General features: G+C 38.6%; 4 protein-coding genes and 2 long non-coding RNA genes across 11 annotated transcripts; 2 read left to right on the forward strand and 4 right to left on the reverse strand.

Moving 5' to 3' along the window:
* Positions 1–539: 539 nt before the first annotated feature.
* On the reverse strand, positions 540–6,609 carry zgc:110843 (CDGSH iron-sulfur domain-containing protein). 2 transcript variants are annotated; one of them, XM_017485131.3, is made up of 3 exons: positions 6,424–6,609; positions 4,459–4,631; positions 540–2,206 (listed from the first exon to the last, which is right to left on the reverse strand). In XM_017485131.3, exons 1-3 carry the CDS (start codon positions 6,491–6,493, stop codon positions 2,117–2,119), a joined length of 333 nt encoding a protein of 110 aa, XP_017340620.1. In that variant the 5' UTR covers positions 6,494–6,609; the 3' UTR covers positions 540–2,116. The 2 variants fall into 2 exon arrangements, with proteins under 2 accessions (XP_017340620.1, XP_017340619.1); XM_017485130.3 differs by having other exon boundaries at positions 4,459–4,661; positions 6,424–6,601.
* Positions 6,610–10,936: 4,327 nt separating this feature from the next.
* On the reverse strand, positions 10,937–27,346 carry ube2d2 (ubiquitin-conjugating enzyme E2D 2 (UBC4/5 homolog, yeast)). Its single transcript, NM_001200606.1, is given in 7 exon segments — positions 10,937–11,096; positions 16,981–17,074; positions 18,214–18,319; positions 18,688–18,765; positions 18,886–18,917; positions 21,015–21,078; positions 27,003–27,346. Coding segments are annotated over 7 exon segments (444 nt in total). The 5' UTR covers positions 27,027–27,346; the 3' UTR covers positions 10,937–11,050.
* A 5,365-nt stretch (positions 27,347–32,711) lies between these two features.
* Positions 32,712–98,665, forward strand: ppp3cb (protein phosphatase 3, catalytic subunit, beta isozyme). 3 transcript variants are annotated; one of them, XM_017484927.3, is made up of 14 exons: positions 32,712–33,075; positions 59,341–59,541; positions 62,518–62,642; positions 64,679–64,790; positions 66,971–67,116; positions 72,314–72,453; positions 84,114–84,191; positions 86,676–86,770; positions 86,961–87,086; positions 88,067–88,144; positions 88,730–88,814; positions 92,328–92,425; positions 92,764–92,811; positions 95,259–98,665. In XM_017484927.3, exons 1-14 carry the CDS (start codon positions 33,021–33,023, stop codon positions 95,435–95,437), a joined length of 1,566 nt encoding a protein of 521 aa, XP_017340416.1. In that variant the 5' UTR covers positions 32,712–33,020; the 3' UTR covers positions 95,438–98,665. The 3 variants fall into 3 exon arrangements, with proteins under 3 accessions (XP_017340416.1, XP_017340418.1, XP_017340417.1); XM_017484928.3 differs by lacking the exon at positions 32,712–33,075 and adding an exon at positions 33,448–33,548; XM_017484929.3 differs by lacking the exon at positions 92,764–92,811 and having other exon boundaries at positions 32,713–33,075.
* Positions 98,666–104,909: 6,244 nt separating this feature from the next.
* LOC128634927 (uncharacterized) lies at positions 104,910–107,236 on the reverse strand. Its single transcript, XR_008397855.1, has 3 exons — positions 106,472–107,236; positions 105,879–105,956; positions 104,910–105,408 (listed from the first exon to the last, which is right to left on the reverse strand). It is a non-coding gene; the product is annotated as an uncharacterized LOC128634927 (long non-coding RNA).
* Positions 107,237–113,814: 6,578 nt separating this feature from the next.
* sting1 (stimulator of interferon response cGAMP interactor 1) lies at positions 113,815–133,716 on the forward strand. 2 transcript variants are annotated; one of them, XM_017484931.2, is made up of 7 exons: positions 113,815–113,967; positions 118,076–118,314; positions 121,264–121,438; positions 123,984–124,092; positions 126,579–126,808; positions 128,285–128,471; positions 132,072–133,716. In XM_017484931.2, exons 2-7 carry the CDS (start codon positions 118,088–118,090, stop codon positions 132,329–132,331), a joined length of 1,188 nt encoding a protein of 395 aa, XP_017340420.1. In that variant the 5' UTR covers positions 113,815–113,967; positions 118,076–118,087; the 3' UTR covers positions 132,332–133,716. The 2 variants fall into 2 exon arrangements, with proteins under 2 accessions (XP_017340420.1, XP_053541768.1); XM_053685793.1 differs by lacking the exon at positions 113,815–113,967 and having other exon boundaries at positions 113,983–118,314.
* A 963-nt stretch (positions 133,717–134,679) lies between these two features.
* On the reverse strand, positions 134,680–139,506 carry LOC128634926 (uncharacterized). 2 transcript variants are annotated; one of them, XR_008397853.1, is made up of 3 exons: positions 139,209–139,506; positions 137,518–137,553; positions 134,680–136,215 (listed from the first exon to the last, which is right to left on the reverse strand). It is a non-coding gene; the product is annotated as an uncharacterized LOC128634926 (long non-coding RNA). The 2 variants fall into 2 exon arrangements; XR_008397854.1 differs by lacking the exon at positions 139,209–139,506 and adding an exon at positions 137,691–138,016.
* Between the last annotated feature and the right edge of the window lie 3,668 nt (positions 139,507–143,174).

The raw sequence follows: 143,174 nt of genomic DNA on the forward strand, positions 1-143,174 counted from the left end.
GGGCGGGGGATGGGGGGATTCACCCTGGACGAGGTGCCCATCAACCCATCACAGGGGAGAATCGCACACATACTATGGATAATTTATAAATGCCAATCAACCTACAACGCATGTCTTTTGACTGGCGGGGGAAACCAGAGTACCAGGAGGAAACCCCTGGGGCACGGGAGGAAATCGCAAACTCCGCACGAACACACAGGGCGAAGGAGGGAATCGAACTCCCAACCCTGGAGGTGTGAGGCAAACGTGCCACTGTGAGCCACTGAGCCTGCCTACTTAAGAACATCATGAGTAAAAAAGATGTAGTGATCTAGAACCATGTAATCAACATGACCCAACCCACAGAAGCAGTTATTTTTTTCCTTATTCTTATTTTGGCATTAAAACAGACATAAAGATCTTGTCCTCAACTTATAAGTTCAAACGTAAGTTGATGGGAAGTGGAGAATAAATATAAAACTACCAGCATAAACCTGGGATCCTGTGAAAGAAGCCGTTTAGGTTTAATATCAGAGAAATGAACAGATAGCAGAAACAAATCCATTTTCAACAACTTTTATTTCAAATATATGCTTCGTTCATCCAAGAAAATAGACATCACAATGCCCAAATACTGTAAGCAATCACAAGCGAGCTCTTTTCCTCTCCATTTTTTTTTTTGTTTCGTTCACTGTACATATAACACTTTTTAAATCATATATTTGTACTGTCATGTATTTTGGATATCATTTTCTTACGCATATTGATTAGGATGTCAGAAAATCTGTTTTAGGACAGAACAGTTATCTAGAGTAAAATAAATAACAACGGAACAACTGCCAATGCAGGGATACTCCACTGTTGTTCAACTTAACCTCCTAACCACTGCACCTGTAATGTGCGTGTGATTCCTACAGATGAAAATGGATGCATTTCTCTTTCCTGAGAAAAGAACAGAAACTCAAATCTCACTCAGAGCTGTTGAAAAAAGTTTAAAATGTACGACTGTATATCACAGACGTAACATTTTCTCACACTTGCTACAAAATGGACAAAACCGAAAATTTCAATATGTAGTTTTAATCAACCTTCATAAGCTGGAGAAATACAGTAACAAGCGATAATGGATACTAGAGGGCAACCGATTGATCAATTTTGCAAATTAATCAGGAAAAACCATGGGTGTGGATTTTTGCCAATAACTGATCGTTCCAGCAATCGGTTGTTGGCAAACATCGGGATAGTTTTTCCCGGTTGCGTCCTTTGCGGGAGTGGCAGGGAAGCGTCTGCTGTCATTATACAGTAAGAGAGCGACCTCTAGAGGAGAAATAACCGGTCGACACCTAATAGTTACTTTACGCATTCCCAAAGTTGGAGATGGATCCTGGGTACACCGGACGTGAGGCGGGAACACTGTACACCCTCAACGGGACGGAAGACGGTCGCAGCGCACCATTCACACACTTGGGGGCAATTTATCTTAATCAATCCACCTACCTGCAGGATTTCAGGAGCTCGGATGAAAACCAGAGAACCCTGTGGAAACCGCACACACACAGATACATGCAGAACACAGGAAACGCAACACAGACAGCATCCTGGGGGGGGGGTTGGGAGTCCAAATCCCTATCCGTGGTGATTACACACGCACGTGCTACAGAAGCCGTGTATAGAGATGAGTACGAATCGTTATTTACTACTACTATAGCTCCATATCTTGCACTTTAACACCGAGACGTTGAATCATGAATAAAACTTGTATTAGGAATACTTTAAAACTCATACTAATCGACTAACATTCAATTGTACTCAAAAACAGCTTGTTATAAATGAAAAGGCAGACACGGTACGAGAGACATCGACAGGAAATGCGGTCTGTATACCTGTTAAGTGCTTGTGGTTTGCCAGGAAGTGATGTCTCGGTTCACACGGCTGCCTGAAACAGGTTTGTGTGAAACGGTTTTTTAATGCACCAGTGACACACAACCTTAGTGTTATGGTGTGAACGATGACAGTAGTGGATTTCATCTTTATCTTTAAGTCTTTATATTGTCTGATACAGTAATGATGTTACACACACACACACACAAAACCCTTTTCCCAGTGAATCAAACACAGCAGGGTGGTGATGAGCCGTTCAGGCGTCTCTCCTCTTGATGATCAGTGGACCCACGTTGTCTCCGGTCTCCTCGTTGTGTTTGGTGTGAGCGCCATCGCAGTAGGGGAACTGTCAATACATCACAAAAAGAGTGTCACAAAACCAAAACTCTACCAAACATTACAGCGGCTCTGGTTGTCGCTTGTAGATTTGGCACATTAAAGGAGAAATATATGACAATATATTTTCGCATAAAATGCACAAAAGGGGGTGTAGATGTTAATAGATGCATGGAAATGCATTTTAATTCGTATTTTAAAGACTTTACAACAAAGTAGCTGTCTGATCAAACACCACGATGCTCTAACAACCCACATGTCAAACCAATACGAGTACAACCCACAAGCACCTACATGAAAAACACCTGCTTGTGGTGGTTAACTGGTTTAAAAGAAGAAGAGAGGGAAAAAAAAGTTACAGAGTTTCAGTATAGAAACCTGAAGTTCAGTGAATTATCAACATTCATGCACAAGCTGCCATGTAATTTCTGTTAACTGATGAGGACTTATTTTTAGTCATGGGTTTAATAAACGTTAGGTAACATTTAAACAAATACATAAATATGTGTGTTCATTTTGTTAACGTCACTGATGGGTTATTAACGGTGAAGTCGGGGTTTGTTAAGGTTTACTAACGCAGTAAATAACGTTAATGTAAAGCGTTACATTTTACACCAGTCCGGACAAGATTTAGCTTTTTTTTTGTGGAAAAAACACTACGTCGCAATCGGGACAAAAATCGTTGTCTTTCGCCGTGATGTTTGTTGGTAAATGGGACGTTTTAGCTGTACTCATGTTCGACGCACGTGAATAGAAGACGGCTTTGGACTCGGATGCATGTTGTGAGGACGTCACGACGCGTCTCGGCCCAAATCCGCGGAAAATCTGCGGTGATTTTGAAAAATCGCGAGCTCCTGCGAATGTTGCGGGGCTGTCTTGATTTTGCGTTCATGTCTGCGATTGCAAAATCCTGGAGGGACTGATTAATGTCTATTTAACTATAATGTGAATTATTCGTCTACTTCGATAGTTAGTTTGCTAAATCTTACTAGTACCTACCTAGCTAGTGTAAGCAAGTAACAACAACAACCTTCGTATAGTTTCAGTTTAATAACTGAACTATAATAATAATTATTATTATAGTTAATAATTGATCATTATTATTGTAAATGAGGAGCTTTTTCGAAGTGAAGTAAAAGCTGCTCAGATGAAAAATGAGGTATAAACATGAACTTAGACCCGTCACGATAATTACGTTACCGACTTATCGCACGATATACGGACGTGACCTCGATCGGTTTTTGCTGACCTCGATATCGCCCGTTGTGTTTACATGCCTGTTTATTTAAATTAGAATTAACGTCACCGACATTTTAGCTGTTCGCACTGGTTCTGTCCCCTCGTCTACTCTAGGGATGTCAAATTAAAATTCAAACGTGGAAAAATTTGTTGAACTGAAGATAAAAACGCACACCGTTTTTGCATTCGGATTTCAGATGTGAAGCAGTCACTAGCACCGATTTTAATTAAAACTTTCTGTTGGGAAAAAAAAAAAAATACTCGAGATGTTAACAATACACTAACGATGTTTTTTGAGGAAGGAAAATCTAGTAAGAAATGTTCTAGTGTTTCAAATAATCCAGTCGTAGTCACTAATGTCGGGGTTTGAGCCGCTTAAGCTGCGTGAGCTGAAACTGAACTGTGAATGAACACTAACACGGCAAACTGAAGCGCTTTATGAATGAACTCACCCAAACGAATCCTACACGCATATGAGATTAATCAGACATTTACACACAACATAATCCTAATAATACAACTCGCTTCTGCACAAAATGATGCGAATGCACAAGTGAACTTGAACGTTACTAAGGTTCACTGTGAATACACGTTGTGAATACACTCTTTCCATAACAGCGCACTAAAACACGGACAACGAATAACTAAAGCACAAAGAATTCACAATATTGTATTCCAAAGTCTGAATATTCTTAAGAATTAAAAATTCGTTGCTCTTTGAAAGGGTGAACTTGCATTATTATGCTGTTAAATTATCATTAAATCGGTGGCATAAAAATGGTCGTAAAATGACAATAATATCGTTTAGCGCAATTATTTCTGGGACAGTATATCGTCCAATAAAAGTAGTTATCGTGACAGGACTATGTGTTGACCAAACCTACGTGGCAGCCTCTTTCTATATGATGTTCAAGTTCACCATATAAACATCTCACCACTGTTTCCAGTCCTGACTCCTCCTTCACAATTTAATACGCAGAAAGTATGTAATACAACCCCGACCCACCCCCCATTCACGCCTACCTTCTTGGACCTCCAGCAGCGGCAGTAGACGGCCTTCTTGCTGATGTCCTCGATGTCGAAGCTGTGCACCACCTTGGCGTTGTCCTTGTTGATCTCCAGGTTCACCTTCCCTTTGGAGTCGCTACGACTGCTGAAGTACCTGCTCAGAAGGTATGTTCCTACAGCCGCGGCCACTGCAACAGGAACCGCGATGATCAGGTGATCTGTAAGCGTACACACCGGAAGGCCTCTCATATCCACGGAAACGCCAAACATGAACTACCGACGCTACTATATATTACATATGTATCGTGTTGATATGGAACGCATGAAAAGAGCAGGTCCAGTGTCCTCAGAGAGGGAGTGCGCCTGTATCTGGGCATGTAATGATTCGAGGAAAACTATATAACATTCAAGGAAGGTCCTATAATATTCATAGTTCGCAGGTCTTGGTTTATTGGCTACAGGCAAAAATAATTTCACAATTGTTAATATTTACTGATCAGTAATCAGTTTTGCGAAACCCGGTTTCATATTAACGGCATTAACTGAAGAAATATTAAATATGAGAATAAAGAACGCCAACATAAATCCATATGAAGACAATTAAGAGTGCTGTTAAAAAATCGAGGACAGGCTCAGATTGTGTGCGAGTCAGTTTTGTTTGCAACAGCATCAACGTTGAACAACACTTTAATATAACAAAAATGAAGTGTCTGATAAACGACTGATGTCTGGTATGTCACAAGCCGAATACAGTACACCCAACACATGCTTTCCTAATACAGCGTCAGGGCTACTGGCAAAGACCCGAGTCAAATTAGCTTCCACTTCTCCCTCTGAGAAAGTCTTTTTGGCCGCATTTATACTACGTGGTTCGAGTGACCCGATTCTGATGTTTTCCTCCCATGTGGCACAGATCGGATATGACCCATAAAGATGTTAGCAGGAAAAAAAAACACACAGATTCAAATATTCTCAGATCCGGGTCAGGCCTCGTTCGTACGTGGATATAAATCTGATCTGAATCGGATACGTGCGTTCGCATCTGCCGTGTAAACGGGCAGATCGGATATTCCCATCGATGCGAGTCATATGTCATTAAAAAAGCGACAGCGGCGAATGACATCGACTCGGCTGGACACCAAACACGAAAACACCACTCTCAACAAGAGCAATCTTCTTTTATTCTCCGAATTAAGAGGCCGGTGTTCTGTTTACCTTTAAACACGGTGCGGAACTTGTATTACAGTATATTTTCGTCTGCGTCCGTTGCAAATACCGCCGTTTTTACTTCCTTTTCGGGTCTAAGCGTTTCCGTTGACAACTACCTTGGGTTGTTTCACAAAGTGTCTAATGTGAACGCAGATATCGGATACGGGCCACTTTTAAAAGATTTAAGCGGGTCAATACAGTCAACAAATCGGAGTTGGGCATCAATACCTGTAGTGAAACTCCAGCCTTTGTTCCGTTTACTTGTCATTTCAGCACAATGCGCTTTGCCTTTTATGGAGTTTTGTGGGCGTCACCAAATGCAAATCAGCTACTCCATGCAAACACCTGGCAGTTTACAAGCAATTCCTTGGCATTTAAACCAACATGCTCCCAGGAGTATGAAGAAAAGTTTCGGAAGGTTCTGTAAATCTCGCAGAAAACTCTAGTTCAGTTTGGTTTACGCAAACATTTACACACAATTTTACTGAAAGATGTTATGATAAATGAGACCCAGTGTTATTGGTAACGATAACTAGACAGGGATTTGTTTACATTGCTCTTCTTCATGGTCTGCTCTATTATAAGTCTCTTTATTTCATGTGGGCAAATGGGTATAAATAAACGTTAGTTAATATCCTAAAGACAGCTAACAGACATGTGAGTATGTTGTTGCATGTTCAACTATTATGGCTGCTTATGAAATACCCTGGCTGTTTGGCAAACCCGCTCTGAGCTGAGACACAGGTTGCACTAAAGCAAAGGAGAACTCACCTTTAGGGACGCGGAATCCGGACACGAACGCGGGTTTGGTTAAACCTGAAGCTGCTGCTTGTAGCGACATTTTGTTTTCAGAGATTTCTGCACACTGTTTCACTACAAGGTCGCGAGACGTCTCTTCCTTCCTGACAGACTGTAAACTCGAGAGCGTGAACGTCACCGATGACCTGACCAATCATATCAAAGCGTGACGTCGCCTTCCAGCGTCATCGTCTGGCTATCCAATCAGCTCACAGCTCGGACGGTTTCTGCTTTTGAATGGAAGGCGTGGGCGGGGCTTACTGCAGCTGAGGTGAAGTTTCCTCTTTGACTTTTGACGCTTCCGCCATAACAACTTGCGTCATTTATTATTATTATTAAATCACCACTCACAACTCATTTCAGAAAATTTCAGAATTTTCTCAAATCTAAAAGTGTTGATTAATTTTATTTAACAGCAGCTCTGATAGTAGTTCTGGCTGCAAGTCAAAGCATATGTTTATTATTAACGCATTCATTCTTACACATTATCGTTACTATAGTAACAACTCACGCACAGGTACTTGTATGGTTGATGGGACACATACTTTAAGACTAATAGATTTTTATGGATGAAAAAAATGCGGTGTTCGTTAACAAACAAAAACAAATCAACAACAACAACAACTACTGTTGCTATGGTGGTCAAATGCATCATTAATGGAAGGAATCTCCAGTGTTAAAGCTTTGTAAACAGTAGGTTTTCCACCACAGCCAGCCTAAAGACTGCACATAATTGCTATAAAAGTTTACACTCGAATCCCAGTCCCATTTTTAAACGTTAAAACTGAAATCAAAAATAATTCTGACGCTTGTACTCAAAATCCTTCCAACACAATATACCAATCAGCCAGAACATTAAAACCACCTGCCCAATATCGTGTAGGTCCCCTTTGAGCCACCAGAACAACTCTGAACCATCGAGTCATGGACTCCACAAGACCTCTGAAGGTGTGCTGTGGTATCCGGCCCCAAGGCGTTAGCAGCCGATCCTTTAAGTCCTGTCCTATTCCCCTCCAGGGATCGGACCTGTTTGTCCAGAACATCCCACAGATGCTTGATCGGATTGAGATCTGGGGAATTTGCCTTAGGCACCCATGACGGGTTCACCAGTTGTCCTACCTTGGACCACTTTTGGTAGGTACTAACCACTGCAATCCTGGGAACACCCCCACAAGACCAGGCATTTTGGAGACGCTCAGCCCCAATCGTCTAGCTGTCACAATTTGGTCCTTGTCAACACATCAACTTTGAGAACTGACTGCTCACTTGCTCCCTAATATGTCCCGCCCCTTGACAGGTGCCTCTGTAACAAGATAGTCAACATTATTCACTTCACCCGTCAGTGTTTTTAATGTTATGGCTGAGATATATACAAATATACATACACACACATATGACTAGTACACTGCTGTAAATGAGTAAAGGTTTATAATCTCACAAACCAGTGTCACCCAGATGAACATAGGTTCCATTTTCATACTGTTTTCGCTCAACATTTCTTCATGTCCCCTCAAGGAGTTTTTCCTTGCTTCTTGGCTTTTTCCATTAGAGACAAATCTATGTCCGGATTTCTGTAAAGCTGCTTTGTGACAATGTCCACTGTTAAAAGTGCTATATAAATAAATTGAATTGATTGTGGCTTACTGGTTTCATGGTAATGTGGTAAGCTGTTTTTGTGTTATTAACCTCAAACATAAACAAAGACTAGTGAGGGAACAACTGTTCAAAACTACAATAACAACTGACAGGAGGAACTGACCTGTCTCTCATGGATATTCCCCAACAGTAAATGTAAGTATGAACAGTTTTAAAAAAAAGAAGCTTGCCATTGCACATTAATAACAAAACACCTTGGGGAACTGCTCTTACCAGCACCAGTGTGGATTATTTTCCTCTAACAGCACATCCCGAATTGGTTTATTCCTAACGTAACAGACCGGCTCGGACAGTAGTTCCAGCTGCATGAACGATCCTATTGAAACAACTTCATGTAAACAGATTTTAAAATGTGCACTATTAGGGTTTTCTGTAAAGAGAATGGAAGGAGTCTCCAGTGTCAGTCCTTTCCAACAAAGAGGGCCTGGTGAGGGAACTACAGGTTATAGTTATAGTAAAAGTTTATTTGTGAATTGTGTTGTGGATGTTGAACAATATAAATGCAACTATAAACAGTGTAAAAATTGGCCTACAACATGTATTTATTTATTTTTATTTTTTTATATTTATTTATATATATATATATATATATATATATATATATATAAAAATATATTATATATATATTTTTATATATATATTTTTATATATATATATATATATATTTTTATATATATATATTTATATTTTTATATATATATATATATATATATATATATATATATATATATATATATATATATATATATATATATATAAAAATATATATATAATATATTTTTTATATATATATATAATATATTTTTTATATATATATAAAATATATATATATATAAAATATATATATATATATATATATAAAAAATATATTATATATATATATTTATATATATATATTTTTATATATATATATATAAAAATATATATAAATATATATATAAAAATATATATAAAAATATATATATATATAAAAATATATATATATATAAAAATATATATATATATATATATATAAATATATATATATATATATATATTTTTTATATATATATATTTTTATATATATATATATATATATTTTTTTATATATATATATATATATTTTTATATATATATATATATATATATATATATATATATATATATATATATATATATATATATATATATATATATATATATAATATATTTTTTATATATATATATATATTTTTTTATATATATATAAAATATATATATATATATATAAAATATATATATATATAAAATATATATATATATATATATAAAAAATATATTATATATATATATATATATATAAAAATATATATAAATATATATATATAAAAATATATATAAAAATATATATATATATAAAAATATATATAAAAATATATATATATATATATATATATATATATATATATAAAAATAAATAAACCCACAACAAATAAAATTGGAATTATTGGCAAATTGCTATGGTACAAAAGGAATAAAAACACTCCAGGATGTGCAGTTATTGGAAAACAATCAACTTCAGTGATAATTGTTCAACAAAACCATGAACAAGTGTTTTATTCCTTACGGGGGAGGAATATAAACATTAATCTTTGCTTGTAATTCATTTCAGTGAAGCATAAAAAGCTCGACCACAACCCAGGATCAGACTTTAGTAATCATTTTATTACACAGTTTTTAATCAACACACAAAGCTCAAAGAGCCTTTCAGGAAATTAAATATACAGAAGTTTGTCTGTGAGGAGTTTGTGTCCTCTCACCCGGGTACCCAATCAAGTCTGTCTCAGCCATGTTAGCATCTAATTCATCAAGAGCAAGAGGGGAAATAATTGAGCTAAAAATGGAGCTAAGTTACAAGGGAGTGGTGGTGGGGTTTGGGGGTTGGAGGTCGGGGGAGGGGGGGGGATCCTAAACACGTGCTTATCTAAGACTTTTTTTTTTTTTTTTTTTTTTTTTAAATAACCGGTCCAAAATCCTCCAGAAGTGTGAATGCATGTGAAGTTGCTCGTGGCTAAGGGAAGGGGTAGAGACAGTCTTGGTTATGGCAAATGGAGAAGAAAAAAAAAAAGAAAAAAAAGAAAAAAAAAAAAAGAAAAATAAAAAATAAAATATATTCATAGTATTCATGTCCTTTAGAATGATTCACAAGAGAGGACCCAAAAGATTGGACATTGTTTCATTAATAACCTGCTATGATTCTACAAGAACTCCTTATAGATTTTATACAAAAAGATAGCCAGCATACACCCCTCCCTCCTCTGCCAAATGGAAACACAAAACAAACACCAAAAAAAGAAATCCTTTTCCTGATCCAATATACAGTTTGAAACCCAGGAAATAGAAATAAATGGGGGTGGGGAAGTGAATCTTCACTACATCACAAAATGTAAATGAGAATGGCCCTCCCTCCCCAGTGTTTAAAAACAAGGAATGTTTTTTTTTTTTCTTTTTCTTTTTTTCCCCTCAAGCCGTGGAACTTTTTTCAACCGCAAAAAAATTGAATCTGGCTGACCCTAAGCAGCAGGCAAGTCACCACAGCAACAGAGACGCTAAAGCAGAGATGCCGAGCGCAAGGTGTTCAGGAAGGTGATGGTGGTGGGACAGTTGAGGACGAATAAGCTGGAGTTGGACTGAAAGTATTTACACCATGGCTATGAGGTGGGGTGGAGTGGATTGAGGGGTAGAGGGAGGGGAATAGGGCAGGTGCTCTGGTGAGGGGAAGTGTGGCTTAAAGAAAGCACGCCAATGGAAACCAACAAGATCTGGGGGGAGGTTTTTTTCATAATTTTTTAAATTTATTTATTTTTTTATCTTTTTTTTTTTTTTTTTTTTTATCTCTTAAACTTTCAAATCTCCCCTAACTTTAAGATGGAGAGGTGTAAATTTTTTTTTTTGTTTGTTTCCCACCATGATTAGACCTCCAAAACTACATTGCATACTTTTGTGTCCATTCCCGAGCTATTCTGTTGTACCTGAAAAAGAGAGCAGAAAACAAAACGAGCATTAAAAATCAAAACCACAAATTCCTCATTTCCTCATGACTGTCACCACTGCTTCATACATTTCAGAGGTGTTTTAAACTACAGAACAAGCGTCATGTGCCAGCCATTTCACAAGCAGCTGGGTTCTCTTTTCTAGTTATCGAAGAAGAAGAAAAAAAAAAAAGCAAAAAAAAAAAAGCGCACGGCATAAAAAGTGAAAGTTAAAGAGCAGATAAGAATGATCTGCTCGACAAACACCAGGTGAGTGTGTGATAAATCTTGGACAGTGAGTCCCTGTACTGCTGGCAGAGCGCTTCTCTTACGGCGGTGTTCAGGTCTTACGATCTCGGTCTGCACAGGAAATATCAGACTCAAGGTTTTGCCTAGACACATACACTGATGCATATCGGTCACTGTCCTGTGCAGGCACATCTTTATCTATTTGTACTCGCACACGATTAAATTCCACCATGATGAGTAATTTATCCAATTAAACCTGCCCTTGGGATAAAATATATATATATATATTTTTTTGAAGTCAGCCAGTCGATTGGACGTCTGACTACTCGACTAATCGATCACAGAGAAGCTGTGTATAATTATACTGGCATGTAAGTATGCTGTGTTTCTCAGCCATCGCCCTAATAACCAACACAAATGGGCACATTTATCAAATTTATTTAAGTGCAAGCGCTGTTTATTGCACCAAAAGCCTTGTCCCCACAAAAAGAGTGCGACTGTGATGGATTACGTGCAATAACTGGAACATTGGTCACAGCACACAAATTTCTGCAGAAACTGCTGTAAATTATTGAGACAAGGACACTGCTTACATGTGAGATGTGCTAGTGCTTTAAATAAATAAATAAATACAATATTACACACAATCAAAATCATTCAGCCCTCACTGCAAATTTTTAGCTGTTTGCAATGGTTTCCCCAAATGCAACTTATAATGATTTCTCCAGTCTCAAAATTATTCAAATCCTTCATGGCCAGCATTTTTAGTACTTAGTAGACACCCTCTTGCTGTTATGACCTGCTCCAAATGAGATGCAGAGCTTCTGGCAGCGTTCCTGAGGAATCTTATCCCATTCCTCATGAGCAATGTCCTCAAGTTCAATAATATTCTTGGGTTTGCGTGCTGCAACCGCCTTCATTAAATTCCACCAGAGATCTTCTATGTTCAAGTCAGGTGACTGATGACCCTGTAGACTCTTCCAGGACTACTTCTGCAACCAAGCCTTGGTGGAATTTGAGGAATGCTTGGGATCATTGTCCTGTTGGAAGGTCCAATGACGCCCAAGCTTCAGCTTCCTCAGAGACGGCGTGATGTTTTCTCCTAGGATTTCCTGATACTTCAGTGAATCCATCTTGCCTTCCACACGCTGCAGGTTTCCAGTGCCACAGGATGCAAAGCAGCCCCAGAGCATCACCGAGCCACCACCATGCTCGACTGTGGACAGTGTGCTCTCTCTTCATTCTTCCACCAGACATACCGCTGATCCATTGTGCTGAAAAGTTCCACAGAACAGAATCCCAAAACTTCTGTGTCTTATTTATATGATTTTGAGTTGACTTTTCTTGTGCTTTTGGGTCAGTAGTGGTGGCATGGAAACCTTCTGCGTTTAGTACGCGCCTTACTGTGCTCACTGAAACCTCAGTGCCTGTTACACCAAGTCTTGCTGCAGGTCTTTTGCAGTCACTCGAGGGTTTTTCACAACCTGCCTTCTTACAAATCTGGTTGCAACCATTGACGGCTTCCTTTTTCTGCCCCGTCCAGGTATTTCACGTATTTTCTTCCCCAATAAGTTCAGATATTTCATGCATTTCTTCACCTAACCAGTTCAGGTATTTCATGTATTTCTTCACCTAACCAGTTCAGGTATTTCATGTGTTCTAGCTCAAGCACACCTGGTGCAACTAATGAAGTCTGTGATTACTTGCATCAGGTGTGATTGACAGAACACCTGTTTAGCACATTTGTGCTGTTGTGAGGGATTCCATTCAGGGGGTTGAATAATTTTGAGACTAGAGAAATCATAAGTTGTATTCTCAGATGAATTTGCTGAAACCACTTGAAGCATTCGTTGTGTTGAACTATTTCAGTTGCTTTCGTGTAATTTGTTCATCGCAAACAACTGAAAGTCTGTAAATACTGACAATAAACCTGACTTGCAATGGGGGTTGAATAATTTTGATTGTGGGTATATATACACACAATATATTTTAAATAAATAAATAAATAAATAAATAAATAAATAAATAAATAATATATATATATAAATAAATAAATAAATAAATAAATAAATAATATATATATATAAATAAATAAATAAATAATATATATATATATATATATATATATATATATATATATATATATATATATATATATATATATATATATATATATATATATATATAAACAGTTGCGGCCAGAAGTTTACATACTCTTATCATGGACATGAATTTCATGGCAGTATTGGGCTTTCAATAATTTCTTTTAACCTTTTTTCTGGGGCAGAATGACGTACAAACACAGCTTTTATTTAAAAAAAAAAAAAAAAAAAAAAAAAAAAGAAAGAAGAAAAAAAAATTCGGCCAATTAACTGATTATGAAAATAATGGTTAGTTGCAGACCTATTTTTTTTAGTACAAACTTGGTTAAGATTTTTATTGTTAATGACTTCATTATCGAGGCAGTTCAAAAAAATTTTAGATTCCCAAACATTAGTTTTCTAGTACAAAATTAAATGTTACAGAAAAATGTACATCATTAAAGAAGCAACGTATTACATAAGAGACACTTTTCAGTGCCCCCCCCAAAAATAAATAAATAAATTTTTTAAACAAATTAAAAAAATAAATATATAGAAAGACACATGGCTACTGGGTTCTGCGGCAAAAATGAGAAGCACACATAATAGTCAAAGTCTCCAAAAGAACTGTGGCTGCTCAATAAAACCTACCCGTTTATTTCCTTATAAAACTGCACTAATTGCACCAGAGACAACTCTCTTTTTGTCACACCAAATATTGACTTTCATCTCTCTCTCTCTATATTATAATATATATATATATATATATATATATATATATATATATATATATATATATATATATATATATATATATATATATATATATATATATATATAAATAAAAAACATTTACTTTCGTTATTTTGAAGGCATCTTTGTTTTACATCACTTCATTGCATGTTCCTAAAACTTTTGCATAGTACTGTACATGCGCGCGCACACAGTGCCCTCTACCAATACTGACACCCTTGGTAAATATGAGCAAAGAAGGCTGCGAAAAACTGTCTTTATTTTTTAACCTTCTGATCTTTTGTTAAAAAAAAAAAAAAAAAATCACAAAAAATACCCTCATGGATATCAAACAATTGCAAACAAAACAGGTTTATCAAAAATGTTGGACAAATTCCCTGAGTCATTCATAACAATGGATTAGACCAAGGAATATAGCTGTGATGTGCGGCAAAAGGTTTCAGCTTCACAACAAAGGAAGTGTCTAAGAAAATAGCACAAGCATTGAAAATGCCCATTTCCACCATCAGGGTAATAATTAAGAAGTAACAGTCAACTGGAAATGTTATGAATCAACCTGGAAGAGGACATGCGTCTATACTGTCTCAACGCAGTGTGAAGAGGACGGTTCGTGTGGCCAAAAAAATCTCCAAAACTACAATCTGAAGTCACGTACATCAAAACAAGTTGTTTGGAAGGGTTTCAAGAAAAAAGCCTCTACTCATTCAAAAACAATCTCAAGCATCTTCAGTTTGTCAGACACTACTGGAACTTCAAATGGGATCGGGTTCTATGGTCAGATGAAACCAAAATAGAGCTTTTTGGTAATGAACACCAGAGGTGGTTTTGGTGCACACAGAGAGGTAGCCATATGGAAAAGTACCTCATGGCCACGGTTAAATATGGTGGTGGCTCTTTAATGTTTTGGATCTGTTTTTCCTGCCAGAGGACCTGGACATTTTGTTAGGATACATGGCATCATGGACTATCAAACATCAGATATTAAACAAAAGCCTGACTGCCTCTGCCAGAAAGCTTAAAATGGGCCGTGGTTGGATCTTCCAGCAGGACACTGATCCAAAACATACATCAAAATCAACACGAAAATGGTTTACTGACCACAAAATCAAGGTTCTGCCATGGCCATCCCAGTCCCCTGACCTGAACCCCATAGAAAACCTGTGAGGTGAACTGAAGAAGAGAGTCCACCAGCATGGACCTCAAAATGTGAAGGATCTGGAGAGATTCTGTATGGAGGAACGGACTCAGATCCCTTACTATGTATTCTCCAACCTCATCAGGCATTATAGGAGAAAACCAAGGGTGTGCCAATAATTGTTGCACACCTATATTTAACGAAGATATATTTTTTTTGGATAAAACTGTTTTGTTTACAGTTGATATTTGAGTATTTCTGTGAATTTTTGAACAAAAGATCATAAGGTTAAACAGTAGACAATTTTCACAGCCTTCTTTGCTCATATTTACCAAGGGTGCCAATATTAGTGGAGGGCGCTGTACGTTCATCATAAATAGCTTATAAGACTGACTATGGCCTCTATGCAAATTCACAGTTTAAAGCAAGAATGCATTTCTTTATTAAATTGCAAACGATAATGCTGAAGTCTCATTTCTGACTGATCCAAAGTGTTGGTTTATTTATTTACTTTTTTGTAGTGTTGGCCACAATTCAAATCACAGGTTTATATTAAAGCACTCGTTCTAAGACTTACACAGGGACTTGTAGGGTGAGTGGGTTGTAAATGGGTTAAAAATGTGTAACGTATGTATGCTGAGGTTTTTTCTTTGAGTTGGCTGTTATTTAACCTTTACGGAAGGAGTCTCCAGTGTCAGCACGTTGTAACAGTCAGAGGTTGCGCATTGCTTTGATATAAGAGGAACGATGCACCACGTGAACTGCTGCTACAGGAAAATAAATCAACTTTGGGGTGGTGACTAGGGCCGGCCGATATATCGATATAATGTCAATATCGTGATAAATGCTATTGAACAGATGTTGATTTGACTTTTTTTTTTTTAAACCTAATCACCTTAATGGTTTTGTAGGCATTAAAGGAAATTGTCAAACTCACTAACGTTTGTTTATTTTATTACTACTTTGTGGACACTTAGCTAAAATATATATCGTGATACACATCCCGTATCGTAGAAATGCCCTCAAGGATTGTGATCTGATATTTTTGTCATATCGCCGAGCCCTAGCAATAACAGTAACTCTGACTCTCAGGCCGCACTTTACCACCACATCTGTAATAACTCACCTACAGCAGCACACCGCAAAGTGTTTTTTGTTTTGCATAAATACCCATGCGTTCACATTAAATTAATTAAATGATTAATTAAATAATTAATGAAATAATTAAATAAAATGATTATTCTGCGCACTTATTCAGAAGAACATAGCATGTTATACTGACAACATCCACTGGAATAAAAACCTATCAGTATATCTGTATCAGACATACCACTCAAATTTAATTTCCAGGTTAATTCATTTCTTTTGATAGGAAAAAAAAAATTCTAGGATGAAAAGTATTTTTGATTGCTACCTGTTAATTACCATAAAACAGTCACAGCTACAGAATTATTTCATACACGCAAACAAGCAAACTGACCGAGGACGTGTTCAAGAAAGAGGTCGATTTTAATAAGCGTCACGATCAACACAAACCCGGAATATTTAGAGTACATCCATTCACAATGGAACAGAAACGAAGTCTACTTCACTACGGTTTCAGATCGGTCTGTACAGCACGCACGGCTTAGACTTTTCTAAAGTGGTGGTGTAGCGAAAGACTCACTTTTCCCTGTCAGTCTTGTAGATGCGGGCGATCTCGGGTACTAAGGGGTCGTCCGGATTGGGGTCGCACAGCAGAGAGCAGATAGACAACAGGACTGTGGAACAAAAACACAAGAACAAGATAAATATAACCAAACAACAGAATGATAAAGAGCAAGCAAACCTGAGATGTATACATTTACACGCATCCTTAAAATTGTGCTCTGGTTTATTTGGATTGGTGTACTTCACAATGATCTAGAACCGTCAAAAGTCATTTCGACAGCCTGTACTGTATCAGTAAAGCATGTAATATTCTTCACCATGCAAATAATAGTTACTTAACTAGTTTCTGAAGAATTTCTTGACTTTAAATTCTAGTTGAAAACTATTTGGAAAAAATAGTTACTATGTATGTCTCACCACAGGCAAAGGGAGGGATTATCAAGGTTACATCCACAATCAAAAAGTAGACAAAAAACATTAAATTAAAGAAATCAATGAGTTCTTCATATCTTGTCAGTTCAGTACCTAGGGTTAGTCCTATATTGGAGGTCAAGAGTTCATTTGATATAAAAAGGTGTTACAGTAATACAGACAGGGAATTTCCAAAAAGGTATTGCCTAGACAGCACTTTTAATTTTATTTTTATCTTCATGGTTCCTTGTGTCAGGTATGACCTTTACCCCATATGCCAATCCCCATTCAGTACGAGTAAACAAACACCATTTACACCAACGCTTTAACAGAAACATTTCGTACATGAAACATCCTTGAATCCCAGTTTTCCCTCAACAAGTTGAGCAAGGGCAAGCTTTTTCCAAGACTATTCCCATTTAAAAGGCGTGTTTACACTCAAAGGTTAGTGGATACAATCTTTAAATACATTTGATTTTTTTTGTTTGATTGAGAGTGGTGGAACATCACAACACATCATTATCAGTTCGGTCTATAAATGACATCTGGAATAAAATGACAATACAGACAGTTAGCACTGGGACATTTCACTGTGTGCATCACTCCACTTGTCTGTGTTCACAACATAAAACGCAAATTCTAACAATAGTGCGTTACATTTAAAACTGGTAAATAAATAAATAAATAAATAAATAAACAAACAAACAAACAAACAAACAAACTGCCAACCTGTGACTGTACGTGTACAGAGTGTAAAAACGTTTCAGAACAGACATTTGAGTAGCAGATCAGCATCAGTTTTTTGGTCATTTACTGATTAATGCCTGTGTGTGTGTACCTTTGGAGATGGTGAGTGCAGGAGACCACTGAGACCGTAGAATATCCAGACAGATGCTGCCATTGCTGTTGATGTTTGGGTGGTAAATTCTTGTGGTGAACGCAACCTAAAAGGCAAAAGAGGAAGAAAAACAAAAACAAAAAAAGAAACAAAAACAAGATTAGTAAATGAATAAAACACATCTCAGTCACTGCGCCTTTCGCAATCTATCTTAATACACCATAATCCTAATCTAAAGTTTTTAATCCATGATGTATGTAGGTTAAAAGAAAGTTGCCTGGCGTGACACATGCATGTTGGTTTTTCCCTGAAAGGGAGGGTCAGACGAAACGTCACGCTCATCTGAATGAGGAAATCCATTTCCTTTGAATCAATGCCGAAAACCATTTCCTCATACTGGCATCACGGAGACTATTCAGCAGCTTCCTACGTCACACAGACAAGCCAGCACGTTTCAGAAAGAAGGAAACTGACCTTTGGCGGTTTGAAGGGGTAATCTGTGGGGAAGTGAATGGTCAAGAAGAACACGCCACCCTGATAAGGACTGTCGTTCTGCAGGAAGACGAAAAGAAAAAAAAAAAGAGAAATATACATATATAAAAAAGCGATGAATCATGGTTGTGCAATAAGAGAATCATGTAAAGCAGAAGGGGGAAAAAAAAAAATACTTACTGGTCCCATTATTGTGGCCTGCCAGTGAAACACTGCAAGACACAATCGACAAGCACGTGAACTCAAACGTGATTCAAAAGACCCGACGGGTTTATTCAAACTAATTTCTTTCATAATTAACAAAATCGGTCTGGGCAAAAACTTTGCAAATGAGACAAGGTGGTCCTGTGACCTTAGGGAAATTTTTTTATTAAATAAATAAATAAATAATAAAGCACTCATGTCGAAGTCGTACCTTTTCACATTTAATGAGAAAATAAGACGTACGTAACGTGTTAAGGGACTGAATCCATAACGCTGAACTATGACGAGCTGGCGTGATTTTAAATCGACTCTAGATTCACACAAGTGTTTGCATCGTGTCCGTGAAGAAACGCCGAAGCACCGTGACGTACCTCGGCGCCATAGCGTACACGAGAAAACAATCGAACGCGTTGCTTTTCTGCAAACAAAACCCCGACCAATAAATACTACAAGAGATTCATCAGTTTTCACGCCATCACCTGAGTGACAAGTTTGACAGGTACGACAGGTTATTTTTTTCCTCCTGCTAACCCGAACTGCGTGAGGAAGACACCTGCCGTGATCTCTCCTATACATTATAGTGTTTAATCTCATTACAACAAGTCTCGCCAACCGCTCTTTTTAACCACCGATCTCATAAAACCCAAAGCGTCCCCAAAGGTCAGGGTTTGAAAAAGAAAAGAAAAAAAAGAAACACACAACAACAAAGGTGCTGGTTTGACCTCTTGCTGCAAATGTCGTCTTCCTACCTGCCTCTTTTTGACCGTGAACACAACCTCCAGACGTTTTGTTTAGTCTGCTGAGAATTGGGTATTTAATAATCAATTCTTAAAAGGTGCATTATGAGTGATGTGTGTCCACACTTAAGGACATATCAGTTGTAAAATCACCTCCAAATAATTAGACGCCATAACTACAATTCATCATAAATCATTATTCTGATTTCGGCTTCTCTCTTGATCATTTGTTGTTCTTAATGCAGCATGTCTGGTATATCCATGCAAGGTTTTGATACAAAATTTTAAACATAAGTGTTGTGGGGAGAGAGAATATACTCTGTTTGCTTATTAAATATTTATTTATTGAAGTTATATTGATCAGCTACAGATCATGCAACAGTGCTAAACTTTTGTTCAGCAAGAATATTGTTAAATATTTTCTATATTTCTGTAAACACAAGGATTTTTTTTAGGCGTTTTTAATTTCAGGTATAATGTTTTATCCATTTTTCCTCATGGTATCTCACATGAACAACCCATTTACATTTTAATTCAAACTAAATTTCTTAAAACTGCATGTCTTTTTTTTTTTTTTTTTAAGTAATATATAAAGAATGTAGATGTTTAAACAAACAGACAAATAAATAAATTATGCATGAATGGGTTCAAATCATCCCCCCCTCGATTCCACCTCCTATTCACACCTATGATCCTGAAGCTCCGCCCACAGGACCTACAGTGGCCTGTCAAGCTGATTTTTCGTACAATAAATGACTGGAGGCACATTCGATGGTTAACCCATTATTTTTAATCATGCTTTACATATCTTTCAGGTTACTCGAGTACAAGTACCTCGACTATTGCACCTTTAAGTTTCTTTGAAGAAAGCTCATTTTCCCCTCCGCTAACCCGACGCCAAATAACACCACAGCACCTAGTATCACATCAGAGAGTCTAAAGTGATGCTTGGAAAACTCAAAGCTTTACTTGTTTTAAGTTTTAAACAAGTGCTTTACGTCATATAATCAAGAGTTAAAGTGCACAGGATGTTCAAGACGTAGATACACAGGAGCAGAGCTGAATGAAACCTTACACTTGACTGATGAAAAGCCGAGATCAGAGACCGCTATGAAGAGACGCGCTGACGGACTGCCGATGAATATACCGCGGTGTAGAGCACGGACTAGCAACAACAGGTTTGAAGGGTGGCAGAGCAGCAGTGCGCATGTGCCAAGTCTTAACAAAACGAGGATGGATTTCCACAAACAAACTCTAATCATATCACACACACACACTAAAATAAATAAATACATACATTTACTACCAGCACAGTTCACTCACATTCACCTCGGATAAGCTTTATTAAGTTAATTGACTGGTACTTACTGTCATCCCCTACTGGTCCTGCTGAGCACTGGGCAGGGGGGTCACGGCCCAAATCGTGCAGCTCCTTCAACACACACACACACACACTTTATAGATACAGCAAAGATACAATATGAAAAAAAGCCTGCACAGAGTTACCATGAATATACATTAATACAAAAGTTAGTAGTAATAAAATTCTCATCTAATCCTCTAACTGTCTTAGAGTTGGTGTAATACATCACACTAACGATAGACATGTTCACTTTAAACTTAAAATCGTATCAATAAGAATCTGACATTTTGCTCGAGTAGTAAAAATATAAAATAAAAAAGCTTAAAAAAAATTCACACACGTATATAATAACCAAAAACGTTTTATTTTATTATTATTTTTTTTATAAACCTTGGTGATGTATAACGTCTATAGAAACACAAATTTACATCTTTTTTTTTTTTTTTTTAAATACTGCAAAGGAGAAAAAGCCCAAGTGTGTTTTCTGGATTAAGGTGGAAGTTGTGTATCAGGAATCGACAGAATCCTCAGTCCGCTTCAAGTTAGAAAAAGATAAAAGACGAAAAGTGAAAATGAAACTAGTCACCTTCACGTGATTTCGAGGTGAACTGTAGTGAAACTGCGCTCTCAGTACCTTGTATGGGTGAGGAGTCACGTCAGGGCGGGGCAACGTGACCATATATTCAAACTGTTAGAAATTATCCACATTTTTTGAGATATTAAAGGTGCTGTGATATCCTTCTCTAAATTTTTTTTTTTTTTGAAACAACAACTACAAACTGATTGGAAGACAGTTTGTTGTTCAAAAAATAACAACTTGCATTGGATCTTAAAAAAAAAAAAAAAAAAAAAAAAGGGTTTAATGTAAGCTGGAGAATGTTGTTTATTCTTATCAGAAGTCATTTGGTTTAATGTCTACAAAAATAAAAAAACAAAATTTAAGTTTTGTAGCTTTCAGTATGAATGCCAGCCTTAAGGTTATATATGTTAGATAAAAATATCCAAAACTACGACTAAATTCTCGTTAAGAAGATATACACATTCACACTTTACACACTCTCTCTCCCCCACAGATACGGAGCAACAATTTTGATGACATCATTCTGCACTTCAGCTTCATCAGATTTTCAGTCCAAATCAAACGCTCTCTAGAATCTGAAGTGTCCCGTCCCCGGCATTACAAAAATGACCTTACTGAAGTTAAAAAAACGTATCGAGCGCGAGCGGTTTGAAAGAGAGCGTTTTATTCCGTTGGTTCAGAAGGAAACGGCTTCAATTTATTCGCTTTAAAGAAGGTATTTACGGATTTACGAAGTATTTACGAAGGTATTTACGAAGCCAGGTCACGGCTTCGTGAAAGGCATTTTTCCATGGTACAAACTGTCAAGTTCGGCTTAACCCGGGCTGTGAGGCAAGATAAACGCTATTGTCCATACGAAAAGAGGGAGGGGTCACTCGATATGTCCTGCCCTGACTTCCTACTTCAATGGAAATTACGTCAACACATTGAATAATGCTGCACGTTTCACCGGGACGTTAAAGTCGAGTTAGAGAAATATTTATATAAAATGCTGGGCAGATACGCAGAACAACAATTTCATGATAGTTGATCACATACCGTGAGCGTCGTGATCTCTTTATGTCTTTCCTTGTAGTAACAAGTTTCTGATATGAACAGTTTTCTACTGTTTGAATCTTATAATAAATCGTGGTTCATACGTACCGTAGAAACGTCCTGAAACACAGTGATGTGGTATTTGTGTCATCACCCACCCCTAGTTCACGTGTCAAACTAAGCAAGGCAGGTGTGAAAGCCCCCTCAGCCCTACCTATAAAGACGGTGCCACGAGGCATCGATACAGAGTTTTTGTCCTAAAAGTGTTGCCCGAGCTAAACCATCAAAATCTCAACACCGATAAAGTTAAACTCTGTGTGTTTAACGTGCAAGCAATTTAAAGTCTTTAACTAAACCTGCTAACATGGCACCAACGTTCCATGACACCTAGAGCCGAGTCAAAGTGAGTATGCGAACTCGATTCTCACGAGCCGAGTCTCAAAGGCGCCTCGTTGAGCGAAACCGCTACCTCTAAACAAACTTGATAACACGTTGATTAAAACTGATCGGGAGTTTAAGCTCGAAGTAGCTGCAACGTCACTAAACAAATTGATGTCGATTAAAGTGTTCGGCGCTTAACTATATTAATTATTACGTTCTAACATGAAGGAGAGTCAAATAACTAGTTTCTTTAGGCCTGAGTTTGAATTGTTGATTACAAACGAGTGGAAGAAAAAAAAAAAAGTGTATGAGGTTGACTGTAACAGTAGAACGAGCTGCTGAGAACGACAGACTTTTACCAACGAATTCACGTAACACAAAGTGTTTACTTCACTCCGTTATTAGACTGAGAGTGACCCATCACCTGAAATGTGTTTCATCTAAACCTCGATAACTCAAACAAGTCAGCCTCCAAATAACTTCAGCTTGAAGTTTGTGAACACGTATAAAAAAAGTGTGTTCTGTCGGTGGAAGGGTCAAGAATAAAAACACTAGATCTATAAATAATAATAATAATAATAATAATAATAAGTTATTATTAACAACAATTATTATATATTATGTACTGAAGCGGTTGGTGACATTTTTGCAGTTAAACGTGTCCCTGGGTGTAAAAACTTTCAGAACCGTTTCGTCTACACGGTAATAACCTTTACATTCTTGACCACAGTATGGGTTTTCGTATCCGGCGTTACCGTAATGCACCTAATACAGGTACCGAGTGTCAATACGCTGATATCGGGCAAACCTGAACGGCAACAATTGACGGTATTTAACTACAGGTTGTATTTCCATTATTATGAACCAAAAAGAAACTGAAAGACACAGACCAAAAGCTAAAAAAAGAAGAACTGGCGATATAAATGCAGGATAAAGGATCAGTTACGGATGTTAAGGTGTCACGGCGTAGGACTGGACTCTTACTTCACCAGCGACCTTTTCAAAACACTGAATAAAATGTATTTACATCTATTACGGTCACATTTTTTCTTGCGCAGATTCTTTACTCCAGTGCTTCTTGTAACTTTTTGGTCATCTGAAAAAAAAATTAAAAAGTAGGCAGGATTTCATAACCTCCTCTTCCTCTTCATACAGGGGAAGCAGCACCACTGAAAACCCTTTGGCTGTGTGATCTGTTGCTCCTCTAAACACTATACCGTTACCTCCGAAAACGTTCCTGACTTTATCACACGTGATGACCATCAAACGCGGCACTGCGGATGTCTTCGGCTACTAGCTCGCTATACAGCGGCGCCACCGTGACCATATCGGAACAAATCGTGCTGATGTCAGAAAGGAGTATTATTTACAGCCCAGCACACACCAGCTACCAAACATGAAACTTTTCCTCTTGACCTCTTGGTGCGTTCGAGTTATATCGGAAAGATCGGATTTTACGAGTCGAACACACGTGAATGCCGCTACAGAGTCGTAATTACGAGTTTGAGTTGGGGGCGTGTCAGTAAGAAAACATGCCGCGATGGATGGACACAACATCTGTAGTTGACGGCAAGTTAGGTGAAACTGAAGGTTTACTCGTCTCGGAAACTTTTTTGCAGTTACAATAAAACAAGCTAACCACCCGCACAAAACCCGACAGCACCGTACAACTACGATACAATACGCAACGATAAAGTACACGCTGGCTTCGCAAATCGATTTAAAACATTAAAAAAAAACGCAACACACCTTTTTTGCTCTTCATTTTCTAGGAGTTAAAAATCCTTGCTGTATATTAATTTTTTTATAGCTGATTAAGCACAGGTACACCGCCGTCTTGCTCCGACCAAAATGACCCGAACGCACCTGACGTCGTAATTATGACTTCCCAACTCGTAAAAACTTCCCAGGAGGACTTCAACTCAGTAAGTGCTCAGTTAGAAACACTGACAGTTTAGAGAACTTATGAAGACGTCCTCAAAACCCTCTCGCTAAAGCCGGGTGCACACTTTGCGATTTTTAACAGTCCTTTGCGACTGTTGCTTGTTAGACTGTACGAACGTGATCCCTGCTGTCACGCTATAGGATCTCAGCCCTCATTAACGTCACGTCCGACTGTACGACAGCCGAGACGCGAAAAGCGCACGTACAGAGTAGGACAAGCCACGCGACAGGACTGTGCCTCAAATCTTCTGACACGGCCAGAATTTACTCAGAGGGAAAATCTGATCGGGGGAACATGTCAAACTAGCGATCGAAGACTAGGATTATAGGAATCTTTTAGGATTCTCAACACGCATCTCACACGACCAAATCCTGGCCAAAATCCTACGGCTTAAGAAATGAGTGAATTGCAGATTTTACCTTTTCATTTCTCTTCGCCGGCGTGCGTTAATACGACGATGCGTTAACAAACCGTGATATTTGGGTGAAGACTTGGGTGAACACTTCAAAGCTTGAGAGTGGAAAATTCTGGAATAATAATAAAGCTGGATGGATTCAATAAACAGCGAAAACATGACAAACTCACTTGATATTCGAATAGTTTGTTCGTAAAATAAATCTGTCCTCGGTGAGCCCTGTGAATTATTAGTTTTCCATTTCAAAAAGAGGTGTAAAAGATGTTCATTAGTAGACTTTAGCAGTTTTCTTATCAGGTATTAATTACAGTAAACACACACAGTATCGATATCCAAGTCAAAATGATAGAGCCAAACTGAACACCAAGAACTCACTATAGTCGTGTTTCTAAACCTGACAAGATACTCAGACAAGTTAAAAACCTCAGAGATAGAAACCTAAACGAAGGAATAACCATTTGTTTTTAGTTTTTCTTTCCTTTCACACGCCTAATGAAACTGAACAAAAAGCTTACCTAAATAGCAAAACTCCATGGGTGTAATGTAAAAATAAAATACAGGCTCGGGTACCGAGAAACAGGGTAAACAGAGGTGTAAAGTTACCGAGATGCAGAAAGACAGAGAGGTGAAGTTATGGGGTTAAAATGTGAGTAACGAGTTCAATTCGGGGTGTGAAGTTGAATATTTAGGATGTGAGTAAGCTTCATGAGCGACGCGTCGCAGAAAACTCGGACGTTAGCATGAACATTACAAGTGTGACTTAGCGAAAGGGGGCCAAATCTTAGTCGCACCGCGCTCCTTGATATAACCCGAGATAACAATTTTATTCGTTTATTTAAAAAGGACTCAGTATGTCGGGTTTGAACCGAGTCAGGAACCGACTGTGAATCAGTAGTAGTAGTTCGCGCTGACGCCTTTTTAACTAGCCGCCTAGTCGCTAACATTACTGCTTCATTAGCAAGAAAAAAATAGCCACCTAGCTAGCTAGCTAGCTAGCTCAGTCCCTCAGCCATCTCCTAGCAACATAAATTATCCTATTATATATACACATATATATACGCACACACACATATACGCGTGTTCTACCTGTTAAAGGTTTTTAAAAACTAGCTATGGTCGCGGTTTATAATCGTAAGCAACTTTAAAACGCGGGCCTGCTGATTAGCGAGCTAGCTAGCGTTAGCTTAAACCGCACAAGTCGTGCCGGCTAGTTCAGTCTATTTATCTAATCCAGCTATGAATATTCTACTCGGTAGAAACGACTGACATGGCGTCCACCATTTTGTCTCTCAGACAACTTATAGTTATGATTCTAATAATAATAATAATAATTATTATTATTACTGTTGTTGTTATTAATAACATGATTACCTACACGACACTTATAGCTAGCGAACATTACAGCACGATGCGTTAGAGCTACACTAGCCAAAGCTAGATCTTTTTGCCTCCCCCCCCGAAATGTCTGAAACCGGAGCCGTGGTATCCATGTAAATAAACGTTTATATAAATATTATTTTTTGGTCAAAGTGATTGAAGGAGGCATGGATGTAGACGCGCTGTAAATCAATGTGGATGGATGAGAAAGTCGAAGTGCGAAGCGGAGGCCTCACTTCCTTCCTTCCTTCAGGTCTTACCTTGTGAATTCTCTTCAGTGCCATTGTTGTGCTGCTGCTGTCAGTGAGAAACGCGCACTCGGGTTATTTCTTCACGATTTCTTTCCTTTTTAATATATAAAACTCTCCTTGTCGATTCTGAGCGCCGACCAACACCAGGCAAAGGGTGAAATCTTCTACCAAATGTGATCGGTGAGATGACGGAACCCGGTCGATAATGGATTTCTTTCTCTCTGGTGTGTGTGGTTTTTTTTTTTTTTAAGACGAAACTGAAAGGTATTATACTAGCACTCTGAGTGAGTGAGTGAGTGAGAAAGAGAGAGAGAGAGAGAGACAGAGAGGCTGAAGCGCTCCTTCCTCCTGCAGCGGCCGCCGCGACCGAATCACACCACTCAAATGAGGACTCCTCCGCCTAGCTGCAGCTCAAATTAGCGCCGCATCCATCCTCTAGAGCACCAGCTAGGGCGCATGATCTCTGCGGTCACACCCTAGAGAGTGCGCGCGTGTAGGGAGTGTCAGGGCTGTATGAGAGTTAACCAGCGCTTAGGTAACTTCAGCTGCTGTAGAAATTTGTGCAACTACCGTAGAGCCAGCGTAGATCCAAAATGGCGGAAACACAATTACACTACATACACTACGTTTTGAGCCAAAATGGCGGAAGCACTCTTACACTACATACATTACGTTTTGAGCCAAAATGGCGTTCATCATAGGCTTTCATCAGTCCCTCTCCCTCCCCCTATTTTTTCGACGAGGAATAAAAACGGTAATGTATCAATACAAATCAAGATACAGGAAAATTGCGACTGCTTTACAGTTATTTGTTTTATTTATTCGTCGCTGATATATATTGATAAAGAGTTAAACACGACGATCTTCCGGCTTCCGGATTTTCGCAGTTTCTCGAAAACACCTCTGACGAGAAGTTGAGCCAAAGCGGAGGGATATCGTGTGTTTGTTGTATCGCGATACAAAGCGAGAATCTCGCTGGGATGAGATAAAAGAGCAAAGGGTTGATTGCAACACTTTGCTTGGCTGAGCTGAGCGCTGAATTTCTCCATCTAATATCCTTAAAGCAAATCAGATAAGGCCTGCTATCAGATTTGAGTCCATTAGGCATTACGAGTACCCAATGGAATAAAAAAAAGTAAAGAAAAGAAAACCCCTCATCATTCACATAGTCGAAAAGGTTCAATTATAGGAATCAATCGGATGGCTCAAATTTGATTATTAGAACAGAGGCTCTGGGCTAAATGTTACATTTATATTACAGAAAGGATCCACTGTGCAAAGCCCTGTCACACTCCTGTCTCAATAACCCCAAATTAAATCCTTCAGATTGATCTCTTTATGTGACTAAATGGTTAAGGCGTGTATTATATGTGATGATCAGTATTTAGGGTATCTTGTGTGTAGTGTCTGTTTTTGTTTGCAGTTATATTCTGTTCTCTGAGAGCTCCACAGGCTTAATGAATCATATCCAGCTCACTTGTATCACTGTAGTGTTCTGGGTATATTGATAAATTCCCTTAGTAGTAGGCACTACAGAGCAATTATGAAGCCGATTTACTTTATTTTGCACAAATCAACAAATGCAGCTCATGTGTATAAACCTGGGCATGCTGCTGAAGACTGTGGCATATTGCAAAAGTGACCAATTGGGGCAGTGGTGGCTCAACAGTTAAGGCTCTAGGTGACTGATCAGAAGGGCAGGGGTTCAAGCTGCTACTGTTGGGCCCTTGTGCAAGGCCCTTAACCCTCTCTGATGCAGGGGTGACCCTGTGCTCTGACCCCAACTTCCTAACAAGCTGGGATATTTGAAGAAAAGAATTTCATTGTGCTGTAATGTATATGTGACAAATAAAGGCTTCTTCTTCAAAAACATCTGTTAGAAGAAACCCGGTTAGTATTAGTGACATATGTACAGTGGGGGAAATAAGTATTGAACGTATCAACATTTTTTTCAGTAAATATATTTCCAATGAGTCTAGTCACATGAAATTATCACCAGACTTTGGTATTAACACAAGAAATCCACACATGAAAGTCCATAAATAAACTTATGTGTAATAAAGAGGAATTATACAGGATAAATGTATTGAACACACTAACTGAAATTAATTTAATACTTAGTGGAGAAGCCTTTGTTTGTAACGACAGCTTCAAGACACTTTCTGTATGAAGAAATGAATGGGCCGCAGTATTCAGGTGTGATTTTGGCCCATTCTTCTAAACATATTGTCTTTAAATCTTGTTCAATTGGATTCAAGTCAGGTGATTGACTGGGCCATTCTAACACCTTTAGTTTTTTTCTCTGAAACCATTTGAGAGTTTCCTTTGCTGTATGTTTTGGATCGTTGTCCTGCTGGAAGCTCCACCCATGTCTCATCTTCATCATCCTGGTGGATGGCAGCAGATTCTTCTCAAGAATCTCCTGGTAAAGGGCTCCATTCATCGTTCCTTCAATTATATGAAGTCTGCCAGTACCATGTGATGAAAAACAGCCCCACACCATGATGCCTCCACCTCCAAACTTCACTGTTGGTGTAGTGTTTTTAGGGTGATGTGCAGTGCCATTTCTTCTCCAAACATGGTGTGTAGTATGACAGGCAAAAAGTAAAATTTTGCTCTCATCTGACCAGACTACACTCTCCCAGTATTTCATAGGCTTGTCCAAATGACTTGTATCAAACTTTAAACGAGCTTCGACATGCCTTTTCTTTAGTAATGGAGTCTTGCGGGGTGAGCGTGAGCAGTGGAGTGCATTGCCTATTGTTTACTCTGTGACGATGGCACCTGCTGCCTCCAAGTGTTTCTGGAGCTCTTTCTGAGTGGTCCTTGGCTCTTGGGATACTCTTCTGACTATTCTTCTGACTCCCTGGACAGAAATTTTGCAAGGAGCTTCTGTGCGTGGACGGTTGATGATGGAGTGATGTTGCTTCCACTTGTGGATAATGGCTCCAATGGTGCTTACTGGAGGATTCAGAAGCTTTGAAATACATCTGTATCTGATTCCATCAATATGTTTTGCAACAATAATGTTGTGAAGGTCTTGGGAGAGCTCTTTGCTTTTACCCATCATGAGATGGTTCTTGTGTGACACCTTGGTAACAAAAAGCCTTTTTATAGACCATCAATTTACTAACCCAGCTGATATTAATTTGCACAGATAGGGGGTATAATTACTTACGGATTTCAGCTGGTTCCTTGCCTTACCTTACCTTGGAGAACTGCTTTTTCTTAGCATGTTCAATACTTTTTTCCCGTGTCATTCCATTTCATTACACATAACTTTATTTATGGACTTTAATGTTGTGAATTCTTTATATTTCTGGATTTCTTGAGTTAATACTGAGAAAATTTAATTAGAAGCACATTACATTAGAAATATATTTACTGTAAATATATGTAAATGTAAATGTTGACATATTCAATACTTATTTACTCCACTGTAGCAGTCCCTCCAGGATTTCGCGATTTTGCAAGCGCAAAAATGAACACAAAAATCAAGCTAACGCTGCAATATTCGCAGGAGCTTGCAGTTTTTCAAAATTACCACAGATTTTCTGCAAATTTGGGCCAAGACGTATCATGTGATGTCATCACAACACACATTCCAAAGCACTCTTCAATTCATGTGCGTCGAACATGAGTACAGCTAAAAGGTCTCATTTACGAACAGACATCACTGTGAAAGACCGTGCAAAATAATTTTATGCAAGGTTTGAAGGTTTATAGATATGAGCTGCAGTGGTAGCTCAGTGGTTAAGATGTTGGACCTCTGAAGGTCATGAGTTCAAATCCTGCTAACTGCCACTGCTGGGCCCCTGAACAATGTCCTTAACCCTCAACTGCTCAAATGTGTAAATGAGATGAATGTAAGTCGCTCTGGATAATGGGGTCTGCCAAGTGCTGTAAATGAGGGGTGATGAATGAACTGAAATTTCTCAGATTCCAGTAGTTTTCCACAAAAAAAGCACAAAAACTCTGCAAGTTGCATCATGAATTTTGAAAAACGCCACAGCAAAATCAAGCATTTCTGGCCGCAGCAATCACAAAAAGAAACTCCTGAGAAATCCTGTATGAAATACTTATTGATATCCTGGTGCTATCTCTTCCCCAAGTAAGCGACGCACATGCACCCAGTCCACATGATGTAAAAGAAAACGTAATCCATCAGACCAGGCCACATTCTTGCATTGCTCCATGGTGCAGTTCTGATGCTCACGTGCCCATTGTAAGTTCTTCTGTCAGTATACAGGGGTCATCATGGGCACTCTGACTGGTCTACATCTACACAGCCCCATACGCAGCAAGCTGTGATGTACTGTGTGTTCTCACACCTTTCTATCAGAGCCAAAATTAACTTTTCAGCAATTTGTGCTACAGTAGTTCTTCTGTGGGATCAGACCAGATGGGCTAGTCTTCATTCCCCACACACATCAATGAGCCTTGGGTGCCCATGACCCTGTCACCGGTTCACTGGGTGTCCTTCCTTGAACAACTTTTAATATGTAGTAACCACTACATTCCAGGAACACCCCACAAGACCTGCTGTTTCGGAGATGCTCTGACCCAGTCTTCTCGCCATCACAATTTGGCTGTTGTAAAGTCGCTCAGATCCTTCGGTCAGCTTGCCCATTTTTCCTGCTTCCAACACATCAACTTCAAGAACTGACTGTTCACTTGCTGCCTAATATAATATATCCCACCCCTTGATATGTGCCATTGTAGTGAGATAATCAATGTTCTTCACGTCACCTGCCAGTGGTTATATATATATATATATATATATATATATATATATATATATATATATATATATATATATATATATATATATCCCTATTTTCTTTTAATAAATATTTCGATTTGGTGACAGATTAGTTTTTATGTACAATTATTAGTACGTTTTTTTTTTTTTTTAATGTGGTCTGTCTTTAGACCAAATTGTGCACATTCATACAAACTTGAATCATTTCTCTCAGTTTGAATTAAAACATCATTTATTTACCATTGTAGATAAGGCTACATATACAATGTCTGTATAATTATGTCAGAAGACACTTTTAGAGTTATGGATTGGGAAGAGATCAGTGGACATTTTTTTAAAAATTATTTTTTATTTTTATTTGTTTTTTTTATTGTTTTGACTGGACTTCCTTCCGGAAATGGAAGACTATTGCAAAATAAGAAAACAAAAAGAACCATCAGTACTGTCAAATATTTATTTTATATTAAATTGTAACAAAACAGAAGATAGACATATAGATAGACAGATGTTAGATAGAGAGACAGACAGACAAACAGATATATAGACAGATAGATAGATGGATACATGCTGGGCAGACAGACCGTTAGATAGATAGATAGACAGACAGATAGACAGATTTATATATATATATATATATATATATATATATATATATATATATATATATATATATATATATATATATATATAGCCTGTGATTAAACATTTATTATAATGTAACAATAACTTGTCAACAGTCAATTTTCCAAATATTTATTATACATTTATTATAATGATTGCGCACTGGAAATATATACAGTTTAAGTAAAAGTTTTATAAAACTTCTACAACACAAAGTTATAAAAATAGAAAGAGAAGCTAGCTAGGGAACCCTCTCCACTCCACTTCCCTTCAGTGTGTCTATCTTCCACCGGATGGCAGCACGAGGCAGCGCGTGACTGCGCGCGAGCGGGCTTGCGTGGGCGTTCCTGCCTCCGCCATCATGCCGGGGTGGTGCAGAAACTCCGCGACGAGGAAAACCCTAAGCGAGCGGAAGAAGTAGCCAGGACACCCCGGTACCTTTCAGCACCCGTCTCTCCGTCCGTCCGCGCACGCGCGCGTCCAATCCTGCGTGATCTCTACGACAGAGCCGAGCTCGTGCACCTCGCTGCCCTCCTTCCTCTTCATCCTCCTCCTCCTCCTGATCCGGCGAACGGAGCGGAGCCGCACCGAGTGATGCTGCTGCTGCTGCGGCCCGCGCTGCCCTCCTAAATCACCACAGCCCCATGAACATGTCCAACGCAGTCATGGGTCTAAACCCCACCGACAGGTTCATCAAATGTAAGTGCGTGCGCGGGCGCGCGCCCGTTTCAGCCGGATGTTTTTGTGTCTTCGCGTCTCCTGCGCGTCTCAACCTGTCATTAAAATGATCATTTGCATTTACAAATTGTGGGCTCGGCTGTCTGTGATTGCTCTGCAACAACCATCACACATGCTCAAGCTTAAAACAATGACCGATCCGCTTATTCTTCTTCTTATTCGTAGTAGCATTAGTCTATTATTATATCATCGTGCTATTATTTGGATCAGTGATCTGATGCTCCATGGCCCATTTGTCGTCCGTTTTTGGTGTACCCTGATAGGCTGGAGGCTGGCTAATGAGGTTCAGACCAGCTTTCAGCTAGTGGTGAATGCGTGAATTGCTAGAGAGAGAGAGAGAGAGAGAGAGAGAGAGAGATCAGCATCATTTCGTTCCAATGAAACCTTTTCCCTTGCCACTTTGACGATGACAGCAGCCAAAGGACGACCTAAAGGTACAACTGCTTTATCTTTGGTCTAATTTCTTTTTTATTTCATTTCATTAAGATCTTAAGAGTATCGCTTCACCGTACGGATCGATCTCGGACTTTATCTCATGACCCTCTCGCTTACCCTGAGAGATACTCTCTGATAGCTGATAGACTGTGAGATACTCGTGGACTTGTTATATAGAGGATGTCCATCCCAGTTGTGCTATTGAAGTCTATGTAGCTCATATATGCTTCCTAATCATCCCTGCGATGACATTCACCAACACCAAAATAGAATAAGTACAGTTTTGGGATTCTTCTACGCTTTGTGAATATAAAACTGGATGTAATGTGCTTTGTATTGCTCAGTGTGTGTATGCAATACAGAGCTATACAGATTAACAAGCCCTAAGAATGTTGTAGCAATTGCAGAAAGTGCTTGCTTTTGTTCATATCGCCTATGTTGCGTCGCTGCGATGTAATTAGTAATTAGTAATATTAATGTCATTACTATTGAAGAAGACAGTGTGGCATTGGGGAAGCTGTTGGCAGTTAGCGAGCGACCAGAAGGGAAACGAGAGAGAGAGAGAGAGAGAGAGAGAGAGAGAAACAGGAGGGGTTTCATTGGAATCCACTCTAAATGGGCTATCCCTCACCGAGGGACCGTGGCCGACCAAAATTGTGCCGCAACATATGTTATTCAGCATGAAATAATCATATTACGGCATATGCTAGCACCAAAAACATTTTCAACGAAGATTATTAAATGTCACAGTGTACAATGATCCCCATAAAGTCTAAGGCTGAATTCTGTAAGACTGTGTTATAGCTTGTTCTCCGTGTCAAATCATATGATGAGGATCCTCTAATGATAGACCTGTGATTATTACAAATCAATCAAAATGGAGTCTCATAAATGTTCACATTTTGCCACTTCCAATAAGTATTTGTAGGTATTATTATTATTATTATTATTATTATTATTATTAATATTATTTAAAATATATATTGTTTTCACTGTTGGCCCAGTGTATTACAGTGTACATATTTATGAGCAGTGGTAGGTGTTGACTAGCTAGTAACAAGCAATTTACAAAAGTAGAACAAAACAAGCTTTCTATATTGTAACATTAGCTGAAGCAACTAAATGCTTGGTGTCATAGCCAGCTCAATGAATGTGGTGCTTGAAATTGCTAATATTTGTGTTAGAGGGCAGCAATAAAGAATAATTCCTTCAATCAGATCTTGCTTAACCAAGATTTCTACCTTTGGCTAAGTTGCACGCAGTGCTGGTTTATGGATCTCACTAACTTTTCAAAGCAATACTTAGCAAAGCGTTAGTTAGCTATTAGGTAGTGAGGGAGCGTATCTATGTTCCCCGGATTTATATGGCACATAATGAACACGTGGTAATTTAAAGTGCACCTATTATGTTTTTTCAAACATTACCTTTCATGTAGCTGTTTGTGAATGTAAAAACGTCTGCAAAGTTTCAAAAATCAAAGCGCACGACAAACTGAGTTATTGACTCCTAAAAGAAGGAAACGATTCTGAACAGCTGAAACGAGTCGTTAGAGATTCCAGACTTACTTCCTGTGCTAACCTGCTTAGATTTGTAACAAAAAGAACCGCCTCTCGTCTTCATCGGCTGCTGGCTGATAGCGGTAGACCAATCACAACAGACTGGGACATCTGACCAATCACAGCAGAGGATGCTCTCTGAAAGGAGGAGTTTAGAATGGATCATTGAACGAGTCATTTGTGACACTGGGGGGAAAAAGGTAGCGCTGCAATTTAAATTATGAACACATTAAAGTGTTTTTTGACCTTGGGTGCATGTAAATCTACTGTATGAGACCTCTAAAACAAAATTAGGCACATTTCAAAACCATAATAGGTGCGATTTAAAGCTGGAGTTAGGCTTCAAGATAAGCGAAAGCTGGGACGTGTTCATACTTAACATTCTGTTCCTTTTATGACCGTTTACTGTGTTTTATTGGCTACAGTACGTTATTTTTTAAGTTTAGCGTATACATTTCACTGTTGTTCATGCATGGAGTTGAACTATATATATATATATATATATATATATATATATATATATATATATATATAAAACTGTATATATTACATGTTTACTTAATGTGCATTAACAGAATATTGAGCTGGGGAACATAGGGCCCTGGGAACGTAGGAATGATCCCGTTAGTGAGCCTTAGTTTTACAGCTGCTAGCATAAAATTTAGGCTAAGCTTACAAAACTCCAGTCTACCTTAATTAATTGTTAGCACTGATTGTGTTGGCTTTTATTTGCATGGATGAAATTGTCCGGGAGGAGTCCATTTTTCAAAAAATAAGAAGACAATGCACTTCATTCATTAGCCATTTCTAGTTCATACTGATAAGTTTGTGTGGTCACTATATGAACATGTATGAACATAATATTTACTATATCTGATGCTCAAAAGATTTTTGATAGAGCTCATGACTTGCGATGCTGTAATGTTTATGTAATTTCATTGTCATGTTTTGTTGTCGGAATCTTTTTAAAATTAATTTACCAACACGTTCGAGTGAAACATTGATATTCCTAATGATTTCCTGTCGTTTTCACCATCACAGATCCTTTACATAAGTCTGTATAAAAGACTTCTAGTTCTAGCTAGCTAATCGCTAGCCTCAATTATTAGCTAGATTATATCTGGCATCCGTATTTCCCCGTTGCTTAGCAGCACTTGAACGGGAATCATACTGGGTTTGTCTTCTTGTAGTGGTAGCACATACATTGCCCTCCACTAATATTGGCACCCTTGGTAAATATGAGCAAAGAAGGCTGTGAATTGCAGACGTTTGTTGCCTCTTGGGGTCAGAAAGTCTACAAAGCTACAATCCGAAGTCACCTACATCAGCACAAGGAAACCACCACAGCATGGGGAGAAAACACAGACTCCACACACACAGGCCTGTGGCAGGAATCGAACCCCCAACCCTGGCAGTGTGAGGTAACTGTGCTAACCGCTAAGCCACAGTGCACCCAAAAGAATATATAATGAAGCCAATTTTCAAGACAAACATTGCGACACAAAGAGTAATTAAACAACAAAGCTTATATTTGTTGGTTGTGTGAGTATTCACCCTCACCTTCTGGATCAATACTTGGTAGAACTACCTTTGGCTGCAGTTACAGCTGGGATATATCTCTATCAGTTTTGCACATCCTGATCCTAATACCATATTTTTTCTTTTGCTCAACCTCTGTCAGATTGTATGGAGATATTTAGGTCTAACAAACTCTGGGCCTTTTGGGAACAGGTGTATTTGTATACTGAGGTCATGTGACACTGATGGTTGCACCAGGATTCATTTAGGGGTTTCACACCTCAATGGGGCGAAATACTTAAACAATCACAACTTTTATATTTTATAAAGGCATTAATCTGAATTGAATTCAGATTCAGTGTGTGTGTGTGTGTGTGTGTGTGTGTGTGTGTGTGTGTGAGAGAGAGAGAGAGAGAGAGAGAGAGAGAATGTTTACTGCCATTGCCTCTTGATCACACATCATTTAGACCCTCTATTCCCACAGAAAGGCCTGTGCTGCCACCTGAACCAGCTCTGTAATGACGAGATATGAAAAAATGGTGAAGATTTACATGATACATCTCAGAGAGACGCCGTGAGCAAACGAGTAAGACAATGCGGGAAAAGGGAAGAGGATGAGAAGTGGAACAGACAGGGAATTAGACTCGAGACAGCGGATGGATGAGGCTATGCTCAAACATGGATAGTTCACAGTGACCAGAAACAATGGGAGAACTTTTTTATTTATTTATTTATTTATTTATTTATTTATTTATTTACTAAAACTAGAACATTCTTGAAGTTCCTTTTTCCAACATAAAACTTTGTGCTTGTCTCGACTTCTCTAATCATGTAGGCCTAACATAAACAGAATCTGTTGAAACTAATATTTATTAATTAGTATTGATTGTGGTCATGTGGGCTGACTGTTTCAAATTTTAGAACAAATTTTAGTCTTAAATTCCCTCAGTCTCTTATTCACATTATTCCCACCTGCCCCAAACATACTGTAGGCATTTTGCTGCTTGATTACCGTAATTATTGTTTCAGCTGATAATAATTGAGATATTGGGTATTTTAAAGTAAATTCACGTTGTGGGGCTCTTTTAACTATTAACCGATTGACCAATTTATCAATGGACCAATAAAATCGACTGATTTCGACTGATAATAAAGGTCCCCAGACTCGTAATAGTTGTAATAGTATTATGGAAATTGTCTCGAATTCTCCCTCTTGTCACACCGAGAACAACAGCTTGCAGCTTTCTTAGGTTTCCATGTGCTTTTACTATTGCTTTGGTTTTGGTGTTTGGTTTGCTGTCATTTTACACCTATCCAAACACTGCACCAGTGTCATTTGGCAATATTTATGTTTATAGCAGTGAGCCACATGACTTACATTCAGTATGTCATCATTTATTACTCTATTTGTGCATTTTGTATTTATTGGTAGACCAACTTGTCCACTTCAGCCAAGCATGAAACACTTTTTGCGATATTTTCGTGATTGTTTGTCCAATTTTAACTTGCATTAAAAAAAAAAATTGTATAAAAGAGCTGAATAAAAAAAAAACCCATAGTAAACCCCAAAACAACAAAATCAGCACTCTTAGTGCTTCCTGATATGCGTTAATGACGTCTTTTAAAGTTATAAGTACTTTCTTTTTAGAGAAGTTGACAGTTATAATAGTAAAGTCCTAAGGCTAAAACTATCACGTTGACTTTTGGACTTTATCGGCTGATACTATTGGTTTTCAGGACCTCAAAGCTGGTAACATATTCATATTAGTCATGTCTCGATGAGTGATGAATAGAACAGCTTCACATACTTCACAAAAAATGGTGAATAAGAGAATGGTAATGTCTGAAAGCTGTCCTTAAGGAAGCAGACGACCTTGCAGGCCTCATGGACTGAATGTAGTCGTGTCACCAGAGGATGTCACCTACCTGCGTAATGCAATGATTAGCCAGTAGCCAGTAGATGATGCAATGATAGGCTGTATATTTCTGCACAGAGCCATCATTAGTGTTAAGTGAAGTTTAGCATGGATTCTACCAGTGTAATTGAGCACTGGTGTGTAGTTATAACTGTAACACTTTACACACACACGCACACACACACACACACACACACACACACAGGGCCCTTAACCCTCTCTGCTCCAGGGGCACCGTATCATGGCTGACCCTGCGCTCTTACCCCAACTTCCTAACAAGCTGGGATATGTGAAGGAAAAGAATTTCACTGTGCTGTAATGTATATGTGACAAATAAAGGCTTCTTGTTCTGTTCCTTTAAGGATCTGAAAGGAAAACAGTTAAAGCAACTTTGCTGGCCCCAGGCCTCTACTCATGAGGCTTCTGTCTCACCTGTAAGTGTTTTGGCAGGTCGGCAACAGTGTGACACTTCAATCAAGGCTATTACTGCTCAGAATACTCTGGAAATAATTAGGCCAGGGAACTCATGTGTCTCGAAGCAGCTCTCAAAAAGGAAAAGAGCAGCAGCTTTATTCCACTTTCTTGTGTTATGATAGACACTTTAAAAAAGAGCAAGACTGCAAATTTGTAGGAACTTGCAGATCAACGCATATGACACATTGGGAACAGCTTTTTATGACTTAATGTGTATGAAATCCAGTAAAATCACTATCAAGTCAATAGTCACTTTCATCCTTCAAATTAGTTGTGAAATCCAACAAGCCTTAAAATGTTTTTTTTTAGATGTTAGCAAATTTAAAGTGTGCCACTGGTGGAAGTGGCTAGATACTGACTGACTGATTTGTTCATACATTTATATGATTCTGAGTCAAGTCATGATTCGTCCACTATGTATCAGAATCGAATCCAATGCCTCAGATGGTAGAGATGAATTCTTCATCGTGTTGCCAGTCGTAAAGTCTTGTATTTCAAGCTACTGGTTTGAGTTGAGCTGTCCAAGTTGTCCAAGTATGGAAGTCCAAGTTGAGTTGCAAGTCAAAAGCCTTGGAGAAATGCAAGTAAACATGCTAGTCATAAGTATTCTAGTCAGAGTGGATGTAGGAGTGATAGGCTTTAGCCACTTTAGTTAGAAGTTGGAGTCAGGTTGAGAATCATGAGCTTTGAAGTAATAGTTGAGTTGTGAGTCATAACCTTTGAAGCCTGATTTGAGTTGTAAGTCATATGCATTGAAGTCAGAGCTGAGTGTCATAAGCTTTGATGTCAGAGGCCAAATACGAGTCATAAGCTTTGGAGTCAGAATATAGTTACGAGTAATAAGCTTTGGAGTCAGAATATAGTTACGAGTAATAAGCTTTGGAGTCAGAATTGAGTTACGAGCCATAAGCTTTGGAGTCAGAATCTAGTTACGAGTAATAAGCTTTGGAGTCAGAATCGAGTTACAAGCCATAAGCTGTGGAGTCAGAATCTAGTTACGAGTAATAAGCTTTGGAGTCAGAATCGAGTTACGAGCCATAAGCTTTGGAGTCAGAATCTAGTTACGAGTAATAAGCTTTGGAGTCAGAATCGAGTTATGAGCCATAAGCTTTGGAGTCAGAATCTAGTTACAAGTAATAAGCTTTGGTGTCAGAATCGAGTTACGAGCCATAAGCTTTGGAGTCAGAATCGAGTTACGAGCCATAAGCTTTGGAGTCAGAATCTAGTTACAAGTAATAAGCTTTGGAGTCAGAATTGAGTTACGAGCCATAAGCTTTGGAGTCAGAATCGAGTTACGAGCCATAAGCTTTGGAGTCAGAATCTAGTTACGAGTAATAAGCTTTGAAGTCAGAATCTAGTTACGAGTAATAAGCTTTGGAGTCAGAATCGAGTTACGAGCCATAAGCTTTGAAATCTCAGTTTCCGACCCATTGATGTTGAGAGCCATAAGCTTTAATTGCTCAGGTTGAGTCAGATTGAGCCATAAGCAAGTTTTGAGTCATACGTTTTGAAGTCAGAATCGAGTTTCAAGATTGAGTGGTCATAAGTTTTGAACTCTGAGTCAAATCGCTTGTCGCTATACAGTGGGTTCATTTTTGTTTTCTAGAGAAAACATCATGAGTATAAATATTAGACTTGTGATTCGTACTGGTGAACTCTAAATGCGTTACTCTGGACCAGATGTATGCAAAATGCCCATGTTGTACTGCACAAGCGTACATGAAATATGAAAATCTAGTTCAATCTGTACGGTGGATAGGAAAGAAAGGACGAGAGAATGGAGAGGAGAGGAAGGCTAATTTTAGCCCCCTTAACACACATAGTGTAGCTATGAGTTTGAAGAGAACGGAGTAGGACAGAGCTTTGGCCTAATGAGGCCACACTAAAGCAGGAAGTTACTCCAGTCCAACATGGCTCTCCAATTTTCCAGCATTCTCCTCTAGCGTTCTGTCTTCCAGGTCTAGCTGTTGTCTTTACTTCTGCTGTCAGTCATCCCAGCTCTTTGTGTTTACTGGCTCATTTTGCGCTCTGTTTCTCAGCATGCCGTCCCACCTGCCAGCCTGGCTTTGCATGTGTGTGTGTGTGTGTGTGTGTGTGTGTGTGTGAGTGCAGATGGCTGTACGTGTGTATGGCATGCATTAATTGCATGACTTAAAATAGCCCTTTAAAAACTCCTTTATCGAAGATGTGTGGAGCATGGATAACAAGAATCTCCTTATTCTTCCAACTCCTTTTTCCTTAACCCATATCCTCTGCTTCTTTTGGTCTAGCAAAAACATAGCATAAGAGAGAAGGACAAGTCACAGTGTTGCACTACATGCAGTATTTTAAACGCTGAACTTGTCATGTTTGGGTGTTTCGAGGTTCGAGGTTGTTCTGGCGGAAAAAGCGGACTTGGTGTCCGATGTTTTTTTTTTTTGGTTCCAGTTCAGCGATCACGTGTTATATTGTAACAGGGAGACTTTCCCCAGAGTCAATCTCTCTCCATCCTCTCTCAGATCTTCTGTCCTAGTTTTACTCATGCTTGCTCTATGCTACACACACACACCACCCGAAACCTATTATTAAATAATACGTTCCTTGATATGGCAATTCCATAAAAATGTCATTAAACAACAGTAAAAGGCACAGAAACTTTCCCATAATTTCTGACATCAAGAAATCCAGATTGTATGAGTATGCAAATTTAAAAACACCCCAACCCAGTACTCTCCACACTCTTCCCCTAAAAACCAGTGTAACAGCAAGATATTTGCATACTGGATCCTGATTGTTTCTTACATATTATGATTTAATAACACTTACGAGTCACATGCTCAATACTAGCTTGCTGTACATCATTCTGCTTTAATATTTTATACGGATGCCCACCCTTTATTCCAACTTCTCCTTTTATTTCAATATTTTTAAAATACGGTTTTGGCTCATGTGCCAAGCTCATGTGCATAATGTACACAAAGGCTTTGATTAGATACAAACCTTACATGACTTTTCTATTTACCAGATTATCAGACCCAGACTGGCAAGTGAACAGATTGCCCAACATGGAGAAAAAAAAAGAATGTCAAGACAAATCTGAATTAGTGCTGAACACATCAAAGAGTTATTGCATCATAATATGTAAGAGCCAATCAGGTTTCGATATGCAAATGCAGGCCTTGCAAGTAAAGAAGTATATATTAAATGTCCACTGAAAAAGATCTGGTGTGTATAAAATGCCTTTGATTCTTTGGCTTGATCCTCTACAGGAACACTACAATTAAGTGTTTCCATGCCCGAAATGAAGCTATATAACCCATAACTGTCTAAAAAAAACAATCGAATACATTTTTTTTGGCTTGGGCGGTATATCTAATGCTGCCTTCAAGTCCTCCTTGAAAGTTCGTACGGGTTTGGAGGTGGTAATTATGATGTCAGATTGATTTTGGTTGGGAAAAAATGGACCTAGCAAGAAAACTATTTTTTTTGTATTATCAACAACAAGAAGTTTCTTTTGCTTTACTGATCATAATAATTATAATACTGATAAAAGACAGTAAGTGCTTACCGTCTGCTGCAGGTGTGGCATTTACACATTTATTTAGACGGCCACCATGACGTTTTCTTATTGACACGCCCCCGGAAGTCTGAAAGTAGGGTCTCGTAGAAAAATACAAGTTCCCAAGTTGTTTTTACAACATTGTGGTGAAGTTTGTGCACATTCACCTTGTAATTATGATATATCCGGCATGTCTTGAAGGTACCGTAACTAACACATCTACCGAATCTGGATTTTTATTAGAGATGCACCGATGTATCTGCCAATTTTTCACGCTATGGGCCATTGGCCGATATTCTAAAAACATCCGATGATCAGGGCCGACTATCTCCTGTCAATCAAAAGAAGGCGGGAAAACACATGGATTTCGTGCTGTGTGTAAAGATGATGTCTCTCGTGTGGAATGATGATAAAACTGCAGTTTGTAATCTCTGCACTGATCAAATTTTACACCAGACGCTGCAGCAGTGAAGCGGGAGTTTCAGTGTCGAGTCTAAATTTTTTCTGCCGCGCTACTCGAACTGAATTAAAGCTCCAGTACACCGTTGAAAGATTTAAATGAAGATGAATTGACAGAAAAGGATATATTACACAGAAATATATATTTGTAGAGTAGTATATTTCAAATCCAGTTAATGTTAATATATAAAATGTTGATATTATGTATTACCAGTTTGATGTTAATGATGAAGTAGAAATGCTTTTGTTTGTGGTGAGTGAACGTGAGACTAACAGGAGGTTTTTTACAATTCAGTCAATGTTAATATGAATTAATAACATTCAATAAGTTAAGAAATCTTACTTTAATCTTCAGAATTGAGTTCATGTGTTAATATTAATTAGAGTAATGTGTTTCTGTTTATGAGACCAGTTACTGTGAAACAGCTTGTTGAAATGGAGAGAATAAAGTTTTTATTTACATTTCTTTCAGAATTGTGGAATTAATTATTATTCATTTATAAGAAGGCATAAAAGGCAGAACTATCGGTTATCGGTTATCGGCTGAGAAATATAGTATCGGTGCATCTCTAATTTTTACAGATGTTATTATAGTATGGTTCATTTTTTTGTGGAACTGCTACATAAAGCAGTTTATTATCATTATTATAGAAAACACATTTAATACCGATATTTCATACACATTGCATGATTTAAAAAAAAAAAAAAAGAAGAAGACTTTAATCAACCGATGTGCTATGTGCTTAAGTTGTATTCGGGCTCATTTGGAAGTTGCGATGATGGAAAGTTTCAGATAAGTTTGAGCAAATTTCAAGAACCCATCGGCTAAATGTAGTGGAAAGGAAATGATCACACCGGGAGATGGCAGATTTCAATGTATGAGTGCCATCAATGAATTTGTAGCTATTCTTTATCTCGGCAGCGTCGGACCATGAAAAGAAAACCTACAGATGCCACGCAGAGCGCTAAAGACATTCTTCAAGTTTGACTGGATAAAGCCAGATGAACGTATAAAGAACATACACTTTATAAGAGCTTACTACAGTGAGAGTGAGAGCGCGAGAGGTGGAATGAGTCATTTCAGAGTGAATAGTGATTTCCCTGTTGTGTGCTTACTTCAGCACTGCGAGCTACTCCATTTTAATGGTGGTGCAAAAGTGGTTTCCATGTAGTGAAAGTATTTTTGTTTCCCGGGTTGAGATTTAATTGCTGAGTTCAACTGCTATAAGTGTAGGTGTTCTGTATATTTGTCATAAAAAAAAAAAAACAGCTGCAGTGAGCTGACTCTGCTGTTTCTGCTGACTCATGGTATTTGTTAAGCGGCCCAGCTGAAGAGAGCAGAATCGGGGCCTGAGATGCTCAAATGGCCTCACACGTTGTCATCTTATAGGCATAATGGATAGTTTGAGGGATTTGAGATCAGAGTCAAATACATGGCAAAAATATCATCCTCTCATCCAGACCTGGTCTGAAGAAGACGGAATATTACAAAACCTGTTCAGCGTATATGAAAGAGGTCGGAGGCAGTTATAATGGCAACGAATGTGCACACAACGTATTAGTGTATGTTTAGTTTGCATTTTGATGGCAAGGTAAATGCAAAGGTTTGAACTGTTAATAGATAAGTTAACTAATTGACCGTTTTTGTTGCTCTGAAACCTAACACATTTACCGGGTTGAAAGAAAATGAATTTCTTTCTTGCCGTCTTTATTTTGTTCTAAGGGTTTCTCAGTATTTCTAAGAAAATCACTTGTTTCTGTAATATTTTTTTTACGTAACAGCCAATAAAGTGGAATACTGCTGAAAAATAGATCTCCGATGTCAAATCAGCTCCTTTATATCTCAGAAAAATATCGCTTATCATGCTTTTAGATCGCTTCATCCACTGACCGATGAAGTGGTAGCAAGTGAAAATATCATGAATATGGGCGAATTTATTTACTATAACGAGATATTATTATAAATGATATATAAGATTATTCAGCCTGTTCAGATTTTTTATAAATATTAATTTAGTATAAATGTCTGTAAGATTTATAATTATTTATCTGGTAGCACGTTCGCCTCACATCTCCAGGGTTGGGGGGTCGAGTCGTGCTGCGGCCCTGTGTGTGCGGAGTTTGCATGTTCTCCTTGTGCTGTAGGGGTTTCCTCTGGGTACTCCGGTTTCCTCCTCCAGTCTAAATACATGCATGGTAGGCTGATTGGCATGTCCAAAGTGTCCGTAGTGTATGAGTGTGTGTGTGTGAGTGTGTATTCGATGGATCGGCACCCCATCCAGGGTGTACCCCACAGGGATAGGCTCCAGGTTCCCCACGACCCTGAAGGATAAGCGGTACAGAAGATGGATGGATGAATGGATGGTTTGTGTAATCTTATAACGGGAAATAATAAATAAATTTGACTATATTCAAGACATTTTCACTTGCCAAAATTGCATTATTTGTAGTCGGACATTTTGGACCAAAATCTCAGAATGCCTTTCCGCTGTATGTATAAAATTCACCAATAGCAGAATAGTATGTATAATATAATGTATATTGTGTATAATATACTGACTGAAAGTAACTACCACAGAGTATGAACAAGGTTTTATGTGACCACTGTTATCGCATAGATCAGCAAATCAACAATAAAATCACTCCTAAGAAAGAATTTTGTCTCGCAATTTATCGCGACAGCTAAATGGCTTCAATGGTTAACTTGGGAACTCAATCTAAGTGGTGAAAAGTTGTGTTTCAGTAGTTCCCCTGTAGTGGATGTCGGCACTGTCCTTCAAAATCTTTTAAACCAGTTACAGCCACTTCGGTGAATATCGCCGGCAGCTTGAGCAGATGACATTGAGAGATGCATAAGGTGCTTCAAGTGCTTGAAATGTGCTTTTTCGATTGTGAGCACTAGAAAAACTGTAATACGTGTTTTTTTTTGTGGTATGGTTTGTTGAGAAGCGCCTTTAAATTGTTCAGAGAAAGCAATTCATTACGTAATTCTGTATGGTTTTGTTGCTGTGGAACAATTTCATGATCTATTATTATATTTTACAAAAACAACCCAAACACCACCATCACGGATCAGTTGTTGCACCCAAACAGACACACTCGCGCTCACACCTGACACCCACTACGCACTACAGTTTGTCCTCATTTATATGATCTGAAAAAGTGTAACCACCCCGGCTGGAACATGAATAAAAAGAGGATAAAAGAGCATCCATCAAGTTTGTTTTACAACCTAAAAATACAGAAGAACTGCAAAGTCCTGGAATTTCATTGTGAAGTATCGTTGTGAACCCTGGGACAGTGATACGTTTACAACAAGGATAAACACATAAGCATTTGGTATTGTGCCTTGTAAATGTTTTGTACATGTAAGGTAATATGTAATGTATTTATTCGGCCGAATTCAAGAATCGTAGTTCATTTTTTTTTTACAGGGTTCAAAATGCACCTCGAAGTACAATAATCCAAATCAAGTCAAAACATTGGCACGAGTCGAAACGAAACGAAACCAAACAGCAGAAGAACCACAGCAACAGGAAATTAAAACAATCCCTGCAGGATTTCGTGATTTTGCGATCGTAGAAATGAACACAAAATCAAGCAAACTCCACAATATTCTTAGGAGCTTGCGATTTTTCAAAATCACCACAGATTTTCCGAGGATCCAGGCCGAGATGCGTCACGTGACGTCATCATGACAAGCATTCGGTCAAAGCCCTCTTCGATTCACGTACATCGAACATGAGGACAGCTAAAAGGTCGCATTTACCAACAAGCAATCACTGCGAAACTCTTTCGTGCAATCGCAATTGAATTAGTTTCCCACAAAAAAAAGCACAGAAATTCAGCATATTGCGGTGCGAATTTTGAAAAAAGTCGCAGAAAAATAAAAGAACTTCCCGAAATCCTGTACGGACTGATAAATATAGGAGAATCTCTTAAAATCTGTTGTTAATTTTCAGCGAGCAATTCCTGACTGCATAGCTGATAACATAATGAGTCTTTATTGGTCACATACACATTAGAGCACAGTGAAATTCTTTGGCAGGGTCAGCCATGATACAGCACCCCCTGGAGCAGAGAGGGTTAAGGGCCTTGCTCAGTGGCAGTCTGGCAGTGCTGGGCCTTGAACCCTCAACCTTCTAATCAGTAACCCAGAGCCTTAACTGTCAAGCCACCGCTTACGCCCACCTCTCCTCTCCTTAAACCTGAAATGGTGGAAATGATGATAATTAAACACTGAGGATTAAATCATTACTTGTGATTTTTAAAAAAAAATTAATGGTAGCACAGAAGTATCACTGTTGCACAAGCCGAAGCTAGTATGACACGAAATTCAAATAGTGCGCCGAAATATCTACATCTATATATTAACTACACAGAGCAACAGGAAAATGTTGTGCTCTAATTGCTGAGTACTGACTGTTACTGTGACTGATAGCCTGTATATACTGATAAATTGATGGAAACTTGCACAAAGCATGTGCATGAACTCAGCTGGAGCTTTTAGAGAAAGCGAGCCAGCTGAGCGATGAAGAGAGGTGAATGGAGAAGAGCAATCTGAGCATGGCACTGGATATGTGTGGAAAAGAGTTACTAGGACAGAAAGGATGGGACACGCCTCCTGAAAGGCTGTCCTAGTGTTTACCCTACTGTCAAGAGATCACAGGTTTAAATCTTAATAATAATAATAATAATAATAATAATAATAATAATAATACTTTAAACTATACTGGGAATGTTACAGTTTTGCTAATGGTAAAATGAGATTATGTAGATTATTAGTGTTGTGTGCAGCAAGTATATGAGTATATATCAGCCTAGAAGCTTCAGTCCAAATCTAAAAGATATCAAAACTGACCGATCTGATCTACTATACTTTAAAATTTGATGCACGTTGACTGTTGTGTGAGAATTCGGTTTGATTTTGCAGATCAGCAAATTTTCCTCGACACATCATCCAAAACTGATAGATGCCTTTTTTAAAAAATTAGCTGAGGTGTAGCACGGAGAGTGTGAGAAGTCAGGAGTCCCATGATGTAATGAAGAAGGTGTAGACCAGCTGTGTTTCTTACAAGTGTCTCTCAAACCTGTGGAAATGTGACGAGAGAGTTCTCAGGAGGAAATAGAGAACTAGAGTAAAATGAGAGAAAATGAAAGATGCTGAAAGAGGAGTGGGAGAAAGAAGGAGAAGGACAGAGAAGGAGAAGGAAAAGGAGGAGAAGAGAGAGAGAGAGAGAGAGAGAGATGGGGAAGCTGTATAACAGCTGTGACCTGGATGAGTCCCTCCCCTCGTATCTCAGGGGTTCAGGAACAAGAGCGAGCCTGTCAGTGCCCTACTTTCCCAAAGTCTAATTCTAGGCCATTATCTGTGCTAGTACTGGTGGGGCTTCAGCATCCACCAGAAAAGTCCTTTCAGTGTGTGTGTGTGTGTGTGTGTGTGTGTGTGTGAGAGAGAGAGAGAGAGAGAGAGAGAGAGAGAGTGAGAGAGAAGGGAATGTGGGGTTGCCGGCACTGTTTGTGATTGCTTAAACACTCAGGTCAAGGTTAGAAAGAGAACGAGTCGGAGTGAGGCTTTGGTGTGTGTGTGTGTGTGTGTGTGTGTATGTGTGTGTGTGTGTGTGAGTGTGTTTTGAGATCAAATTATAACTTGTTAACAATACAAAGACAAAGTGTATATCGAGAGACAACACTTACAGAAGTACACTACCTCATTGGCTGCTACTGTAGCCAGCCTAGGGGTCTGTGAAGCATAGCCGGGGGAAGGGCAGGGTGGGGTCGTAACCGTGATTTTTTGATTATTTTTTATTATTTAGTCACAGTGATGGAAATCACGACCCACCATTACCAAATGATTATATTTATTATCAGTCCATACAGGATTGTAAGACATGCGAAATTAAACAAATCAAGTATTCAAGTAAATCAAGTAGAAAATGACTTGAAATGGCGAAATTGTTTCTCACGGTCTTTCAAAGTGATGTTTGCTGGTAAATGCGACCTTTTAGCAGTACTCATGTTCGACGCACGTGAATCAAAGCGGGCTTTGGCTGAACGCACGTTGTGAGGACGTCACATGACGCGTCTCGGCCCGAATCTGCGGACAATCTGCGGTAATTTTGTAAAATTGCGAGCTCCTCTGAATATCGCGGCGTTTGCTTGATTTTGTGTTCATTTCTGCGATCACGAAATCGGGAAATCCTGGAAGGACTGATATTATTGAGTTTGTATTATTAGGTTGTTAGTCTGTTTGAGTGGTGACCGTATTAATACAAACCCCAACAACACGAAAACAAGTAGACCTATAAATAATGTCAACTTGTTAGCTCTAATAAACAGATCGAGTATTACTGCATGCATTTCAAATTGTTCATGAGTTAAATCTGGAGTATCTGCACTAACCCCATGCTGTAGAAACAATCTTTGTTTTCTAAAAGGTGTACCTCAGGGTTCTCTACAGTGTCCGTCGTTATTTTCTGTGTACATGCTACACTCGGGTATTAAGATAGGTCATTTACTACACATGAACTGTATCACTCTCATTGTAATGCATGTGTGTGTGAATGTGTCTTGAGCTTTATGGCTGTGTGCTCTCTCAAGTCAGATTGCGCTCGAGTCTCAGCATCTGTCTCACAGGCCTGAGGCCGTAGCCCCTCATACGCAAAGAGTCTTGATGTCCTGACCTCATGCTCTTGCACACACACACACACAGAGTCATCTGAGGGCTGTGTGATAAAGACGTTAAAGGATGTGACAAGGGGAAAGGGCATGCTGAAGAAATGGAAGTTGGCAGAACGGGTGTCCAGTATGTGTATGTGTGTGTGTATGTGTGTGTGTGTGGGGGGGGGATGAGGGGCTTCACAGGGTGGCTTCAAGGCTCATGGCTAACAAAACACAAACTCACACAACAGGATCAGATATCAATACTGTTTTGACCATTTTGCCATCTACTACAGTGTATTGGTTAAATATAATATAAGTATTAGGATTGGCAGAATGTGTTCTATTTATGTATTCGAAGGGAAAATCTACATCTGAATGTTTAAGAGCTCATTTTTCTTAAATCTTAACCAGGGACTGGGGCTGCAATTTAGCCTTTGGCTAGAAGCCTGTATGTAGTGCATCGGCTGCTTGAAATTGTACCAGTGTTATTCTGCATTGTCCCCGTTAAACAATCAAACAAATAAATAAATAAATACAAATTTTTGGGCCTCAATATAAATCTGTAATAATGTTTTATTTTCTCATGTGTAAAAAAAAAAAGAAAAAAAAAGTATCAATTATATAATTAAATATTTAAAAAAGTAATAATGTACGTGCCGTAAATGTCATATAACTGTACAGTATACGTAAATATTTAACAATTTCCAACCGTCCAGCATTATACATTGCTATACCCTGTATAGTGAGCGTATATAGCGAATAGGAAGAAATCGGTTTGTAATTTATATTGGTTAGGGTGATAAAAGACGCATCGAATAATCAAAACGTTCCCCAAAATCAAGTATCATAACCACACAGTTCCGTCCACACACAGCGATTAATTGATAGCGGTATCTCGATGACGGTAAACATGCAACTGCGACCGAGATTTTTTTTGGCAGAGGACGAGGATGTGAACAAGAATGTTAAAAGATTTCAATATGGCAGAATGATACTTGTTAAGACATTGTTTTTCTATTTATGTAACGCAAGATTCATGCGCGGTGAGTCATGCTGCCATAAATACAAAGCTAAATATTGTATATATGCCTTTGACCATTGACAAAAAAGGAAAAAGAACGCTAGAGAGAGAAAGAGAGAGAGAAACAAGCATGGAGGCAAATGCTCTAAGAATGTTTTTTTAATATTCATAAACGAGAGGTCATTGACCCTGAGCACTGCAGTTAGTTATTCATGGCAATGCATCTTAAATATTTCCTTCTATACATTTGCATTTGAATGATGGCAGCCATAGTACATTGTACTGCACAGTAATGCAAATGCGGCTACATGTTCCGCAACTGAATTTGCATGTTATGCAAAACGCCTAATGGAAGTAAAGCGTAGAAAATGTTCCCGTGATACAGTCAGGTCCATAAGTATTTGGACAGCGACCCAGTTTTTCGTCGTTTTTGCCTCTGTACACCACCAGAATGGATTTGAAACGAACCAATTGAGATGTGAATGAAGCGTAGACTTTCAGCTTTACTTCAAGGGGTTTAACAAAAAATATTGCATTGAACGCCATTTTCACAGGCTCGAAAGTAATCGGACAAACTAACCTCATCATTGACGTTAGGATTATTTTTAATACTTGGATGCAAATCCTTTTCAGTCAATGACTGCCTGAATTGTGGAACCCATGGACATCACCAAATGCTGAGTTTCCTCCCTTTGAGATGCTTTGAGATGCTTGATGGCGGGTCTTTCTGCCTTCAGTTGTGTCTGTTAAATTAAATAACAGCGGTAAACAGTCAGAATGTGTAAAGGCACCTCTGAGGCAAGCACCTTGAGTCCGAATGGGAGAATATATGAGTTGTAAAAATAAAAAAACAAAAAACAAACAAAAACAAACAACGAAGTATAGATCATGCAAGATGTCAATATACAGACAAATAAATCAAATAAATACCAAACCAAACAGTAGTAATAATGGCTAACGAGCTGAAACCAACAGTGACAGGTGAAAGATGTGGCAGCTCATGTGCCAGTGCCATTACTACAAGAAGCTGGAACAATACCAAAGGACAATACTGAAGAGAATGTAAAAGTTTAATATCAAGTTATTATTGGTGAAAGATTTCCCTAGAGGTACCGTCTGACTCACCAGCTAGTGTGTCAACAACATAGCACCGTCAATCAAACACTGTGGGTGGGGGAAACTGTGGTTTTGGGGCTAGTTTTAATCAGAAGAACACCAGAACACAAGCATCTTTTTTTTTTAGTTTATGCTCCTGAAACCATTTTAAATTTAAAAACCAATATCGTCCTAGTTACTTAGTGGTTAGCGCTGTTTCCTCGCACCTCCAGGGTTGGGGGTTCGAATCCCATGTTCTTCCTGTGCTTTGGGGCTTTCCTCTGGGTACTCCGGTTTCCTCCCCCAGTCCAAAGATATACGTACTTTGTGGGCTGATTGGCATTTCCAAATTGTCCGTAGTGTGTGAATGGGTGCGTGAGTGTTTGTGCAGTTGTGCCCTGCAGTGAGTTGGCACCCTCAGTTCCCTGTTGCCCCGAGTTCCCTGGGATAGGTTCCAGGCTCCCTGCGACCCTGTCTACGGAAAATAGATGGATGGATGGATCTTCAATATTACTATATATGCCCACTACCTAGGATGTAACATTGTATAATGCTGTTGTTGAGACTAACCCACATGTAGCACACACAGGTTCTTAGTATTGTTTGGACCCCTTCACTGACTTATGTCACATTTCCACCAGACAGTTTGGTACTAATCCAAATCGAGAGCTGTTCATACCCTGATTGTGTTCCTGTGTCTGTTTCCTATTGCGTGTTAGTACTTTGTGAGGTTGTGAGGAGATGATAGCATCACATGGGTTTGTGAGGCAGTAGGCAAGTTCATGACTGTGGGCCCTCAACACACAAACATACATTGAACCATTGCGTACAACACGAACGAATGAGTTCTGTCTTTCAGTAGAGTAAACGCTTCATGGAAACGACATTTTAAGCAGTGCAAGTGCTATCTGACTGAATTTTATATTTTGCTTTAACCAAAGTGTGAACTAAGTAACGTCACGCTCCTTTAGCAGGAGCGCAAGGAACATCCTCAAATATAGAGGGGCTCTGCAACTTTTTCCTTTGTGCAATGTCTCTGATTGATTTTCCCTCTTTTCTCGGCTTCAAAATGGCTCGCTTTTCTCCCATAGACAGCTCTCTGATCTTCATGTTGGCTTATCCTTTTTAACAACAAAAGCAGACTTCACAGGTGAATCTGAAGGCTAAAGCCAAGAGTAGATGTCCAGCGCTATTAATTGTTTGCAATCAATCAAACCGGACGCACCTGGGTAACAAGACACCTGTCAGTCACATGTTCCAGTATTTTTGCTCGCCTACAAATTGGATGGTCTGATACCAAATGTGCTTTGCTCTATGTCGTTTAACGCACCTACATATAAATACCAGGAAATAAAAGCTCCCTTCTCATATTCATCTTTCAATCTCAAATCCAAATGTCTTCAGTCTACAGCAAAAACAACTGAATAAGCCTTGCCGTTCCGATAGTTTCGGAGGAGACGGTATCGTTCACTGTTACGATGTACGATATAACTCTCACTCTTCCTGAAGAAGGAACAGCCAAGTTATCCAACTAACAGACTAGAAACTGTGACACAAACCCCTCATACCAGCTACCATAGGTAGTTTTTTGTATAGTTTTTTCAAAATGGTGGTTGTCTGACTTGTAGGATGACTCATGACTATTTTATGATGATTGTTTGCTTGTGCGCCAGCTCTCTGTTTGGCACTCTGGCAAGAAGTAGCTACAATACAAGTTACTTGGTAATGAAAATAACAAAATATTGGATCATGTATTTGTTGAAAGAGCGTTTTGTTCTGATGGGGGGGAAAAAAAACGTTTTCACGCACTTGGAAGAGCAGCTTCAGGAAACCACGACATCGTATAAAAATACTGACTCTAGTAGAAGGACACGGGAAGACCCCACCTCCTGGAAGGATGAGGCAGGAATTTAACATTTATCTCAATTATAATGAGCATGTATACGGTTGTTAAGTGCATAAAATGAATGAGTCGATCATTTCCTGCCCTTTTAAGTATTTCCATATGCATACAATGCCGTTGTTTTGTGCTTGTTAAGCTGCATGTAACCATATGTGGTAAATGCTTATTTGATACCATGTGTGTGTGTGTGTGTGTGTATGTGTGTGTGTCTGGGTTTAATGATGCAGTAGGGCAGCTGCATATGTGTGCGTGCTTGTGTGCACGTGTGGCGGTGGTTTAGTTGGCGCTCTGTGTGTGTATGTGTGTTTGTGTTTGTGTGTAACTGTCTCTGTGTGCAAGCTCTCAAGGAGATGATGTTATGTAAGAGCCCTCTGCTGTATACTGCACTTCAGTAATGCGGCCGTACTGCTAAATAAAGACATGCACGCATGCACCCACACACACGCACACACACACAAACACACACACACACACACACACACACAATCAGATAAGAGGCTGTATGACCATTTTCTCTGCCTTTATTTGTAGAGCCGGATCAAATCCCAGTAATGCACCATCACTCTCTCTCTCTCTCTCGCTCTCTCTCTCTCTCGCTCTCTCTCTCTCTCTGTGTGCTTGTGTGTGTGTCACACTTATTGATCCCCGTCTCACTCATACACATCCACAGATGGCCCACTTCCCACGATCTCTCAACAAAGACATCATTTTACAGCATATAATAATATTCAGCAGTAATAGACACAAATAGAGGCATCCCATACTTTTCTACTGTCATATATTTAGTCTTGGTTCAATACTCTGAACCTGAAATTAAGAGCAGCCTGTGCTACGCCACTGGCTCTGACAGCTCAGTGTGTGTGTGTGTGTGTGTGTGTGTGTGTGTGTGTGTGTGTGTGTGTGTGTGTGTGTCCACTGCTAAAGGATTTTGTGTAAAGGATTTTCTGTAGTGTTAATATAAAACGTGATGTGTGTGGGATATTAAAAGCTATAAAAAGCCTCTTGACCTCCGCACTTCCTCTCTTCACTTTCAAAAGACGATATTAGCGCAAATGTTTCGTATTTGTTCAGTAAAGGGTTTGGAAAAAAGGTCACGGAGACATACTAGGACTAGAAGTAGTGAGTTACTCTCTGCCTTAAGACTCTTCAGAGCGTGCCTGATGTTGTTGACAGTGTCACTTCCATCTGCTTGATGTTACAAACCTCGCTGCAAACAGGTATTCTGTTTCTTAAATCCTTTCAATATTAGGTCACTTCCTGTTTAGCAAGTCGTAAGAAAAACATTATTACTGAATGAATCAAATGTCTTCTGTACTTAAAACAATATTCATGAGGAATTTCAGTCTCGGTGCTGAATCAGCATTAGTGAAAATACTGATAAACGTGAGTATACGTATACATGTCTCAATTCGGACATTTACAGTAAGTGGTGGATTTTAAACAATATTTCTCTCAACCGTTTGCATGTTCTCCCCGTGCTGCGGGGGTTTCCTCCGGGTACTCCGGTTTCCTCCCCCAGTCCAAACACATGCATGGTAGGCTGATTGGCGCGTCCAAAGTGTCCATAGTGTATGAATGGGTGTGTGAGTGTGTATGTGATTGTGCCCTGCGATGGATTGGCACCCTGTACAGGGTGTACCCCGCCTTGTGCCCGATGCTCCCTGGGATAGGCTCCAGGTTTCCCCGTGACCCTGAAAAGGATAAGCGGTATAGAAGATGGATGGATGGATGGATGGATTTCTCTCAACCACTGAAAAGCACATGTTCAGGTTTACATATTTACACCACAGCGTGGTTGAATTGTCGAATCTGATTGGTTAGAAGGTGTGTATTATTGTTCTATAACAGCACAGCTCGGACTGTAGTCCCGGCTGCAACATGGACTATAGGTTAATATTAATGCGCTCGTTCTTAAATGTTATTGATCTATAATAATATGCAGGGATTTTATCCTGAAGACGCTGCTCATAATCTAAGACTAATAATAAACAGGTAAAAACCTATTTCATTCCCCTCCGAAAGTATTGGAACAGCAAAGCCGATTGTATTGTTTGTCGCTACACCTTGAAGATATTTGGGCTTGAACAGAATTTCAGCTTCATTTAGAATGTTAAACAACTTAGAGCATGGCACCTTTGACGTCAGATCACTCTCACGTCAGATCATTCTCACTTCAGTTTCCTCTTGAGGAGGTAAAATGCTGCTCAATTGGTTTAAGGACTAGTGATTGACTTGGTCAATCTAAAACCCTCCACTTATTTCCTGTGATGAAGTCCTCTGTTGTGTGGGCAGTGTGTTTTGGATCATTGTCTTGCTGCATAATGAAGTTCCTCCCAATTAGATTGGATGCATTTCTCTGTAAATTGGCAGACAAAATGTTTCTGTAAACTTATGAATTCATTTGCTGCCACCATCATGAGTTACATCATCAATAAAGATTAGTGAGAAGCAGGCATGCAAACCAGTTCCAGACGCAGGCATGCAAACCCAAGCCATGACAATACCTCCACCATGTTTCACTGATTACTTTGTCTTATGTTTTGGATCATGAGCAGATCCATTACTTCTTTCCATCACTTGGGTTAATCTTGGTTCCAGAATTTTGTGGCTCATCAGCACTTTGCAGCAGTCACTGTGCTTTGTGAAGTTTCCTTTTCAGGACAGAAGAGTTTACACTTTCTGCTTTTTTTTTCCGGTAAATTGACAAGCTATATTTTTTGAGAGACATAGAGAAAAGGAGAGACTGATGAGAGAATGAGTGTTTATTGCAGCTAAAACCTAAGCAATAACAGGAACTAACTTGTCGCGCCGACGATCCATAAATATAACAATTAACAGTTAGAAAGAGTGATGTGTCATTCATTAATAAATGAAACACTGTAATTGTTGGAAAATGGCAGTGGTATTAGCAGAATAACAAAATATACTTTACATTAGGCTGAATCACAATACCCAGGCGTGGATCATGTATTATTCCGTTCATAACCCAGAAGTGGACAAATCATCATCAGAAATTTATAAGCCTAGCACACCAGGCTCTAATTTACTGCCGAGTATAAAAAACGTAATTCATACATCAACATATTTAAATTAAGGGCAGAATTTCCACTTAAGTAAAATATATAAGTTCAACAAAAGGTAAATAGGTAAATATATTTAGTTTTATCTGAAACTCATTAAATAGAAATACAAACACTTTTGTATTTCTATTGTATTAACATGGAGATTATACCGTATCAGTATGTAAAAGCTACATAAGACCGTACAAGAGAAGTGTTTAGAGTGTGTATTTTGGTTGTCCAAAAATGATGTAATAAAGTACTTATAAAGTTAAACAAGTACACTGTGTAAATTATTGTTTTCATTTGTTTGGAGGTCGACGTGACCGTTATCCTGAGTCGTTATCCTTTTCTTAGAGAAAGTTTCTGAAATAGCACATCCTGTACAAACAAGACCCTGGCTAGCATCTTTATCCCTTCTTGATACTGATATGTTTGACAGTGAGGTGACTGTGTGGTGTGTTAGCAGACGAGTTACTGGATATGACAGCTTTATTGCACTTCACAGGCAACTTTGAATAAAAACGCCCACGCTCGTGATTTGTTTAACCGTTCATCACGGTGGTTCAGTAGGTAGCGTTTTTGCCCCATGGTCTCTTTATGTCTACGTGGTTTTTCCACTGGGTTCTCCAGTTTCCTCCCAGCTCTCAAAAACATGCCAGTAGTTGGACTGAGGACTCGAAATTCCCCCGAGGTGTGTGTGTGTGTGTGTGTGTGTGTGTGTGTGTGTGTGTGTGTGTGTGTGTGTGTTTCTGTGTGTATGACCAAAGCCATACTAGCCTTTGGCTACCGTTGCCCTGGTAACACCTGTCACAGTTTGCTTTCTCGCTCACCACCTTTTCCTTTCCAGTTTTTTCCCCCCTCTCTGTTTCTTCAGTCGTTCTTCTGTAATTCCGTAAATGAAATCCATTTATTCAGAGCAAGTTTTATTATATCACATAACACTTAATACACAGCGGGTAATTTAGTGCAAACGTTTATTAAACACGTTTAAAGCTAAAAGTAGAACATGGCACCTTTAACATACGAACGTGGGGATTTATTTATTTATTTTTGGCTCTTCACTCTTGCAGATCTTTCCTCTCTTTTATTTTTCTCCCACTGGCCAAGTTTCTAGTGTTATGAAAAGCAGTGAGCGTGTGCCACTAATCAGGCATACTATCAGTGATAGGGAAAAGATTCTTCTTTCATAAAGGCTTATGCATAATTTTTCATGTTCTTGATGAAAAATAATCACTCTAAGAAATACATTCAGCCTGCAAAGTTGAAAGTGTATATATAATACTGGAAAAAATATTGTCGCCCATTATAAAAAAAAAATAATCAAAAAGTGAGATCCTGGTCGAATTGAATCATGAGTTGTCTAGAGATGCTCACCTCAATATGTTTTACTATTCAACATACCCAATAATGTTGTCTTGTGCACTTCAAAATGTTGCCACTACTCTTGCGTTCGAGTTGGGATGATGGTCTGTGAAGGGTTTTGTTTTAATCTAACCTGAGAAACGAGAGAAAATGTAGCATTTTTTTAATAACCTGTAGTATTGTTTTTAATATAATACCATGCTACGGTTGTAAAGCATGATAAAAGTTGCATCCTTACATACAGACATACAGTTTGTGACGTATTTTGAAGTACGTTTACACTATTGTGTGCTAATCTAATTAGCCAAATAGTGAGTAGAACATCATACACTTCAGTTTGTCTTCCTTGTTAAGTATATTGTATCTCTGTGATCAGGACACTCTCATATTTACTTGTTCTCTCTTCCTCACATTTCCTTCTTTGCCCTTAAAGGGGCTATTTATAATTGTTAGTGCCCTCTGCTGTCTGTCAGGCAGAAGTACAATCAAAATAAAAATAAAAATGATGAGCTTACTCATGATCCCCCTCTCACCTCTGTCTTTTATTTCCTCTCCTTTTGTGGTTACCTGATGATTCCCGCCTACTAGCCAGCTCTCTCTTATCATACAACACCCGCCAACCAGGGAGGGTGAAGAAGAACGTGTGCTTCCTGAGACATATGAAAACAGTCAAACACATCTTTTCAAACTGCAGTATGACTCACACGCAGCCAAAGCGCAATCTACCCTCTTCCGCATACATGAACTCACAGACGCCCACGATTGGCTAGCAGTGTTGTGATTGACAGGGCAGAAAGAGTATGCCCCTCCCACGTAGACAGCACTGCCAATTTACCAATTTAAACTCACTTTTACACCTGATATAATCACACACCCCCAGCCACCACCACCTTGTTCTGTCTGGCCAGATGATGTCATTTCTGGGCCAGAAAAAATGCAAGCATAAGCCTGAAATGAACAGAATATCCTGATTCTGATCGCAGGGCAGTATTGTGAATATTGTGTTTTACTAATGTATCTTTAAAATTATGTGATTATATCAGGTGTAAAAGCACTTTTAAAATCACAAACTGCACCTTTAATTATGATGAGGTCGATTGATTATCTTTTTAATTAGCTTTTATTTTTAAACTAAAGCCACTGATGCCAGTGGACCAATCAAGCTTTTTACAGTCTCTCTCTTTCTCTCTTTCTCTCTCTCTCTCTCTCACTCTCTCTCTGTAGCGGTCCCGTTCCCGCTGAGCCACAGGTTGAGTATGCGGGAGGTGTTCGACTGTGAGGGAAAGCCACGAGTGGACCTGCTGAAGGCTCACCTCACTAAAGAGGGCCGTGTGGAGGAACCTGTCGCCCTGCGCATCATCAACGAGGGAGCCTCCATCCTGCGACAGGAGAAGACAATGCTGGACATCGAGGCTCCCGTTACAGGTCACAGAGACACATATGTCCTGAGCATTAGTTTTCAAACTATTTTAAGTAAATTGCCAAATGCTAAATGGCATAGAATCTATTCTAACAGGACTTTCTTCTTACAGTGCAGTGCCATTCATTTCTAACTTAAAATGTGTAATGATTGGCAAATTGATGTGGTGTGAGAGAAATGAAACACTTGGTGTTAGTAAAATGCCACTCCATTGCTGATTCTATTCCTATAATAGCACCTTTGTGTTTTATTTCTTACATAAGGAAATGGTTCAAGTGCCCCTTGCTGCAGAACCAAAAGTCCAGGGGGTGGAGTCAGCCCTGATTTAGCTCCTCCTTACTGGGTGGAGTCGAATCAAAAAGACGGAGCATGGAGACAGCTAAGTTTGTCTCAGGCTGGATAAGTGTGTTTGTCATTACGCATTGAAAAGCACATTGTGGGTTAGGGGTTAGGCTTAATGTTACACTTAAAATCAAAAAGTTTTGTGGCTTTTAGTATGATTATGTCAGCCTTAAGGTTTTCTATAAGTTAGTGCGCTCCAAAACAGTGACAAAATTCGCATTTAGAAGATATACGCATTCAATATCGACAGTCACCGATACGGATCAACAATTTTGATTCTCATTAGATTTTCTGTCCAATCAAACGCTCTCTAGAATCTGAAGTGTCCCGCCCCCGAAGTGATAAAAATCCATGGTGCTAACTGTACAGTACAGCTTAGCCCGGGCTGTGATGTAAGTGCAAGGGGGAGGAGCCACTCGATATATTCCACCCTGATTTCCTGTTTCAATGGACATTACGTCGAATAACGCTGTACGTTTCAAGGCACTTCACGGGGAACTTTAAATGAGGAGTTAGATTAATTCCAGCTCCACCTTCTGGTCTTTTGGTTCTGTAGCAAGGACTGTCTCAAATGATTGAAATGGAGTGCCATTTACATGTATAGTACCACTAGTGTAAGAATATTATTTTGTCCATGTAAGAATACTGTATATCAGATTTACACACTTACAGGCTCTTATAGACTTTGTACAGTTTACAGGAGTCCTAAAACATATAACTACTTAGTTCTTAAATTATTTAAAAGATTATTCTAATTAGAATAAAACTCTAGTTTTTATTAGATTTGATCCAGACACGTTGATTGATATCTGAACATTGGTGGGAGAGAGTGATGTCTGGTTTTGATGTAGAAGCAGTAGGAGGACAGGAACTGGGTTCTCTGGGTTTTGGTTTCCATTTCTGGAAATATCTTGCCGATCAGTCGAATAGGTTATTACAGTAGAGTACAGATTCGAGTTAGAAGGTGAGTTTCCACTGGGGTTCAGGGTGAGTTCCTGTCCTGCATTTCCACTACACTGTTGGAACAGGTACCATTATGGAAAATAGCTAATTGTGTTACAGTAACAAAGATAACTAAAGACACAGCAAAAGGAAAAGTGCTGGTATTGAAGAAAATGGTTCCTCAATGATGTTTTTTTTAAAAAATCAAAGTCTTTTATATGGACTTTAACTTTCTGTAATGTAATCTCTCTCTAGTAGAGTTCTACAGGGTGCGCCAAAAATCTCCATACTACGTCGGTTATGCCTTTGTCAGTGAACGTTGTTGGACGTCCACGTCTCGGTCAGTCCGCAACACATCTAGTCTTTTTAAATTTGTTGATAAGTTTGGAAAACAGAGTCGTGTGTGATGTGTTTGCCATGTTTCCTGTTAAAGTCCATCGCAACCTTGCGACAGCTTCCTGATCCAGCCATGCGAATGATTTCAGTACTTCTACTGTCGAAGGCGTTCTTAAAGGACATGTAGAAAGAAAGAAAGAAAGAAAGAAAGAAAAAAAAAAATATATATATATATATATATATATATATATATATATATATATATATATATATATAACAAAGTATGAAAAGACATTTTGTATGGAGACTTTTGGGACACCCTGTATGTAGAACCTTTAGGGGTTTCCCCAAATGGATAAAACAATTAAACCTTTTAGGATATTGAGTGTAACCTTTTAAAAAAAATAAATAAAATTTAAGAGTGTACTGAGAGGATAGCGATTTATTAGAGAGACTAATCACCTGATTCACACATACACACTTTTATGCAGCAGCCCTGAATTAGGAGGTCAAACCATATTTAAAAGGGGAAATGATATCAATGATGTACTGTGAACTGTTAGAAGCCAGTATGCACTAAGTAAGGAATAAAACACCTGGGGGCATTCTATTATAGGAAAATCATCAACGTCGTGGTGCGATGCTATCCGACACAAAGCGGAGTTTCTGTTCCCACCCTGAAGTTGATTATTTTCCAATAACAGCATGTCTCAAAGCATGTTTTTTTTTGTTGGCAATTTTCCAACAATTACAATTTCTATTCTCATCACATTTTCTATCGTTTATAGTTTAAAGTTTAAGTTTTAACATTTGAAAGTGTAACGTTGTGGAATGTCTTCAAAACCAGCTAGTACCTTTATCACTTACGTGTTATGAAGTTAATAAGATAAGAGAATGCTGCTTGTCATGTTAGCGAGAAACCGGAAAGGTCCTGTGGCAGAAGACTTTGAAGGATTTACAGCTTTACCTCCGATGGTTAAAAAGCACTGACACTGGAGACTCCTTCCAAAAATGCTAAATAAACGTCTCCTCACACTACGTCTTCAATTCCATACTTTTTTTAAAAATCTGTTCACCATAAAAACACCATACAAATGACGACGTCTTAGGACAAGCCCAGCAATATAAACCTTGCAGCCAGAACTACTGCCAGAGCTGCTGTTATAGAAAATGAATCGACACCTTCTGACCAATCAGAGCAGAGAATGTAAACAGTACCGTGGTATGAAAGATGAATATGTTCTGTAGATGAGATTTGGTTTGTATGGACATTTCGACGTAGTAAGAATTTGAGAACGATTACTGGCTTGGTTTTCTTCAACTGAAATGTATACAGTTCTGATATCGTGTGTGTACTGCAGTGTGTGGAGATATTCACGGGCAGTTCTTTGACCTGATGAAGCTGTTTGAGGTTGGAGGCTCTCCAGCTACAACGCGGTACCTCTTTCTAGGGGACTACGTGGACCGAGGTTACTTCAGTATCGAGGTTAGTGCTCTCTCTCACACACTCACGCTGTGTAGGCACCCTACCTAGTAAACCATGTGTTTGTGGTTGTCAGGTTAGTGCTCTGTTAAACCTTATGTTCAGTAGTTAGCAATGGATGTCAGTTGACCCCATTTCGTTTCCTTTATGTTTTTTAAATAGCAAAAAATGTTAATATTTACTTGAAGGTGACAGCGATGAAAATAGTTTTTTGCTTGAGATTCACAAATTCTAGGCATTTTTTTAATACTGATTTCACCAAAATGATTAGACTCTCTTTGTAGTACTATGATATTTTATATTTGAAATATTTATATGATTTATATGAAAAATCATAACAATTTTATAAACAATCATTACAATTTTATAAACAATACGTTGGTGAGAAACCTCTCAGATACATTCAGGCTGAATCATGTTACATCATTTTAACAACAACAACAACAACAACAACAACAACAAAAAGTCAGATAGAATCATAAAATCCCATGGTTTCGATTAGATAGCATGTACATCGTGATATACAGGGGCATGATGGTTTAGCATGTTTGCCTTGCACCTCTAGGGTTGGGGGCTCAAATCCCACCTTCGCCCTGTGTGCATAGAGCTTCCAAGTTCTCCCCAAGCTTTGGGGGTTTCCCACCCCATCCACAAACACGCATTGTAGGCTGATTGGCATTTCCAAATTGCCCGTAGTGCGATTGTTCTCTGCGATGGGGTGTCCCCTACCTTGTGCCCTGAATTCCCAGGATAGGCTCCAGGCTCCCCCGCAACCCTGTGTAGGATAAGCGGTACAGAAAATGGATGGATGGAAAAACTTCAGAAATTTCCAACATTACAGTGGGTGATGTTGAAAACATGGCAGAGGCTTTAACAGTTGAAGATAGCCAAGATTAAACTCAATTTCTAGACATGACTAGAAAACTCGCTTTCTAAACCAGAAATTGTAGCCATTACTAGAAAATGACATTATAGTATGTTATAGTAGGACTATAGTATGTAGTATAGTTTTAGTTCATGGAGTTGAAGCCATTAAAATTTGGTTTAACTGACTGTTAATAGGGCCGCACAATTAATCGAATATCGATCTCGATTACAATTTTGATTTCCCACGATTACATGAATATGATTGACTGCGATATTGACGTTTAAAGTTTGTCCTCCGCTTATAGAAAACTCCGCTTCATGTCAAATCATGCGCTTCCTAAACTTACAGCCAATCACCATAGAGTGGCGCAGGGATGACATCATTTTATAACATCAAAACCCGGAAACAAGTTGGCATTTTAGCCCTTCGGTTCCATCGTCCCGAGTCAATGGGTTTTTTCAGTGGGATTTTGGTTAAAAGCCTGAAATAAGGTCTGTGGTGAACACAAGCGCAAAATATTTTCACGTTTTATTCTACGACGTAAAATACGCCAGTAAAACCCCACTCATGATTTAAAAAAAAAAGCTTTTACTTGTATTGAAAAAGGTGGTTGCTAACTGTCACGTAAGAGCTTTATTGAAGAAAGGCAGACAAATCCAGAACGTGAGACAATAGCGTGGTCAAAAACAAGAAAAGTTCAGGCGATCGGCAAACGGGCATAAACAAGGATAAACTAGAATCAGACAACGAGGTCGAGAATAAGATCAAAACTATGAACAAATGCTCGTTACACGGAAAACTCACGCAATACTTCGCGTCGAACAAGGAGACGTACATTAGCAGGAATGTAGCACAACATGGAGGGTGAAAGCAGTGCTCTTTATTTAAATGTGAAAGTGCAATAAAAAAATATGTCATCCCTAAAATCAATGAATAATCGTGATAAATAATCGAGATCTCAATATTGATCAAAATAATCATGATTATCATTTTGGCCATAATCATGCAGTCCTATGCTGAAATAAGTATTTAAAGATGATTGTACGGGCAGTTTTAGTACTTTCAATTCAGAAAATATCAAATGAGAATTGAATTCATAACCGAATATAAAGATGAAATGAAACCAGCTCTTTGTATAATTTCTGTGCCTCTCTCTCGCTCTCTCTCTCAGTGTGTTTTGTATCTCTGGTCACTGAAAATCCTCTACCCAAAGACGTTATTTCTGCTGCGGGGAAACCATGAATGTAGACATTTGACTGAATATTTCACATTCAAACAAGAATGTAAGTATAAAGACGCACACTTCTTATTTATTCGCTAAATTACTCACTTAGTTTCCTGGTCGAACAGCAAGTCAGACTTTTATCCATCTCCACTGTTTTGTTTACCCACAATGCATCACTTTTCCATCAGCCCATTGTGTCCATTTATCTTTTTTTTTTTTTTTTTTTTTTTTTTTTACAGCCAGATGACTTTCTGACAAAGATCCATCCATCTATGCTGTCCATCCTTCTATCTATCTAATCACTCTTCCATTTTCTCCATCAGTCAATCCATACATCCTGTCCAACCATCCAGTCTTCTGTCATGCTCATCCATCCGTCTGTCCATTTTCCACCCATCCATCCGTCCCTTTTTTATTCTCACAGTCAATCCATACATCCTGTCCAACCATACAGTCATAAGTCACGCTCATCCATCCATCTGTCCGTTTTCCACCCATCCATCCCTTTTTTATTCTCTCCATCCAACAACTGTCCACAAGTGCCTATCCACAAGTGTCTTCTTAGTCTACATATAGCCATCCGTTCATCCAACTTTTTAGCAATTCTATCCATCATCTATCTATCATTCATCCTATTCTAATTATCCATCCATCACCAACTCTTCTCTGTCTGTATGTCCACTCATCCACCCATTCATCCATCCATCCTTCCATCCAACTGTCTTCTCAGTCTATACATGCATGTGTCTATGTATCCCTTCCTCCTGTCCATCCATTAATGTATCCATCACTCTATCCATCCATTGAAAATCTTGTCCTCATGCGTCATCCATCCATCCGTCCATTCGTCACTCCATTTGTCTGTCTATCCTGTCTTACATTTACATTTACGACGTTTGGCAGGTGCGCTTATCCAGAGCGACATACATTCATCTCATACGTATACATCTCAGCAGTTAAGGGTTAATCACTACTCTTGTTTTGCTCTCTGTCCCCTTCTCCTCCAAAATCCCACCATTTCTTCAGGACCCTTCGCTCCCTCACCCTCTCCATAAGCTCCATGTTTTGTCTCAGACATGCTTTCTAGATCACTCTCTCTCAAATGAGGCAGAGAGAGCGAGAGCATTAGCAGCAAATTAATTTGCTCGTTAATGATTGGACCAGGGAGTCAGCGAGTGTGATTTCCCTGATGGGACAGTAAAGAGTGGGCGCCCTCCTTTTCCATCTGCCAAGTGCAAGAACATACACTCACATACACACACACACACACACACATACACACACACACATGCACACACACATGCACACCCAGGCTTCATTGGACACACTCTTGGCCTGAAAAGGGCTGCCCTCAGTTAAAGAGACCTCCATCTTTTCAGATGAACAGTACTGAATGTGTGTTACACTCTACTTTCTTAAACGTGGTGTTTTGAACATCATAATCTCTGCTTTGCTAAATAATACATTGCTTGATGTTGAGGTTTCTACAAAAGAAAAGGTGTCTCTTATCAAGAAAACCAGTTCCAGTTAATATGCATATATAGGAAACACCCTCATGGTCTTGGTTTGCATGCTGTAAACTGATTGGCTCTTCTATTTTATGATGCGATGACACTCGCATGTCATGTTTTCAATTTTCTTGTATGATTGTTCTTTCTTTCTTTATTTATTTGTTTGTTTTAGAAAGAATTTGGCAAAACTGCTGCAGTGTGAAACTTGCCTGTGTGTAAATATATATATATATATATATATATATATATATATATATATATATATATATATATATATATATATATTATTCCCTTATTAATACTAAACACACAACTTTAAATACATATGGAAAAAAAAAACCCATACATGATTACCTCCATGAGTGTAAGAAAACCATAGAAACAGGACGAGAGATGGAGGGATGTGTGTGTGTGTGTGTGTTGCTGAGTGATGCAGTGGTATGACAGAACAGATGGGGTGGCACTGGGATGGCGAAGTTGAGACTGTACAGATTGTCTCCCAGACACACACACACACACACACACACACACACACACACGATCTCTCTCAATTAACAGTGTTCTGTGAAAGTGTAAATTTATGCAGGATCTCTGTGTACAAATGAGACAGAGAGAAAAATACAGCCTCGGAACAAGTCAGAGCGTTTGCATGTTTCAAAGCTCACTCTGGTTTTTTTCCCCCGTCTTCTTCTCTTCCCTTCCCTCTCTCTTTCTGTCCACCTTTAAGGTAAAATTAAATACTCCGAGCAGGTGTACGATGCGTGTATGGATGCGTTTGACTGTCTGCCGCTGGCAGCTCTGATGAATCAGCAGTTTCTGTGCGTGCATGGTGGTCTCTCACCCGAGATACACACGTTAGATGACATCAAGAAGGTGCTCACGCACACACACACACACACACACACACACACGCTCATGAATATGCAGATGGATTTATTCTCTGAATAACATCTCTTGCACAGAGTAAACTGACCTTTATGTCCATTAAAATTAATAAATCATTCAGGCCTGCTTGTTTTCCTGCATCTTATATCTGCTTTGATTCCTCACATGCATATACAATTGCTGCATGAAATGCAAATCTATTTATTTATTTACGTGTCTAACATCCAAGGTCATTTTGCAAGGTACAGTCATGTGAAAAAATAAGTACACCTGATGGGAATTGCTGGCTTTATTTATTTATGTATTTATTTCTTTTTGACATATTTGGACAAGCAAACATTTGATCATCTTTGAAACATCTGTGAAACCACTCTTCCGTGCAGTATTCTTTCAGTTGCAAGATGTTTGATGGTTTTCTTGCACGTCCGGTCATTGACTAGGCCATCCCATAACCCTCCATTTCTTCTTCATGAGCCATTCCTTGGTGGATTTGCTAGTATGCTTAGGATCATTATCCTATTGAAAGGTCCACTTTCGGTTCAACTTCAACTTTCGGACAGATCGCCTCACAGTATCTTCAAACGCTCTTTGATATAATGAAGAATTCATAGTTGAATCAATATCTAGTCCCTGAGGCAGAGAAACAACCCCAAACCATAACATTTCCACCACTGTGCTCCACAGTTGGTATGAGGTGCTTCTCCTGAAAAGCTGTCTTTGGTCTGTGCCAAACATGTCTGCTGTTACTGTGACCAAACAACTCTATCTTTGATTCATCTGTCCAGAGCACATTATTCCAAAAGGCCTGGTCTTTGCCAATATGCTCATTAACAAACCGTAGTCTTGCAAAGGCTTTTTCCTGGCACGACTCCCATGCAGGTCAAATTTATGTAATCTCTTTCTGATTGTAGAAGCATGCACTTTGACACCAACAATTGCAAGACTTACTAGCACATCCTGTGATGAAATGTTGGGGTTCTTGGAGACTCCTTTTTGCATCAGACGGTCTGCTCTTGGGCTGAATTTTCTGGGACGGCCAGTCCTGGACAAATTGGCAGTCGTTTGAAATCTGCACCATTTGTAGATTATGTTCCTTACATAATGAATGATGTATTTCAAATAATTTGGAGATCTTTTTAAATCCTTTGCGAGACTCATAGGCATCCATGACCTTTTTTTCTAAAGGCCTTATAGACCTCTTTAGATCTAGGCATGATGACACCACACACCTCAATAACAAAGGGAACACCAGACACTAGATATGAGAGGCGTATAAATAAGATCGGTTCCACCTGCACTCCCTAAGCAGGTTCTAATCACTGGCATCCGATCTTTAATACCTGAGTCCAATTTTATGGATTTGTATAGGGGATTTCTTACTTTTCCCATGTGACTGATCAGTTTGTTTTTTTTTTTTTGTTTAAATTGTGAAAATTACTACAAAATGTCATTTGATGGAGTGTATCATCTTTATTAATAGTGCATTAATAGGCATTTTTCAAAGAGGATCAAATGATTGCTTGTCTAAATATGCAAAATAACAAAAAAAACAACAGTTTACATGGGGTGTACTTATTTTTTCACATGACTATATGTAATTCAAAGTAAAAAAGAAAAAACCTTATGGTCTTACGCAAAAGATGACTATTGAAAGAAGATGGTGTGTTGAAAATGGAATTATCATAAAAGTGCATGTGTAAATGCACTGGAGACATATTTTCGGAAAAAGGAAATTAAAAGTGATCACTCGAACCACTTCAACAGGTCTGGGCAAATACATCTGTCTCTCCAAGCCTTACCCGAGAACCAAAACGTCTCCCGAAACATTACAAATCAATGCAATGCACTCCAATTTTACTTTTAGATTCTTGTGTAGTGTTTGCTATTAAACATTCTAAAGAGGGTTTTCTTAAAAGATCAATTACCAGAATAAAATGCCAGAGTTTCCACTGAGATGAAAAGAAATAAAAACAAAAAAGCGCAGAACTTTTGCAAACCGTCTTTTGCGTAAGACAACCAGAACAACACAGGATGTTTGTGTTCAAATGTTATAAATGTAACACACAGGACTGGAGACAGGTTTGAGGATCCGTGTGCTGGAGGTTTACACGGAACTTGCACACACTCAAGAGTTGGCAAGACTTCACACTGATTGTTAGCTGAAGTTCGCCTTGCTTTACGAAGTAGTTCAGTACTCCCAAACCGATAGGGCAGAAAGCTTATTTGGATATTTTGTGTCATACAGTTCAACAGATTCAATGCAGGATAATCAAAAATGCATTAGAAGCGGCTAAGCTCTTACCAGGATAAAGACCAGATTTAAAACAGCCATATTGCAAAATATTGAAACTTAGCAAGTGGAAATATCTCAAATATATGCAAATCCAACTAATATTTCTAGATTGTTTTGAAACATAAGATCAATACGATCTATAAGAGTAATGAATAAGCTTTATAAAATAATACAATTAGTACATACGTCTAGAAAGAGGCGTAATGGTTTTATATTTGTTATAATAATAACAAATAATGATATCATAATAATATTAGAAATAAACATTAGAGATGAACCGATGCCAAATTTCTCAGCCGATGCCGATAACCGATTATTCAGAGTGATATCGGCCGATACCAATAACGATACCGATAGTATGGTGGTTCTACCTTTTATGCCTTCTTTTAAATTAATAATAATTAATCATTAAAAGAATTCTGAAAGAAATGCAAATAAACACTTTAACTTTCCACAAGTTGTTTCACAGTAACTGGTCTCATAAACAGAAAACACATTACTCTAATTAACATTAACACATGAACTCAATTCTGAAGATTAAAGTAAGATTTCTTAACTTATTGAATGTTGTTAATTCATATTAACATCGATTGAATTGTAAAAAACCTCCTGTTAGTCTCACGTTCACTCACTACAAACAAAAGCATTTCTACTTCATCATTAACATCAAACTGGTAATATATAATGTACACTTTTTTTTATATATTAACAATAACTGGATATGAAATATACTACTCTACAAATATATATTTCTGTGCAATATATACTTTTTTGTCAACTCATATTCATCTTTCAACAGTGTACTGTCGTATTAATTCAGCACGAGCAGCGCAGCAAAAAAATACATTTAGACCCGACGCCGAAACTCCCGCTTCACTGCTGCAGCGTCCGGTGTATAATTTTAGCGGTGCAGAGATTACAGAGATTACAAACTGCAGTTTTGTCGTCATTCCACACAAGAGACATCATCTTTACACACAGCACGAAATCCATGTGTCTTCCCGCCCTCTTTTGATTGACAGGATATAATCGGCCCTGACCATCGGATGTTTTTAAACTATTGGCCGATGGCATGAAAAATTGCCTTTATTGGCCGATATATCGGTGCATCTCTAATATTTATTCTCCTTGATACGTGATATCTTCACTTGCTCAGACAGGGCCATCCAAAGACAAAACGCGGCCCGTGGACAGATTGCAATTTTTTCTTTCACCCGAAGGTGGCAGCAGACTGTCTTAACACGCATAGCTAAGTTGCCTTGTTTTCTCTGACTACACCTACAAATTTATTTACTGAATGATATTTAGTCACGGCTACGGACAAAATAAATCAATTTCAGAAGAGCTGGAGACAAAAATACCTTTTCATCGAGAGCCGTATCAAATGTGTGACTCTTGTGTGTCAAGAGACTGTTGAGGTAATTAAGGAATTTCATATTATGAAATATTACGAAACAGCAGTTGGCAGCAGTTGGAAGCTGTCCTGGCAGAAGAACGTTTTTATCAATGATTCCCACTAATAAGCATGGAAACCTGTCATAAATTCTTGAAAGAACCCTTAATTAAAGTGGACGGTGTCGTTTATCTCAAAAAGAAACACAAATGTACGAATATCATCTCGTGTCTTACGACTGCAGCTGTCACGTGATACCCTGCTACAGTTATTCCACTGAAGTTAAACTCACTGTACTGGAGCTTTAAAATAATATTGTTGGTGACTCTGGTATTTTGATCTGGTCTAATCTGGCTCCCTTTGAAAAAAAGTTCGGACGCCTCTGTGCGGAAGGTGCGTTCACACATGCAGCGACCGGAGACCGTTTGTCGATTTGCGGCGACATGAGCAACAGCGACCCTTTGTGACTAGACGTGGGCGTGTCCAGCGACGAGACAGAGCTGAGAATAGTTTCACTTTATGCAAATTTGGAGCGACTTGGTGCAGTTCCTACAGTACCAATGGGAGCGATGACAGTAGAGCACATGTGATGCGTAGCCTCCTGTGCTCGCTAACTTTTATTTTGCTTTAAACACACTAAGGCCGCAAGATAAGCTAATTGGCGCTTGCGGTTTTGCTTTCGCCGCAGATAGATGACCGCGACAGCAAAGAGCACACACTGCTTCTCCTTCATCCAGCAGGATATGATGCGCATATATAAAATACTGTCCACTGGTGACTTTTATATACAAACACTCTCCATCCAGAACGTTTCATTTTTAGCAGCAAGAAAACTGGTTTGTTGGCAAAAGTGGAATGCTAGTTGCGCCACGCAATGATAAATGTTACTATGGCAACCAGTAGTCGGAACGCATATTAGCGACTTCATAGTACAATGACTGGCAACCTACCTTAAGATATCATTTTTTGTAGTGCAGGTGTAAGCAGAGTTCCTTTAAATCTCCTTTAAAATCCAGGATTAAATCTGTTTGAACCCCTTTAAAGGTCCAGACTTAATAGATAATGAATAATTCATAGTAGTTAATACATTTAAAAAACAAAACAAAAAACAAGCATCTTGGATGTTACTATACCTGTGTGTGTGTGTGTGTGTGTGTGTGTGTGTGTGTGTGTGTGTGTGTTTGTGTTTGTGTGTATTTTATGTTAGTCTTGGTATGATAATGTAAGAGGTATGAAAAATTAATACCCCCCCCCCTCTCTCTCTGTCTCTCTCTCTCTCTCTCTCTCTCTGTGTGTGTGTCTCTCTGTCTTTGTCTCTCTGTCTTTGTCTCTCTCTGTCTGTCTCTCTGTCTCTCTCTGTCTGTCTCTCTCTCTGTCTCTTTGTCTCTCTCTCTCTCTGTCTCTCTCTCTGTCTGTCTCTTTGTCTCTCTGTCTGTCTCTCTCTCTCTGTGTGTCTCTCTCTCTCTCTCTGTCTGTCTCTCTCTGTTTCTGTGCTCCAGCTGGACCGGTTTAAAGAGCCTCCAGCCTTTGGTCCCATGTGTGATCTTCTGTGGTCGGATCCACTAGAGGACTTTGGCAATGAGAAGTCGCAGGAGTATTTCAGCCACAACACTGTCCGCGGCTGCTCGTACTTCTACAGGTACCCGTCTGCGTGTGCATGCGTGTGTGTGTGTGTGCGTGTGTGTGTGTGAGAGAGAGCAAGAGAGAGCGAGAGAGACATGAACGAAAGGAGGGTCACACTTAACCCAGGTGTACTCTAAAGGATTTGAAGACAGATGTTTTCCCTAATTTTCCTTTTCCAGAACATTTACATGATCCAAAATAAAAATCCAGTGCCTGAGCAAGAAGGGGAAGCATTTTTCTCAACTGACATTGAGAAAGCACTCGAGGAAATACTGTGTTGAGGAAACACAAGCTCCATTAAATCATGTATCATGTGAAAATGACTACAGCGTGTGTATAAAGATAGAACCAAGTCCAGATAGATGCAGCACCCCCAGCTCCAGCGCTGTTTGTGCTTTGATAATGGGCTTGTTCGGATTTCCTGAAGATTTGGGATTTTGTTGTTTTTCAGGGCATGTACTCTGCACTGCCCTCCACTAATATTGGCACCCTTAGTAAATATGAGCAAAGAAGGCTGTGAAAAATGATCTTTATCGTTTAACCTTCACCAAAATACTTTGTTAAATATAGATGTGCAACAATCCGTGTATGATTCGTTCTTTTCATATTCACTTAAGAAGCAAATATCAGAAAATGGGGGAAAAAAATGGCTTGTTATTTTATTATTCATTTACAAGTTGTTTTCCATTCTTTCAGTCTCATTCTCAAGTTAAAAATCAGAAATTAGAAAATGGGTCTAATGTCAGGTTTCATTTGAACATCTTATTTTTTTTCGGTTGGCTACGACCACAAAGGTTCTTCAAGTGTTGTGCTGGAAAAAAGGTCTTTGTTTGCTGAAGCACATGGAGAGTTTCGTGGTATTTAAGGGAGCCGAACGTGTAACCCTCAGAGAGGACTGAAGAAACATTAACTGCAGTTAAACCAGACACTCTTTTTTCAAATCAGGGATTTAAACAGGTTAAAATAGCCTCCAGGCTCAATTATATTGACAGATCTTGTGACTTTGAACAGCAATTACTGTAAAATTCTACAGTAAGATCAGTTGATCATAATTGTGAGCTAGTGAGTGTTGAAATATGTTTTAGTAGACGTTTTAAATATATTTTTATTATCGCGTCTCTTTAAACTTGATCAAGTTTTATAGGATTGTAAAGGATTATTTTAAAAACGTTTACCCTGTATATAACTGTGCTTTCAGGAACCGGTTAATGTTTCTGCAGCCCTCTCTGAGGGTTACACCTCAAATGAATAACAAAATAATAAGCCATTTTTTCATTTTCAGATATTTGGTTCTTAATTGAATATGAAACGAACGAATGATACACAGATTTGCAACAATGTAGGTACCCTTTTAGTCAATACTTTGTGCTACCTCCCTTTGGCAAGATAACAGCTCTTAAGAGTTGTTCTCCTATAATGCCTGATGAGGTTGGAGAATACATGGTGAGGGATCTGAGACTGTTCCTCCATACAGAATCTCTCCAGATCCTTCACATTTCGAGGTCCACGCTGCTGGACTCTCCTCTTCAGTTCACCCCACAGGTTTTCTATGGGGTTCAGGTCAGGGGACTGGGATGGTCAGGGCAGGACCTTGATTTTGTGGTCAGTAAACCACTTTTGTGTTGATTTTGATGTATGTTTTGGATCACTGTCCTGCTGGAAGATCCAACCACGGCCCATTTTAAGTTTTCTGGCAGAGGCAGTCAGGCTTTCATTTAATATCTGTTGATATTTGATATTTTGAGTCAATGATGCCATGTATCCTAACAAAATGTCCAGGTCCACTGGCAGAAAAACAGCCCCAAAACATTAAAGATCCACCACCATATTTAACCGTGGACATGAGGTACTTTTCCATATGGCTACCTCTCTGTGTGCACCAAAACCACCTCTGGTGTTTATTACCAAAAAGCTCTATTCTGGTTTCATCTGACCATAGACCCCGATCCCATTTGAAGTTCCAGTAGTGTCTGGCAAACTGAAGACGCTTGAGTTTGTTTTTGGATGAGAGTAGAGGCTTTTTTCTTGAAACCCTTCCAGACAACTTGTGGTGATGTAGGTGACTTCAGCTTGTAGTTTTGGAGACTTTCTGACCCCAAGACGCAACTAACTTCTGCAATTCTCCAGCTGTGATACGTGGAGACTCCAGCTGTGATACGTGGCCACTCGAACCATCCTCTTCACAGTGCGTTGAGACGATATAGACACACGTCCAAATCCAGCTTGATTCATAATACTTCTTAATTATTGCCCTGATGGTGGAAATGGGCATTTTCAATGCTTGTGCTATTTTCTTATAGCCACGCCCCATTTTGTGAAGCTCAACAACCTTTTGCCGCACATCACAGCTATCTCCCTTGGTCTTACCCATTGTTATGAATGACTAAGGGAATTTGGCCTGTGTGTTACCTCATATTTATACCCCTGTGAAACAGGAAGTCATGTTTGAACAATTTCCTGTTCCTAGTCACCCAGGTGAGCTAAACAAATGTAAAATATCAATGGGAATATACTTCAAATATATTTTTCTCATATGAATTCATAGGGGGTGCCAATAATTGTTGGTTGCACACCTATATTTAACAAAGAGATTTGCTCATATTTACCAAAGGTGCCACTATTAGTGGAGGGCGCTGTATGTGTGTGATACGACATGTCTGCTAAATCGGTGAAAGAAAAGAAATCCTGTAAGAAGTATAGAAAGTATAGCATCAAGTATAGAAAACGGTTTGTTCTTATGGATGACATTTACACACCCAGTTCTTCTATGAGTTACATACAGAATAAAAAAAACTTCAAGACGTACCGTTATAAGAAAATAATCTGCAATGGCGTGGTGTCTGACTGCTGATTACTTTCCAATACCAGAAGGTTTTATTCCTCTTGTACCACAGCGATGCGCGGGTGATTAATATAAACCTGATTTGAATTATAGCCGTGAATGCCATCATAGCTGCTGCTTAATCAACACCTCCTATCTAATCAGATTAGAGCATTCAGCAGCCCTGTGGTATAAAAGCCTTTTAAATGCTTTATGCTTAACTAAGTTTTAGCTTCACCAGAAGCAAGGGTGTAAACAAACCATTTTAAACTGACGTGTTAATGACCATGGCTCTTGTTTCCTTTTGCAAACCTCGGCGTGTGAATTTTCCGACAGAAACACAGCCCCGGTCATGCTTGCGTTGGAATATTCAGTTGGTGTGTGTGTGTGTGTGTGTGTGTGTGTGTGTGTGTGTGCACGAAGCTGTGTGCTCTGGGCAATTAGGTGTAGTGTGAAAATGAGCCTGCGTCTGTAATTGGAATTGTAAAGCAGCCCGAACAGCGGTCAGGCTCAGCAAAACACAAGAATTCCCACGGTCCTCTGGGAAATCGGGCGATCTGCTGTTACTATGACAACTAGCTGCTACTGACGAGAGTGAGAGAAAGAGTGCGAAGCGAGAGAAATAAATATATAAATAAACAAAAGCAATAGAGATGGATTTGCTTTCTCTCCTCTCATGAAATCCGACATCAATGAGAGGAGAACGGGGTAGATGGAGATGCGGTGTGTGTGTGTGTGTGTGTGTGTGTGTGATGAGTTACACAAATAGTCTGGACCACATTATTGTGAGAGATAATGTTTATAAGAGTGGCCTGTGTTCTGTTATTCCATTTTCCTATGTCTTTTGGGGGGAAAAAAAGTCCATCACAGTGTCTCATGGCAGTGATTTATAAACTCAATCGTCATTAAAAAAAAAAAAAAAAAAAAAAACAAGTCTGGACAGTAGACACTGAAATGATCGGATTTTATAAATCAGAGCTTGATTTTGCAAAGAAATGTACACTGTACATGTGTTAAATGTGTAAGGAGGAGCTAGCGGTGTGTCGTTCAAGAAGGAGTCGACTCTTTTCCCTGAATGTTTATATATATATAATATATAATATATATATGAGCAGTTTTTTCTTCTTCTTCCTCTTCTTTGCTGTTACTATATACGTGCAGACCAGACTTTATCCTGGTCAGAGTTGCAGTGAGGTTTAATATTGCTTTAATTGAATCAAACATAGTTATTAACATACAGTATTCGGTTGAATTCAGTGGGTGTAGCATGCTGTGCGATGAGGCAAGGACGCAAGTGTGTTGTTTATGTAGGGCGAGCATCATCATCATCATCATCATCATCATCATCATCGTTCTTCCATGCAAGAGTCAGACGACAGGCCGGCAACAACAAATAAACATAATCTATATTCCATAAATGAGAAAACACACAGAAACACGGAAAACTAGGAAACCCGAACAAGACACAGACGTGAAGACACAAACGCACACTAACGATGCACGAGACCTCGTCAAGAGACAAAGACACAGGAGGTTATAAATACACAACTAATCAAGGGAATGAACTGAGAACATGAGGGTGTAATCGGGGAACATACCAGTCACAAGGCAGGGGTGGAGTGTGCAAAAATAAACGCACATGTTCATTGTAAACGAAACAAAAAAAAATATAGAGCAGCGCTTATGGTGAGCATGTCACACACTGAAAGAGGAATTTGTGTGATTCTTGCGGCCAAAAATGTGTGATTCTGCTGGGGAGGGTTGGTTTTTTTTTTCAAAATTTGCGATGCAACTTGAGTTTTTTGCGCTTTTTTTTTTTTGGCGGAAAACTACTTGCATCGGCGAAATTGCAGTTGCACAAAATAGTTTCACACGGTCTTTCGCAGTGATGTTTGTTAGTAAATGAGACCTTTTAGCTGTATCCATACTCACCGCATGTGAATCGAAGAGCTTTGGCTGAATGCGTGTTGTGATGATGTCACATGACGCATCTTGGCCCAAATCTCCAATGATTTTGAAGGATCGCAAGTTCCTCCGAATATTGCTTGATCTCGCGTTAATTTCTGCGATCGCAAAAATGCCAAAATCCTGGAAGGACTGCTTAATAACTGGAAAAGAAGTCCCATAATTAAGCAATATCACATGAGCAAGAGTGCAGGTATACTGAATATCGGAATCGTGATACTGAGTATAACGACACGATTGCGAGTGCGGTATTGCTTTTATACAACAGATCTATAAACAAGAAAATTGATATCGATTAAGTGACATTTTGGACACAATATGACCAATTAGTGTTTATTCTTACTCCGTGAACAAAAATAGATCCCGGAGCCAACAGTACAACGATGCGTACATTCCCGTTAAAAGCGCATCCGGTGAAATCGGCTTCACTTCTTTCTTTTCATTTTCTTAATTTAAGCCAGAAGTTATTTTTCTGAAAACAGTATGGTTTGCCATGTCCGCTGATGATGTCACTAACACTACTGTAGTAACGGTTTCAGTGGGACTATTGCTAGAACTGGAATTTTAGAGTGATACACACACTGAAATCTCCTAGTGCACTTATGGGAAATCATTTATTCTGATATTTTGAGATACTGGATTTGATTACTGGTAATCAAAACAAGATCAAAACAGCAAAGGAAAAAAAGGCTTGAAATATTTCACTTTATCCGTAATGAACCTAGAGTACACGAAAGTTCCACGCTGTGAATTAAATTACGGAGGGAAAAAATGTACTTTTCCACGAAATTCAAATTTTTCATGATGCGCCCGTATGTGCCAAAATATAAGGCAATGTTTATAAGCTTTTTTTTTTTTTTTTTTTTTTTTTTTTTTTTTAGGTCTAAACATGGTTTAAAAACTACAAAAAAAAAAACAAAAAACAAAACAAAAAAAAAAACCGGAAGTCCACCACCAGGTGACGTAATACTTTTCCCAACGGGTGATCACTCCTGATTGGTCAGAGCACCGGAAAAGAGAAAAAGACGCATACATGGAAGTACACGGCTAAAGTATTCGCATTTTATTGTATTTTAGTCTTAAAATTAAATCATTTTAGTGTGATTCAGGTCTATCTTCTGTAAAAACTCATAAACGGCTCATAAAGAAATGCTTGTATAATCTCTCCTACATCTATATATATATATATATATATATATATATATATATATATATATATATATATATATATATATATATATATATAGGTTTTTTTTTCACCTACAATCACTACATTCGTTCATTCGCATTTTTAAGAAGCTTCAATTATTGTTCTTATTTGTAGGATATAAGTATATCAGGGTCATATTATCATATTTCACCAGCTGTTTCAAATGTTCCTTCTCTAGTTATTTATTCATGTATAAAACGTGAGATATCGTCTTCAATCCAGGGCTAGCGCCAATTACTGTATGTGCTGAGATCTGATTACGTCTTCCCATCATCCAGCCCTGTGTCATACAGAAAAAGACACCAAAATATTCTAGTGGACTTTAAACTCCAACGAAAATGGATAAATAATATGAAGTTATTTATTAAAACAGTTTTGGGAAGAAGAAAAAAAAAAAACGAGGTGATTTTTGAGCAGTAGTTTTCCCACCGAGCTCAGAGTGAGTGAGAGAGAGAGAGAGAGAGAGAGAGAAAAGCGGTGGAGCGGGGAAGAAAAAAAAAACGAGCGCTCTGTGTGATATTTCCATCTGCTCATTTTGTTATTGCGACGTTTCTGTTTTCTGTATTAATAAACTGCTTTAGCGGCAGCTGGAGGACGTAGAGCCAGGGATCCCTTTCAGTTTACTAGAGTTGAGAGAGAAAGTTTGCGTAAAGACCCCAAAGTTTGTCACAGCATCACGATAAACGTGCGAGAATGGTGATTTTAACGTAGGCAGTGGATGTGGGTTTTTTTGTTTGTTTCTTTGTTTGTTTGTTTTTTAAAGACAAAAGACACTTCTCAAATCAGATCAGTCACATGAAATTGACACATGTGGTTTTTAGACACATTTACATGTTATGTTTTGTCAGTCCCGCCAGGATTTCACGGAAATCGAGCAAACGCCGCAATATTCGGAGGAACTTGCGGGGTTTTTTTTTTTCAAAAGTGCCGTAGATTTTCCGCAGACATCGAGTCGTTCAGTCAAAGCCCTCATCGATTCACGTGCGCCGAACATGAGTACAGCTAAAAGGTCACATTTTCTGGGCCAACAAACATCACTGCGGAAAACCGTGCCAAACAACTCCGTGTGATTGCAATTTTTACAATGCAAGTAGTTTTTCGCCAAAAAAAACCCAAAAAACACACAAAATAAACCCCTCTGCAAGTTGCATCGCAAATTTCAAAAGAAAAAAGGATCAAAACGCAGCAAAATTTGGCATTTTTGACCCCAACAGTCACAAAAAACCTCAATCTGATTTTATACGTTTTGCACGTGTATTGTGTTTGTTAGTGCATGTGTTTTTTGTTTTCACGTGATTCATTTATTTTGACACATGATGTGAAGTGTTTAGGAACTTTACTAATGAGTTAACGTTCAGTTTCGGGACATAACACGTTAAAATGCACTTTTATACTGTACGTTCATTCTTCACGTGATCACATATTACTCGTGTCGAAATGTACAGTGTCGGGGGAGGAGTATTCTTAATATGTACACTCTTGGGCAATATATTAAGCTTTTAATGGTCTTGACAACAAATCATTGGTCAGGAAATGAGCAAGAATGAAACAGATGCACTCCTGAGAGCTGCGGTGTCTCCACTCAGTCGTTTAGTGGTATGTCATGGGGTGGCTGTGGTTCAGGTGGTAGAGCGGGTTGTCCACTAATCGTAGGGTTGGCGGTTCGATTCCCGCGTGACTCCACATGCCGAAGTGTCCTTGGGCGAGACCCCCAAGTTGCTCCCGATGGCAAGTTAGCGCCTTGCATGGCAGCTCTGTTACCATTGGTGTGTGAATGAGAACCAGTGTAAAGTGCTTTGGATAAAAGCGTGCCATTTACCATTTATCTCAGTGGGTTAGATGTTGGCTTAGTGACCAGGATATCGTGAGTTCAAATCCCAGCGCTGCTACTGTTGGGCCCTTGAGCAAGGCTCTTATCCATCAACTTCTCAGTTGTGTAAATGAGATCCTGATAAGAGCGTCTGCTTGAATGATCAAAGTGGACCGTTTGGGTAGAAGCTATAAACAAGGGAAATTACGTAAAGCTAAAATCATCATGATGGTTAAAATGTTTCATGTAAAATTCAAACTAACTCATGTCTGGGTGTGCAGTATTTTCCAAAAATATATTCTGGGATTTTTTTTTTTTTTTTTTAAAGATTAGTTTTAAGGAATAATAAAAAAAAAATCATGCATGGAAACACCAACACCACTGTGAATAAAATCTCCAAAAAGGCACATAAAAGATGCATATTAAGTGCACATTTGAGGCGTATCATTTGTTTTTATCGGATAAGACCTGCGCATAAGCTACGATGGAAACACGTTTACTGAATATATTCTTCAATGTGCCTCAAAAAACGTGAATAAATTCATGTGACTTATGCCTCAGAGAATCATGTGAGAGTAAATGTAAAAACGTTTGAAAAATCGGTTTCATGCGATATTCCAGGTTAAATCCACAGCTTGGATGGAAACATAGCTGATGATGGAATGATGACAGTGAAATACAGTGCATGAAGGAATTATATTAAGTACGTTGGTTATTTTTCACTGAAGAGAAAACGCGATATGAGATGATTGTAGTTCTGTATTGTCTTTATGTCACGAATCCATCCATCCATCCATCTTCTATACCGCTTTATCCTTTTCAGGGTGACAGGGAACCTGGAGCCTATCCCAGGGAGCATCGGGCACAAGGCGGGGTACACCCTGGACAGGGTGCCAATCCATCACAGGGCACAGTCACACACACATTCACACACCCATTCATACACTACGGACACTTTAGACACGCCAGTCAGCCCATCATGCATGTCTTTGGACTGGGGGAGGAAACTGGAGTACCCGGAGGAAACCCCCGCAGCACGGGGAGAACATGCAAACTCCGCACACACAGGGCCACGGTCATGTTACAAATGAAAAGCCATAATATCTTGTTCTCCTGGTGCATATGCTTCTTCTCAGTATAAGTGACTCTTTACACATTTCAGTTTGATCGGGATGTTAGCTGACCTGTCTGTGAGATGTTCTCAGGACATGTTCTATACAGGGACAGGATTTCTGAAGGCTTTAAATGTTAAATCCTCAGCAGGGATGGACAGGAAGATGGATTTCTTCCAGTCTGTTGTGCTTATCAGATTCTGCTGAAGATTCACTCAAGTTGGATTTCATTCTCACCTATTTTTAGTGGCTATTATACCGACGCTTCAGAGCTTCGGAGGGTTTGTGTTACATGGTATGTGTGTCAGTGGGGGTACAGATGTGTTGCAAAGGTGTTTGAGTCGTGTTTGGAACCGGCTCAGTGCTGCCATCCTGTGGCTGTTAGAGAGGATAAACAGAATATAATGGTGTCAGAGAGAGGAGTCACTCTCATTTAAAACAGGATGCTAACTGCTTGAATCTCTCTCTTTCTTTCTCTTTCTCTCTCTCTCTCTCTCTCTCTCTCTCTCTCTCTCTCTCTCTATCTGTCTGTACTATATACACCTCTCCCTCCATTTCTGTCTCTCTGTCTCTATCGGTCTCCTTTTCTCTGTCTCTGCCGTTCTCTCTGCATCGCTATCTGTCTCCACCTCTTTTACACACTTTCTCTCTTTCTCTCTGTATTTCTATCACTTTCTTTCTATATACCATACACCTATATCTGCCTGTCTCTCTCTTTCTCTCTTTCTCCATCTCTCTATCCTTCTCTCTTCATCTTTTTCTCTCTGTTTCTTTATCTCACGCTCTCTATTTCTCTGTATCTCTCTTCCTTGTATATACTTTATACCTCTGTACCTCTCTATATTTCACTCTCTCTCTGTGTGTCTCTCTCTCTGACACTCTACCTCTTCCTTTATACTGTATATTTCTACATCTCTCGCTCTCTCTCTCTCTCTCTCTCTCTCTCTCTCTCTCTCTCTCTATATATATATATATATATATATATATATATATATATAATATTTATATATTTCTCTGTGTCTCTCTCTGTTTTTAATTTATATACTTTATACCTCTGTACCTCTCTGTATCTCCATCTCTCTCTCTGTCTCTTTCTCTGACACTCTACCTCTTCCTTTCTACCGTATATTTCTATATGCCCCCCCATCTCTCTCTCTCGCTCTCTCTCTCTGTCTCTTTCTGTGACACTCTATCTCGTCCTGTCTTTCACTCTCTTTCTCTCTCTAACACACACAATATTTATATATACTATATGCCTCTCTCTCTCTCTCCCTCCCTCTCTCCCTCTCTCTCTCACACACACACACACACACACACTATTTATATATACTATATGCCTCTCTCCCTCTCTCTCTCTCTCTCTTTCTCTCTCTCCCTCTCTCTCTCTCTCTCTCTCACACACACACTATTTATATATACTATATGCCTCTCTCTCTCTCTCTCTCTCTCTCTCTCTCTCTCTCTCTCTCTCTCTCTCACACACACACACATTATTTATATATACTATATGCCTCTCTCTCTCTCTCTCTCTCTCTCACACACACACACACTATATATATACTATATTCCTCCCTCTCTCTCTCTCTCTCTCTCTCTCTCTCTCTCTCTCTCTCTCTCTCTCTCACACACACACACTATTTATATATACTATATGCCTCTCTCTCTCTCTCTCACACACAAACACACACACACTATATATATACTATATGCCTCTCTCTCTCTCTCTCTCTCTCTCTCTCACACACTATTTATATATACTATATGCCTCTCTCTCTCTCTCTCTCTCTCTCTATCTCTCTCTCTCTCCCTCTCTCTCTCTCTCTCTCACACACACACACACACTATTTATATATACTATATGCCTCTCTCTCTCTCTCTCTCTCTCTCTCGCTCACACACACACACATTATTTATATACACTATATGCCTCCCTCTCTCTCTCTCTCTCTCTCTCTCTCTCTCTCTCACACACACACACACACAATTTATATATACTATATGCCTCTCTCTCTCTCTCTCTCTCTCTCTCTCTCTCTCTCTCTCACACACACACACACACACATTATTTATATATACTATATGCCTCTCTCTCTCACTCTCTCTCTCTCTCACACACACACACACACACACACTATATATATACTATATGCCTCTCTCTCTCTCTCTCTCTCTCTCTCTCTCTCTCACACACACACACACACACACACACACACACACACACACACACACACACACACACAAGTCCAAGTTAAGAGTGTGCTTTATTGACATGACTGATTTAACAATGTTGCAAAAGCAAATGAATATAAAAGTTATATAGGCAATAGAACAACAATAATGAATAAAATAACACTAAATATCAATAAACATTAATTAAATTAACAGATGTATTACAGTAAGATATGCAGTATTGAATGAATTGATATACATTGCATAGATATTTAATTATATAATAACATAATTTTATCATAGACAGTATTAGGATCGTATTGGATTTCTTATATGATGAAGAGTGAATTTGAACGTAGCCGCCAGTCACACACTTCCTTCATGTTCCCCTAAGACACAGCTCAGTCTGTGCTCAGTGCTCAGGGAGGTGAAGTTTGGGATAATGGCAGTGAATTTCTGGTAATATTCCTGTCTGATGTGGTTATATTTTGGACAGATCCAACTGAAATGCAGTTCTGAAATGTGCTCGCTCTCTCTCTCTCTCTCTCTCTCTCTCTCTCTCTCTCTCTCTCTCTCTTTGTGTGTACAGCTATCCTGCGGTGTGTGAGTTTCTACAGACTAATAACCTGCTCTCAGTGATCAGAGCCCACGAGGCGCAGGACGCAGGGTAAGCGGAACCGTTTACAACCTCTCACATGAGAACCACATCACTAAATTCACTTAAAATAAACCGCAGCATCACTGCAGCATCAGTAAAACTCCCCAAAGGTAAAACTCCACAACAGTAAAACTCCACCTGACTTTAATGTGGAACCACATCACCGCACATCACTCCACACAGGGCTGTACTGTGGAAATAACCAGGTGTGAAATACGTCACAGCTGCACACACGTGTCAGAGTCAGAGGAACGCTTGAAACATACTTCATCCATACATAAATTAGCAGCCAGAAGATTTTTATTTAGTTACTTACTTATTTATTTTTACAGATACCCGGACACTGGTTAAGTGGTTAATCATGAGCTCTCATATTCGACACGATATACAAGATGTAATCTTCAAGCCAGAAGTCGATTATTTTCCGATAACAGCACATTTTTATTGCTATTATTTATTTATCAAAGAACAACATTGTACTTTTTATCCATTTATCGTAAACATTTGATGTAAAGCCGTTACTATAGAAAGAATGACCCGTTAGAAAGATCACGTTAACCTAAACCTGTGATTTCACACTAAATTTAGTTTTATATTCGATTTACACCGTATATTTGAACTTACTGAGACGGATAACACTTAAAAGAACCCCACGTTGATCCCGATGGCAAGTTAGCGCCTTGCATGGCAGCTCTGCTACCATTGGTGTGTGAGTGTGTGTGAATGGGTGAATGAGACGCAGTGTAAAGCGCTTTGGATAAACGTGCTATATAAGTGCAGACCATTTACCAGTAATATTGCAATGCAACGATAGAGTGAGTGAGAGTGAAATCTGGGTGTCGAGCACTGAGGGGCGGGGCGTGGTGGCATATATTTTCAGTATTTTTTCTCTTTCGGCAAAAAAACTGAAAATGCCGTTTACGGCGGCTGAAATTTAGGTGCATCCCTGATTCGACCAGTGTGTTTTTCTCCATGGTTAAAACAAAAACCGTAGCACTTACACGGATGAACAATTTCAGCAGGATTACTATCGAATTTTCCCTCAACACTCAACACTGAAACATGTTCTACCTGCTCTGCATTTTAACACACAGCGCTGCTTAGAGTAAACAGCACATGTTGGTAGATGTTTATATGTGAATTTCACACCTATCGCTATTTTCTCGTATATATTTTGACTCGTATGAATCCCCTATTAACAGAATCCCCCTAAAATAATTCTATCAGTCATTAGGATGACTAAAACTAACACTGTGCTTGTGGTGACATTTGTGTAGGGGAATAACGGCTGGGTGGAGACAAAACCGCAAATCTCACTGTCACTGAAGCAAACTACACTCATGCAGAAGTTCTGTCTAGCTTTCTGGATTAATCCTTATAGAGGAAGGTTCTGTGTAGAATAGAAGGTTTCTCATTCAGAAAAAAAAACAAGTTCCTATTAAAAATTTTTTAGAGAATCATTAACTATTCAAAAGAAAACAAAAATCCATATATTTATCTATCCATCCATCTCTACCAGTCTGCTTAATATTCATCCATCTATTTATCCATTCATCCATTATTCTCGAACAGATTGCTTTAATATGCCTCCATCCAACCTCCACCAGTCTGATCATGCATCCATCTGTCCATCTTATTGTACTAACCAACTCTCTGTCCATCCATTTATCTACCTCTACCAGTCTGCTTACTTTCCATTCCTCTATTCATCCATCCATCCATCCACTTATTCATCCTTCTCTATAAGTCTCTGTCCATTCCTCTCTTCCAATCTACTATACAACCATCCATCCATCAATCTGTCCATCAGTCGTCCTTTACCAGCCTGCTCTATCATTCCATTTATCTTCCTCCACCAGTCTGCTTACTTTCCATACCTCCATTCATCCATCTATTTATTCATCCTTCTCTACAAGTCTCACTCCATTCTTTTCTACCAATCTATCATCCATCCATCCATCCATTCATCTGTCCATCAATCTTCCTTTCCTTGCCTACTCTATCACTCCATTTATCCTCCTCCACCGGTCTGCTTCCTATCCATCCACCAATCCATCATCCATCGCTACACACCTACTCACTATTCTTCCCACTCTCTATCTATGCACCATCTATTTATCTATCTGTCTATCCACCTTAACCAGCCTGCTTACTATCAACACATCCATCCATCCATCCATCCAGCTATTTGTTGATCCTCCTCTACGAGCCTGCTTAATATCCCTCCACCATCCAAACTTATCACCACCCTTTATGCTCCTCTACCAGTCTGTTTACTATCCACCCATCCAGCCATCCATCTGTCCGTCCATTCATCCATCCCTCTGTACCAGCCTGCTCTGCATTTCTTCCATAATCCATCTATTATGCCTCCTCCAGAATAGGACCTTCTTCTTTTCATTATTGTTGTAATTATTATTATTATTATTAGTAGTAGTAGTAGTAGTAGTAGTAGTATTATCACCTCTCCTGTGTTTTTGCATCTTTTTGCAGTTATCGGATGTACAGAAAAAGCCAGACGACAGGCTTCCCCTCTCTCATCACTATCTTCTCCGCTCCCAATTACCTGGACGTGTATAATAATAAAGGTCGGTCACTTCTTTGGTGTGCTAATGGCCCACTCTGCTTTTGAAGCCCTTGCACTTCTGTCAGTAACAGTAACACGGCTGGCTAACGGTTTAGCATTAGCATTGGATGCATATCTCTGTGTACAGGCTGTGTGTTTGCGGACAGAGACTGATGCGTGGCATTATTAATGATTATTTTCCGTTTGTGCAGCTGCTGTGCTAAAATACGAGAACAATGTGATGAACATACGTCAGTTTAACTGCTCGCCACACCCTTACTGGCTGCCTAACTTCATGGACGTGTTCACCTGGTCCCTGCCCTTCGTAGGAGAGAAAGGTATGACAGGAATTACAGCCGTCAGCTTCTGTCACAGCCCATATTGAACATACAGCAGTTGTTTATTTCACCTGAACATCTTCAACAGACGTCACTAGTACAGATCAACTCTTAAGTGTATTGAAAGAGGTGCTGTGGTATTAATACAGCATCAATTGGCGAAATAGCACCGGACTCATTAAACACCTCAGAAATATTTTAATATAAATATTTTTGGTGTGTTTCAGGGTGGAGTTTTCATCATTTATCTAGAGAAATCCAAATTAGTCAAGTCGTTTTATCCTGTTATTATTACACATTTCATCAGCCAGAATAATGTTTTATCCAAATATTTCAGACATTATTAGACCTACAACAACAGCGCGATTATGAAATAACGTTTCAGTGTAAGTTATTTATTTGCTTGTTTGCTTCACAATTAAAGTGGTGCTTGAAAGTTTGTGAACCCTTTAAACATTTCTGGATACCTGCATGAATAGGACCTAAAACATCATCAGAGATCCTCAAAGTATCATTTTCCTCAATAAATAAGTGACCAAGTATAATATTTTTGTCTCGTTTGTTTACTTGGGTTCTCTTTATCTACTTTTAGGACTTGTGTGAAAAATCTGATCATATTTATGCAGATATCAGTACGGAAATTTCTAAAGGGTTCACAAACTTTCAAGCACCACCGCCTGTATTTTATATTTATTTTAAAATGGGCCAGAATATTGAGGATCACTGTTGTTATATTGTACTTGTAGAATTATTCTATTCATAATTATGTCATTATTATATCTATAAATATGTCCTGTATGTATTTTTACATAGTTTAATGAACGCATTATTGAGTATTATTTTAGAAATCCTGCAACAACTACAAATTGCACCTTTAATTTTGTGGACAGACAGACAGACAGACAGATAGATAGATTGGACACAGTTCTGGAGTCTTTTGTCTTTCACTCTGTGACCTTCCCCCTTTGACCTCTCCACAGTGACTGAGATGTTGGTGAACGTCCTTAGCATCTGTTCAGATGATGAACTCATGAATGATGGCGATGAGATCTATGATGGTGAGGACAAACCCCAGATTTTAGCTTCACTAGACTCCCAAAAGTTTGTGGACACCTGACCATAACACCCATATGTGCTTTTTGAACATTTTGTGTGGCTGTGGGGATCTGTGCTCATTCATCTCCAAGAGCATTAGTGAGATCAGGCACTGATGTCAGGTGAGGAGACCTGGCACACAGTCAGCGTTCCAATTCAGCCCGAAGGTGTTCAGTGGGGTTGAGATCAGGTCGAGTTCTTTCACTCCAACTTTCGTACACCGTGTCTTCATGGAGCTCGCTTTGTGCACAAGGGCACTGTCCAGTGAAGGGAAATTGTAACGCTACAACATATATAGACATCCTGTACAATTGTATGTTCAAAACTTTGTGGAAACAGTTTGGAGAAGAACCACACATGGATGTCATGGTCAGGTGTCCACATATTTTTGACCATGTATTATGTCCTAAATAAGATCTGATTGAGTTAGAGAGAGCAAGCTACAATAAATACAAACACCTACACCTGGCTAAGTTTGAGCAAGCTACGAGAAGACACTTCCGTGCATTTCTCACTTGTTTCGTTACTCAGTGTGTTTTTTCTTTCAGCAAATGCTGCAGCCGCGCGTAAGGAGGTCATCAAGAACAAAATCCGTGCCATCGGCAAAATGGCCAAAATGTTCTCAGTCTTACGGTGAGTACAGAGTGGGTGAAAGCTGGCTTATACTTCTGTACTGAAGTGTTTTTTTTATCATGAGACGTAGGGGATTATGGGAAAGAACAGTAAGCAGAAACGTACCTTGGAAAGTTCTGACACGCACACCTCCAAATTCCTATCAGTACCTTGTGGATATCTGTGGTGCTGTGATTCAAACAGCTTTCAGATGAACGCTGATTGGTCGGGGCAGGGAGGTGTGTCTAGTGACAAGTAATGAGACACCCACGTCTGCGAGTTTTATCCAGAGTAGTACTGCCAAAAACTCACTGAGAAAAACGTAGGTAGCGTTATGTAAGTATATACACACAGAAACTCTACACAGACAATAACCCGAGCTTAGGGTCGAACCAGAGACCCTGGAGGCAGCGATGCTACCCACTGCACCACTCTATAATGTAGTTGCTGCGTCCATATTCTCCTAATTATACTATGCACTACACAAAAAAGTACATACTTTTGAGCATGTAGCAAAAGAGTATGCAAGCACTGGGACATGCTAACACATCACGTAACGGAAGAGAACGCTGTTGCCTAGTTACGCACACCGTCACCGTAAATACACTCCTCGTTGCATTTCAGCTTTCCTTCATTCATTATTTCTTATATAATTTATACTATATAATTTCATTTACCATTCCCTTAGTTTATTTATATTTATATTTAGTGCTTAACAATTTAGTTCTTAGATTTAAATACTGAAGACGCATCACCGACATTACACTCGTGTTTGTAGGTCGAATTCGGCAAAGCAAACAGTCACAAAGCTCCTCCTCCCTCATGCAAGGACTTGTGGGCAATATTAGCTAAAAAAAAGTGTCCACGGATCCACACTTTGAAAATCTACCGGAAGTAGTAGACCATCCTGGTACTTTTGGGATTCTCATTTCAACATACTACCATTTGGGACACACTCATTCTAATCTCGGATACTGTTTATGATGGATAGTAGGCGAATTGGGATGCAGCAAGTGTTTAAGTTCATGTTAATTTACTAGCTAGGGTTTAAGTTCATGTTACTTAGCTAGCTAGTGTTTAAGTTCATGTTATTTAGCTAGCTACAGTAGTGTTTAAGTTCATGTTACTTAGCTAGCTAGTGTTTAAGTTCATGTTACTTAGCTAGCTAGTGTTTAAGTTCATGTTATTTAGCTAGCTACAGTAGTGTTTAAGTTCACGTTATTTAGCTAGCTACAGTAGTGTTTAAGTTCATGTTACTTAGCTAACTAGTGTTTAAGTTCATGTTACTTAACTAGCTAGTGTTTAAGTTCATGTTACTTAACTAGCTAGTGTTTAAGTTCATGTCACTTAGCTAGCTAGTGTTTAAGTTCATGTTACTTAACTAGCTAGTGTTTAAGTTCATGTTATTTAGCTAGCTACAGTAGTGTTTAAGTTCATGTTACTTAGCTAGCTACAGTAGTGTTTAAGTTCATGTTACTTAGCTAGCTACAGTAGTGTTTAAGTTCATGTTACTTAGCTAGCTACAGTAGTGTTTAAGTTCATGTTACTTAGCTGGCTACTGTTGTGTTGTGGTAGTTAACATAAACATTAGGTGAAAGTTTCTTAATAAAAAAAAAACAGAGACTATGCAGTGGGCGGGGCTTGTTATATATACCCTGTTAGTAATAATATACAATGTCCATTCTCGTCTTTGACATCTGATATACAACAACGTTTTGGGGCTACTGTTAAAAAAAATTCAAATACCAGATTCCGAGACTAATATAGTGAGAAAGAAAAGTAGTAATATTTGATGTTAGGAGAAAAAAAGCGGTGATATATCGAGAACAAAGTTGTAATATTTCAAGAAAAATGTCTTAAAGTTTCTAATACTAATAATAATCTGGTGTTCATGTGCCAGATGAAAACATATTTCTTTATTTGTAAAACAAATGCTAAAGTCTAACTTCACCAAATCCTTAACAACACACACACACACACAGACACACACACACACACACACACACACACACACACACACACACACATTACTCTGATAGGTTTCATTTTGTCATAGTATTATACCTTTATTCTCAAAATATTGAGCTTTTTCTCTCAGAATGTTATAACCTAATTCTAAAAGTATTGTCATTTTTTTTCTCTCATATCAGATATTGCAACATTTTTGTTTCTTATAATATCAGCTATTCTGGCTTTTTTCTTCTTCTTGAAATATTATTGTCAAAATACAAATTTTTAAACAGTGGCCCTAAAACGCAGTACTTGTCCACTTCTTCTCAGTTGCAGAAAAATGTGACTTTCATTAACTTTTCCATTTTTTCTGTCTTCTAGTTATGGGATTTGATTTGTGCCAAAAGTATTGAACGTAATGTTTTAAAAAAAATATACAATGAGAGAGAGAGAGAAAAAAACACTCTGAAACTGAAACTCGGTGGCAGTAATGGTCTTCACATAAACAGCATTCTTTATTAACAGTTTTCTAAGCTTCTTTTTTGCTGAATGCTCTGACAGAGTTTTCATTTACTCGCCATTTACGTTTGCCATTTAGGCACAAGTATCACAGCGATTTAATGATAATAATATTATCATTATCAGTGATTATTAGCGATTTAATGATAATGACTTTATTGGTCACATATACATTAGAGCCCAGTGAAATTCTTTTGTCGTCGCATACCCCAGCATGTTAGGAATTGGGCTCAGAGCGCAGGGCCAGACATGATATAGCGCCCCTGGAGCAGAGAGGGTTAAGGGCCTTGCTCAAGTGCCTAACAGTGACAGCTTGGCAGTGCTGAGGCTTGAACCCCTGACCTTCCGATCAGTAACCCATCAAGCCAACACTGCCCCTTTGTGGGTGTGGGTGGGGCTTAACAGCGATTTACTCTCATTGGCTAGTGAGATTTATATTGACAGCTCAAGGGTCCGGCTCAGGAGAAGGAGGATGATTACACTGATGAAGATGACATGGCTCCGTGCCACTGAGAGCTCATCTCGAAAAAAATACTCGTGTAAGACTTCCCAAACCTCAAATATTAATTACGAACTAATATACTGACTAAGTAAGTTTCCACTACAAAGTACAAACATTATTATAACTATACAGAAAACCGCATCTCTACTTCCAGGTCAGGGAGGTGTCCAACCAAATCTCACTAGCCAATGAGAGTAAATCGCTGTTATGCCCCGCCAACACTCGAGCATAAATGAAAACACTGGCAGCGCATTCATAAACCACGATTAGCAAAAACGAAGCTTAGAAAACTGTTAACAAAGAACGCTGTTTATTTGAAGACCATGTTACATTTTTGCCTCTGATTTGACTGTTTACAGTTTCGGAGTGTTTTTCTTCATTCTCTTCGTTTCTCAAAGATTACTCGATATTACATGCATGTATAAAAGTAGTCTTTATTGTACACACAACGTCTTCATGTGTTCCCAAATCCTCAGACGCAGAAGTATAACCCAGGCCTGTGTATGTGTGTGTGTGTGTGTGTGAGAGAGATCTAACCACTGTGGTTTTTCTCCCGGCCGCAGTGAGGAGAGTGAGAATGTGTTGACTCTGAAGGGTCTGACCCCGACCGGCATGCTGCCCAGTGGAGTTCTTTCTGGAGGAAAACAGACTTTACAGAGCGGTGAGCAAAAACAAAAGCCAACAACAACACCACTTGCGTTTTTCTCTTCCACTTTCTCACATTTTCTCTTTCTCCCTAATGTTATGTATGTTTTTTTTTTGTTTTGTTTTGTTCTTGTTACTGAACAACTCTATACATCCATACTGTACTACTAACCGGCTAGCGGTGCTATCTGGCTAACGCTAACCGCTAACTCCTCAGCCTCGGTGGCGGACTCATGGCGGCTCGTGCTGATTGCATGGCTGCCACAATAACGCTCCTCCTTTCACTCCTCCTCTCTCTGTCTCTCCGTCTGTGTGTCTCTCCGTCTCTCCGTGTGTCTGTCTGTGCTTTCTCAGCTACCATCGAGGCCATTGAAGCCATCGAGGGGGTTGAGGACGGAGAAGGTAATCACCAGCCGGCCTCGCTATCTGTGCTGCTCAGAGGTTACATAGCCACCGGTAGTGTGCACTAGCTAGCTTGCTAGTCTGCTAGCTAACATAGTTCATGGTGGCTATGAAAGGTCAGGGGCTGCGTCATCAAAAATGCATATATTGTGATAGTTAGCTATTTGGGAAATATTTGTATGAATAATATACCTGAATGTCCTGTTCAGACATATACTACATTTTAGTTTTTAGCTATTAAGAAAACCGTTGTCCAGCCCCACCCTGCCTCACAACTGCCGCCTCTGTGATTGGTCCCTTGTGGGCAGGTGACCTGCCGGGATCATGTGACCTCTCTGCGACTGGGGCATTCCAGACCTAAGAAACACAGGAAAACAAAAAATTAAACAAACAAAAAAAAAAAGTACAGATATTCATTCTTAAAAAAAAAAATTATCTGTCAATGCTGTGTTGTGAATGCATCCCCTGTAGAGCAGCGTATCACATCATCTCTGCCATGTTTCCATCAGAATAGAGCAGAGTGGATTAGACAGCTTAAATATTTGTAATTGATCCCGGTGTGGTTTTCTAATGGAAACATTGGTGTTTGTGTGAGTTCCTTGTGATTCAGAATGTAATTTCTTTAAAAAGAGGTGCGTGAATCAGTAACTTCCTCTTCAGCTGCTTTCAGCTGTCACAGATTTTCATATTGTGGTGTGGGGGTGTGTTTTCAGTGAGCTTTACCAAGCAGAATGAAAGTGTGAATGAGTGGATGGTACGAGTGTGTGAGCTTTCTTGTCACTGTAGTACACTCATATTTTTGTGTCAACAAAATTTACAGATAGATGCTAATTAGTGATGCTAATGATTCCAGTTTCTGATGCTCACTTAATAATGTAAGAACTACATACCCGTTATCAACGCACAGGTCTAAACCATTCCTTCTTACCTACTCTTCTCTATAATCCCTTATTATTTCCTCCAATTATTATTATTATTCCTGTTATTCCTATATTATTCCTCCAATATTTAAATTTTTGATTAAAAAAAAAAACTTTAATCACTAAATTCTGATTTCCTCAAATGTGGCAGAGTATTAAAGAAAGAGTGGGTGGGGTATTAAAGAAATAGTGGGCGGGGTATTAAAGAAATAGTGGGCAGGGTATTAAAAAAGATTGGGTGGGGTATGAAAGAAAGATAATGAGTTTTTATTGATCACATATACACAGTGAAATTCTTTTGTCGTCACATACCCCAGCATGTTAGGAAGCTGGGGTCAGAGTGTAAGGTCAGCCATGATACAGCGCCCCTGGGGCAGAGAGAGTTAAGGGCCTTGTTCAAGGGCCCAACAGTGGTAGCCTGGCAGTGCTGGGGCTTGAACCCTGACCTTCTGATCAGTAACCCAGAGCCTTAACCACCAAGCCACCACTGCCCAAAAGAAAGATTGGGTGGGGTATTGAAGAAAGAATGGGCGGAGTATCGAAGAAAGTGTGGGCGGAGTATGAAAGAAATAGTGGGTGTAGTATGAAAGAAAGAGTGGGCAGCTTATGAAAGAAATAGTGGGTGGGGTATTAAAGAAAGTGTGGGTGGGTTATTAAAGAAATATTGGGTGGGTTATTAAAGAAAGAGTTGGTGGGGTATTAAAGAAAGCTTAGGCGGGGTATTAAAGAAAGTGTGGGTGGGTTATTAAAGAAAGATTAGGCAGGGTATTAAAGAAAGTGTGGGCGGGGTATTAAAGAAAGATTAGGCGGGGTATTAAAGACAGAGTGGGCGGGGTATTAAAGAAAGATTAGGCGGGGTATTAAAGACATTATGGGCGGGGTATTAAAGAAAGATTAGGCAGGGTATTAAAGAAAGTGTGGGCGGGGTATTAAAGAAAGATTAGGCGGGGTATTAAAGACAGAGTGGGCGGGGTATTAAAGAAAGATTAGGCGGGGTATTAAAGACATTATGGGCGGGGTATTAAAGAAAGATTAGGCAGGGTATTAAAGACAGTATGGGTGGGGTATTAAAGAAAGATTAGGCAGGGTATTAAAGACAGTATGGGCGGGGTACGTTTCTTTTTAATTGATCTATTAAAATGTCCTCCAGTCGGTAGCAGCCGTGTGTGTGTGTGTGTGTGTGTGTGTGTGTGTGTGTGTGTGTGTGTGTGTGTGTGATGTACAACACAAAACAGTGTTTAAACAGAGCCATGATTCTATATTCTTTGTCTTTCCCTCTCTCTTCTTTCTCTCTCTTGTCTCTCCCTCTGTCCTTTTGTCACTCTTTCGGTCTCATTCTCTTTTCTACATCTCCCTTCATTTTTTTTGGATTCTTTCATCTCTCTGTCTTCTCTCTTACTCTTCTCCTTGTATCCCTTTATTTCTGTTCCTTTCCTCTGCCTTCTTTCATCCTGATTCTCTCCTTTCCTTGGATTATTTCTCTCCTGCTCTTTCTGCCGCTCTCGTTCTCTCCCTCCCTCTCTCCAGCTATCCGTGGTTTCTCCCCGCAGCATAAGATCAGAAGTTTTGAGGAGGCGAAGGGTCTGGACCGGATAAACGAGCGCATGCCGCCGCGCCGCGACGTGCTCAACAGCGTGGGGCTGTCTATGGGCCGCATGAACATGGCCGAGTCCAACGGCACCGACGACAACAGCAACCTTCAGTGACTCCTCATCATCATCCTCCTCCTCTTCTTCATCCCCGTCTGTGCTCTCGCTCTCCCTTATTTTTTCCCCTTATTCCATCCGTCTGCATTGCTGCTTTTTTTTCTCTCTCCCTCTTCACAGTTGACGACCAGCTGTGGTTTGAGATGCGGCCTGAGTGAACTACGGATGAGCCAGAAGTGTTTTTATTTGGATTTGAAAGGGAGGATGTAAAAAGCGTGTGATACTGGGAGGAAGTGCTGGAGGAAGTGCTGGAGGAAGTGCTGGAGGAAGTGCTGGAGGAAGTGCTGGAGGAAGTCCTGCTCTGAAGCTCGGTCTGGTCGTGATTTAGTGAAGAGGAAGAGAGAGACGAGTGTGTGTGGGTTGTATAATGACATATTAACTACAAACTGATAATAGAGTGTTGGAGCGCTGTTTTCTTGGATAAGTTTATGTCTGCTTTCTGTGTGTGTGTGTGTGTGTGTGGGTGTGTGGGTGGGTTGGTTGACTTGTGTAATTACATTGTAAGGAAGTAGGCTTAATCACAGAAGACTATTCCTCTTTTCCTGCCTGCTGGAAACTGAATATTATGGCGTCTGCGATATTCATTCACTGTCAGAGGAGTGTGTGTGTGTGTGTGTGTGTGTGTGTGTGTGTGAGTGTGTGTGAGTTTGAGTGTGTCAGGGCTGTCAGTTTCATTAAAAAATGGGGGGGGGGGATGGGGGGCCTCTGTTCTGGCTGCCAACATGGACATGCTGCGAGATATTAAAGAATATTTAGTACGTACAGCCCAGATTACAATCCTGCTCAGCATGACAGCTAATGATCGATAAAAAAAAAAAAAAAAATACTGTCACACTTTTAACCTGATAAACACAACAGCAATCCAAGAAGTAGGAAGAAATGTGAAGTTTTTCCATCGTGATAAATTCAGCATGTAAGGGTGTAACACAAAGCCATTGCAGACCCCAGGTAGAGCACTACACGCCCGTGAATAAGAGTCTGCTGGAAATGAATAGAGAAATACGTGATAATTGAGATGTAACCAAATAAGATAAGATAAGATAAGCTTTATTGATCCCACACTGGGGAAACTCCTTCGTTACAGCAGCCCAATTACACACACACACACACACACACACACACACACACACACACACACACACACACACACACAAAAAAAAAAGATAGGAAAGAATACACATTAAATAGGAATAGAATTGAAAAAGTGTCTAAAAATATATACACAATAGGAATGGAACATAAGAATAATAGTAGTGAAAAATAATAATAATGGTAATATGTACACTATGAACACCTCAATGTATGTACAGATGAATACAAATATGAATATATACAGATCAGTAACACCTCGTGTATATACATGAATGGATTATTGCACAGTTAACAATAGAGGGTGAGCAACAAATAATAATAAATGAATAAATGTTCATATCGCGGAATTATTGTGAATGTGTAGGTTGATGATGCAACACAGCTAGCAGTGCGGATTGAACGGAGAGTATATTTCTAAACAGATACGGTTGTTGTTGTTGTTTTTTGTTGTTCGTTCGTTGTTAAGAAAGCTTGCCAGAAAGGTTCACCGGAAATCAAGTTGAGACCAGATCCCATCACGGAAAGTCACGTGGTCAGCTTGGATGGGGTTTAAATTGAACAACTAGTTTGTTTATATTCGCAGGAACAAACAGGAAGATACAAAAAGTATAGATTTGTGAGTGGGATTTAAAAAAACAACAACAACAATAAAAACAATCCCATGCATATGGTTTTAGGTTTCATATTTAAATGAGACATTAAGAAGAAGAAGAAAAAAAACAAACATAGCCACACCCAGTTCAGAATTAAATCTGAATACAGACACAGATAGTAGTGTTGTGTTGCGTCCCTAATATTTTCACTTTTAGCATGTGAGAATAAAGTTTCATGTAAATATCGTGTTTATTCAAAGCCCTTTTAAAAAAAATAAAATAAATAACGCCAGCATCAAAAAGTCTGAATACATTTTAATTCACAGAGTAAAAGAAAACGAGGTCCTAAACAATCACACATTCAGAATTGTCTCAAATTTCAATGGTAAAATTTGATCCGACAGCCCTACTGTGTGTGTGTGTGTGTGTGTGTCTGTCTATATATATATATATATAGTATATACTTTCTCAGTCTCTAGCTCTTCTATACCATGTTTTGCTACTAGTATTTAACAGATTAGCCTCCAGTGCCGTTCACTGAAGACCAGGACTTGACAAAAAGACGCCGTTCATGTTTACTCGTCCGCTCTGTGCGATGTTACGCTGCTGTCGCCGCGTTTTACTGAAACCGCTGTAATCACTCAGCCGTAGGACCCGAACACCTGCTGGACTCAAAAAGAGACGCACACATTCACATACCATGTTTATATCTGTAACAGTCGAGGAGGATCAGTGGGATTAGGAGGTTCTGGCATTTATGGACATTCACACACTGACATTCTTTGTGCAAATATATACCTACTGTATGGTCTCAATCAGGTCCTGGCCTGCCCAGCTGCAAAAGACTGATCCGGCTACCGCGTAACAAGCCTTGGGATCTTGCTTTGTAAATAAACTGTAAAAGGTTTGTTTGTTGTTTTTTTTTTCCACATTGATTTTTTTCTATTTAAGTGCACATGATTTATTTATGTTTATTTTCATTTAGAATTTTTTTTGTTTTTTTATGGTTTGCTGGTTTACTGTTGCTGTACATTTCAGTGACAACGCTTGTGAGTTTATTATTTATGATTTCTTTTGTTTCCTCTCCTCTGTCCGTGTACAGAAGTCGTTCGGTTGCGTGAATGATCGTAAAACTGTTTGAAAAAGCCATCCAGGCTGCATGACTGCATGGGAAAATTCAAACATGTCAAGCAAATACAGACGCGCCTTCTCGCGTCCTCATGTTTTTAAGAAGATATATTCCAGTCATCATTATTCTCTTCGATATTCTTCTTGTTTATTATAAAAATGAGCTTTCTGCTGTTTCTGGCTTCTCTTCTCATTTGGTCACTCATTGTATTTTACTTTAAAACTGAAAACTGAAGCGGTTCATGAGTTATTTGTGATTCTCTCTCCTTCTTTCTCTCTCTCTATCTCTCTCTCTCTTTTTCGTATTTTTCTCTTAGTTTTGACATTTTGACTTTTGATCTACACACAGTGTACGCATGCCCCATGGGACAAATCTCTTTTTTTACTCTTGAATAAAATATGCATGGACCTTTAGCCATTTCTGTGCTCGCTGTATAATGTACATGCACTCACACGTCATTAATCTGCGTATTAGTGACGTGACAGATTCTCCACACTGAAATCAGTGCACATTTCTGTACCGAAACTGATTATAATGTTGATTATAAGGTCCCAACATCTACAGTCTAGCCGTAGCACATATGATATTTGCAGTCCATCCATCTTCTATACCACTTATCCTTTTCAGGGTGACAGGGAACCCTGGAGCCTATTGGCACCCTGTCCAGCCTGGACAGGGTGCCAATCCAGCACCCATTCATACACTACAGACACTTTTGACATGCCAATCAGCCTAACATGCATGTCTTTGGACAGGGGGAAGAAACCCCCGCAGCACAGGGAGAACATGCAAACTCCACACACACAGGGCCATGGCAGGAATCGAACCCCCAACCCTGGAGGTGTGAGGTAAATGTGCTAACCACTAAGCCACATGTTCTCAAAAACACAACACAAACACAACACAAACACAACACAAACACAGACACAAAGACAACACAAAGACAACACAAAATATAAACAAAAAGCACAACAATACATATAAAAATGCAGACAGATTAATATAGATTAATACAGATTAAAAACCAGGAGACCAGTCAGGAAATGTTCAAAAGTTGTATGAAAAAAAATGTTCAAAAAAAGCTATTTTTCAGTCTTGTGGTACGAGAGTAAATTGTCCCGCGTCTCCCACCTGAAGAGAGGAGATCACAGAGGTCGTGTGCAGGGTGAGTGGGATCTCTAATCATTTTGGAGGTTCAAATAAATGTCCTGAACTGATGGTAACTGTGCCCCAATGATATTTTGTGCCATTTTGATAACTCGTTACAGAGCCTCCTGTTCCTCTCTTGTGCAACTACTGTACCAAGATGCTATATGTCATCTGCACATCGATAAAAGTTCACAAGAAGTTTCTGAGGCAATCTCTTTTTTTTAATCTTCTCTGAAAATAAAGACGTTGTTGTGCCTTTCCAACAACAGTGGAGGTGTGTGTCCGAGAAAAATCCTCTGTAATGTTCAACCCCAAGAATTGAAAACGGGTGACTCTCTCCACAGCTACTCCGTTTATGAACATCGGACTCAGATCAATTTTCCTTGTCTTCCCTAAATCCACCACAGTCTCTTTTAGTGTTAAGGGTGAAATTATTGCTGGTGCACCACGCTGTCAGATTTTGTAGTTCATCCCTGTATGCATGCTCATCATTGTTCGTGATCAAGCCAGTGATTGTTATAATATCTGCAAATTTTACAATTTTATAAAGGCAGTCAGGAGTGAAGAGTGCATATAACAGGGGACTCAGCACACATCCCTGTGGAACACCTGTATTCAGGGTAAGACTAGAAGAAGTGTACTTTCCTAGTCTGACATTCTGGGAGCGGTCGGTTAAAAAGTCCAAAATCCAGCTGCGGATGGCTGCACTCACTCCCAAGCTGTAGAGTTGGGACACAAGTGCTTTGGGGATGACCGTGTTAAAGGCTGAGCTAAAATCAACAAACATCATTCTTACATGTGGGTTCGAATTATCCAGGTGGCCCAAGGCGGTATGCAGAACGAGATTGATTGCATCCTCCGTTGATCTATTTTCCCGGTAGGCAAACTGATGCTGTTCTAGAGTGGCTGGAATGATACTTTTAATGTGTTCTCAAAGCACTTTGATATTAAAGTGCAATTGGGCAATAATCATTCCAGCAGCTCACCTTTTGTTGTTAGGGGATGGGCACGATTGTTGTAGTTTTATGACACTTAGGAACAACAGCATAGGTCAAGGAGAGGGTAAAGATGCTGGTCGGCACATTCCCAAAGTACACGCCCAGGAATACTATCAGGACCAGCCGCTTTCCTCACATTTACACCGTGCGAAACTCTTCTGAAGTTGACTGTATCAAATATTAACGATTCATGTTGGTCGAGTGACAGTGCAGGCCATACTGTACCATTATTTTTGTTCTCTGTGTCAAAACAGCTAAAGAACATGTTCAATTCCTCTGCCAAACAGAGATTATAATTTATGGATGGGATTGTCATTCCTTTTATAATCTGTGACTGTTTGTATGCCTTGTCACATACGTCAGGAATTACCATCACTGGAGCTGTTCTCAATATAAGTTTATAATTAAGTTTTGCTGTCTTAATACATGTATTAGAACATGTATTTCCTTGACTGTGGTTACACTGTCTATGCAGAAATTAATATAGGAGAGGACAAATGAGGTGTATTGCTCTAAGTCTATAGAAGAGTTATTTCAAGCAAAAATACTCCATTCAAAACAGTCCTGGTGACTTGATGGTTAAGGTTCTGGGTTACTGATCAGAAGGTTGGGGGTTCAAGCCCCAGCACTGCCAAGCTGCCACTGTTGGGCCCTTGAGCAAGGCCCTTAACCCTCTCTGCTCCAGGGGTGCTGTATCATAGCTGACCCTGCACTCTGACTCTAACTTCCTGACATTCTGGGGTATGCGAAGAATAGAATTTCACTGTGCATATGTATATGTGATCAATAAAAACTCATTAACATTGCTCCCTCAGGCCAAACTCTAATCACTTTACTTAGCTGGTTTAATCCTATTAATGAGTGACTTGTAAGCTGGCACCATTAATAGGGAAAGATGGTCAGACTGTCCAAGACGGAGACATGGCAGGGTTTTATATGCATTGTCAACATTTGTATATACATTATCTTAATATGTTCTGGCCTCTGGTTGGGTATTTAACATTCTGATAAAAGTTTGGATATACTGACTTAAGGTTCGTCTGATTAAAATTCCCTGCCACAATGAAGACTCCTTCAGGAAGTGAATTCTGCTGTTTACTAATGGCAGCGTATAATAGCTCAAGAGCCAATTTTACATTGGCATTTGGAGGTATGTAGACAGCAATCACAAGAACCACAGAGAATTCTCTTGGGAGATAAAAGGGCCTGTAGCTAACCACTGTATATTCCAAATCAGGTGTACAAAGTTTGTCCATGATGACTGTCTTTGTTCACCAGGCATTATTCACATACTATTATTCACAAAGTCCACCTTCTACTTTCTTGCCAGCATTAGATGTTCTGTCTGCACGGAACAATGTGCAACCTGTAAGTTCCACTGCAGAGTCGGGAACATTGCCGTTTAGCCATATCTCCATTATGATCAGAATACAACAGTTCTTAGTACCTTGTCGCGATGTCATCCTAAATCGTATTTCATCCATCTTGTTTTGAAAGGGATGGAACATTTGCAAGAAATATTGTTGGCAGTGGAAGTTTATAAGCGGTAGCCTTTAGCTTCACTTGTGCATTCTGCTGTTTGTAGAGAATAGGGAGCAGTGCATGTCACAACATCTCTCTCATACGTTAGTGTTAACATCTAAGACAAACAGTGGCAAACAAAAGAATTGAAACTGAGATGTTCTACAGGTTCTGTGAAGCTGAAGTGTGTACAAAATTCCACTGAGGTCATTAACAGCAAACTAGTTCTGCACTCGAGTGTGTGGAGAGGCTGCTGTTGTGCTGAGCTTCACTCCACCTGGGGTAAACATTCACCAGAGCCAAGAACACCATGTCAGGTGTACATTGAAATTACGAGTCCGTGAGCGATAAAAAGATGCTTAAAGGAAGCCGGGTTTTTTTTTGTCAGGTCAGGATTTCCGTTTTTCTAATAAGCTAATTTCATCTTGCAGTGTTCCTGAGCTTGGTATAGGAACAGAAAGAGGAAGCGTTCTAACAACACAGATTTCACTGACCAAACCCAGAAGTGAGGCAACTGGCTACAGACAGATGTTGTGTGACCAACAAAATACAACTTTTACCAGCTGTAATTCATTCTAAACTGAAATATGTCATTTAATTTCCTATTTCAAATTTTTTAAATTCAGTTTACAGTGAATTACAGCTGATAAATTGTACTTCCTGCCTTCGGTTCTGTTAAGGATTAGGAAGATATTGTGCTAATGTTTAATGTCATTAAATTTTTTATTTTTTTTATTTTATTTTATTTTATTTTTTTTTTAAGCGAACACGGCTACATTCTAATATTAGGCAATGTTAAATAAAAAACTTTTATATTTAATTTAGAACTTTTATCTGTAAACAACATGGCAGTGCATGAACGCTTTCGAATCAGACGGAAGTAAGAAGCAAGTCCTACTGATTTCTCCTACATGATGTGAAAGTGGCATTAAAGTGATGATGGACTTACTTAAAACGCTGAAACCCTAAAAACATCATCATTTTCAAAAGAGATTTCTGGGCTTTTCTGAACGGAAATCAACAAAAGCTCTGCCAAGGTACAAAGAAAGAAAAGAAACAGACACAGATTTCCCCCTGTAGTTGACATAGCAATTCCACCAAAAAAAAGAAGTCAGTTTATAACTGTTTGGCTAAGTTTAACAATGTTTTATTTATTAAGAACAATATTGCATGGTCTTCCAAGAAAGATTGGGTGACTTTAAAACAACGTGTCTAAAGGCACGCTACACATACGGTAACACACAAACAATGCACTGCTGGGAAATAAGGACTTGAAGATCAGTGAGTCAGCACAGTTCCGGGAGAATATTGCATCACTGAAATAGCCGATTATTTGGGTTTGTACAACCTGTTTTGGTCGTTGGTGCGGGAAGAATATGTGAAGTCATTTCTGTCACATGGATTACTTTAGAAATACAGATATTTTTTTTTACATGTCCACCATAATCCACCATACATGCAGAAATTGGAATTTTCTTTAATGTTGAAAGGGATTGTAAACACAAGAAGTTAATAGCACATCTCAAATAACAGCAACACAAAAAGCAGGATCTTGCAGGATCTGGAGTAGCCTCATAAGTTAGGTTTCTAGAGACCAGCTTCAGGATTGATCAAACTTTATGATCCAAATTGGTATCACACACTCTTATACTAATATACATTCTTCTGTCAAATTCAGTGATGGAATGTAACGAAGTACAAATACATCATTACTGTACTTAAGTACATTTTTCAGATATCTGTACTTTACATAAGTAGAATTAAGGGTAGATACTTTTCATTTTTACTCCATTACATTTTGCAGCAAATGTCTATACTTTCTACTCCACTACGTTTCTACAATGCATTCCGGGAGAGCATTGCTGGTCCACTAAAGTTTAAACCAATCAGGTACGATCCCTTCTTTAACGAGACCAGAACGTGCCTTTTGCAACAGTAGTAGCCTGACAGTTGAAAAAATGGATTCATAAGAGGCAAATCTCTCAGCCATCTGATACATGCCACCCATGGCCCGATTTAAAAGACTTATTTGAGATAACAGGTTCTGAGAATGACTTGTGGAGATTTCATTGCATTCTTTTTCTCCCTCGAAAACACGAGTTGCTGGATTTCAAGAATTTGCACTCAAATTTGAAGAAACTTATTGAGGTAAGTCAAGTTGTTGTTGAATGCTAACTGAAGTTAATGTGCCTTACTGTTGCATGTAAAACTTAGGTTCATGACGTGGTATTCATCCTGTAAGCTTAGCTAAATGCTTGTTGAAATACAACAGTAGCAAGTGAACACGATTTGGACTTTAGCCTATTATATCTAGTGTAATGTAATGGGCAAGTAAAGCAGTAGCTTAGCTTGTTGTGCATGCCTTGCTAGCACAATGTCTTGATCTCTGCTTGGACAAGCGATGGCTTGCTGCCTGTCAGACCAGGGGTTCATAGCTCCTTCAATATTTAGATGGTGATCATAGAACACGATGTACCATTGTAGAAAAGTGCTTGGTCTTTCTAGGGTGTTAAATTAGCCTTAATGGGCAATTAAAACAGGTTAGTTTGCATAGTTTGCTAGCACAATGTAGGCCTAAATTTGTCTTCGTCCTGTGTTTGCAAACGTTGTCGGTTAGGCAATGGGAAAAGTATGATGGTTGAATAAATTAGAATTAAGATTAATTAAGAGTATATTATTCTTTTTATTTTCAGAGAAGGCACAGATCTTATCTACAGCGATACCTTGCACTGACAGCAACCACAATCAAAAGGACGAGGAATGGGTGTGGTGAGGGTGCTTCAACTAGTAAGCAGCAGAAACAGGAGGACACCAGAGGAGCACTGATCGTGGAGTTATAAACTTTATTGTCCAGGGTTGGCACCCCTATGGAGTTGTAGAACAGTCAAGTTTAATGCAGCATTTTCAGCCCAGTTATACTGTGATGTCTCGAACAATAGTTCGAACCAAGATAGAAATCAAATACATAGCTACAACAACAGATTGCTGTTCTGCACGTTGTCAGAGTTTAATTGGGGTGACCGCTCACTGGATAGAGAGATGCTCCATAGCTCTTGCTTGCAGGAGGCTAACAGGATCCCACATGTTTGAAGTATTAGGGACCACCACTGACAATGCATCCATTTGTGGAAGGACGTTCAGCAGTAGGGGAGAAGGTAATGGTCGTGAATGACAGTGAGGAACATGAAACTCTGGGAGTGGAGGCAGAGCGTGTTGAGGTAGAAGCTCTCATGAAGATGGTTGTTCGGAATATCAGCTTCCAAAGAATCACCGTTGTGCTTGTCATCTTCTTAACCTGACCTCAACATTGGACGCCACAAAAGCAAACTCAAACGAGATCTACAAAAAAACTTCACATGCAGCATTTGCTAAGTGCTAAGTGCTCGCTCCACCATAGCTGCGGAGCTGATTGAAAAGGAATGCAAGCTCCAACTCATCCGCCCAAATGACACCGGGTGGAACTCCCTGTTTCTTGCTATGGCACGATTACTGAGAATCATCAAAGACAGAGAAGAAGGAGTAATCAGAGCGGTTGCCATTGCACTTAAAGTCCCCATGTAAGTGTTGCCGAGAGCAGATGTTCAGCTATGATATGGATGTAGCAATAATTATTGTAGTTGGTTAACCATGTAAACATACATCGAGTTACCACAACAGAGTATTATATCTCTATTTCTTTAGGCCTAGCTCTTATTATAAACTCATATTCATATTTCATATTTTTAACATTTTATGCTGCCAAACACATTATCTTGGATAAACATGTCAAACTGCATTGCAGTTATTTTCTGGTGTTTGCTTATGCATGTTGCCATATTCAATATACTTTCAGCTATTAAAATAACCAAGTCATAAACACCATCAATATTAATTTATGAAATAGTTCATACTAACATTATGCCTATGTGGATATGTGAAATATTTTATCACTGTATGATCTTATGTATGATAGTCTATACCTGTGTGACAGGTTCAGACCTGCAGAACTTGCTTTCTTGACTGAATATGTTGCAACCATGCGCCCAATCTCCAAGGCACTGAACATAATGCAGACAGAGGCGGATGTCCATATGGGATGGTGTTGTGGATAAAAAAGGTCATAAAATAAACATAAGGGAGAAGAAGGAAAAACGGGCACCTTGACACGTAGAAGCGGGATTAGGCGGACATTGACAGATTGGAATTACGAGCAATTTAAGAGCAGTAATAGTCAAAAAAAAAAAAAAGTCAAAAAGAAGTGTACGAGCTGAGGAGTGCTAAAACACATACACACACACACACACACTCGTGCAGTCAAGGGCGGGCAAGTAGACACAACATACATAAACACACACGAATAACTTTAATAATATCTTATAGTGATAGAGAAACTCTATAAAAAACAGAATAGTAGGATATGCAGGACAGTAGAACTGTAATGATATTAAGAAGTTGGAAGTACAGTAAACCGCTTTTCAAGTAGTATAAATATATATAAAATAAGAAATATAGTGCAAATATGAAAATAAATTATAAATGAGAAGTACGGGAAAAAAAGGAAAATATAACTTACTCATGATTCAGATGGTGAAGATTCTCGTCTCGCAAGGAAAGCCTTAATTTTTAGAGAACCATGAAGAAAGCCAGTTATAAGGGTGGCTGCCCCCCCCTCGAGATAACGATAAGACCAAGGTCCCTCCCGGTTGTTTAGTCGTCTTGCTTACGTCATTTTTATTACCTAGGGAAATGGGAATCATGGTTTCTGAAGACCTAGGTAAGGGAGAACCCTGGTTTTTGAAGACCTAGGTAAAAGAGAACCCTGGTTTTTGAAAACCTAGGTAAATAGAAACACTGGGTTTTTGTTTCCTGGGTTGTTGGAAATGCCTGAGTTCTGATTTTATGTGTAAAGTAAAACCCCGGGTTTCAATTCTATGGGTAAGTGAAATAGGCCTTTTCTGGAAACCTATGGGTTATCTAGTGTGTAAATACAGTATAAATACTGGAGCTTAAGCTCAGGGTAGGGGGGATCACTTCTGAGAATTCTCATCGGTGTGGATCTCGTGTGGTGGAATGGAACAATAAAGCTGGACCCTTGCTTCTTCTCACTCACGGCTGGTGTATTTTTTCTATCTCCAACTGGTCTCAGAGGTAGATGTGAGTATTGGCTTCTAAGTTGAATTTTAAATGTTTTTGGGTAATAGGCTAAATTCGAGCCAACATTGGTGCCCACCATAACCATCCTAACTGTGAAGCTTGACCATCTCCGAACCAGTTTTGCTTCCAAAGTTTCTACATATTTGACAAGCAATGAGGACTTGCTAAAACTCATTTAAATCATTCTTTAAATTGCCAGATGCCTAAAAGTTGTGAATACTGTTGTACAGGGACAGTAGTGGAGGTTCTCTAATTAACCCTTGCAACGAACAGCTCCTGATCATAATAAAATTCAACAATTGATCTGAAAGCTTGATCAAAAGTGTTTTACTCTAGTCACTGAGGAGCAAAATGACCATAGCCTGGTTGCCATAATGGTCATATCTGGTTATGGAGACACACACACAGTACTCTTATAAAACAATGTTTCCCTTATTTGTTGTTAATGGAAATTGTTGTGTGTAGGTATGGACTACATCAAAACTCATACAGAACATGAGCCAGTGCAATCCACAGGTAACCTCTCAGGGTCATCAGAGGAGGAGGACTACTTCGGTATCATGAAGGGCAACATTCAAGAGACCACCAGACAGCTAAGATGCGTACTTGGCCAGCACAGTTAGTACTATGGATGTACTCAAATCAGTGCCTGCAGTTGTCTCTAAAGGTAAACACACCCTTACCTTCCTCTGTAGCCTGCGAAAGACTATTTAGTTCATCAGGACAGATTTTCTCTCCCAAAGAAGCCAGACTGGACTCAAAAAACTTTGTAAATCAACTCTTACTGAAGTTGAACCAGAAATTCTGGTGATATCCACATGTGAGGGTTAAGGAACTGCTTGGAGATTAGGGAGGGTTCCAAATGTCCATTGCCAGGTTGTTTTTTTTTATTTTATTTGAGACTTGGAGGCATTGATGGTGGAGTTAAAATATATGCAATTAAATGTACTGTACAATTATGCAAAGCATAAATAAATCCTATTACTGACATGTTCCTGTAAAATTAGAAGCTACGCACAATTATGCAGAGAAATAAATACAAATGGCCTAGTCCTTAAACATAACTGCTTGTTGCATTCTAGAATGGTTTTTCATGTAAAAGTTAATATGGCAAGAATATCCTCACAGACGTTGAAGAAAGGAAAGGCTTAAAACTACTAACAGCCACTAGCCGTGTTTAGCTGTGGTTACATTCTCATTTCAAATTAATTCTCAATTCTCAACAAGTCTCATTTTCTCATTCTAAGATCTACCTTTGTCTTAAATAGACTCAGATCATCGTTCCTGCCTGGCAGGACAATCCAGTGCCTATTCCTAGGTTGTTTAGTAGTGTGTTTGATTTGTTTTCTATACTGCAGTCAACATCGCACAATGATATGCATTAGATAGCTGTTTTACAGTTAAATAAATCTTTTAAAGGTATAACCAGACTTCTTTGTTGTATTTGTTTAATGGCATTTAACTCTGCAGGTCAAACCTGGTCAAACTTATCTACTGAATTGTAATCATACCGAGTGTGAATTGTGGCACAGAGGGTAAACATAAGTTCAACAACCTTTCCAATAATCAAAAGAGATTGTTTGTATTACCAGTAGCATCATCTTTAGCATTCTTTATTAAAATGGCACAGCCCACACTATGCTTTAATTAAAATATAGATACTTTTAATACTTTAACTATATTTAAAAGCAAGTACTTACTTACTTTTACTTAAGTAGGGTGGTTAATGTGGTACTTCTACTTTTACTAGAGTATATTTTTCTCTGGTTATTTGTGTTTTATTTAAGTACAAAGAGTACTTCCTCCACCACTGGTCAAATTACTGTGACTCACGTCAGTCTGGAATACAATCATAAAGAACGGATCATAAAGTAGCACAAAGGAAGAGTCCAAAACCAAAATGATAAACCAGGGTTCCATTATGTGTCACTTGGATGACGTAAATAGGAAATATTCAATGGTTACTGCTTATACTTGCTGAGTCAGGGTTTTTTTTAAGGGCTGGATCTAATTGCTTCAAACACTTGGTCTTCATCAGAGACATCAGTTTCATCATACTTTTTCCTGCAATTCAGTGTCTTCAGTAATATTTGTGTTGTGATCCTTTTGAAAGCATAACGGAGTCATTAACATTATCCCCATTCGTTTCATCGAAGGTTTGGCTTACTGACACATTCTCTATGAGAAAGTTTGCTATCTTTCATCTGCCTTTGTCTCACACACTAGGAGCCAATGACCTGAGCCTCAAATGCTAATGGACTCGGCATCTCAGATATGACAGGTATGAAATATGACATACTTAAAAACGCTGATGGCCCATCTTTAAATGGAAGATTAATATCAAATCGAATAATTAGTACATCCAGAACTGCATGTCAGAAAGCCCAGGGTGGAAGATCTAATGTTCTGATGAAATCTCATGATGGAAATACTCAAAATGCACTTAATATAATTATAGGAAGTAGGGAGTAGAGGCACACAAAATGCTTTTTATTTCTGATGCTTTAACCCCAATCTTCTTTCCAAATACAAACATACACAGATAGAAAGAAACAAAAAAGGGTCTGAAAATGAAAGCTTGGAATAGTAATGTTGGGACAATTTAGGGATTTTTAAGATATTGAGCATTAAAGCTTTGATCATTAATAAGGACGAGTTGGATACTTTTAAACTTGACTTTTTTGTCAGATGTGTCAATAACATTTACAGAATCAACGATTTTTATTTATTTGTTTATTTATTTATTTTTAGAAAAAATAACATAAAATAAACACATTAAAAAAATGAACAGAACCATATAATGTCAAGATTGGGGCATTGGAGCTTATAACAATGGTTACAATTCATTTAGAATTTAACAGAATGTGTTATAAGCAGTGTTTATAACACATTAAATACTGCCATACTGAAGAAATTCTGCCCTAGTTTGTAAGTGCTTGTTTTTTTTTGATAATGGTGTTTGAACACTACTTATAATGCATCTAGATATTAATCCATAATACATAATAAATATAGCTATAAAGTGTTATATAAGTGGTATTTTCTTGAATAAGTATAACAATGTGTATAATACTGTATGAATGCTTATGACCTTACCTCTAAGTCTTTGGGGAAACGTGCTGTTTTGCCAACGTAACGGTTTTTTATGTTAACGTTACAGCTAGCCACATCATAACCAGTCAAGCTCTCACTGTTTCTGAAATGACTCACTCTCTCTCTCTCTCTCTCTCTCTCTCTACACACACACACACATATATATATATATATATATATATATATATATATATATATATATATATATATATATATATATATATATATATATATATATAGACTGCTTTATATACAGCTTTATATAAGGAAACACCTTACTGAATTGAGACAACAGGTAACTAGTGTGTGATCCAGAAACACATCATCGTTGACCCGGTATTGCATAAACAATGTGAACGTTTTCGAAATTAATCTGCCATACTGAAACCACAACGAATACAGCAGTACTATAAGTGATGCCCTGTATATGAAATTCATTACTAACCCATATCTGCTGGCTTTAGACTGCGCAAACGTCTAATAAAAAATAAAGAAATTATTATTTATTTATTTTTTACATAGAACAAATCTACCATAAAGAGCTGTTTATTGTTACAGTAAACAGCTATGAACTGAATAAAGTTCATGTTTGGTGTGATAGCCTTTTTCTATGTAAACTCAGTAGTCTCAGGTACATTTTGTGCAGTATTATAGGGAAATTATCTGGTGTGTTTTACTGAGCATCCTGTGGATTCTGACAAAGTTCTTCTGGAGACTTTGTCACGCTGGTGGGCTTTGTGATAAGCTTGGTCCTCTTTTCCTTGCTGCTTGTGGCTTCCCTGCTCACACAAGGGATCCTTCTACATTCATTTTGAAGTGCAGAAGATCCAATTTGTACTGTCAGGGAATGCCCTGGTGTGCTTTGTCGGTACTCAAGCCAGCTGTTCACATCAGCCAGATCAAAGGCATGTGTAATCATGTTCTAAGGGTCCATTTTCTGGACCTGATGTCTCTCCTGTACAGACTTATCAGTTGATCCAGCTTGTCCACACCACCCATGGCCAGGTTATATCCCAGCACAACTTCAGGATGCTCGATTTTCACAAAGGATCCCTTCTTCTGATCCTGTCTTTCAACTTCATATTTCCAGCTCCAACAAAGTTGGAAGCCATGACCACAGTACAGATTATAAAACCACTTAGTGAACACCACCTTTCGATCCCTGCTCCTGACCACATCATGGCTCCCTCTTTTTAATTTAGACATCTGTTTGTCACTCAACAGTGGTGAGTTGACAAAGCAGGACACTCTAGCTGTTCCGGCTGCATGTATCTTCTTCTTCTGCCAGCAACTCCAGCAAGTTGTAAGTTGTAAAGGAGTTATCAAATAAGATCTTGCGGTTTGGGCTGTGTAGCCGTTGACACAGATGGATTACCACTGAGGCTCTATGGCGTAAAATGGCTTAATCCCTCTCAGAGAGCTCTGTGGTGGCACCTTGGTATATAAGTACAATTTGATGCCCCATGGCTCTGACTTTCCTTTGAAAGTCAGGAAAGTTTCCCTCTGAATGGTACAATTTGATCGTCAATGCTCCTCCAGAGTCCAACTTCTGTGGAGAGTGAAAAAACATTGTTTTTGTACACGGTCATATAGAGGTCTGACTTTATAAAAACACATCTTTGTTTTCAGGAGGCCTGTTATAATTGTTTACGGCTTTGTGTTCGTAGATTGAAATGAAGCTGAAAATATGTGTATCTGGACAAGTTAACCCCAAGCAAGCCCAAGGGTTACACTTGATTTCCCAATATATTCATACTCTGGGGAACTTAAACACTCCCATTGCCATGTGTAAGCCTACAAGGGCTTCTATTTCCTGCACTGATGAATGTTTATACCCCTTCAGTCCAAAGACATGCATGGTAGGCTGATTGGCGTGTCTAAAGTATCCGTAGAGTATGAATGTGTGAGTGAATGTGTATGTGATTGTGCCCTGCGATGGACTGGCACCCTGTCCAGGGTGTACCCCGCCTTGTGCCCGATGCTTCCTGGGATAGGCTACAGGTTCCCTGCGACCCTGAAAAGGAGTAAGCGGTAGAAGATGGATGGATGAAAACACATTTGCTAAGAAGGCTAAGACTAAGACAGTACTGTATATGAGGTTTAGCTGCTCCAGTCTCCATCTTGACAAATGCATTACAAGTTGAAATTTATGAAAATTATGTTTTACTCAGTGTGGAAGTAGTGTACACTGGATTTACAGTACACTATGTGTCAAATTCACATCCACTGCCTCATTGCATTCAAACTTCCAAAAATTAATACTAAAACAAAACCCTGTTGTACCTAAAACATAGCACTAGAACTCACACCAGAACTTAATACATTATAGGATATGCATTGTTCATAACATTTGCATTCAGGCAAAACATAGCACTAGAACTCACACCAGAACTTAATACATTATAGAATATGCATTGTTCATAACATTTGCATTCAGGCGACTGCCCGTGTACTGTACTTGGGCTCGCATCTCACAGAGCCTAAACGCCGGTTCAAATCAACTCCTCAAATCTGCTGCTTTAGATGCAAGCCTTGACCTATGACTAAAAATGATTCAAAAACATGTGGGATGTTGGTCTTTGGTCTTTGGCCTGATTCAGTGTAAATCCTTTAAATCCTGAAATGTATCACCCCATGTAGAGACGTACAAATACTGTACATATATGTTAATAAAAAGAAAAGTTGATGGAGTGTGATGACACGAGAAGAGCAAGTATGTGTATGTATGTATATATGTATGATTTTAGCAGACATAAGCTGATGTGAGTTCTTCCTAAATGTATTTATAAAATAGAAAATATTGTTATTTAAAATAGAAAATATTGTTATTTAGGCCTTGATAAATAAAACCATCTAAAATCACTTAGGCCTAATAGTGCATACAGGTGAATAATATCTGTGATCCCTTCTGTTTCCTAGAAATGTCCCATTCTGATTTTAGTGCAGGTTATAGGTGTTAATAAATTGAATAGATCCATCCATCCATTTTCCATACCGCTTATCCTATAGGATCACAGGGAGCCTGGAGCCTATCCCAGGGAACTCGGGGCACAAGGCGGGGGGACACTCTGGACAGGGTGCGAATACATCGCAGGGCACAATCACATACACACTCACACACTCATTTACACATGAAGGACAATTTGGAAATGCCAATCAGCCTACAGCGCATATCTTTGGACTGGGGGAGGAAACTGGAGTACTCGGAGGAATCCCCAGGCACACAGGGCAGAGGCAGGGTTTGAACCCCAACCCTGGAGGAAAATGTGCTAACCACTATGCCACCGTGCCCCCAATTGTAAAGATAACATGTTTAAATAATAATAATAATAATAATAATAATAATAATAATAATAATAATAATAATAATAAATGTCTTATATTAGGGCTTACAAAAATGCTGATGAGAATTTAAGCATGACACCCCTGATATAGTGAATAAGGAATGGATTCACACACATCACTTCCCCCTCTGTTGAAAGACACTATGGCTTTGTCCATGTCTTTCTGTGTTTATTGCAACAACTAAGCTGGACTTACAGTCCATCTTAAATAAACAGCTGGATATCAAGCAGAAAAAAATAGCTCTAAAGCTAAGAAATACATTGTGTGACTTCCAACTGAAAAAGAAACTGAAAGTGTACCTCAGTGCTGAAAAAAAAAGGGCGTGGAGATGACAGACAGACATGAGAACAGCACATCTAGGAAAAACAAGAGAAAGACTGAGGGAGAGTGAAAGAGAGAGAGCAAGAGAAAGAGAGAAATAGAGCACGAGAGAGAGCGCAACAGAGAGAGAGAGAGAGAGACTGCTCAGTGTTACAGGTAAGTCTTTTTTCTATTTCTAAAATCATTTCTATGCTTTTGCTTCACTACAGTGATTTTTCCTGCTGTAATTAGTGTACACAATGTCACATTTTCAATGACAGTTTAAATTGCACCAGAAATGAATGAATGAATGCCTTTTATTGTCACTATACACATGTACAATGAAATTAAGAGCCACTCCTTTTTGTTCCATGCAAACATGTACATTCAATAAACAAGAAGAATAAACAGATAAATAAACAAATAAATAAACTACATAAATAAACAAGATAAATAAACAAGATATTGGGGTGGATGGGGGAGGTACTATGAAATGCACAGTTTTGAGACACTATATACATATGCTGTGAACTCAGTACATGTATGTGTTTATAAGAAAGACTTCCATACTGCAGTACTGTACAGTATTTCTGATTTTAGACATGGCACCCTTGCTTCATTATGCATGTAATTTTCATGATCTAATCTAAAGAGGAGGTCTATGGTCATGAATGCCTCATAATCCCTTCAGATATCAGACTTGGATTTACAGAGATTTACGTGGTTGTTATGATTATCATTGACATGATGGTTTGTTTAAAACCTGTTTCAGGACCTGCCTGGCTTCGGCAACATACTTAACCTGTCTACGCAATGATTTGCTATACAAAAGGCAGCTGTAAAGTATGCTGTCGTACAATGTAATACGATGAGGGGGAAAAACACTTGAATGCAGGGATATGGTTGGGGATCAGATGGCAGGCATGTTAATGAACAAATTAGTGGTTTATGGGGACTTCAGGTGATTACTCATTAATTTCGTTTTTATCAAGACTGCGGTTGGTGTTTATCTCTTCACCCCTGAGAAAATACCCACTGAAAAATACCACTCAAAAATTTATATTAGCACACATAACCCCAGATGTGACGTATTGAGTAAATTACATGCGATATGTTGCTGTTTCTGTCCATTCAATCTTGAGAAACCACCTCCCCCTCTTCCACCCCAAAAAAAACTCCTAATGTATCAACACACCAAGAAAGAACTCAAATTAGTGGCAAATTTAATATGTGATAATGCAATTAAACCCCTGTGTGTCAGTGCAAATGAGCTGGATTAATATATTTGTACAATTAGTTAACTTTAACTAAAAGTTTTTTAAATGTAACAATCACACTTATAAGCGAAAGATTGTAAACACTGATAAATATGAGAAACACAAAGATAGTTGCATTTATGTTGCCGTTTTTCGATGGCAATCTGAAGATTTTAGTCTCATCGTGATAGACATCAGTTAAAGTTGGACACTTTGAAGGAGTATTTAAGCATTTCGTCAGCATGAGTACTTTCATCAAAATCATCTATAAAACGACCTTTCGTCATTCAGTCATTCATCTTCAGGAAGCATTTAACCTGGCTTGATCAGGATCATGGTGGATCCGGAGTCTATCCTGGGAGCCCTGGGGGCAAGTCAGGAAAACACAGTGGATTGCAGGGCATCACACACACATTAATACACTCATTCACACCAAGGACAAATTTTACGTAGTCAAATGACCTGCCATGTTTTTGGGAGATGGAAGGAAGCCAGAGAACCTTAATGAATCCCATATGTGAACAGGGAGAACATTGTGTTCTCTTTCAGACCGGAAATTCTCAGTGTGAAGTGCTTTGTAGAGCCACTAAGGTTAAATATTCATGCAGACCATTTAATAGCACCAGTTGGTGTGTTTATTTCCTCATGTGCCAAAAGGAAAAAAAAACAACCCTGTGCTAGCATTTTGATGAAGATAAGTGTCCATGGTATATTAGTTGTACTGAATTTTAGACATGATCTAAACCGTTGTGTCATGCTTCATGCTTGTGTACGAAGATGTGGGAGTGAGTATGGATAGTGAGTTTGATATGGAGTTGATGCATGCTTGAATACGTAAAAGCCTTTGAACCTGCTGTTATTATTACGGCTTCAGATAGGTTTAGATATAAACCCTTGATTTATACTTGTATGGCACACAATAGCATGACTGTACTATATGCTGTAAAATAAACCCTATTTCCAGTAATGAGATCATATTACCGTGTGTGATGCGTGCTTTGTTCTGTAAGAGAAAATGAAACCTGCTTTGATTCAACAAGTCAAATAACCACAAAGGTGCCATGCAAATATTTGTGCTACAGCTATCACCCGGAAAAGGCCTTAAATGCTTTAAGCACTCTGAAATTACGAACTAAACATGAAAATATATGTGTATATAATAATCTTGTAAACTACAATAATGCTCTGCAAGCTGTTCATGCTGTTTATAGCAGTAGTCAGGTTTATTAATAGGGATAAATACTTACCTGAGTTTTTCTACATGGTACTCATGTCCAAAATGCAATACAATGGGTATTACATTGACTTCTCTCAGGCCTAGAAGTTGTTTATGATGTATTCTGCACACACACACACACACACACACACACACACACACACACACACACACACACACACACACACACACACACACACACACACACACACAAGAAACTATTAAACTGGCATACAAGTCTAAACACACAATTTATGCACCAGGTATTCGGCAAAGTGCTCTTTTCCCACCTCATACTGTATATTCATTTGATGGGTGCAAAAAGTGTTGACAGCTCAAACAAATTGTGAAGTGAAATAAGCTTCACCCTGCAGTTCACAATTCATATTTAGTAGCTGTTTCCAAGTGCAGTTTGTATACAGCAAATGTAACTGAATAAACATGCACCTGTAATAAACATACAGATTTAACACACCAGTTATAATTACAGTGCAGTGAAGAGATAAAAAAAAAAAAAAAACGTTGGACTGCTATTTGTATAGTAGCTGTTTTTTGTGGCTTGTTCTCTGTCTTTAATAAGTCCTACAGATGTGAACACAAGGGAAGTGTGAACTGAGCAATCTGTGCTTCCACATACATCAAATTTGACACTGATAAATGATTGTGATTTGAAAGTCAGCAATACACCACGCAGGCGGTCAGTCCTGACACAACTATCAAACTCTGAAATGTTATATCGGGAAGCAGAACTTGTCATCGATACAATTTTTTAAACAAGTGACAATAACATACAGAATAACATTACAGGATCTGTTGTCTAATATACAATGCCTTTGGGCAACTTAAATCCAAACGTTCCAGCAAAATGTATGCAGGAAAAGTAATGTGTATTCACATGTACAGTATTAGTCATACAGGTACTTACACGTAAGTACCTTACAGGTTATACAGGTACTTACACGTAAGTGTGATTTTTTTTCTGAGCTCCCCGTTCAAATGAATAAAATTACCTGTGTGTAGTTCATGCATACACAGGTTGTGAGATATTTTCTTGAGTAGTCAAGAATGTAGTCAAGTGTCAGAGAGAGGGATTTTCATTAGTATATAGACTAGACCTCCACCTTTGAATGTGGAATTGTTCCTTACCTTTAAGCCCTCAAAAAAAAAAAAATCAGGGATAGAAAATGCAAACTGAAGAAGGAAATAGGTGTTTGATGTTTGATGTCATATGATGTAACGTGCAAAACTCTCATACACTGAATAGATCTTAAGTCTGAGGTCTGAATACCGATGTGCACAATTTTAGTATTAAATCGGCACAATACACGTTTAACTCAACCCGAACAGCAAAACCTGACTATTATCTCTTATGATTGAGATTACTGAAATTTGTTCTCCTAGCAATGTTAGCATGGCAGACAACAACAAAGTCTCACAGGAATAACAAAAATACACCACAAATGTGTTATGTGTTAATTAACGTGTTTCAAAGAGGAGTTTTTCTTTTAATTTATTTAAGAGATGTCAGTAATCCAGTAGCGTAACAGCAGTGGGCATCAAGATTGTTAGCTAACCACTAGCTCTGTCAAGATTTTGTACAGTTTTATAAAGTTTAAAGTCAGACCAGACCTGCAGAACAGGTTAGGACGTTTGTGGTTTGTTTACATTTGAATTATTAATTTATCATTTTGGGGAAACCCTGTTTGGCAGTTGGACTCAGATGGTGGAGTACAAAGAAACTATTTACTGAATGTGAGCATACATGGATTTCCACTTTTTCAAGGCATTGTGAAGTGAAATGTATTATGTTCAGACACAGGTCAAGATGGCGGAGGAGTGTGTGGTTCCAAGGCCTCGGGGCCATGTGCCGGTGGTGTGTGCAAGGGTGTTAAGCAGTCTGGCATTGGTGACAGTTTGGCTGCTGTATTCCGGGTTCACGATGTATAAGTTAATAATTCTCATAGCACAAGTCATGTTCGCTCTGAGCCTGGGGGTGACACTGCACAGCCTCTGTCTGCTTACTGAAGAGTGGCTGTTTCATTCACAACAGAGGTAAGTTTGAACCTACTTTTATAAGACTACAATGTGTGACAATAATGGATAAAAAAATAAAAAATAAAATAAAATAAAAAGAATTGATGAAAAATATCACAAGTACTTACTGCAGTTATTCACTTTCAATATGTTTTCATTATAAATATATGTTATAAAGCTTAATAAAAACAGGGTTTCAGTCAAATTAATTGACTGCATCAACTTACTAGAAATATCCATGAAATGTCCATTACTGGGCCAGTCTGACCAATAAAAAGATGATGTTAATGATCTAGTTTTGGTCTCTGCTGGTACACCTTAGTTTGGAATCAGATGCACTACCATTTGACCAGCACTGCACAGCCCTAACCGCTGAGCCACCAGGATCATCTTTATGCTGTCATCAAAACACATATTAAAAACGATAGGTTACCATTAATGTCACCTCAGTTTTTGAGTGGACAATCATGGAGTGAAGAGATCAATGTGTGGAAAGATAAATCTTTAACTGACCTCTGTGGAAGCGTGCAAGTGCATCGAGACTTGCTTGACAGATTTGAAGGAAAGGTCCTACCGTGCTTTCAGGCATATCGGATCCGGCTGCACTCACGATTCTCAGTGAACCTATTCACTTCTTGTACATCAGGCATGGATCTGGGGAAACTTTGCACTCAAGGATTCAGAAAAAAGACTACAGTAATGCTAGCTCATCATCTTGTGTTTGAGATTGAACCCTCTTCCTTGAGAGCTACCTTTTTGCATGTTTCATCTCCAGCCAAAATCTAACACACCTGTTTAAGTTGATAAATGGTGTCCCTGGGGACACCATATACAAATGTCTCAGAGGTATCCAGAGAAAAACTCCAGATAATTTATGTGAGTCCCATTCACAGTCCTGAACTATTGGGTGGCTTCATAACCAGTAAGTGATACAGCTGTCTTTCCCATTTCTAGACTTCTCCCAGAGGAATCCTGTGGGAATAAAATGCAGCACACGTCCAACGATGCAGCGATACTGCATGTGTAGTGATGGAGGTTGCTAATAAAGTTGAGGCAGAGAGATGAAATCAATAAAGACTCTCATTCTCAGTAGCCCTAATGATAGTATCTGAATGGTTGACACCGCTGGGCATCCCTTGACAGGTGTGCATGCATAAATATAGAATTCAACTCCAGTTCCAGGAGTAAAATTACTTTTTGTTTCTAGAATGAGCAATAACTTATCATCTATATACATCTGTCCCATTGAGCCCCGCTAGTTTTAACATTGATAATCCCACTTTTACGTACAAAATGAACACCCATGAGTTTAGGGAAAATCTGGGGGGAATACATGGGAGAACCATGTTCTTGTAACAAAACAAAGGGATCTGAGGGATAAAATATCCTTTAAAAAAAAATGTGAGCCATTTGTGCTGGACATACGCATTAACATCTTGAAACTGTATTTCTTTACATCTGTTCAACACTCTGGAAGCAAGGAAATATCACAACTAAAATCCCTGTTAATATTGAACTGAGGGGAAGCACCCAAATTTCAAGAAAAATGAAATACTCTCCAGGAGGAAAAGAGCAGAACTCTTGTTGGTGCAAGAGAAAACGATTCAGCTAAAACACAATTTGGGTTTGTGGCAATTTGGAGCTCCTGGTTATTGTTTTGACAACCCACCTGGTTGATATACATGCAGATTGCTAAGCAGTCAATGACCGCCATCTATCCGTGAAGCTGTTGGCGACACATTTATCTCCTGGAGTGATTTTCTTCCAGTAGCTGAATTTCACTGCCTTAGGCTTTAACTGAAATGAGTGAGTAGTGTTGTGTAAATGGTGTGGGAACAATGCTTGTCAAGTCTCCTTCCGGCATGATAGCCCACAATGCTGTGTGCTGGAAGGGGCCACTGTTTTTGGTAGCACGAAAAATGAGGAACTGTGCTATAACATAGGGTGGATACCCGTGGTTGGGGAGGGGATGTCCCTACTGAATGAAAGATTGCTTTTTTGGCAGGAGGGAAAACCCGGACTTAATTCCTCGTAAGATCACATATCAGGCAGGCCTTGGGGAGAATTTTTCTTGGGGAGACGGGGAAATTGAGGATTTCCCTGCCACGGCAAAAACATTTAACCTCAGGCCTTGTACATGGGGTAAGGCTGCTTGCTGATGGCTTGATATGGGGCCTGCTCAGAGCTTTGATGCATCAGGCCAATGTGGTGGCTTGTGAGGGTTGCATAGAGGGTGGCAGGTGTGGCATTGCCTTGCTGGCAGGCAGAATTCAGGTGATTTGTACTTCCTCTTCTTCTCATCACATGTCGGCTACATTAGAATTAATCCTGCGCCAAAGAGAGCTTGGCCTGACTCAACAAGTACAAAGGTAATTTTGCCAATTTCCAGACACTAACTAGCTCTCAGCTATCATGTGACAGCTACCATTCAGGAAGGTGAGTGCTTCCTGTGAGACATAAGAAGCCAGACATCTTTTCAAACTGCTGCTCATGCTATATCACAGGGCAGCTGGACACGCTCGGAGGAAAGTGCTGACTGCACTTTTCTGCATACATGAGTTCACAGTGGGCCATGATTGGCTAGTGTTGCTCTGATTGACAGGGAAGAGAGTAATGCCATCCCTCCTTGCCCATGTAGGCGAAAATATCTTTTTGTGAAAATGGAGTTGTTGACTTACACAACGGTGTTCTTTTAATGCTATCTAACATCATCCTATTAGCTATATTTAGCTAAATTTGTCAAAATCACGGTCACTTAGGTCTAATTCATTAAAGAAGACAAAAACCATGATTAAAACGTGATTAACTGCATAGCACTAGATCATGCTATATGAGTGTCTGCCCATTCATGGACAATACACTAAAATAATCACAATTTTTTTCTTAAGGAAATACCTATTTTAATTTACAGTATATGTATGTATGTGTAATCAGATAAACGACTCTTCATTTTGTGCTCTCTGTCAGGTATGGTGGCAGCATCCAGCAGATGCTCCGGGCTTGTTTCAGCCGTGCTCATGTAGTAACAATGTGCGTGGGCTTTTTGCTGCAGCTGGGACAGTCTGTTTGGACAAATGAGAAGTGGCTCTTATATGTCTTAACCAGCACTTCCTACCTGCTGCTGAAGACCTTCGGATGTCTGGTAAAGACTGCTACATATCTCACACGAATCATATCAGCACTATACAAACTCAAACTAACTTACAACTCACCAAAATCTCCTTAAGATATCATGCCCTCCCAAACATCTATATTATATTTATATTTGTGGTGTATTCAGGGGTCCAAGCACCTAGTACTGGGAACCCTTTTTAAAATTTTCCTTTTTCTCTATGCAAAATCACAAAATATAGAGGCATGAGAATTGGCCAGTAGATAGTACTCCCCACTACTAATCATGCTAAGAGAGACCTAGAAATCTATATCTCATGAACCATGAATCATAATTTGCTAGTTGGACCTTTATGCTCCGGCTCCGCCAACTTAGATTTTGAGAAAATTTGCACAGTATGCTACACATATTTTTGCTGGTATACCTTCACAAAACTGGTCTCTAAATACTCAGTAGTGTCTGTAGCTTAATAAGGATCCAAAATGTTTTGATATTTATAAACAATATGGCCACCACATACTAATAAATTCTAGCCTGGCACAGCTAAATTTTCTCCAAATGCTGTAACCTAATAATTGGTGGCATAGGCTCACATGAATGTTGAAATCCATATTCAGGAAGATTCTGTGTGTAAAATATAGGACATAGACTTTAATAGGGGGTGCTATAACATTCAAATAATGGGAGCAGTAATTCCAAACAAGCTATCATTTTATACGCTAGTTCGTAACTGGATTTCTAATGATTAATTGGAAATGGCAGTCATTTCACAGGGCTAATACTGACCTATCATAAAAAAAACCTCTATGTTCTTCTACGGTCTACTGCTCTGTACAACTTGGCAAGAACTGGCCACTGGAAGCATTATTTGCAAAGTGTGCTTGGACCCTGCACATCGGCACTTTCATTTATATTTATATTTACTTAAAGTTGTTTTAACAGACAGAATCAATAGCACATTCTTCTGACTGATCATCTTTATCCTCTGATGAAACATTTCAATCCTGATGGGAATTGTCTAATCCAGGATGACTCCCCATCTACAGGGCATGAGGGCTCATTGAATGGTTTGATGAGGATGAAAATGATGTAAATCATATGCTATGGCCTCCACAGTCACCAGATTTCAACACAATGGAACATCTGTGGGAGATGCTGGGCTGACTTTTATGCTAGACAGCACTATCCATCATCATCAAATTATCATCAAATCAAAAGGAATATCTTTGAGAACAATAGTCTTCATTTTTCCAGTAGCATTCCAGATACTTGTGTAATCAGTGCCAAGGGGCAGTGAGTCTGTTATGACAGGTCATGATGGTGCAACACTGAGGTGCTTAATAAAGACTTTATGTTGGTTTTTCCTTTAGTTTGTCAACCATCTGTATAGTTGTATCGGAGTTATATTTGTTTCTAGTTATAATTATATTTATACATGAGCTGTAGTTGTATTGAAAGTGGTTGTGCAGTTATATTTGTATTTAGGGCTTTGCACCAGAGTTTGTGGCACTGTATATTTAGACATATATGTCAGCACTATAGTATTTGAACCATTCACAGGACTGGACTGGTCACGGGATCGAAGGGACTGAACTTGAGTAGTAGCTTAGAGACATGGGTTTTAATTGGACATGAAAGTCCTATGACAGGAATTGACGTAACTACAACTGTTATAAAAAGCTGTTCTGATCACAAGGTCAGGTATACAGCAGAAAAAGGTTTCTCAGTAATTCCAGTGAGGGAAGTGATATTTCGAGCTAAGCTGTTTTCTATGTAGTAAGGGGAAATAATTTTTTATTATTTTGCCATTTACTGTAGTTCCAGTGCATATATCCACGTTAAATATATAGACATAATGTAATTATGTATATTTTTGTAATAGAAAATTTACATTAATAACATCTATCTATCTATCTAACTATCTATCTACACATACACGCACACCACACACACACACACACACACACACACACAGACACACACACACACACACACACAAAATGCTTGTCTATCTGAGGTTAAAAGGCGCTATATAAGTGCAGACCATTTACCTACAGCCACTCTCCAAAATCTAGTGGAAAGTATTCACAGAAGAGTGGAGGTTATTATAAAGGGGGACTACATTTATAATAATAGATGTTGGACTTCTGATCAGAAAGTTCAAATCCCAGCACCACCACTTCTGCCACTGCCGGACATTTGAGCAAGGACCTTAACCCTTAAGAGCTCGCTTGTATAAATGAGATAATTGTAAGTCACTCTGGATAAGGGTGACTGTCAGGTGTCCACAAACTTTTGGCCATGTTAAATAACACACACAATTCACTATATTGGAGCAGGGACCCCTGTGAAAACTATCTATCTGAAGTCATTTGTGAAGTCTATTGAAGAGATTTTATTCTGGGTTTTTAAAAATATGATGTCTAGACAGCTTTTGTCTGTATGACTGTCATGTACTGTAATCAACAAATGCCTTCTATTTCCTGTTTCTTTGATCCTCTTTCTCTTCTGTTCTCTTCTCTTCTCTTCTCTCTCTCTCTCTCTCTCTCTCTCTCTCTCTCTCTCTCTCTCTCAGGGCCCTGTACCAGTGGAGATCTCAGAGGTGTGTGAGAGCAGGAAGCTGAATGTAGCTCATGGCTTAGCCTGGTCCTATTACCTAGGTTATCTGAAACTTGTAATACCAGGTACACCCTCACACCCACCCAAACACACACACCTTTACGCCATTATGAGAATGGTACACCACACACTTCTACACATTCCTTGAGCAGAGCTGTGTTGATAAAAGACTACTTGTTGGCAACACACTTAAAGGGTCATGAAACCTCCCTCTTTCAGCTCAAGTGTACCTCTGACTATGTTTACATGGACAGCAGTAATCTAATTATTGACGTTATTCTGAATAAGACAATATTCTGATTAAGGTGTTTACATGAGTCGCTTTTAGAATACTCCTTTCATGTTCCCGTTTTACATGTTACAGAACATAGATTGATTAACCTCACACGTCATTACGTCCCCATGCCACGCCGTCCGACGTTCCCTCCAGAATTTCACGTATCGACATACAGTTTGTCTTCGTTATGGTACCGTGTACAGTTTTGGGTGTTTCATTGTGTGTAATTTTACGAAAGCTTCAAGTGCAGTTAATTATTTGTCATGCTATATGTTCAAAGAAGGGAGGGGGAGTGGGCGTGGCAGGGAAAGGCAGGGGAGGAAGAGGGGGGCGAGCCTTCAGAACACTTACAATAAAGATGGATAGTGACAAAAAATTTGCAGATGAGGCAGAGGACTTCTCTCCTCTTGAATCCCCAGGGCTAAATGGAGACACAATAGATAGTGGTGCAGGCCCTCAGCCCCGTCTATTTGGACCATTAACCCCTGGCATGATTATGGAGGAAAAAAAACAAAACTGGAGGCAGTGCGGATGCGAGTCTGAATGGTAGCTAGCTAATAGGCTTGAGCTTTTCAGAAATAAAGAGGGAAGGTTCTTCCCTTCGACACGGACTCTCGTTGCATAGTTTTGCACGTGACGCCCTGCAGAGCTTTAAGCGGTTTAATTATCTCAAAAGGCAAGTCAAACTTTCATAGTTAAAAATTAGACACACACCTCATTTGAAGGGATGGAAAAGTCCTCAGAACTGAGTACCGCATCATTGTGTAGACGCAAACTGCTTTCATGAGCAAGTCCGAAGTCCACCTTTCTCCAATTCTCATAGTTCTCCCGAGAAAACACACTCAAACTCTTACACCACTGAAACAAACACTTTGGACCCATTTGAACGCCTCTCTCATCTACTACATCTGTAGGAAAGTACCACGTGCTGTCATGAATAATTAAGAGACAGCATCTTCTCATAGGATAAGAACACGCAGGCTCATGAATAATTATGAGACACCGACACGTCATCGATGTACTGTAGTACATTGCCATGTCACTGCCTGTGACCTGTGACAGGATAAGATTTTAAACCAGAAAGACTAAAATAGTGGGAAAAAAACTCAAAATTAACCAGTTTTTCTCCTACAATTAAAATTAACGTATGTTAAGATTGTCTTTTATGATGTGTGATATCAACACCTCTGTTAAAAATCTCAGAAAATGTAGTTTAGTGTTTCATGACGCTTTAAAGAGCTTAAATACTGCATACTGTAATCTTACTATCTGGTGTCACATGGAAGAGGATCCTTTTGGGTCTGGTCTCTCTCAAGGTTTCTTCTTTGCCACTTTCATCTCTTACGTGTATATGTTTGCTTCAAACAACACAACACTGTTAAGACACATAAAGAAGAAGAAGAAGGATCGTCGACTGTGTTAATATCGCTAGGTTTACGTAAATGACTGTAAGTAAAAGGCTGAGGTCCGCTGTTAGTTGTTCAATCATATACCTCGATCAAGGTCTCCTAACACACGGGTTCCCAAACTTTTCCAGGGCAAAGCATTAACATTTGACCGAGGCCCCTCTTTTGCAAGATGTCTTTAAAACACATTAAAAATACAGACTTCTGAATATATCCCCCTTTTTTTTTTATTTATTAATAATTACCGCTTTCATCTTTACATTACATTACATTAGGAATTGATTGTGTGTGTGTGGTTGTCTGAGAGTGAGAATCATGTATTTATTTATTTTTCACACCAAATTGTTGAGGCCCCCCAGGCGGCCCCCACTTTGAAAACTACTGTCCTAAGGTATCGTTGTTGTTACGTATGGGCTAGCTCCATGCACCGTGCTAGACTGAACACAATTCAGTGTCATACTTTCTTTTAAAAGAGTAAAATGGGTTCACAAGTACAACCCGGAGTATATTAAGTACGGTTTTACAGTTACAATGGACGAAAAACCACAGTGTGTGTTATTATTATTATTATAATTTTTTTAGAAAAGTGGGCCATGGTGACAGGTGAGCCATGGATGTCTTGGATTGTGCCTGATGAAGACCTGACAGTCGAAACGTTGCACTTTCAATAAAAAGTTGTTTGGAGCTGTAAATTCAGTGTGTGGACATCACGCTTCTTTTTTCCATGGATGACTACCATTCCAAAAAAGTGGATCACAGTGGGCGAAACATTGAAAAACCCTGGTTTAGAGCTGCTTAATTTTGGCCAGCAGGTTGGTTATTCAATTATTGTGTGTGTGTGTGTGTGTATGTGTGTGTGTGTCCACAGTACTGGAGGAACAGTTGAGGAAACACTACAATCAGAACGGAGAGATTCTCCACTCTTCCCGGCTGCACATCCTCCTGCCTCTAAGCGCAGTGGTCCCAGCCAAGGTTGAGGAAGAGGACCATAACATATGTTTCCACCAGAACCTCCCGGACATACAGCTCAACCGGGCTGGTGTCAGGAACAGAATCTACAAAAACAGCATCTACAAAATCACTGACAACCAACAAGAGGTGAGGAGCAAAGCACTGAAAATCCAACTTATTCAATTACATCATATAATACACTGATTGGCTGAGATTTGTCTTGCACCTCCAGGGGGTTGGGGGTTCGATTCCTTCCTCTGCCCTTTGTGTACCAGTTTGCATGTTCTCCCAGTGCTTCAGGGGTTTCCTCTTGCTACTCCAGTTTCCTTCCCCAGTCCAATGACATGCGTTGCAGGCTGATTGGCATTTCCAAATTGTCCGTAGTGTGTGAATTGGTGTGAGATGGTGCCCTACGATGCTTTAGCACCCTGTCCAGGGTGTCCCCTGCGATGCGTTGGCACCCGATCCAGGGTGTTCCCCAACTTGTGCACCAAACTCGACCCTGTGTAGGATAAGCGGTATGGAAAATGGATGGATGGATTGATTCGTCCATCAGGATTTGGTTTCAGGAATGTTCTTTTTAATCCAAGGTTAATCCAAAGTTATACTGAATATGAGATTTGTTAGCTCAAGCACTAAACTGATTCTTTCAGTCAAGCGATACTCTTTTTTTGTTGCGATATTCATAAATATAGCTCAAAATATATATATAAAAAAAAAGTTATCTAAAGAAATATGGGTCAACGACAAATATTTGCATATAATCTAAAAATATATTTTGAAATATGTTACCTTTCCGTATTGTTAATGGGGTTGTTGTATACAAGACTAACATTATAACTGAATGAATAAACATAAACATTATAAATGTAGTAATAATTTTTACTCTGGCATAAACTCAGAGCCTTGCTTTAAAGTCTGGGTCATCTCAATTATTAATAATATATAACAATATGTATGGAAATAGACACATAAATCCCTCTTCACACACTTCATTGCTCCTTTTGGCAGAGATTAAATTAAAATGAGATTAAACATGTGACAGCCTGTAAAATCACGGTTTATGTTTTACAGCACACATAATCTCTGTAGTTTCTGTAAAAAACATTTGTTTGCGTTCATTAGTCAAGAAATAAGGAATCTGTATAAGAACCTGTATAAGGAAACTGACATTGCTTTATTAAAATGTTTGTAACTGGAGAAGCAGCACCACTGTGTGGATAATGTCTACACTAAAACGCTGCACTTTGTTACAGTCCCAGACGTCACTCAGTTACATTGCATTACATGTACATTAACATTAACATTAAGTTTGCAGAACGTTTTCTGAACGTTTCAGTCAGAAAATCCTTTCGATCAATTAGCGTCTTTTATTTAAAATTTTCCTCCGACAACATTTGGATTGTTAATGTTCAATGTTTGATGTCTAGCTGGGAAAGTTGTGTGAGAAATGTTTTAACACACCACTGTTATGGTAGATATTTTTAGGACATTGCAGAAACGTTATGTTTGTAACATTACAGTAACATTACCTTCTGTTTTTGTTCTGTCTTTCTTCTAATTCTCTCCCTGTTGTCATGTCATTAGCTGATCTCTCTAACCCCTCCGTGTCTCCGTCCCCAGCCGTACTACTGTGTGGTGGAGTACGCCACTCCTCTGCTCACGCTCTATCAGATGTCTCAGGACAGCACTGCAGGGTTCAGCAAGCAGGACAGGAGACAGCAGGTCCTGCTCTTCTACAGGACTCTCAGACAAATCCTGGAATGTTCTCTAGAGTGTCGCAACCGCTACCACCTTATCCTGCTCGACGGTGAGTCTACGTTCACACTGAAGTCGCCGCTGTACTATGAAGTCGCCAGTAGGCATTCCTACTACTGGTTGCCATAGTAACATGGGTGGCACAACTGATATTCCACTTTTGACAACAGACCAGTTTTCTTGCTGCTAAAATGAAATGTTCTGGAGGGAGAGTGAGCTTTTATAAAATTCACCTGTGTGTGTGTGTGTATATATATATATATATATATATATATACACACACACACACACAGGTGAATTTTATATATATATATATATATATATATATATATATATATATATATATATATATATATATATATGCATCATATTCTATGAGATGAAAGAGAAGCAGTATGTACTCTTTGCCATTGCAACCATCTGTCTGCAGCAAAGGCGCAAGCGTCAATTAGCTTAGCTTAGCTTATAGCCTTAGCGCATTTAAAACAAATTAATAATAATAGTTGAACACTCGTTTTTTGTTACAATTGAGCAAAATCCCAGTGTAGCTCCTATCTCAGTAAGTGAGCGTCACCATCAGGGTGCCATTCACTATACTGTATGTTCGATGGTAAGTGGGAGCTGGACCGCAGCTCTTTGGCTGCGGCCTCTGTGTTTCCTGGGAGAAGACACTTCACCCAAGATAGGAACTACACTGGGATTTTGCTCGACTGCAACAAAAAGTGAGACTTTCATTATTATTTCTTTTTTTTATTATTATACATTTTTTCTGCTTTAAACCCACTAAGATCCTAAGCTAAGCTAATTGGCTACTGCCGCAATGGTGGTGCTTCTTCTAGTGAGCACGAGTGGCTACGGATCAAGTGCGCTCTTCTCTCGCATTGGTAGTCGTTGCACCAATTCACTCCAAATTTGCATAAAGTTAAACTTTTCTCAACTTTCAACTTTGCGGGACACACCAACATCTAGTGTTGCTTGCCGTCGCTCATGTCACCGGAAGTCGCCTTGAAACTCGCATTGAACTTGCATTGAAAATGAACAGTCTCTGGTCGCTTTGTCACCGCGAGTCGCTGTGTGTGTGAACGTACCTTTACTGTAACTTAAACTTCTCATGCTGGAGAAGGCTATTATCGTTAACAAAAACTATCACAAAACTAAAACTATCAGTGAAAAAACATTTTCATTAACTGAAATAAAAATGTGAATTTCCAAATGAATACTAAAGAAAATAATAAAATAGGTACTCAGAATGAGGTAGGATAATATAGTGTAATCTAGCTAATGACACCCCACATATATTGTAGCTAGCTAGCTAATTCATTGCAATTTCCCCAAAATTATCAATATCACAAGTTAGCGAAAAACAGCCTTGTATTATGTTATCTAAGTTTTATTTTAATAGTTTCCATTATTATCAACTATAAGGTTGTTCACACTGGACGTCCCATTCACTCTGTGCACTACAGTGGCATGTAAAAGTCTCACAATAATTGATGTGTATACGTTTAAATCAGTTCAGTGCGCGTTAATTTGGACTGTTATTATGCCCTGTGGAAACTGTTTTAATGAAACAATCATTTGATCAGAAATGCTTGTGGACAAGAGACAGACTAGGCAGATAGATGGATGGATGGGTGGGTAGATAGATAGAAAGATAGATAAGCAGAGGGAAAATATGTAATGACAGTGCAGATGTAACAAAGCTGAGGTTTTTCCCGCCGTTTATTTTTAAAAATCTTTTATAATTTAATAAAAAAAAATATCAGGAAGCATACCCATTCACACTTCAATTCAACCCCCCAATTCAACTCGCACTGAATTTAATATCGGCCATCCCACTGAATTTAATATCAAACCCCCACTGAATTTAATATCAATCCCCTACTGAATTTAATATCAAACCCTCACTGGATTTAATATCAATCCCCTACTGAATTTAATATCAATCCCCTACTGAATTTAATATCAATCCCCTACTGAATTTAATATCAAACCCCCACTGAATTTAATATCAATCCCCCACTGAATTTAATATCAATTCCCCACTGAATATAATATAAATCCCCTACTGAATTTAATATCAATCCCCCACTAAATTTAATATCAAGCACCACTGAATTGAATATCAATCCCCCACTGAATTTAATATCAATCCCCTACTGAATTTAATATCAAACCCCTACTGAATTTAATATCAACCACCACTGAATTTAATATCAATCCCCTACTGAATTTAATATCAATCCCCTACTGAATTTAATATCAATCCCCTACTGAATTTAATATAAATCCCCTACTGAATTTAATATCAACCACCACTGAATTTAATATCAATCCCCCACTGAATTTAATATCAATCCCCCACTAAATTTAATATCAAACCCCTACTGAATTTAATATCAACCACCACTGAATTTAATATCAATCCCCTACTGAATTTAATATCATACCCATTTAATATCATTACCATGATCTTAAAAACTAAAGCGATACTAAAACTAAATACAAATTAAATTAATTTAATTAAAAACGAAATTGAAACTATGTATACACCATTAAATCATATTAAACCATTAAATCATGCACATATTAAAGATTTTTAATAACCATGCTCCAGAGGTGGGAAAAGTACTGAAAATTTTAAAGTCTAGATAATGTGTCAAAATCTCTCAAGCTTCCTTAGGTCGTGTGTGTGTTAGGAGATTTGTAAACTCAAATGAAAAAAAAAAAAAAAAAAAAAAAAAAAAACCCCAAAAAGTCGCTCCTTTTAAAAGTATTAAGAAATACAAAGTGAATGTTTTTACTGATGAAATTACATTAATGTCAAGTTTTTATGGGGAAAAATTCCTTTAAAAATATCATTAGAAGATTTTAAAGGTTTTAAAGCAACTATGCTGTTGAAAACAAGTGTGCTTTTCTCATGATTTATCAGATAGCTTCTGCACTGTCTCATCATCAAAACAGAGAAGAGCACTAATAAAGCACAATACAAAAAGACAATAATAACACGAAATTTCCCCAGTGATGTTAGCATGAGCAGAGATCAGTCGTGTGAAGAGATGGCGATGAGGTTCGAGTTTAAATCAGAAATGTTGGGTGGGTTTATTTACCTCAGTCGATGAGACAGAGACTGATGTGGATGATGCTAATAATCAAAGTGAGAACTCATTTCTTCTTGTAAAATTATAAATCTTTCAAATTTGGCAGTAATGTTGTTTTCACTTTCTAGGTTATGAGGTTATAAATGTAGAGGCAGGCACGGTGTCTTTCAGTAGAATTGGAATTCAACCTATAAATGCGATTTTTTTGCTTTGCACTTTTGAGGATTTTAAAAATGCTAGAACTTTACTTCATATTGAGATATAGACAAAAGAGAAATATATTTCAGTCCAGCTTTCTGAACTATATAAAGTAGAAAATGTAAGAAAAAAAAAAAAAAAAAAAAATTGACCATGTGAAGGGTTTTCACACTTTTAGGTAAAACTTTCTATGAACACTTAAAAAAAAATAATAAATAAATAAACATTGCTAATAATCCTCGTAAGAATTTTCATTAACTCTAATGATATATATATATATATATATATATATATATATATATATATATATATATATATATATATATATATACATATATATTTTTTTTATTCAGACCAGCGAGCTGATGGTGACCCTCACTATCTGTCCATGGAGATCATCAAGCAGTTACAGCAGCAAGAGCATGAGATCCCCATGGACCTGCCGGAAGAACTGCCCCAGGCTGTACCAGAACAGGGCGTGAATCATATCCACCAGCAGGAGGAGCCACTCAGCTCTCTGCCCAGCCTGATGATTAGCGCACCACGTTCACTGAGATCAGAACCTGTGGAGACTACAGACTACACCCACTATAACCACAACAGACACAGATAAACTAATGCATGCACTTCCTGTACATACTGATCCTAGTGTATTTAGAGATATGTAAACTAATCTCTACACACCTCAAACCTGACATGGACTACCTTTACATGGACAGTAATAGTCTAATTATTGACCTTATTCTGAATAAGACAATATTCTGATTAAAGTATTTGCATGAGTTGCTTTTAGAATATTCTTTTCATGTTCCCGTTTTACATGTTATAAAACATAAATCGATATATGGCAAACGTTATTGAGTCATGGTGCCTTATAGGGATGAAACGGTTACCAGTTCGACGATAAACCATGATACAATTCCCCTACGGTTAGTATTACCGTGTTACATTTAATTATCATTAAAACCGTGCGCGATGCCATCCACACACTCCCAGCATGAGTGTGATGCAGGCGCACGGCACGCAACATTGTTTTTTGAGCATGCAAAAAACATTACAATGAAAAACTGAACGCGAATGAGTTAGAGTCGCAGCACAGATCAGCAGGAGTCAGATTTCATTCATCACATGATGAAAGTGAGGCGAGCTGACTGACAGGAAGAGTGAGGCAAGCTGACTGACAGGAAGAGTGAGGCAAGCTGACTGACAGGAAGAGTGAGGCAAGCTGACTGACAGGAAGAGTGAGGCGAGCTGACTGATAGGAAGAGTGAGGCGAGCTGACTGACAAGACGAAAGATTTGGTTTAATATAAGTGAGTTTGTGTCATTGTAATGTTTTGTTGTTGTTGTGTTTTTCATTAAGAAGAATAATAATGAACCCACCATTTAAGCAATTGCCGCCCCCGAATTGCCTCTAATTTGAAAGCGAAAGTGAAATTTAAAAGTAAGGAGGAAAAGAAGGAAAAGCGCCAAAGACCCCTTTCACAACAACTTTCTTCTGGCAAGCTCTGCACACAGGTTTAACATCTTCCTTTAAGTTTCCCTCAGCATTTTTATAAAATCCAAAATATGACCACACTTCAGATTTGGTCCTCTTGGAATGTCCAGAGTGCTGTCACTGCCTTCCACCATGTTCTCAAAGTGAACTAAATTATTTTTAATGCTATAAAAAAAAAAAGCAAAACAAGTGATGTTATCGGTGTACGACTGCACACAGTGTAACACCGGGAACACCGACCATGGCATCAAGACTAGTGACAACCATCCATCACTTTATAGTCAAATATAAAACCTGTTTAAATAGTGAAATATAAAACCTTTCAATGATTTCACTGTGTGTATCAGTACTTTTCTTAGATTTTCAGCACATTTGAAAAATACAGTGATAATACTGATAACCGTGATAGTTTTGGTCACGATAATCGTGATATTTTCATACCATTACCTCTCTAGTGTCTTAATAAAAATGAAAAAACATAAAAAAAAAAAAAAAAAAGAACATCATAAAAACTTATTTTATTCATCATGAATTCATGACCACTAGGCTTTTTGAATTTACATTAAGGTTATCAGAACACATTTCACTGTTAATACTACTTGAATTATGATCATATTTATGCATTCAAAGGCAAAAAAATCCCTATCTGAGTGTTTAAGATTTTTTTACCTTATAGTCTTTCAAAACACAATTCCTAAAGTTTGTGGTGAATTCAGCATTTTGTCGAGAAATAATTTTGTCAGACATTTTGTTCTCACATATTTGCTTATAAATGTTCTATTTCAATTAAATAAAAACAATCCAAGACGTTGGAGTACCAATTGGAAGGTCGTGAGTTCAAACCCCAGCACCGCCAAGCTGCCACTGTTGGGCCCTTGAGCAAGGCCATTAAACATCAACTACTCAGATGTATAAATGAGATAAATGCCGCTCTGGATAAAGGGGTCTGCTAAATGCCATAAATGTAAATATAAATGTGGTTAATATCCAAAAGGCACTTGTTTCTTTTACAGTTTTTTGTTTGTTTTTTTTTGTTATTGTTTATGTAGAACATTGTATTGGTTCTACATCTTGATTCACTGTGAATGATATATGTGTGAATATAAGCTAAGCATCCTAAATGATTTTATGTATGCCAGTTTTCATAAAGAACGCAAAATTGAAAAAGATTTTTTTTTTTTTTTTTACTTTTTAGGTTGTTTTTTTCCCCCCATTAAATATTGTAAAACGTTTAGCTATTTATATTCGGAAACATATTAACATATTAAATATTACAATAAATTTCTTTTCCATATGGATTCTCTCACTTCATGGATAGCTGCAAGAACTTTTAGAAAAAGGGCGAAACAGTTCAAGATGGAAAAATGGAGACCTTTGAGAAGGTGTATCTTTTGCTGTATTTTCATTATTCCTGTGAGAAGCCTGCAGTTGTCTGATGTCACAGGATGTCTGTGATGTGACATTGCTAGAGCAGTTACGTTGTCGTTTAATAGAAGAAACAAATGCAAGGGATAGCTGTCAGATTTCACTGTTGAAAACAAGCATGATATATTAAGAGTCGGGGAGGGCGGGGGGGTAAACTTTTGAACAGAATGATTGGTGTAATTTGTTATTATTTTGTTTAAAGATCTTTTTTTTCCATTTAGTTTCACTTTCACTAGTTTTCATTCCTTCAGAAGCTACATAAGATATCTACATGTTTCCACAGAAGACAAAACAATTTACACTGATTATCCTGTTCAAAAGTTTACACCCCCCTGATCTTAATGTATCGTGTTGCCTTCTTGATCATCAGTGAATGTTTGCACCTTTTGTAATAGTTGTGTTCAGTTGTCCTCAATGTGAAAAGACGGATCTCACCATCATATAGCCACTGCTGGAAAGGGGTCAAATATGCAGAAGATGCTGGAAAAGCAGTGAATGTGCAGGACCTGGAGGATTTTTCTGAAGAACAGTGGGCAGATTAACTGCTCAGGACAAACAAGGAACTCATGAAGAACTCTCACAAAACATAAACACAATTTTTGATTATCCAGGTAACGACACACAGTATTAATAATCAAGCGTATGTAAACTTTTGAACTGGTTAAATTGTGTAAATCCAGTCTAAATTCAGTTTAATCATGTCACGTTTAAACTACAAAAGTCAAATAAAATAAATGTTTCATGCCACTGAAGAGCACGTTAATTGTAAAATGTAATATGCAAGTCGTTCAGGATGGATTTTCTCTTTTAAAACTTATTTACTTATTGTCCAAGTTAAAGAGTCGTTTATAATGAAATACATGGCAAGTGACACATAGGAAGTGGAGAAATATCATGCTGACACGTACTTGTGTGTGGTGTAGAGTTCAGTACCATGTATGGACTGACATGTGGACTTTGTTAGACAGAAGTGGCTAATGTTTACAGAAAATGAAATCATCATGAAGCGTCTTTCCCTTTGTGGTGTATCTTTGGTAATGGTATTAAAATATCCTTGTCTGGTGAGTCACCACTAACCTGATTGCCAGGTGTCTAAATTATATATAGAAAAAAGTTGCCCATTTAGCCTCATTTACTGAAACATTGTTATTAACACTAAGTGGAAATTAGAAGAAAGGGCAGGGATAGGAGTATTATGTTTAGACATAGTAGAAAAAAAAAATTCACAGCAGTCATATCCACTGAGATTAACTCTAGAGCACATGTGTAATTAGTATATTTATAACTCTATAGTTAGGCCAGTTATCTTGATGTTTCTGAATGTTGTTGTTTTTTTTTTATCTTGTCACAAACTTAACCACTCCTGCCTGTTTTAATTCTTAAAATATCTCATCAAGTGAAAATATCTTGAATATACTCATATACCAGGAGACCATATTATTGTGTCCAGTTTTGGTCAGTCTGTGCCCATTGTAGCCTCAGATTCGACAGGAGTGTAACTACATGCTGTTGTTGTCCATCTGCTCCAAGGTTCAATGGGTTGGGCATTCTGAGATGCTTTTCTGCTCACCGCAGCTGTAAAGAATGGTTGTTTGAGTTACTGCAGAGTGCCTGTCAGCTCGAACTAATCTGGCCATTCTCCTCTGACCTCTCTTATCAACAAGCTGTTTCCGACCGCAGAACTGATGCTTACTGTATGTTTTTAGTTTTTCGCACCATTCTGTGTAAACTCTAAGGACTGTTCTTTGAGAAAATCAAAGGATACAGTGGGGGAAAGAAGTATTGAACGCGTCACATTTCCAATGAGGCTATTCACATGAAATTTTTACCAGCTCATTTGGACAAGCCTATGAGATACTGGGAGAGTGTAGTCTGGTCAGATGAGAGCAAAATTTAACTTTTTAGCTGTCATACTGCACACCATGTTTGGAGAAGAAATGGCACTGCACATCACCCTAAAAACACTACACCAACAGTGAAGTTTGGAGGTGGAGGCATCATGGTGTGGGGCTGTTTTTCATCACATGGTACTGGCAGACTTCATATCATTGAAGGAACAATGAATGGAGCCCTTTACCAGGAGATTCTTGAGAAGAATCTGCTGCCATCCACCAGGATGATGAAGATGAGACGTGGGTGGACTTCCAGCAGGACAACGATCCAAAGCATATAGCAAAGGAAACTCAATCGGTTTCAGAGAAAAAAAATCGACGTGTTAGAATGATCCAGTCAATCACCTGACTTGAATCAAATTGAACAAGATTTAAAGACAATATGTTTAGAAGAACGGGCCAAAATCACACCTGAATACTGCGGCCCATTAATTTCTTCATACAGGAAGTGTCTTGAAGCTGTCGTTACAAACAAAGTCTTCTCCACTTAATATTAAATACATTTCAGTTAGTGTGTTCAATACTTTTTTTCCCCGTGTCATTCCTCTTTATTACACATAACTTAATTTATGGACTTTAATGTTTGGATTTCTTTAAATGTGTGGATTTCTTGTGTTAATACCAAAGTCTGGTGAAAATTTCATGTGAATAGGCTCATTGGAAATATATTTACTGAAACAAATGTTGACACGTCCAATACTTATTTCCCCCACTGTATTTCTGAAATATTCAAACCAGCACATCTGGCACCGACAGCCATGCTACGGTCCAAATCACATTTTTTTCTTATTCTGATGTTTGATGATGGTGAACATTAACTGAACCTCAACCTGCATCTGCATGATATCATGCATTGTACTGCTCCCACACAATTGATCGATTAAATGAACAAGTGTACAGGTGTGCATAATACAGTGGCCGTTGCATGTATATATAATATTTCTAATTTTCAAATTATTATAAAAACAAATATAAGACTACTAACCCTTTTCTGGACATTTTTTGATGTCATTCATGAGATCTAGAGGAAAAGAATAAGAAAAAACATATACATACAGGTCAGATCAAGTGAATCACAAACCCTTCTCTTCAGCATTATATCAGATTCAGATTCAGCTTCCCTTCTTTTTTCTTTTTTACATAATCAAACCATCGTACCTGTCAGAAGTGAGCCATTTTAAAATCTTTTGTCTTAAAATAACCCTGAAAAAGTAATCGTGCCACAGATCAGTAGATACGTTTAAGTAGTGTTAAGATGTGGAAATGAACTATGAGGAAATATTAGCACCCTGCTTAGAAATGATCCTTCCTCTTAACTGGATCATCAAGTAAGGGCAATAATGACTATAAATAATAATAAAGAGCAAGCAATGACTGAAAAAGTGCTGAACTTGGGAAGGAATTAAAATATTTACTAATGAATCTGATTTAGTGTGACATAGTGGTTATTTTTTAATACGGTGTGGCCACGAAATATGACAATTAACTGCGTAAACTAAGCGAAAAATTTAATATATTGTGAGAATATGTCATACATAATGCATTGTCTTTAGTTAATTAGTTGGTGGAAATGGGCAAAAAAAAGTCTGTTCACTTTGAGAATTTGCTGACAATTTGTTAATGATTAATGGTCAGATGCCAGTGACTCCAGTATGTCTTTATGAATCATTCTAAGATTGTATTAAAGTGCAATATCATCAATCATCTCCATGCATTTAGGTTCCTGTGACTACAATGTCTAATCTAATTCATTTCTGTCTCTCGCTCATTTTAAAATACAATAGTAGCCATGAGTGACCACCATGTCGACCAATATATAAAAATAATAACCACTGTCACCTCAGCGTCTCCGTACTCCTTAAAAATGTGATTTTTAAATTATTATTATTATTATTTTAAAACCAGTTATGTCATCTTGAATGGCTGCTTTACATTATGAAATTTGTGTTTGCGTCACAGAAGCAACTATTTAAAAGAGAAACGATTTTAGTTCTCCTGAAGGAAAAAAGAAGAGATTTGGGAAGTCTTGCGTATGAGCTCAACTAATGACATCATGAAGGCTCAACCTCTTAAACCTCATGTCGTGTATTATCTGGCAACTTTTAACCAAAGAACCTAACTATCTGACTTAGCTAATGTTGGTCGTTGACAAAATCTTGGGTTTATGGGAATGGTTATACAGATTGAGACTCATACTGTAATCCCACTAGCTATGCCAGAATAGCAGGAGAACATGGGAAAATTTCTGAATTGCATATTTTGGTATATGTTGCATTTTAATAACTTCCTGGGATGAAAAAAGAAGCATATTAAGCAACGATTATTCAAATGTAAATCAGAAGTCTGATAAATGCAGACTATACAGATAATCTGACAGTTTTATGACTTACAAATGGTTGGTCTGTGTCAAGGCAAAAAGTACTATAATTATGAACATTTAATAGGACAGTGTGAAACTGAAAACCTTTTTAGGTTATTTATATGTACATTTAAAACATTAATTCCACCAAGAGATAAAATTGCTGCAGTCTATTTAACAACAATCTAATGCTTACTTTGTACAAAATTAAATATAAATGATTTTTAGACATTACTTCGTCTCATGGAATAAAGGCGGCTTCCTATAACTATGTCTTGGGAACATGAACATAAGGAAAAAAAAATACTATTACTTACTAGTCTTTCCATCCATCCATCTTCTATACCGCTTATCCTTCAGGGTCAGAGGGAACTCTTGTAATGTTTTTTATTGTGAGTGTACTAAGTACAGTCCCATACAAGTCCCAGTGTAAGTTACTATAGAAATTAAATGTCATTTTCGACTTCAGAGCTGCTGTTATAGAAAATTAATCAAGTCATAGTTTAATTGCTCTGTGCAGTATACATGCAGTATAAGCATGACACACTGTGTTGAGAAACTTTTGTGATGATCATTATATCTGCTTTCCTGCTTCGGGAAAAGCAACGGGGAAAAAAATTATACACATAAAAAAAAAGCTGAGAAACTAGTTTAGGAGTAAATGGGGGGAAGAAATTATTCTTAGATAAAGTTTCAGATAACTTCATCATAATCTGGGTCAGGGACAGGAATTTCTGCTTACTTAAAACTGCAATAAGATAAACCAGTTAAGATTTAGAGACTTAGATTTAGACCACGGTTAAGTTATTGGGACCGGAAAAGCCATAATTGTTCACCATAACAGATTGTGCATCTGACCTGGATTATCAGACATTAATCAGGATATTAATCAGTAAGGTGATCAGGAAGCCTGAAAAAAAAAAAAAAAAGCAACAACAACTTGATGACGATTGGAAAAATAAAAATAGATCATTTACATCCATGGCATTTGGCAGATGCCCTTATCCAGAGTGACTTATGACTTATTTATACAACTAGGGCCTTGCTCAAGAGCCTATCAGTGTCTGATCAGCAGTCCAATGTCTTAAACACTGAGCTACCACGAATGAATTACTGAACATCTGGAGCATTAAATAAAACACTAAACACAACAAATCAACTACCGGGAAGAAGTCTGAGTAAGTAATGACAACGAAAATAATTTGAGCATGATGTCTGAGCATTTCGCAATAAAAAAAAAATAATGAAAATGCGAAAACTGCAATAACTTTTATATGCTTTATACACCAATAACATCCTAAATATTTGTGATGTTTTTCTTAGAATTTTTTTTAGAACAATATCACCAACATCCAAAGGTACTGTATCAGAGAAACCAGCAACATTAGGATATTTAGCATGTGTTTGGCCTGGAGGTATTATGAAGACGTGCAGGTTTCCAGTCATACATAGATCATCTGATTAAGAGAACGTGTCTGTCTGGTTCCGTCCCACTGGTTTGGAATGACATTTGTTCAAAAATGGTAAACTATCTTTCTCTCGTGGACAGCTCGTGATGCCATGTGATGGATCACAAGCTCGAGCAGTACGCTGTCTGAAATGAGGCATGTCAGAAATCACTTGAGAAGGGTTGAATTTGGACTGGGTGATTTCTTAACAGCAGCAAGATGTTGCTAAATTTGAATTCAGTTGTATTTGTATATTACTGTTAACAATGGACATTGTCAGAGAAAGCAACTTTACAGGAATCAGGATTTAAATTTAGATCCCTAATGAGCAAGCCAGAGGAGACAAGTAAATCTCCCTGAGACAACATAAGGAAGAAACGCTGAGAAGAACCAGACTGAAGAAAGAACTCATCCCCTTCTGGATGAAATTCTAAATCATTACAGTATACAGGTGTAGAGTAAAGTCAAACAGTACTAAATGTATTGAAAGGATGCTCAGTATGAGTGCTGAGATGATCACAGGACAGACTTTATGATCACAGCACATGTTAACAGTTAAATGAATGGCATGTGCTGTAACTTTTGAGACGTATATATCTGTACTGAGGTAGGATATTACATCATCCCCACAGAATATTGATCAGTTTCTTAGCATAACTTCAGATTCTTAGAGGCTAAAAAAAAGTGCTGTATGGCATCGCACAATGTTGTGGTTTAGACCCTATATTGTTTTACACGTAATTCATAAACATAATGCTGTTTTTCACATCTACACTCTTATATCTGGTCTGAATCAGCAGCACAGCTACGCAAAATATGCAAACTATCAGTATCTCAGAATCAAATGAGAAATTCGAATCATGTCGGTTATTCACACAATAACTTTTCATCAGTTCCGGTGAACAAGCTGTTTATTATTATTGTTTATTATTATTATTATTATTATTATTATTATTATTATATTATTATTATTATTTCATATAGGATTTTTATAAATGCAATTCTAAAGAATACTATAATTATATTTCCTTACAACCTTTTGAAGCTCATCATAAGCCCTTTGTGACAGCTACACAAAAGGTATAAATGAAGAACGTGAAATTAACCTCAGTAAATAATATGCAAAACAATGCTAGGTAGAAAGTACTAATTTAGATACAATGACAAATAAGGGAAAACATTAGCTCTGTTATTCTGTGGGAGCCATTTTGCTGATGATTTGGCTCCAATTGTCCCCTTGTCCCACTTCTTTCTTCTGACTGAGCACCTTTATGCTACGATGAAACATTTCCATCCAGATGGGCGTGTTCTCTTCCAGGATGACCCTGCCCGCATTCGCATGGCACGAGGGCTCACTGGAATGGTTTAACGAACTGAGCAAATGTCTTTCGGAAGAACTAATACTTTACTAAGACATTTTATGCTACTCTTAGTCTATGTGACTGAAAGCTTGTCTGGAAAAAAGTACTTTATTTATTTATTTATTTATTTATTTATTTTTACAGCTCACCGATATGAACTTGTGATATAAATTTTGCAAAACAGTACAGTAGTGGATAGCAATGCCACATCACCTCATCTATTTTTGTACCAGCTCCTCGCATTTTTTTTTTTTTTTAGGTCAAATATTTAGTACTACTTAATGCTCGTTTTCTGTCTGTCTCTCTTTCTCTCTCTGTCTCTTACGTACACACATTCCGTGGTAAACCATTTCTTGTTCCCGTACAGTAACTTCCTCAAGTGGTTCCTACAAAGCCTTATTTCCAAATTACTGTGACCACACAGCTCTACACAGAGTACACCTTTCATTACACTAAAGAGTGTTCATGAGCAAAGGTGAGGTCACTGTTAAGGGGAAAAACACCAGTGTGACTCACACAGACGCGTGCACGCGCGCACACACACACACAAACACACACACACACACACAGACTACTGGCAGACAGAGAGGTGTGTGATACATGCAGGATACATGTACAGACGGAGCAGTAAAAGTGTGGATTAAAATGAGTTTATTACACACTGTTCACTCTTTGGAATAGGTTTACAAATGTTGCTTTACATTAATTTGAGCACTTTGATAGATGCTAAGTAAAGACTTAAAGAATTAGCTCAAATTAGCGTGATGTCTGATGACTCACATGTGTAACATCTATCCTACATACGCTACCAGCTTCGACACGACCTGATTTTCTTCTTTAAAAAAAATGTTTATATTTGAAATACTTAACACTATTCTTCATAAACACAATTCTTTTACACTCTCTCGGCATCTTCTTACCCAGCTTCATGACCCATGAGGCTTTTCTTAAAGTTCCCAAATCAGCCGAGCCACTTTGGAAACAATTTCATATTACATAAAAACTACTTATCAAAAATAGCTTTTGATTTAGAAAGAAATGTATACATTGGCATTAACTTCACTATTTACATTTGTCTTAGAAACAAATTTCAACCATAAGCCTTAATCAAAATGTCTTTAAGACATTGACAAGGATATATTGTAGTGTCCAATTGTTTGATTGGTAGTGTACATCCATCCATCCAGATCATACTATTCTCCTTGATAGGCTAGAATATGTTGTTGCCATTAAGGGAACAGCCCTCTCCTAGTTCAGGTCTTATTTGACTGATCATTATCAGTTCGTAGATCTAAATTGTGACTTCTCCACGCATACCAAGGTTAAATTTGGTGTTCCACAAGGTTCTGTTTTAGGCCCACTGCTTTTTACTTTATATATGCTACCACTGTCTCAAATTATTCGTAAACATGGTGATACACAGCTGTATGTATCAGCGAAGCCAGATGACAGAGAGCAGCTTAATAAAGTTCTT

Source organism: Ictalurus punctatus, chromosome 14 (assembly GCF_001660625.3).
Source record: "Ictalurus punctatus breed USDA103 chromosome 14, Coco_2.0, whole genome shotgun sequence".
NCBI lineage: Eukaryota > Metazoa > Chordata > Actinopteri > Siluriformes > Ictaluridae > Ictalurus > Ictalurus punctatus.

Coding starts and splice junctions, on each gene's coding strand:
- zgc:110843 (XM_017485130.3), bottom strand. CDS start 6,493: ATGTCGCTACAAGCAGCAGCTTCAGGTTTAACCAAACCCGCGTTCGTG. Junction 4,662..6,423: donor CGGATTCCGCGTCCCTAAAG/GTGAGTTCTCCT, acceptor GTACGCTTACAG/ATCACCTGATCATCGCGGTT. Junction 2,207..4,458: donor GCTGCTGGAGGTCCAAGAAG/GTAGGCGTGAAT, acceptor ATGTATTGACAG/TTCCCCTACTGCGATGGCGC.
- sting1 (XM_053685793.1), top strand. CDS start 118,061: ATGTATTATGTTCAGACACAGGTCAAGATGGCGGAGGAGTGTGTGGTT. Junction 121,439..123,983: donor TGAAGACCTTCGGATGTCTG/GTAAAGACTGCT, acceptor TCTCTCTCTCAG/GGCCCTGTACCAGTGGAGAT. Junction 124,093..126,578: donor TCTGAAACTTGTAATACCAG/GTACACCCTCAC, acceptor GTGTGTCCACAG/TACTGGAGGAACAGTTGAGG.
- ppp3cb (XM_017484927.3), top strand. CDS start 33,021: ATGAACATGTCCAACGCAGTCATGGGTCTAAACCCCACCGACAGGTTC. Junction 33,076..59,340: donor CACCGACAGGTTCATCAAAT/GTAAGTGCGTGC, acceptor CTCTCTCTGTAG/CGGTCCCGTTCCCGCTGAGC. Junction 86,771..86,960: donor GGACGTGTATAATAATAAAG/GTCGGTCACTTC, acceptor CCGTTTGTGCAG/CTGCTGTGCTAAAATACGAG.